This window comes from Cervus canadensis, chromosome 1, assembly GCF_019320065.1.
Source record: "Cervus canadensis isolate Bull #8, Minnesota chromosome 1, ASM1932006v1, whole genome shotgun sequence".
NCBI lineage: Eukaryota > Metazoa > Chordata > Mammalia > Artiodactyla > Cervidae > Cervus > Cervus canadensis.
In genome coordinates, this window is record NC_057386.1 from 22,920,371 (window position 1) to 23,057,411 (window position 137,041).

The 137,041-nt window shown below is 51.3% G+C and overlaps 9 protein-coding genes and 3 long non-coding RNA genes across 34 annotated transcripts; 3 read left to right on the plus strand and 9 right to left on the minus strand.

The window, feature by feature from the left end:
• Positions 1-8,914: 8,914 nt before the first annotated feature.
• On the minus strand, positions 8,915-10,282 carry HOXB1 (homeobox B1). Its single transcript, XM_043473230.1, has 2 exons — positions 9,703-10,282; positions 8,915-9,248 (listed from the first exon to the last, which is right to left on the minus strand). Exons 1-2 carry the CDS (start codon positions 10,280-10,282, stop codon positions 8,920-8,922), a joined length of 909 nt encoding a protein of 302 aa, XP_043329165.1. The 3' UTR covers positions 8,915-8,919.
• Positions 10,283-19,773: 9,491 nt separating this feature from the next.
• On the minus strand, positions 19,774-21,897 carry HOXB2 (homeobox B2). The gene is made up of 2 exons (XM_043470513.1): positions 21,372-21,897; positions 19,774-20,611 (listed from the first exon to the last, which is right to left on the minus strand). Exons 1-2 carry the CDS (start codon positions 21,742-21,744, stop codon positions 19,929-19,931), a joined length of 1,056 nt encoding a protein of 351 aa, XP_043326448.1. The 5' UTR covers positions 21,745-21,897; the 3' UTR covers positions 19,774-19,928.
• Positions 21,898-22,319: 422 nt separating this feature from the next.
• LOC122442862 lies at positions 22,320-27,915 on the plus strand. 4 transcript variants are annotated; one of them, XR_006269820.1, is made up of 6 exons: positions 22,320-23,520; positions 24,827-24,989; positions 25,186-25,257; positions 26,719-26,777; positions 27,190-27,240; positions 27,779-27,915. It is a non-coding gene; the product is annotated as an uncharacterized LOC122442862 (long non-coding RNA). The 4 variants fall into 4 exon arrangements; XR_006269817.1 differs by having other exon boundaries at positions 24,827-25,257; XR_006269818.1 differs by lacking the exon at positions 24,827-24,989 and having other exon boundaries at positions 22,356-23,520.
• Positions 25,669-80,418, minus strand: HOXB3 (homeobox B3). 9 transcript variants are annotated; one of them, XM_043470476.1, is made up of 5 exons: positions 79,920-80,418; positions 49,747-49,924; positions 32,369-32,456; positions 28,856-29,453; positions 25,669-28,022 (listed from the first exon to the last, which is right to left on the minus strand). In XM_043470476.1, exons 4-5 carry the CDS (start codon positions 29,301-29,303, stop codon positions 27,184-27,186), a joined length of 1,287 nt encoding a protein of 428 aa, XP_043326411.1. In that variant the 5' UTR covers positions 29,304-29,453; positions 32,369-32,456; positions 49,747-49,924; positions 79,920-80,418; the 3' UTR covers positions 25,669-27,183. The 9 variants fall into 9 exon arrangements, with proteins under 9 accessions (XP_043326411.1, XP_043326406.1, XP_043326400.1 ...); XM_043470471.1 differs by lacking the exon at positions 79,920-80,418 and adding an exon at positions 65,815-65,949; XM_043470465.1 differs by lacking the exon at positions 79,920-80,418 and adding an exon at positions 52,004-52,139.
• Positions 29,041-30,604, plus strand: LOC122442888. The gene is made up of 2 exons (XR_006269821.1): positions 29,041-29,177; positions 29,914-30,604. It is a non-coding gene; the product is annotated as an uncharacterized LOC122442888 (long non-coding RNA).
• On the minus strand, positions 51,413-54,400 carry HOXB4 (homeobox B4). The gene is made up of 2 exons (XM_043470569.1): positions 53,717-54,400; positions 51,413-52,897 (listed from the first exon to the last, which is right to left on the minus strand). The coding sequence occupies exons 1-2, from the start codon at positions 54,171-54,173 to the stop codon at positions 52,599-52,601; spliced, it is 756 nt and encodes a 251-aa protein (XP_043326504.1). The 5' UTR covers positions 54,174-54,400; the 3' UTR covers positions 51,413-52,598.
• Positions 66,944-71,377, minus strand: HOXB5 (homeobox B5). The gene is made up of 2 exons (XM_043470568.1): positions 68,847-71,377; positions 66,944-68,166 (listed from the first exon to the last, which is right to left on the minus strand). Exons 1-2 carry the CDS (start codon positions 69,403-69,405, stop codon positions 67,919-67,921), a joined length of 807 nt encoding a protein of 268 aa, XP_043326503.1. The 5' UTR covers positions 69,406-71,377; the 3' UTR covers positions 66,944-67,918.
• Positions 71,434-78,783, minus strand: HOXB6 (homeobox B6). The gene is made up of 2 exons (XM_043470572.1): positions 73,345-78,783; positions 71,434-72,319 (listed from the first exon to the last, which is right to left on the minus strand). The coding sequence occupies exons 1-2, from the start codon at positions 73,757-73,759 to the stop codon at positions 72,060-72,062; spliced, it is 675 nt and encodes a 224-aa protein (XP_043326507.1). The 5' UTR covers positions 73,760-78,783; the 3' UTR covers positions 71,434-72,059.
• Positions 80,419-82,715: 2,297 nt separating the features above from the next.
• On the minus strand, positions 82,716-85,788 carry HOXB7 (homeobox B7). Of its 2 annotated transcripts, none has more exons than XM_043470573.1 (2): positions 85,285-85,784; positions 82,716-83,530 (listed from the first exon to the last, which is right to left on the minus strand). In XM_043470573.1, exons 1-2 carry the CDS (start codon positions 85,682-85,684, stop codon positions 83,277-83,279), a joined length of 654 nt encoding a protein of 217 aa, XP_043326508.1. In that variant the 5' UTR covers positions 85,685-85,784; the 3' UTR covers positions 82,716-83,276. The 2 variants fall into 2 exon arrangements, with proteins under 2 accessions (XP_043326508.1, XP_043326509.1); XM_043470574.1 differs by having other exon boundaries at positions 83,395-83,530; positions 85,178-85,788.
• A 1,326-nt stretch (positions 85,789-87,114) lies between these two features.
• HOXB8 (homeobox B8) lies at positions 87,115-100,708 on the minus strand. 11 transcript variants are annotated; one of them, XM_043470566.1, is made up of 4 exons: positions 100,572-100,672; positions 92,203-92,261; positions 89,038-89,509; positions 87,115-88,255 (listed from the first exon to the last, which is right to left on the minus strand). In XM_043470566.1, exons 3-4 carry the CDS (start codon positions 89,459-89,461, stop codon positions 87,948-87,950), a joined length of 732 nt encoding a protein of 243 aa, XP_043326501.1. In that variant the 5' UTR covers positions 89,462-89,509; positions 92,203-92,261; positions 100,572-100,672; the 3' UTR covers positions 87,115-87,947. The 11 variants fall into 11 exon arrangements, with proteins under 11 accessions (XP_043326501.1, XP_043326499.1, XP_043326489.1 ...); XM_043470564.1 differs by having other exon boundaries at positions 89,038-89,946; positions 100,572-100,671; XM_043470554.1 differs by having other exon boundaries at positions 89,038-89,959; positions 100,572-100,671.
• LOC122442899 lies at positions 93,131-97,116 on the plus strand. Its single transcript, XR_006269822.1, has 4 exons — positions 93,131-95,231; positions 95,338-95,437; positions 95,771-95,951; positions 96,355-97,116. It is a non-coding gene; the product is annotated as an uncharacterized LOC122442899 (long non-coding RNA).
• On the minus strand, positions 97,660-108,242 carry HOXB9 (homeobox B9). The gene is made up of 3 exons (XM_043470571.1): positions 108,109-108,242; positions 100,572-103,835; positions 97,660-97,927 (listed from the first exon to the last, which is right to left on the minus strand). The coding sequence occupies exons 2-3, from the start codon at positions 101,086-101,088 to the stop codon at positions 97,692-97,694; spliced, it is 753 nt and encodes a 250-aa protein (XP_043326506.1). The 5' UTR covers positions 101,089-103,835; positions 108,109-108,242; the 3' UTR covers positions 97,660-97,691.
• Between the last annotated feature and the right edge of the window lie 28,799 nt (positions 108,243-137,041).

Here is a 137,041-nt window from a genome sequence, read left to right on the forward strand (position 1 = left end):
AAAGGAGAGGATGGAAGAGGACTCCTGACCCCAGAGAAGAATCTGAGTTATGTCTCAGCAACTGAACAAACATTTACACTTGTCACCAAAAATAAAACTGAAAACTAAATTTGAGAATTCTGGGGAGAGGGAAAAAAGAGAGAATCCAGTCATTTCTTGTTTTCCAAGGGAGAAATCTGAGATTGGGAGCAGTTCAGCCCCTGGCCAACGCAGAAGACGTAAAAGCAATAAGTATTTTGTACTGATTAAATTAAATTCAAACCTAGGACCCTGTTTTTCAGAGAACTGCGTGTAAGAGGGCTGGAGGAAAAGAAAGAGTAAAGCAAAACATTTTCCAGTTTCAACATCCCTTTGACTTAGAGACAGTATTCAAAGAGAGGAATTAAAAAAATAATTTTTTTTCTCTAGTGAAACAGAGAGAGTTTTTCATAAAGGGAGGATTCTGGAAGACACTCTGATTATTTTTGGTAGATTTATTTAACACACTTTTGAATTTTTTTTTTAAATATGATGTTGAAGAACCCAAAGCAAGGACTGATATTGGGTAATTTTTGGCACTTTTGGGCACTGATATTGGGATGCTTTTTTTTTCTTTTGTTTTGTGTCTGTCTCTCATTACATTCTAGGGATAAGCACAAGCTCTTTTTCTTTTTTCTACTCAAGGTGGGAAGACTCAGGTAAAGCCTACTGAACTCTGATCCAAAGACCAAAATGAAAATCAGGGGGGGGAAATCAGCTTTCCAGATCTTTGTTACTCTGTGCAGGACAAGTCCTGTTTGGGATTGTTTTGCTTGTTTTGCTTTCTCTTAATTTTTGCTTTCCCAATGAGTGCACAGCCACATGCCACCCAACATGGAGAAATGACTCATAACTTGCCTCCTTCCTTTTCATTTCTATCCTGGGAATTCTGTAGAGATGGATTAGAGGGAAGTATTTTTAGGAAAAGGCCCCCTTCCTTTTCACCTCTATGCAGACAACTTTTCTCCGAAACTTCATTTTATACCACTTAACAGTCAAAACATAAATTCCAAAGAGTGAAGAGAAAGAGAACTTTCCCAAGCAGGTAACAACACTTGTTTCCCCCAGTCTTTCTCTGACTGTTGCAGCCACATGTGCAGAACTGTGTACAAGGTCTGTTTGAATGCAGTTCGGAGGCATAAGTAACAATACTTCTTTATAGATAGGTCTTTGAACGTGTGAGGGAAGTTGGTATCTCTTTGGGAATGTGTCAAGGTGTGGATTTCAACAGGTTTTGAAATGTGTGGCAAGGCAAGCATGCAAACCCTTTCAAAGGTGTCTTTGCAATCCCCATCCAATGCACCCAAATCACTGAATTTGAATTGCTGAATACAGACCCCCTGCAGGATTAGGAACTTGCCCCACCCCACCCACCCTTCAGAGAAGGCGTGGCTCTCTTGCCTTCCTCTAACTCAGGGTAGTGTCCCTCCCACCAGGCCCCAAAGGTGGGGATTGAAAATTGATTTCTGAAGAATGACTGAGTGTTAATTGAAGAGACAGCGGAGTAACTGGAAGTGGTGGAGGGTGGGAAGCTCGGGGCTGGGGAGGGTCGTGGGACAGCTCTTTCTGCCAATCGCCAGCCTGTTTCCTCACACATGCCTCGGAGGCTTTTCTTCTGCACAGCTTGTTGTCCACCTTCTGCCTCTTCAGACTCCCCAGCCCCCAAAACATTAGCTTCCAGCAAAGGCTGTGTCTGAAATGGAGAATCAGAGAACTCTGGTTAAAACTGTCAGAACCATGCCTAGGACCCTTGAACCTTTGAGTTTTTTCAGGTCACTGCTGAGGAATTCCCTTCCCCAACTCCGTTCTTCTTAGGGGGCCCTTGATCTAGAAATCTAACCCCAGAGAGGAACTCCAGGAGCTGGAGATTTTTTTCTTTTCCATGACACTTCTCACTTCCTTTTTCTTGCTTTAAGTTGGGTTCCTGTTCTGTGACCAGGATCCACATGTGTAGAGCTACAGTGGGAGTAAGCAAGAGGATGTCATTAATTCCCAACAATTTCCAACAATGGTAACTAGCCACACCAGAATGGATGATCTTCCCAAGAGTTCTGAGAAACTTCCAGTAGGTAACCATTATCGCCCTTGACTTCCGTTAAGCATTAAAAGTAATGCTCCCCTCAATGTTCTCTTTCAGACCCAAACAAACCTAAGCACTCCTGTGTGTGATTTCACTTTATTGGGCCTAGAAGGGGAGAACATCCCAAACATTTTCAGAAAAGGAAACCTTGGTCCATTGGTGTGTAAAGGACACTGCACCCTGTGGAGTTGAGTTGAGTGACGGGAAATAGAAAGGAAAGCTTGTTTGCAGCAGAAGCACCTGCCTAGATATCCCTGCAGAAGGACAGTTTCTTTATTTTCTATCAACATTTCTACCAATCTAAACATCCAGCTGGGCCTTCAAACCCTTGACATTTCTAAAATTGAGTCTTTTCTTGAGTTTACACTTGCTACAGTAAAGGAAGCTCAAACAAAACAAACAAACAAAAGCTCTATGGGTGAGCCCTGGAAGCACACTTGTTCTGGAGCTGCAAAGGAAACTCTGTCATTAGCCTGAGATAAATACCTTTAATGAATGAACGGAAGTCAAGGAAGAAAATGCCTCCTAAGTCCCCATCCATCTGTTGCCCTACTTTCATTATTTTCATATGAATCCATTGATCATGGTAACACTCTTGGACTAATTAAACGTCTGAAACGACATCGTTTCAGAATACCATTTTGGGGAGTGAGCGATTTCTAGACAAGAGGAATTTGCTTCAGTATTCACTTGTCCAACAAATATTTACTGAGCATCTACTATGTTCCAGGCATTGTTGAAGGCACTAGAAATGCAGCAATGAGCAAGACAGAAATCTCAGCTTTCATGGATCTTACAGTCTAAAAAGTTAGGAAGTTAGAGGCTACTTTCATATGTGGATGCTGGTAACATGCATGTCACTTCTTTATTGTCTTAGGGCTTTTAGTATCTTTGGGAAGAGAGTCCAAGCTATTACAAGTTTACCAAATTTTTCTACCATTAGGTGTAGTTCAATGACACTAATAACATGGCCCTTTGCAGTCCTGGATCATGTCCCCAACCTGACAGTCCCATTTTAGCCAATCTCCAAACACCCCTTCCCCAAAAAGACAACCATTTGCTGAGCCGTCTCTCCTCTGGGAGGCCCAGGCACTGGTCCAGCAAGAGTGGAGAGACCAGGGCATGACCCCACGACCGGGACCCTTCCCCCGCCCTCTGGCCTCCCCTGGACAGGCAGCTCCTCTGGGGCTGGGGGGTGGGGGGCTGCAAGCCATTCAGGGCTGAACTCTCCATGAACCAGGAAGGGAAGGGGGTGGGGGCTGCGGAGCAGAGCCAGCAGGAGCTGGCTGGGGAGGCCAGGCTTCTGGGCAAACCTCTCTGGCTGAGTAAATACTGAGCTGCCTCATCTCCAAGGTGGGGGTTGAAACGGAGCTGTCAGGCCAGAGTAAACTGAAGGGAGCTTTGGGGCCTCTGAGGAACAGAAGGCACATGTTTTGTGGGGCTCCCTCCCTCCTACGTTCTCCCTCCAGGCAGAGAGGGTTATAGGGCTCAGAACTGTCTAGACCCAGGCCAGTGATCTTGAGAGCTGGAGGAAACTGACTGGAGTGGGTGGTGGAGAAACAGTAATTTTGATTAGCTCTAACTAAGCCTGTAGACTATATCCAACATGATGCTCTCCCCACCCCTCCCTACCAGCCCCTATCCCAGACCAAGTTTAACATTCTTTCTCACTTACATCTTCTCGGAAGGAAGGATGAGTAAAGCTGTAGTGAGATAATGCAACTTATATTAAAGACTGGGAAAGCAGGCACACAGAGGTTAAATGACTGACTCAAGGCCGCCCTTGGTAGAGGAAGCTCTGGTCTCCTGACTTCCTACAAAATTCTTTCTTCTCTGTAGCACCTGATCTACTTATTTCCCAGTGAAGAGAATGACAGTGGCCAAGAGGTCCTACTTTGAATGGAAGTCAACAGCTGCTTGAGCCATTCTGTTCTCCCAGGAATGGACATTAAATATTTTGCATCTCCAACTCTTGTTCTATGAAATTGCAAAAGATGAAGCATCTGGAATATTGTGGTTGAGTCATATAAAGGAGGCCATGCAAGGAAGTTCATAGAGCTAGGACTGAACCGTCACAAAATAAAATCTGGTACAACGGCAGGGAGTGCCAAAGTCATGGACAACAGTGAGAATGTGCTCCCAGAATTATGCAATAAGACTGTCTGGCCCAAAGTATGTCTCATTCCAATGTTGCACTTGCTATAAACTAGTATTCTGTGGGGCTACCCTGAACATTTTCATTCATGACTGTTTTACTTCCCAGCAGCAAATTCCATGGTTATGGTACCACATGAGTCTGCAGGTACGGTGCTGGACGATGAAGGTTAGAGAATGTCTGCTTCTAGGATACCAAGGCCAAGCACACCTTAATAAAAAATGTCTTATATGAACACCTAAAACAGAAAACCTCTACTGTACACTGCCAGGCAGTGTTCTAAGCTTGTCTCCTGTATCTCACTTATTCAACTTCCCTCATTTTACATCTGAAGAAACAGAAGCACAGGTAAACTGATTAACTGGCATAAACTCATTCATCCAGCTGATAAGAGAACCACACTGAAACTAAAGGGACCCACACTGAAAACTAAGCTACGCAGAGCCCTTGCCCTCCACTACTCTAAATTAGGAACTCACCGTGTCTGCCTTCAGGACTTCTGACCCACCCTCCCAGTAGAGAAGGGAGAGACAGTGCTGGAGGCCCAGGACAACTCTCCTCTTCTGCAGGTGAGTGGGCTGAGACTTGAAGGAAAAGGTCTCAGCCAGACCCACCTGAGTGTTCTCAGCGGCTAAGAAGGGAATCCCCTCTACCTGTCCTTAGCTCCAGAACCTGTCCCTGGTCTCATCCACCATTCAGGGATCAGACAAGGCATGAGGGTGAGAAGTGAAAATGTGTGTGTACCCCAAAGGGTCAAGATGTACCCTGGAATTGATTAGGGACATGTTCCCTTTAATAATTATAGGTGTTATCAGAGCTCACATTTGTTTTTTAGGGACTGCTCCCTAATATTTTATACATATAAACCTATTTATTAATATCAACCCTATGAAATAGATGATGCCCATCTTGGAGAAAATTAAACTGGGCAACCTGCCCAAGGCCACAAGGCTGTGAGAAGCAGGTCCCACCATGTAGCCTCCACTCCACCCAACCCTCTGAAGGATTTGAACCCATATATCTTGTCCTTCCTTTCAGGTTCATGTGGATCTCTGTGCTCTTAGTCATCAGAAGATGCCCCCAGCCTCCCCACCTCCTCCAAGCCCCATCCCACCAACTCCCCTCCAGCAACCCAGTGGTATTGGTGCAAGGAATATTCATAACAAAGACATCCACATTAAAAGTAAGAACTTCAGGGCTTTTAAATCTCTTTTTTCTTGTCTCTCTCATCTAGATCAAAGGGCCTCACATTGGAAGAACAAACGCTGAAGAAAAAAAGCAAATGAAAGAGGAAAAGTTCACACTTAGGGCTGAGAAACAGATGGTGCAGAGAGTTGGGTGGAGTGGAGGCTGCATGGTGGAGGAGGGGTTGGGAGCTACTCCTCAGAAACCTTGACAAACTTTCAACCTGAGAAGAACTTTCCCTCCCAGGAAGAATCAAGGTGGGGGGGGTGTGGATCTTTATTTCAAGAGTTTTATTTTCAAAACAGGAGACTTTTTGGAGATCTTGTAAATGGAGGTGTTGGAATAGAGGTCTTTAAATTTTGCAGAAAATGTGTTTTCAGAGTTCCTGGTAAATAGAATTCCCTTTGCTCCCTCAATGGCTGTGAAAAAACCACCTATCTGAAAGGCATGGTGGAGACTATGACGGAAGCAGCATGTCATCTATTTTGGAAAGTTTAACAATGTGTTTTTGCTTGTTTGATTGTTTGTACCAACCACTCCTTTGTCATTTTAGATAGGAAAATACAGTGACCTTTTGTTTCTGCAATAAACAACTTCCGTGTAGACCAGTCTGAGGCCTCAGATAAGTAGGATTTGGGAAGAGTACAAAGCAGGAAAGGAGTTAGGATCAAAGAGGATGGGGGGCGCTCAGATGTATTGTGGATTCTTTTGAGGACGCCTGTTAACAGAGAATTTTGCCCCTCATCCCTCCATGGGTGGGGCGGGGGTGGGGAGGAATCAAATGGTTCCTTCTGCTATGGCCAAAAACCTCCCCTAGGCCCTGTGAGCCCCAGTCGAGGTCCAGGGTCATCATCCTTTGGGTCCGGCTCTAACAAAAGGTCCTTCCTCCTCCTTGATTTTCTGCCCAGTGGTCCAAAGTTTGCAGGATCCAGAAATACCCCAACTAGAAGGCTCTGTCAGCTGACATCGAATGGCTCCAAGAAGGGGAGTTTTGTTTCCACAGACACTGCTCTGTGCCCTCTGTCAAGGTGACCCCTTTGGGGAAGCCAACCTTGGTGGCAATTTCAATTAAATGCAGAAAAGCAAACAGATTTATTTTTTTAAGACAGAGGGCAAAGCATCAGCTTCTGGGAAATCTGGGCTTCCTCTTCCAAACCACTTGTCTTCTTCTCCAGCTGGACTGTGCAATTATTGATAACTTGGCCTCTCCTATAACAGCACCAATTTCATTAGGAAGCAAATGCTCGGCGTTTCTTGAGCACATTGCTAGTCTTTTTCGCTCCTTGTCTTCCTTTGAAAGGTCAAGAAATCAATAGATGGAGTGGATAAGACGCCCCCTTGGTCCTGCTGCCCGCTCCCAGCTGTCCCGGTCCAAGGCACTTGGCCTCCCGGGATCCCCGGAATCAATAAACCGCAGACCCGCGTTCTCTGGACTGCACTTCGGGGCGGGAAAGCTGACGGTTTGCGACCGTCTCGGCGCTGCCCGACCTAGGCCCTCTTCCCTGCCCCCGCCTCCGCCGACCAAAGGGGCCCTGTGGTCAGTGGGACCCGCCGGGAGACAATTGCTACCCCCGCGGGGGCGATGTCGGCTTGTTTGGAAAGCCCGGGGGGGCTTCGAGGTAAAAAGGTCAGCGCGGGACTGGGGTTTACCTCCTCCCGCCCACCCCAAGCCCTCCGGGCTCCAACCTGCCGCTGCCTCCCCCGCAGCCCAGCGACCCCTCGGCCTTTTCGCCGCGCCTCCCGCGCCGTCCAGCGCTGGAGACCCGGGCGGTCTCTGTGAGCCGGATGGACCGCACATCGGAGGCGGCGGGTACGGCCAGAGTCTCCCAGACGCGCCCGCTCCCGGACGCCCATGTCCCGGTTGGGTGGAAAGGCGCCGGTCTGGGGGCGGGAGTGGAAGGGTTAACCTGTGTGCCAGTCTGAAGTTTGTCGGGCGACCCACCCTCTGACTTTCTCTAAGCAAGACCTGGCGGGGAACGGGACAGTACACAGCCTTCCCAGCAAATATTTACTGAGGCCCACTCTGTGCCAGTCCTCGCTCTGGATATGGGGGAGGGAGGAGGGGGAAGGGGTAGAGGGCCCTTCCCTTCGCCTTTCCCCAATTCCTCCTCTTATCACACCCTTTTCTGTTCTCTCCAAACAGATCCACTAGTCTCCTTTCCTGCCTTCCTCTGAGGACGGTCTCCGAACTCTTTCCTCCCCACCGCCTTTCCCCTCCAGGTCTTCCCACGTTCCTCCAATGACCGGAGGGCTGATGGCTGTCAGATTAGGAAACCTAGGACCCGGTTCTGCTTAGGCCCCACCCAGTAAGTCCTTCTCTTTACCCAACTGAGATCAGAAAGCTCAGCTGCTTCCAACTCAACCAACTTGCATCTACTCTTTCCTCATCTCTCCCCCAGCGCTCTTGGAGAGAGAGCCTCCTTTACCCCTAGACAGAGGAGCAGAAGAGGCGGGAGGAGGGGAAAACAGACTTTATTGAAATGAGGTAGCTGGAGGGACAGAGAGAACCCGGTTGCTTGGGGCTCAGGTTTCCGGAAAGAGTGGTGTCTCCACTGTCCCAAGGTTCAGAGAAATGCTTGATATGCTGGTCGGAGCTCTCCCTGCACCTGGGCCTCCCTGGGCTGCACCAGGAATGGGGGTGGAGATGAGGAGGAAGGTCCTGGCTTTTCCAGGAGGCAATAAATAGGGGAGGAACTAGTGGGGGCGAGCCTGCGCCTTCCTGGTAGAGGCTTACTGGGGTCCAGCCTCAAACAACATTCCAGAAGTCTCTGAAGTACCAAGTTCCAAAACACTTTGGTAGCTTTGAGACGAAGTCGCGGGGGGCGGGGGGCGGAGGCCGGCGGGGGGGGGGGGCAGGCAGGTCTCAGAAAACAACCTCTGGAGGCCGCTAGTGCAATATAAATGTGCCAGGAGGGGGTTAATAGGGTTCGATGGGGTGGTGGGGGGAGCTTTTTGGTCTGTCACAAGGCAGCTGGTGCTATTGTAAAGTCTGTGGCAACTAGAGAGATTAAGCATTGGTCATATGCCAGCACCCAAATACCTCCCACACAGGAAACCTTCTCTCTGTCCTGGGCCTAGAAGGGGGAGTTAGGATAAGAGTGCATGAGAGGAGAGTCCTCGAAGCTCAAAGGCACTGGACTGAACAAATGGAAGTTGGAAGGGAAAGGAGAACCCGGGAGGTTGGGACTTGCTCCCACCCCACCCGAGGGCTGATCTCCAGATTAGAGGCAGAGGGAAGCCCTTCCCTCACTTTAGACAGGTTGGGTCTCCCGTGCCTCTGGTCCCCGGTAGGGTCCCCAGCCATCAGCACCCTGCCCAGACTGGAGGAAAGCAGTCCCCCATTCCTCCCAAAGGCAGCTCTGAACTGGCGCCCCAGCCTAAGTAGTAGAGCCGAGGCCGAGATTAGGGAGGACAGAGGAGAGGGCTGGACGGGGACTCCTCAGCGCTCCAGTGCTGAGGAGTCCCGGGTGGGAGGTTTAGTTCAGGAGGTGACGGAGCTGGGCGAAGCTTCCGGGGAGGTGCACGTGGACTGGTCGGAGGTGTCTCCAGTTGCCTCCTTGAGACAGCCTGGAGGGGCTGGGGGCACCCGGCCTCCCTCCCGCTCGCGCTTCTTTTGCTTCATGCGCCGGTTCTGGAACCAAATCTTGACCTGCGTCTCGTTGAGCTCCAGGGTGGCAGCGATCTCCACCCTCCGGGCCCGGCTCAGGTACTTGTTGAAATGGAACTCCTTCTCCAGTTCGGTCAGCTGCCGAGTGGTGAAGTTGGTGCGGAGGCCACCTGGAGCGCCCAGGCCCAGCTCGGACACCTTCGCTAGGGGCGGGGCGAGAAAAGGGCCACGTCAGTTCTCTCCTCTTTCTCCTTCCCCTCCCCTCTGCCCCCCACCCCCCGCCAGCTCTGCACCCCCAGTCACCATTCTATCCAGCTTCAGCTCTCCAAGTTCCCTTGGATCACCAGGCACCCCTCCAGGCGACCTGGAGCAGCCCCGCACACTTGCACCCCCAGCTCCCCCTCCTCGGAACACCAGGTCTTGGGCCTGCGCTGAGCACACAGATCAGGAAGTGGGGGTGTGTGTGGAGACTTACTCTTAAGGATAACTGGGCGCTCGCTGGGTGGGGAGACCCCACCTGACCTGAGACTGAGCACAGTGCTCTTACCTGCCTCTACCCGGTGGTGCAGACAGGAACCCAGCCCAGGACACCTCAGTGCAAAAGCAGCAGAGCCACTCTGAGCCCCCAGAGAGGGGCTGGCCACGTCTGAGCCCTACCTGTCTTGGGTGGGTTCCTCTTAACCTTCATCCAGTCGAAGGTCTGGGCTGTAGAGGTGCTCGTTTCTGACGCGCAGGCCGATTCCTTGTCCTCGGAGAGGAGATCAGCACAGGCCGGTGCAAAGCTCCCTGTCTGCTCGGTCCCGTAATGGGGCTGTGGTGGAGGGTAGGGCCCCAGGCCCACTCCAGCGGTTCCATAGCCGTCGGAAGACAAGGCCCCTAGCTGGGCCCCATAACTTGAAGAATGAAAATAGCCTCCATCTCCTTCCAGCTGGCCCAGAGGGTAGTACTGAGAAGACCCGTAGCTGGCACTGCAGGCAGCCGGGGAGTACCCCGAGGCCGCAGAGCTGGGGAAGGGCAACCCTAATGCCGAGGGTGGCTGTTGGGCTGGATAGCCTGAGTTCTGCTGGAGTGCAGAGCTGGGCAGCCCCCCACCATAGCGAGTCTCGCCTGCATAGCTGTCAACAGCGGAAGCCGAGCTGGGGGGGAAGGAGGTAGGGGCGCTGTGGGCGCTGTAGGCGCTGGGTCCCCGGTTACAGAGTGGGTACTCTAAGAAGGAGTTCATCCTATTATAGTCCATGCGTGGAGGCCTCAGGAGGGTCGGCCCGTTTGGGGGAGACACCCTCTTGCCCTACAACCTTTAGGCAGTATGTCACAGCGCCGAAGCTTGCATCCATGGCCTAACCCAGCTCGCCTGGGCCAGCGCTCCCCCAGGAAGGGGGTAGGGAGTGGGGGTGGAGGGGTGCATGTGATCTCTCCCAGGCCAATGGGCGCTGCGGGCCACAGTTTGGCAGCCCCAGCGCCCATCCATCACCCCCCAAGCATTAGCATGACAAAGACACTTCAATCACCCACAGCCCATCCATCTGAGGGCGACATGGAAGCGTCAAAAACATCTTTCTTCAAAGACTTTTGGAAAGAAGGGACCGGAGGGAGAGGGGGCAAAAGTTAGAGGAATATTCAAGACTTTCCTCCCCTCTCAGTCCCCAAGGCCTTCAATAGGCTCCTAGGTTATTAGATTTGGACAAATTCAACCCAGCTGCCCTTCATTCTTCCCACCACCCCCCCCCCACCTCACAAAGGAGCAACCCCCTCCCCAAGTCTGTAGACCAGGAGATGGGGAATCCAGCCTCCTTTGCCCAGAACTCCCACTCTGAGTTTCTTTCTCCTAATTTGGGGTGATGGGCTAGGACAGCCAAGTGAGGTATGTTGTCTTGGACCAAATGGATGACTGTGAAGGAAGAGGGTGCAAAAACACCTAAGGGTGTGAGGCAGGGCCTAGACTCTAGAGAAAGAATTCATTAAGTGAGGGGTGGGAAACTGGCATTTCAAGGAGCAAGACAAGATGACAGAACTGCGGAGAAGAGGATGAGAAATGCCCCATTCCCCTCTCCACCTCTCCACATAACCACTCTCTCCTCATTCACACATCCATTTCTCTCCCTCAGCTTCTTTTTATATTCTCTCTGTCTCAATCCATCTCTCTGTTCCTCCATCTCTCTCCATATTTATATTCCTTCCCTACCTATCCATCAACTCATCTCTCCGGATGTATTTATCCTCTCTCTAGCCATCCATAGCTGTAGCTGGCTCGCTCACTCAGACTCAAATAACTCCCTGTGTCTCTCCAGAGAGCCACAATGAGCACAGAGCTAGGTGATGTTTACTTACAGGTGAAGAGAGGGAATTTTTATTCTTTTCCTGAAGTGTTTTAAACTAGTGTAGTGCATTCTTCTGGTTCCTTCCTGCCCCACACTCCTCTCCCACAAAATCCCAAGCCTCAAATCCATAAATTCAATAGCAGTTACATCTTAAAGATTACTCAAGTTTCCAATGAATTTTCTAGAATAGATCAAAGGAGTTTGCTTAGAGAATGGGAGCTTCCGTGTGGCGGTCTTGAGGCTCAGGAGGGGAGCCTCACCCCTTTCAGCTGGGTGTGTCTGTTGGGTTCTGGTTGGGGGAGGGGAGGAGAACAGGAAGTGCCTCCTTCACTCTGTTCAGACTGAGATGGAACTGGAGGGAAGCTCTTAGGTAGAGCCCATTGAGTCCCCTCCTCCAGACTCTGGGGACAAGAGCTTGGCGCAATCTAACACCCACGCTCATTTGTAATCTGTCAGGGTGTCTGCCTGGCTGAGGCCTGAGGCCGGGGCTAGGGCAAGTCCAGGAGGGCAAGAGTTCAGAGGAGGATCTCTGTAAACAACTGAGCAAAGGGGAGGAAGGGAAAGCAGGTGGGACAGGCCCGGAGAGGACCCTCAGAACTTCTCAGGTTTCCCCGCCCCAAAAAGGGCAGGGTGAGTCCTCATCTCTCTGCAAGGAGGCCCAACGTTGTCTATCTCAGTCTCTGTGTTGCTGCTCCCTCTTTGTTTCCCAGTTCCCTTGCTTCGCCTGTTCTCTCCTACTTTCTGTCTCTATCACCAGACTCGCACTGCCTTCCCCTTTTCTTAATAACTGTGAGCCTTACTTAGCCCCCAACTCTGAAAAAGCTTAAAGCATTTCACAGGACCCCTGCTTCTCTCCCTCCTCATGTGTACTCTGCTTCAGAGGAGCAGGACAAGTTGTGGGAGGAACCAGTTGGCAACTCCTTTAAGAGAGATGCAGTGGGTGAGGGTGGGAGAATGTTCAGTGCCAAGTGATGAGGATGGACAAAGGAAAGGAGGGTTGAGGTGGGAGGTGGAAGTTGGGAGCAGGCGATGGTTGCAGAAGGATTGAAGAGAGAAGGAGTATTGAGGTGAGAGCAAGCATATTTCTATTGCTCTTTTTGGGTTTGTAGATGCTTCCAACTGTTTCCTCTCACTTTAAGATGTCCTCCACAGAGGCCTTTGGAGAACAGGGAAGTAGGGAACCAGGGTTTCCCTTCAAACCTCCCATCTGAGCTAGGCCTTTATCTGACCTAGCTGCCCTTTTTCTTGGGAGACTTGAGACTCCACTTTCCACATTTCCCTCCCAGGGAGAACCTCCCCACCTCATCCCTCGCTCTCCTAATCAAGGAAACAACTTGAGGTCTAAAAGAGGAAGTAAATTCCAAATCAGATTGATAAAAGAGTAGAAATCATTCTGGGAGTTGGGGAAATGCAGTCTCCCTCATTAATAGCTGAAGTCACCAACAGTCTATTATAAATACAGAAGGAAAGGAGTGGAGCAAAAGTGCCTCAAGTTGTACTATCAAGTGCAGTAGTTGTTTAAGCCTCAGCTTCCCAATTCATCCCTGAACCTTGCTACCTTCTCCTGTGTAGCAGAAAGATGAAAACTTTCCAGATTTCCTGCTGGCTTCCCTGGTGGCTCAGCAGTAGAGAATCCTCTTGCAGTGCAGGAGACATAGGTTCAATCCCTGGGTCTGGAAGATCCCATGGAGGAGGAAATGACAGTATTCTTGTCTGGGAAATACTATGGACTGAGCCTGGTGGGCTACAATCTACAGGGTTGCAAAGTCAGACATGACTGAGCAACTAAACAACAACACCCAACCCCAGCAGAAAGGACTGAGAGAAAAGGCAACATGGGTTCTTAGGTTCCCAGTCTCTTCCTACTTAAAAGAAACTTCACTGGCCTCTGGCTTGAGGAGAAAATCTATGGAGCCTGGATTCCTTGTTAAGCCCACAGCTGAGGGCAACCACAACAAAGTAATCCCCATCTGAAGTAACCTGTGGCCTATAGGATTATCTGGTTAACCAGATTAAATTCACCAGAGATGGTCTGGGTAGACTCAACACCAAAGTTAAAAATGGTTGATTTCCTCTTTTTATAGTCTATTTAGACATATAGGTGAGCAAGGAGAACGCAGGCATATTTAGAACTGATATGATCTTTGAGAGATGCTGGTCCCTATACCATTAAGACAAGACCATTCTAATCAGAATAGGGATGTGTTAGTAGTTTATACCTGATTCTGGACTTTTCAATAGAAGAAGCTGCCTTAGCTGAGGGTTGGCAGGGGCAATTGGAACAGATCTTTCGTTAGGTCCTTAAGTGCCTTTCTGCCTGCTCTCCCAGCCCAGATCTTAAAGGCCAAAGCCCAAGATCAACTTAAGATTGGAACTTAAGAATTAAAAGGATATTCGGGGTTGTAATTTTTTTCTCTATAAGAAATTATTTCTTGTTGTTGTTTTTGGGGAGGATGCAATCTGAATGTAGTGGTGTGTTTTATTGCAAGCTCATTAAAATGTCACATATCTGGTTGAGAACCATAGACTGTGGGTAGTGTATATTGTAATAGGAAGACTATTAGTTTTGGGCCTAGAAAACTTGGGTTCGAATCCTTGCTTAGCCATTTCTTAGCATTATAATCCTGGACAAGTTCCCTGGTTTCTCTGAATCTCAGCCTCAGAGAAGAAGCATGGGTTTAATACTACTTACCTCCCTATATTGTTAGCAGGATTAAAGCAAACAAGAAAACATAAACCATAGAGAACTCTGTAAGTGTATGATATTAACATATACATGCACATTCTGAAATACTATGAGTCAGTCTTCTGTTTTTAATATAACTGACATATTAAAATATGGAAATATGTGATGGGAAAATAGCATATGTGCTATATTTTTATATAACATATCACCATATATTATGTAATATGTACTTTATCATATGCACATTTCATTGAAAATTCAGAAGGCTGCCTCTGTGCAGGCAAAGAATTTTCTTTTAAACTGAAGAGGGTTTTTTTTGTAAGTAAAGCCTAATATTATATAATCTATAACAAGCCCTAACCTTACCTGATATAACTCTAATATTATATAATCTATTAAAACTGCAGCAGAAAGATTTGAGGTTGGGCATTAACAAGAACTCCCTGACCTTCCCAATTTGGGAGAAAACTGTCCTTGTCAGGGTTTAGGGTTGAACCTGACTTCTGTGATGTCAGTACAGGATGTAAACCTTCATTTGGAAGGAAAAGTAAGTCAGAGAGTTGGGATCTTGCTAAAAGGAAAGATTAGAGTGACATGAAGAGTTGAAATAACTTTCTACTTAATTGGGCTTATCCAGGTATAGTGGTTGTGGCCAAAATATCCACATTGGAAAATTTATTGAACACTGATTGAACTGAATTTGTATCCAAATGACTGTCCAGACTGTGATTTTTCTGTGGTGGTTGGGAATTAGAGGTGGTTTTGTGTGTTAGCCACACAGTCATGTCCAACTCTTTGCAACCCCATGGACTGCAGCCCACTCAGCTCCTCTGTTCATGGAATTTCCCAGGCAAGAATACTGGAGTGGGTCGCCATTTCCTTCTCCAGGGGATCTTCCCAAACCAGGAATCAAATCCAGGTCTCCTGCATCATAGGTGGATTCTTTACCGTCTGAGCCACCAGGGAAGCCCAGAGAAGGTTTTAGGAAGGCCCTTTTACTGCTGACTCTCTCCTCAGAGGAGGAAGCAGTTCGTTATAGCTCCTTCAGGGACCAAATATCTGAATATGAAGAAGAATGAGGGTGGGGAAGCAGAAGGGCAGAGCTGGGCTGGAAAGGTCAATGGAGGATTTGGACCACATTAGCTGCAACAGGTGGAGAGACTGATGTAGGGCTCGAGAGTCTACTTTCTGCAAAGTGAGGACATGTATTCAATAGAGCATATTTCAGGAGGATGTACAGTGGGACCATTGAGTGTTTATCAGAGACTTGAAGGAAAAGTGGGGAGAAGATTCAGCAGAGCTATTTAGGGAGACCCATAATTTATACCTATGTTCTAATACCCTAGCAACCAGACAAACACTGATCAAAGGGGATTTTTAAAGTCTAGTACACTGGCAGCCCAGTGGTTAGGACTCAGAGCTTCCACTGCAGGGGTCACAGGTTCCATCCTCTGGTCCAGGAACTAAGATCCCACATGCCTCAGTGTGACCAAAATGCATGTGTGCTCAGTCGTGGCTGACTCTTTGCGACCCCATGGACTGTAGCCTGCCAAGCTACTCTGTCCATGAAATTTTCCAGGCAAGAATACTGGAGTGGGTTGCCATCTCCTACTCAAGGGGATCTTCCTGACCCAGGGATGAACCCATGTCTTCTGCATCTCCTGCACTGGCAAGCAGATTCTTTACCACTGCACCACCTGGGAAGCCCTTAAATAAATAAATAAACTTTAACAAAAAATGAAGTCTAGTACATCACGGCAAAGAAGTTTGGTGCCTCTTTTTTTTATATATAAAATGTCCTACTTCTTAATACTCATATTCATTGAATACCTGGTACCTGGCACACAGCACTACAGCTAATTACATACTTGTTGAAAGGATTTCTCTCTCTGCTCACTTAAATAATGCTTGGGGCATGATTGTTGGTGTAAATAGGCAAATTAAAATTCATTAAAATGGCTCTACCAGATACTTGGGAAGTGGGTTATCACCAGACATCAAAAGTCACCACCTCCATTTAAAAGCACCTGACACCAGGTGCTATAATAAATACTTGATACCTTGTTTGTCTAGACTAATGAATATACTTTTGGCATATACTGATGCAGAGAACATTAGAGTCATGTAGTTCTTCCATTTATTTTACAGTTGGAGAAACTGAGGTCCAGAAAGGGGAAGAGACTTACCCAGGCATAAGTTTTTTAAAAATGTAATGACTCAGGGTTAGAGTGATTGCAAATAATTTCTAAAGGTCTTTTGCTTTCACCATAATATTAATGGACCATTCTTCTTAAAAAATGACTCACCAAGAGTAGGGCAGACTGACCACAGCTTTCAGGACAGCACTGAAGCCTTCCCACTCCAACCACAGCCAATTTATAACCAGTCTGTCCCACAGACCACTTAAGAGGAGCCGTACCCCATCAGGATGGGATAACTGAATGCAGCCACCTGGCACTGCCCTCTAACCTGCCATTGAGGAGGGGGGCAATCTGCTGCCTTGTCTAACTCTCTCCTCTTTGCCTTCCTTCTCCATAGCCAACCTGGAAAACTCAGGTTAAAAAGGATGACCCTCGAGATGAAACAAACAAAAGGAGCTAACTTAGAACACAACTTAGGCACCCTGAGTCCTTGTCCCTTATGAATTCTAAATTGCCATGCATTCCTTTGAATTTGAAGTCAGATGGAACAGAAAAGAGAAGTCATTTCTTTTTAGAAATGCCTTGCCTCTTTGTTCTTCTCTGGTGGCATCAGAGATGGTGAGTTTCATGAACAGAAGACAGGAGAAAAAACAGAGGCTGTGTGTTGCCTGTAAAAACAACTCTAACTCCTCTCTAATAAGCAAGGGAAATAGTGGACCTTCTGATTTCCTGGATTGGTTGTTTCTCACGCCCAGGATGCAAAAAGTACCTAGATCTAAGCAGGTAGATTGAGCCTTTGGTTGGGCCCTCCCAACTCCCACTCAGTTAGGGAGGGAAGATTCAGGAATGATGCAGCCTCAGGCAGAAGCTAAAATTCAGGGCCCTTTGGGTCTCTGGTCTGGGCTGGGGAGGATTGGAAGAAGGTGACCAGATAAAGTGGGTGGAAAATTGTTAAACATGGGGGAAGGCAAGAAGCAAGGTGGCACTATGATCCAGCAGTACTTCTCAGACTTTAGTATGTCTGTAAATTACTTGGGGATCTGCTAAATTGAGATTTTGATTCAGTAGATTTGGGGTGGGGCCTAAGAGTCTGCATTTCTAACTAGCCCACAGGTAGTGCTGATGCTGCTGGTCCATGGAGCAGCAAATCTCTCAGAAAACTGGAGCCTCAGAGGCCCCTGAGTATTACAGACCAAGCCATGATTCCAGGAGGTGAATTCTCTCCAACGGAGCAGAGCCTGTATTTTTGGCATTGATGAAGTGTGCTCTCCTTTTGACCAAAGAAAGCTGAAAGGTGGGCAATTAGCAAGATCCTTCTGGTATTCTCCATCTTTGTAACAATCTGCTATAACTGAAAGAGCATTTTTAATTAGACCAAATTATCTAGTTTGGCTGTCCATAGAAATCAAAACCCTGGCTGAAATGTCTGTTTTATTTTGTTGGTGTAGAGATGGCTATGTGTTGTGATTTTAAAGATGTTAAACACTGCCTATAGGCATATTTTATGGAGAAATAAACACACAGCCCAATGAGATGTATAGTGTGGTTTTAATATATTATATATTCACTTATTTATGGGGAAAATAAACATACAAGCCAACAAACTGTATTATTACTTTAATATATTGAAATTATTTCATATGTATATATTTTATGAGGGAAAATAAACTAATAAGATACATGATATTATAATAACACATCTAATTGTTCTATATTAATTTATTTATGAAAGAAATAAGTGCAATTTAACATGGCATAAGATTATTTAATGCAGGAGATGAATTCTATATTAAGACAGTTTAAGGGATTAAATTCCAGCTGAATAAAATGTGCGTACTGCCCACACTGAAAGACCAGATTTTTTAAAAATATGTAGGGGTCTGTTTAGTCCTGTATGTCACGACCTATGTTGGCTCCTGGCTTTTCCTGACAGTTGTTGCCTCTCAGTACCTGGTACTCCAAGTCCCCATCCTGCTGGTTCAGGGGAAAGTCTGGGAGGTCCGGGAATAAACTGTTTTTCAAGAACAGCAGCATCTGCTAGGGAGGTAGCCCTGCGGTGTCTGTTTCTGAGCCCGAGAAATATTAAATAAACCTAAGGAGGATGGATGGCTTTCCAGGGCCCTTTAAATCTACACGTTCCCCGGAACAAACCAGGAGGCAGGTGGGAAGATCGATCCTTGCCTCCCGCTTACTGGGTTTGCAAGAAACCTGCTAAGGTGCGGTGAGGGATAGAAAATAGTGCTGAGACGGCAAATGAAGTTGTTGGCAAAGACAGGTAGGTCTGCATTTGGAGAACGCTCTGGCCGGGCATCAAATCCCAGAGCGAAGGATCAAAAGTCAGATTTGGCGAGACACACCCAGCCAGTAAGATCCTCCATTCACCCTCTCCCATTCCCACCCCCTCGCGGACTATCTGTCCGTCTCGCATCCTCAGCATCTGTTGGGCTGCTTTTTCAAACAATACAAAAAACAAAAAAGGAGGCTTCCGGGCTCCCTGTTTTCACGGGCATCGGGATGATCCAAAAAGGTGAAGGTGGGTGCGGGGACGGTCCCGGGGCTGGCCGCGCGCATCCTGAGGCGGCTGTCATGGCGGCCACAGTCTCTTCCCTCCCCTCCGTGCCTCCCAACCCCAGCGCCATTTTGAGCATCTTCCTGGTTCCCTGTCTCTCTCCCGCTCTTCTCGCTCCTCCTTCGCTCCATACAAGCCAAGCGCCTCCCAGCGCTGCCCGGGCCTCCCGAGGCTTATCGCCCCGCAGCTCCTCGGACGCTCCTCCCAACCTCAGGAGCCTTAGGGTGACTGAGGGACCCGAAGAGCCGTAGTGCCCGCCCCCGCTGCATTTTCCACACGGCCTCCTTTCTTGTCCACTTGGAGGCCAGCGACCATCCCTGGGCAAGGGACCCTGCTTCTCCAGAAAACCCCCGACCCCACTCCACTCCTTGGCCCTGCGCATGACCCCAGACCTCGGGTTCCCCAGGCGTCCTGCGTTCTGGAAAAAACCCCTCCATTCCGCTTGGGGCACTGAGGCGAGAAGCCTAGGAAGCCCTAGGGACCCTCCCAATCTAGCTGAACCTCTACGCCTCCCACCACGACTCTGAAGCCTGTGCCTGAGATCTCTTCTTGCTCTCACTTCAGTTGGCAGCACACCCTCTCCCTCCAAGGGGCCCCTTTTGTACCACCCGGACTTACCCGGCCCAGGGCAGAGCGAGAGACAGACAGACAGACAGAGAGGGCGGCCTGGCCTAGTGGGTGCGGGGAGGAAAGGGGCTGGGTCCCAATACAAACACTAACTCGTTTCCGTATTATAAAGACATTTATTTAATCTATGAAAATAATATACAATAAATACTTTCCCCTTTTCCTATTAGTAAAGAATTTTAATAAATAATCTACGGCCTAAAACTTAAAAAAAAAAACAAAAAAAAAAAGAGCGAGAGAGAGAAAGAGGAAAATAGGTTCCTCTAGTTCTTTTTAAGAAAGCACACCCCCCCTCCCCAGAGTTTAATTATTCCTGAGATTTCGTTGGAAGGACTCTACCAAACGGATTTTTTATGTGTAAATTTTAAAAGACGCCCGTGTGTCCAATATTTTAAAGAAAGGAGGTGGATTAAACGCTAATTCAATAATACCTGAATTTTAGCAAACACATAAAGAAGTCCATACGACTTGGGGAGGGGGGTCCTTGGGTTTGTCCGCAGGCTGCTGAGGGGGGGCAGGGGTCGAGAGAAGGAAGCGGGTTATTAAGGGAACTGCAGGTCGATGGCACACAGCGTGCTGGTGAAGAAGTCCAGCTCTTCCTCGGAAAAGGGAACCGGGCTGTCCAGAGAGCCCTGGAGACTAGGGGAGAGGCCTCCGGACAGCTGGAGACAGGAGTCGGCCGCGAAGAAGCTGAGGTCGGGCAAGAAAGGCGAATCCTGCCGCTCCGAGAAGGCGTCTTCTGGCAACGGCTCGGGCTCCCGTCCGCCGGCCCCACGCAGCGCGCCGCCCGGGCTCCGCGCGTCCGCGCCCTCCACGCGAGCGGCCAAAGGCCGGGGGCCCGAGGCGCCCGGAGGCCCCTGCGCGACCTCGGGCGGGTGACAACAGGCTGCTCGGGAGGCCCGCAATACGGAGGGGCGGCCCGGGCTAGCCACAGGCTCTTCGGCTGGCTCGCCGGTGTTCTGCGGCGCGCCGGGGCAGGCTGGCTCCCCGTCGGGCGGCTCTCGGTGCTGCGTCTGCCGCTTGTGCTTCATGCGCCGGTTCTGGAACCACACTTTCACCTGCCTCTCGGTGAGGTCCAGCAAGGCCGCGATCTCCACGCGTCGCGGCCGGCACAGGTACTTGTTAAAGTGGAATTCCTTCTCCAGCTCCAGCAGCTGCGTGTTGGTGTAAGCGGTGCGCAGCCTGCGCGCCCCGCCGCCGGCGGCCTCCGGCAGTCCCGGCCCATCTGCGGGGAAAGCGGGCTGGGCGTCAACGGGGGCCGTGTCCTCAGCCCAACCTCAACTCGGCTGAAATAAAAGACTATCCCATCCTCTCAAAACAATGTCAGCGGCACCCCCGACCTGCCCGCCTACCAAAGAGGCTCGCTCCCACGCCTCTTGCCTTCTTTCTCGTCCCTCTCTGGCCGCCAGACCCGGCCAGAGTCAGCGCACAGCATTCAGAGAGCCGCCCACGGACCATGCAGAGGTTAGGGAGCGGCTCCCTTTCGCCCCCAGAACCTCAGAGCCCCTCCCAGGTCCTCCGAGTGGATCCCTCATTTCAGCACTTTCCAACTCAGCCTGAGGAAAGGATTCGTAAAGAAAGATTGTTCCTCACCTCTTCTCCTCCCTAGCCCCCAGCTCTCAAATTACCCCTCTTCTACATCTAGAGTTGATGGTATTGAATCTTTTCCTGCCTCCAGTTTCGACCCCATCCAACAACACTCCTCCACACAGCTAAATGTGAAACCTCAATCGAATCCTTTTCTCTTAGCAGAAAAAGATGCTCTTCCCCAACCAACTTCCAAAATCTGCTATAGGGAAAGGGGGGGAAAAAATGCTGGCAGCGGCCAGGCCTGAACCACAGCGGTCTTTTCTGCTTCCTCGTCCCTGGAATCGACCGGGGCAAGAAACCCCAACAGGCTCGACACCTTTTCTACCTCCCCTATCGCTCCTTCTCCCCCTTTTTTTCTAGCTGCCCCTCACCCAACCCCTATCACGCTTACCGACCTGCCGGCGATCCGACCCCGGAGGCCGGGACGGAGGAGGCGGCCGGGGGAGACGCGGCGGATTGGCTGGGTTTCTTGGCGGATTTCTTCTCTTTCATCCAGGGGAACTCGGGGGCCAGGGGGGCGGCGGGGAGCGGCGGCAGAGCGGGCCCATCTTCGGCTCGCTTTTGGCTCCCGGGTCTCTGAAGGGTGGAGGCGCCGGGCTGGAGGCTGGGGAAGGTTTGCTCGAAAGGAGGAGGAGGAGGAATTAATGTCGACTCCTTGATTGATGAAGTTTGAAATGTCTCCAAGACAGCGGGGAAGGAAGTCAGACACTCGGCGAGCGATGGCTGGCTGTTTATAAACCCAATCTCCCTCTCAAATTCAAAATTCATGGCTTTCAATGGTGGGGGAGGGGGCCTGCTGGGGGGGCGTCAGGAGGGAGGATCGGAAGGGACCCCCCCTCCTGCCCCCCCCAGGTTTGTGTGATGCAGCGATTTTGGGAGGGGAAGATTTTGTTCTCTCTTTTTTGTTTTTTTAAATTTTGGGTCTTTATAATTGTATATTGCTGATAAATACAAGAGTATGGGGACTCTCTCTATTAAACCCAGGACTCCGGCGAAATTGCAGGGAATTCATGGTCACGGGACCCGCCTTGGCCAATCACTCGTCTGGGCCTGGTAGAAAACAGAGCATTATTTGCTTTAATTGATTCAAAAACTCTAGAGGACTATGACCTGGACACCATGAGCCCCCCAGTCCTACATGCCTGCTCCCCATGCCCCGCTTTCTCCAGATAAGCTAAAGGAAGCTTTTCTTCATTCCCTTCACAGGAGGGGAGGTTCTGGAGCCCAGGAAACAAGAGAACTTAAGGGAGAAGCCTTCCTCTTTTTCAAATATTTTTAATAGAGTAAAGCTTTCTTTATAAGGCCAGCAGCATTCCCTGCCCCCTCCCTGAAAAAAAAAAAGCTGAGTGAGGATCTCAATATGGGAGGAAGAGGTAGTAGAAAGAGGTTTTCCCCTTTGGGAAAGGTCTGTGTTACAGTGCAATAAGGAAGAGAAGAGATTTACAATCATCAGCATCACTATCCCCAACCCACCCCCCAAAAGCAACAGATAAATCTTAGAAAATCGACAAGCACTCCTAGGCTGACACAGAGGAGTGAGATAGATAGTGAGGAGCCCTTTTGGGCCTCTGGCCTGTGGAGCTGTGAAGTCTCAGTTCCCTTCTCTGCCCAGCATTTGCAGCACTGCCCCTGCCCCTGTCTACCTACCTCCTCACCTGGAGGTATCGGGCTCCTCTATGACACCCCAGCAGACAGGGTCTAAGATACATATGCACCCTCTCAAGTCTCAAGCCTGTGTCTGCATCTATATCCAGAAACAGGAACAAGAATCAAGAACCAAGGTAGCCCCCAATTTGACTTAAAGAACTCTCAAACCTCAGGTCAATGTATTAGGAGGGGGTACTCCCCCCCACAGGAATGCCCTTGCCATTTTTGTCATTGTATGTATGTATAAATGAATATCCCCGACAAGATAGAATTCTCTGAACATGAAGGGGGTGCAAAAATAATGATCAGAGATGATATCTCATTTCTAGCCCCTGGGGAAATTGTTTTTATTTCTTTTCAGAAGTTAAAGAGAGTATGAACTTTAGGGAGTGCTGTAATTTACTGGCGGGAATGGGTACAAGACTCACGGCCCCAAGCAATTGGTGGGGAACTAGATCTCAAAGCAGAAAATGAAAAGTCGATCTGGGGTAAGATTTTTAAATAAGTGGGTCAGAGGGACCGAGAGGAGATGAGGCGATCAATCTTAGCCTCCTGACAGCTCCCTCCGATGGCATCAAAGAATTTGGCTCTTTGGGAAAGAAGAGGGAACAGCCGAAATTCCCCATCCCTTTAAAAGGCTTGGAGGTGGGGGGTATTAGCAAAAGAGAAAGGTGATTCTGGGAGAGCAGGGAAACAGATGGGAAATGGGGACAGAGGAAAGGCGCTGGGTTGGGTGGAAAGTTTTTCTGCAGAACTCCCACGGCTCCGGCCTCCCCTCCCCCTCCTTGCTCACTGCCGCTGAGCAAGAAGGAGAAGGCTGGTTAGCAGAGAAATGGCAACTCGGCTGGGAGCTGGAACTAGAAACTTTCTGACAGTGTAACAGCCGCGTGGGTGGTGGTAAGTATTCATCCGTGTGGGTGGGGGTGAGTGTTTAAAAAGGACAGAGAAATCTGAGGAGAAGGGAGGGGGTGGAGGAGAGCCAGGAGGAAAAAGGGGGAGCTGGACGTGGGGGCTGCAGGGACAGGGGCTGCAGACTCTGGAGGGCTCAGATCCAAGGGAAACTAGCAAACTAGCCAGAGACCGTTGTGTCCAGCTCGGCTCCAAAGAAAATAATTTTTGTCACTTGGAGGTGAGGATGGGATGGAAGTGGGGAGTAGGCACAGAAGAGTAGTTGTCTGTAGGTTGTGCAGGGAGGCCTGAGAGGGGTCTCCCTCCGGCCACCCCCTTGAGAAGCCCTGGAAGTTTTTTCACAGCCTCTCCAGCTGGCTGCAGGGTTGAGCGATTCTCTCCGCAACAACTCCGGCTGTCCCTGCAGGAAATACGGCTCTCTCTAACCCTGCTGACAGATTTTACGGCCAGATTAGAGAACAGCAGAAAACTTGGGTGTTAAAAGGGGCCAAGAGAACCTTCCTTCCCAGAGTCGCCACTTCCCCGCCCCCCTGTTGTGCTGTGAATCCTACTGTACAGATATTTTCCCCTCGACTTTGGCTGCTTAGCTAGGGGCTGAAATCTCTAAGAGAGAAGGGAGGGGGACACCAAGCCAAGGTGGCCCTTATTTTTCTTGTTTGCAATTCCAGTTTCAAGCCAAGGCTCTGTTTTTCAAACTCAAGTTAAACTTTCTGACTTGGCCTGCCTCTCTCCTGCTAGATAAATAATCAGTCCACTCTACATCCAGAGCCAAACATGGCGCTTCATCTAGTTACATCATTCAGAAAATGTTATTCAGGGACGAGGAAGAGAGAAAGATAGAAAAGAAAAACCCTTGAGCGTTATTTGATCCCAATCAAACTTTGCACGCTCTTATGCCTTTAAATTATAGCCTGACCCAATGCTAAATTGCTTGCTGCTTGGATGAGCCTAGTCCAGTTAAAACCCTACTTGGTGGTGGTGTGGGGGGCGGGGTGTAGAATTCAGGTTGCTTTTTTATTGTTATTTATTGTTGTATAAAGGCTATAATTACTAACCTTGGACTGCCAGGATACAACATAAAAATGAAAATCAGCCCTGGCTTTAAGGCTGAGGGCCTAGAACGATTCTCACCGACATGTCCCCCCACCCCCACCATCTCTACCACCAAATATATGCTCCTAATTAAGCAATGCGAGAGCATCGCTTACAATTAGAATTATGCAACTCTTCAGCAAGCAGCCATCGCTTCTCTTTCAACGAATTAGCTCCATATTTCAGCTTTCCTGTCTCCTAGCTCTTATCGGCTCCAGCGACGCGGCGGTGACATTTCATCTTTGACAGACCCTCTCTATCCTCGCTCCAATGTGATAAAACTTTTATGGAACCACGACTAAGAAATGAAGTTTTCCCAAGGATCGTGGAAACAGAGCGGCACATTAGCCTGGGGACCATTTTATGTACGCTTGGATCCATAGCTTCTCCCACCGTCCTCCCCTTACCCTGGCAGGGGAAATCAAGCAGGCCTCCTCTCCCTCCGCCCTGAATTTTATTTAGTGATTTAATTTCACTTTAGTTTTAAGGTTTGACCTGAGAAGTCTAGGCCTCAGAATTTTTTTTTTTAAGATTAATCATTTTCCTTTGTTTTCATTTTAGACCCAATGGTGGTTGGGCTTCGGGTCACGTGACGACTTCTTTGTAGCTCCGGAAGAGAACTGTGAAGTTTAGGTTGAAGAAGCAGTGATGGGCCAGATTTCTGTTGTTGTTGATGGGGGGGGGGGGGGCGGGCGGGGGGACAGCGAGGAGGTTGTGGCCAAAGAAGCAAAAAGACAAAAGGTCAATCAATGAGAAAAAATTGAGAGGCGAAGAAGCCAAACAGAAAAGACCTAGAGAGAGTCCCCTAGTCTCTCTTTGCCCCAAACTTGTTACTTAAATCTTAACTAAAGAAGTTGGCAGAATGTTCCAAGCTTGTGTGAGAAAAACCAAATAAACCTGAGACACAGATGGGGCGAGGTAGGGCCCTGAGCAGGGGATCATAAAAAGGCCAGGATAGGGTCTTCACCATTCTTCTTCCCTTGGGGAAATCTGGCAGTCAGCAGCCTGCTGCTCTGCTATCTAAATTGGACCACCAAGACAAGATAAAATTGATAACAGAAAGTTTATTCAAGAATTATATGACAGACAACCCTTTTAAGTAAGGAAAAAAAGTAACTACAGAAGAACAAAGAAAGTTCCAAGAGGGAATTAACTCTAATTCTACAAATTCAGGACTATACAGTGACAATTAGGAGCTGAGTTCATGCCTTTTAGAACTAATTACAATTGCTCATAAGTACAAGTTTAACATAAATCTATAGCTTTTTTCTAGAGTACAATAACTAAAATAGCTGGTTTTACATGACAGGGAACACAACGTCCTTTATAACAAGTAAATACTAAAAAAAAAAAAGTACAATTTTTTTCCTTTTTCCCTCATATAAATACATAATGTAGGGGGATAAATAATACAAAAAAAGAAAATATTTTAACAAGCTATAACCAATAAATATATATGAAAATGTTCACTAGAACACACGTTTTTTTGAGCAATGCTGGACTCCTGCAGGCCCAGGCATCTCTCACAGTTGTTTTTATATCCATTAAAATGTAAACTCTAAGTGCAACAAAAGTGTCCTGTCCAGGGTTGAGCAAGGCACTCAGGCCCAGCTGCAGCCCCCGCCTGGGACAGTTTGTCAAAATATACCCTGTTTTCACGTTAAGTCAAGAGAGCAACAGAAGAAAAGAAAAGTGTAGAACCTCGTGTCACCGACTGCTTTCTGTGGAGAGGGGGGGATGGACCTGGAGCTGAGATGGGAGGCAGCAGAATGGGCAAAACTTTAGTCCTGACAATTTGCCTGCCCTCACCTCCCAGCTTTGCCATAAAAGAAAAAATATATATATATATATATTTATAATATAGACAGCTCTTTCAGGATCTCTCACCATCCCTGAGCCCTCTGAAGACTGTAATTGATAGGGGTGGGGTATAGATATTAGTGTCCTAGAGGAGAAAAATATGGGACTAGAAATGGAGGGAGTGCCCAATCAACCTTCTCCTATCATGGGAAGAAATCTGAGGATTCAGGAAAGTGGGAGGGGGACATGCTTTGTGCCCTTGGTTTTGAAATGTATTTAAATTTTTTTTTAAAGGAGAATTGCCAGGAAAAAAAAATATCAAGATTTGGGGGAATTAACCACATAGAAGGAAGGTAAGTTGGTTGGTTGGCTGGTGATGGCCTAGCCATCTTGTCTGTTTTTTAAAATGTGCTTCTTTGCCTGTTTCCCTATCTCCTCTTCCTCTACCCGACTCCCTAGGGTGGAATTCCAACTGGATATTGCTGGAGGCCTAGGGTTGATGGGGTCATCTCCAATCTGCTGTAGATTCCTTTCCAATGGGTTGGCAGGCAGACTAAACAAGAGCTGCAGGACTTAAAAAGCAACCTCTCAGGCCAGGGGGAGGGGAAGGAGCTCCAAGCCCTTTCTTCCCGGGAAGCCTGGCTGCCATCTCCCTGCCTCCTCTTTCAGACCTCCCGACTGCACCCCACAACTCCACAGCCCCCGCCCCTCCTGGGTCTCCTCCACCCCAGGACCTGCCCCTCAGCCCTCCCTCTCCCATCACAGGTGTGTTAACTTGGGCGCTTCTTGGATTCTACCCTGAGGAGGAGGCGCATGGTGAGAGGAGAGGTCTGTGTAGGTGGGGTGGGGGTCGCAGGGTCCGTGGTGCTGGCTGGGGGCCATAGGGGGCGCCCCGTTGTAGTCCAGGTTCCCCGAGGGGTGGTGGGAAAGGTGGTTGAGGCCGTAGAGGGAGGGGCCGGCAGGGGGCGGCAACGGATCCGCGTAGCCGCCCCCGCCCACGTACACGGGGCTGCCCTGCATGGTGGGCGTCCCGTAGGCGCCCCCGTTGGTTTGGAGGACGTGAGGCTCGTAATCGGGCGCCGGGGTCTGGGGATACTTCTGCGGGGCGCCGCAGCCTTTGAGGGGGGGCTGGTAGTTGGAGGGCAGCGCATAGGCATTCTGGTGGGCTTTGCCGAAGGCGGGCGGGGACGGGCTCTCATAGCTGGGGGTCATGGAGTGCAAGGCGTTCATGAAGCCGGCCGTGGACTGCATGGGCTGCGAGGGGCTGCCGGCGGGGGAGGGGCCCCCCGAAGACGAGGCCAGGCCTTTGGCCTTCTGGTCCTTCTTGTATTTCATGCGCCGGTTCTGGAACCAGATCTTGATCTGCCGCTCGCTGAGGTTCAGCAGGTTGGCCATCTCCACGCGGCGCGGCCGGCACAGGTAGCGGTTGAAGTGGAACTCCTTCTCCAGCTCCACCAGCTGCGCGCTCGTGTACGCCGTCCGCGCCCGCTTGGAGGCCGCAGACCCGGGGGGGCTCTTGTCCCCTCCCCCGCCGCCGCCCCCGCTGCCGCCACTGCCGCCTCCGCCTCCTCCGCCGCCGCCGCTGCCGCAGCCTTCCGCTGGACCCGAGGGGGAGGGGTGGGGAGGGGAGAAAATGAAATAAAAGATAATTACTGAACACGCCGAAATTGAATGCATCGTTTCTTAATAAATCCAGGCCTGGACTCGGAGCCCCCGCCGCCCTCCCCTTCGCGTCCCCGCCTCCTCCTCTCCACCGTCCCCCGCCCCCACCCGCCGCATTAGCGGACACTCTATAATAGTGGCATTTATTAAGAGACCTGTTCTCCTCTCACTGCCCCAGCTTATGAAAATTTGATCATGTCACGCAGACAGAGCCGCATGGCCATTTATTTAGGGCTGGATTTTCTCGCACATGCTTTCTCCCCCCTTATCCCTAGTTCCAGGTGTAGAAGACACTCCTCCGCCCTCCACCCCGCCCAGTCCTGTGGCCCAGACAGGTGCTTGAGGAGAGCCCCTGGGGGAGTCTGGACATTCTGGGCAGGGCACGGAAATGGGGGGCGAAGAGGCTGCCGTGCCTGGAGGCCAGGACCGCGGGCCGCCCGAGCGATTGTGATTAATACCCACAGTAGTAATACTTAATAATCAATCGTTGACGACTCTGCGTCTACTGGCAGCGTCTAGTGACTCTGCGGCCTTGCAAAGGGCTGAGGCCGAGCACCTGGCCTTCTGGACCTCTCAGAAGTTCAGGTGGAGGGGGGGCAGGAGGAAGAGGGTGCTGGCGGGGTCAGGGGTCGCCAGGTGGTGGCGGGGTACGGGAAATGCGCCGCAGCTGCTGCCGCCGCGGGGGCGCCTAGGGGCTGGGTGCTAGAATAACAGTGACATTCCTGGCCGGGACAAAAGCTGACGACGACGAAGCCAGAGGAGCCGGTACCTGTGCCAGGGGAGCTGTTTTTCAGCTTGGACGTTTGCCTCGACTCTTTCATCCAGGGGAATATCTGTTTGGTGAGGGTGGAGTTGGAGCCGGCACCGCACTTGGGGGGGCCGCTTTTGCTGGGCCCGCCCCCGTTACTGCTGTTGCTAGTGGTACTGGTAGGTGCGGCGCTGGGCGGAGGCGAGCCGGACGGGGCCGGCAGGGGCTCCGAGACCAGGCCCGGCCTCATGCAGCTGCCGTTGAGTTCTTTGCTCTTGGCGTGCGGGGCGGCGTTGCCCAGGGACTGCAGCGAGCACGCTGAGCGCTGGTAGTCACTTTCCAGGTGCGTGGCGGCCTGGAAGGGGGGCTGAGGGGGACCGTCGTAGCCGAAGCCATTGCTGCCAGGGTATGAGGGGTAGCCTCCGAAGAGTGCGGCGGCGGTGTTGTCGTAGTAGGTGGCTTTCTGCATCGCTGGGCGAGGCCCTGGTGGTGGGTGGCAACTTGCAAGGGCCTGATACCCTCACGACCGGACATTGGCACCCCTGGGGGTCACGTGGCACGCCGGACCCCCCCCCCCTTTCTGCCCCCCTCCTCCCGGGATCTGTTCGTAGCGGTTGACCTGCGGGGTGAGAGAAGAGACACGGGGAGAAGAGGACTGGGGCTCGAATCCATCTTAGGAACTGAAAAGGGAACTGACATCAATAGGGTTTTTCTTCTCCCCCACCCAACATCTTCACAGCAGATGCTGAGGCCACTTGCTTGGCCTGAAATGGATTTTTCTTATATCAGTGCTTTATAATTTTAAAAGAAAAAGCCCATCAGTTTTCATCTTCACTTAAAAAAATAAGGACTCCACTCCTTTGGGAACTGCCTGGATATAGAATCTTACTATGGCAAGGGCCACGGCTTCTCTCCTGCCTGCCTACTAGCCCCTGACCTCTCCTCTTCCCTCTCCCTACACCCGCGCCCCCCCCCCCAACTCTGGGATAGGGTGGCTCAAGGGGGGGGGACTCCAAAATAAAAGCATCATCAACACCCTCCTCTGAGCTGACAGGCCTCCTGCCTTTGCCTCCATCTAGGTTCCTTTCATCCAAGCAGAGTCTAACCTGGAGAAAAAAAACCTGAGGCTGAGGATCGCTGGAAGAGGCAGCAGGAAGAAGCAAGTTGAGCAGGGAACCTTCTGGTGTGAGGGAGCCTCTCCTTACCCTCCCACCTCAAGCAGCAGCAGCCTGACCCAAAACTTCCTGAAGATTTTTAACCTCCAGAGCCAGTGGAACTGAGCCACCTCCATGGTCTTTGCTGCAGGTACCACCACCTCCAGTCTGAGTGTTTGCTAACCAAGTCTGGGATCCCACAGCCAGCGGCCCCCATGGGGCCCCCAAATGGAACAGGATTGTTTCTTTGGTGGGACTGGTTGGTGCTGTGACCATTTGGCTAGATCTTCCCCCACTCTCTTTTTTCATCAGGCATAATTTTTTTTTACCCACCCCTTTCCTTGACAGTCTGCTTCCTTTGATTTTTCCAAAAGAAGAAAAGAAGAAAGAAACTGGGTAACTGCTGGACTTTTCTATAATGAGATGGGAAAGTGTTTTCTAAAACAGAATTTTTTTCCCTAAGAAAAAAGAAAGTAAACAAAGCAATCTAAGCAATATTATCTGGGCTGGAAACCGGGTGCCTCTGTTTACTGAAGTTCTTTGAGGACAAAAAAAAAATCATTAGTTTAATGCAGGCTTTTAAAAGTGTGCTGGAAAATAAAGGTTCAAGCTGTCACAGGATTTTGTGTATTTCTTCCGAAACTTCTGACTGCATCCCCCCAAGCTCACCAAATCTGTCTTCTCAACTCCTCACCATCACTTTTCATAGAATCTTTAGATTGACCCTCTCTTCTGACATATGAGTTTGGACTAGTTAAATCTCATTCAGCCCAGCTGGTCAACTCCAAGAAAAACTAAAAATAGGAAAATAAAATAAAAAGGGAGTCCAGGTGATGGAAATCCCTCCCACACATAAATCCCCTTCTTAATGGCACAGATTTATACTCAAAAGGGAGCCGGGTAACTCTGAGTTCCGATTGGTTTCTGGGAAGAATTTGTTTCTGGGAAACATACAGGGGTCTGCAAAGCAGCAGGTCCTTCCAGGGAGGAGAACTGGAGTTCAATTGACCAGGCTGACCCAATCCCTTTATTATTATTACCATTAGCCTCTGATGACTTAACCAAAATTAGCTTCGGAGCAGCCCTGGTTGAAGGGGGAATTAATTAACAGGCATCAGTTGAGTTTGTTATTAATAGATAAGAGAATGAAATAAAAACGTTGGAGGGGGTTGGCTGGCTGGGCCCTGGCTTTATTTAGTCTAAATGATTGTTACAGCAGTAATGATGATGATGATGATGATAGTTATAATAAAACAATAATTTGACTAGACGCCTGGGGCCGAAATTCCTGTCGCTCCCCCTGCAATGAACTCACAAACCATCGCAGGAACGAGGCCAGGCGAGTGTGGGAAGCAAGAAGCTAGAGACGTGATAGGAAAGAATGGAGGCTCCACCGGCGGCGAGAAAGGGCCGGGAAGGTTTGTGGATGGAGTTAGTCCCTGGCTGCCGCTGTCGCCGCCGGGCTGTCTCGGCTGCTGCTGCCATGGTGCCTGGCGACAAGCTATGTTGGCCCAAGGAGGCGAGCAGAAAGCGTTCAGGACGCAGAAACCGTTAGCGGCGGCAGGTTCCAAGCACACCCAGCCGAGGACCAGCCCTAGGGCAGCAGCAAGTTTGGGCGCGGAAGGTAACTAAATTAAAAGGCGCCTTAGCAACTCCACACCGGGACTTTGCCAGGCCCGGCCGGCCGGAGGGCGCACACAGAGGCCCAGCTGATGGGACAGCGAGAAGAGGGAGAGATGCCGAGGAGATCCGAGATCTGGGGATCCAGGAAAAGGGGGGTGGCGTGCAGTTCTACCAAGCCAAACACGTCTATTTCCCTTGCCTCCATGTTGAAAAAATCCAGGCTCCATATGGTTTCTCGGGAGAGAGGGAGGGAGGGAAGGAGACGGTGGCTCCCGGCTTCCCCCCAGGGTCTCGCTGGAGAAGGGCGGTGAGCCACCCCAAGAAACCCACCTTTCCAAGCAACCCCCCCCCAAAAGCTTGGGAGAGTAACAATAGCTGGGAAGACCAGGGAGAGGGGCTAGGCCACCTTCCAGGACTTTAAAAAAAAACAAAAAACAAAACCATAGAAGAGAAATAGAACAAAAAAGGAAGAGAGAAAAAGGTTAGGCTCTTCTTAGCAGCCGGGCAAAAATTCAGTCCAGATCTGGCTGCTGAAAGAAAAGAGAAGAGAAAAGGAGAGAAGCAGGAAGAGAGAGGGAGAGGGAGAGAGGGAGGGAGGGAGAGAGAGAGGGAGAGAGAGAGAGAGAGTCGCTGCGTGGAAGGAAGCTTAAAGCTTGTGAACTCTTCTTGAACCGAGATTGGAGTCATATGGGCCATAAATCATTGAGACATACTCTCCGCCATTCACAAACTGATAGCCTATTTCAGTCCAGCTTACCTTAGCCACCGACGAGGGGAGAACAGGCAGACATAATATATATTCACATCGAGCCCCAGCGCGAGCGGCAGGCGAGAAATCTCCCCTCCTTGAAGGCAAAGGAAAAAAAGACCACTGTTTAAAGCGGCGTCGCCCCCCTCCCCAATAGCCACCCCGGCTGGGGAGCCCGAGGGGCAGACCGGCCGGAGGAGCCGCTCGGCGTCCGCTTCAATTCACTCGGCTTAGGAGCGGGGGTGCGCAGGAGGGAGGGGGTAGGGGAGCGGGGAAAAAAATAGAAGACCGAAAGGTGCTCGGGCGGCTCAGCTCGCCGAGAATCCAGCTCCAGGCTCCGGCGCGGCCAAGCCACCACAGTGCGGTTGCCCTATAAGACTGGTACGCCCTACTCTCCGTAACAATGGCCTCTGCTTTTGCACAGGGAAAAAAACCACACAGACACACACACTCTCACACACACACACACACACACACACAAGCTCACACACACCCCCACCTCTCCCCCTTTAGCAAGCTTAGATGCCTGATAAGGAAGGAAGGTGATGGTGGTAATGGGGGAGGGGGGCATTTTGAACGCCCCCCCCCCAGTTTAAAAAAAAGAGTGAGAAAGCAAAGAAGGTAGAGCTTTTAAGTTTTTGTTTTTTAAGGACAGGTAAATTTTTAAATTCAGATTTTGGTGGGGGAGGAAGAGGAGCGCAAAAAGACAAGGCAAAGCTGGTGGAGTTCATAGCTCCCCACCACCACTAGTAAACCATTCTGTCTAAGCCGAGAAGTAGCTTGGGAGGCCCTGGCCTTGTGGGGGTGGGGGGATGGTTCCTGGGTGCCCCTCTGCATTCATTTGCAGTGGGAACACTAGGACTTTTTTTTTTTTTTAAGTAGTTTCACTCTTGCGGGACTGGTTGCTGAGTCTCAGCAGTCTGTTTCTTCTCTCCCCCACACCCTCTACTCCTCTCTCCCGGCAAATCTCCTGGCCCAGTTTCCAACCTGGGGTGGGGGGACCAGACCTTTCTTTTCCAAAGCCCCCTCCCATTTTTGAGAACAGACAACAAGCGGTGAGTGATTACTTCAAAAATCCAGACCATCTTGGAGGGGAGGGGGGTTGAGGAGAGAGTAACAAAAGGAAGACCTTGTGTTTAGCTTGAGTTCCAGACACTGCTGGCAATAGAGAGGCTGTAACAACTTCACGAAAAAGTTTCTGTTAAGATTCTCACCTCCGGATAGGCAGAAGGAGCTAAGAGGTGATAAGGACATTTGTACTTCTAAGAAGATTCGAAGAGCCAGCAAAATGGCTTAATTTTAAATGCACTGGCAAAAGAGATAAAGGATAGTTATTTTTATTATTATTATTGTTCAGAACAAATCTGTTTACTTCTCTTAGCTCTGCAAGATGTAGGACTCTTGAAACAAGTGAGGAAAACTACAAAAGCTCAAGTTGTCTTAGAGTGTGTTTTAGAAGGGCAGGGAAAGGCTAGGAGGCCTGTAGGAGGAAGACAGGAGGCAAGAATGTAGGTGTCTGCAGATTTGGGGCGGGGGTGGGGAAGAGCCGTTCCTGGTGGAAGAAAAAGACAAAAAAAGCACCAGGACTTTTCCAAAAGCAGGAGTGTTTGCAACTTGGCAGAACTGCTGACTCCGGGCTTAGAGGATAAAATAGAAGTCCAGCAGTTTCTCTCTTCTACGAAGGCAGCTTGGAAATCTTGTTCTCTTAACTCTGCATAGACAGAGCCAGCTACTACCCTGTGACGTCCTAGTTACAATCCTTGGCTTTTGCTTTTTCCCATCTGGATGGACCAGGAGAGAAGGGACTGGGAGAACAAAGGTGAGAGATGGTTTCCAGCTATTGTCTCCCTTCCAGGAGAGGGTGTCGGTGTCTGGCGAAGCTTCCCTCACACCCCATAGCTCCCCACTCACTGGCTTTGCTTTGGGCTGAGAAAGGGTCCTACTGTCTACTCTCATAAGGTGTGGCCCCTGGCCTCCTCCAGTCCCCACTTCTTCAGGCCCACTAAGTCAGGCTTACTTCATGGGCTGGAACAGCCAGTTTCCTGGGGCCCTGCTGAATTGGAGTGGAGAGGGGGGACTCTGGCCTTCCTAACCTCCAGCAAGGAACCGGTTGAAGAATCTCCTACTGTGAGGTCCCTAGGATCCTAATGCCTGCCTAGAGAGTTGGTGGCTGAGGGGGGTGGGGAGGTGAAGATGGAAAGTGGAAGCCATTTTTCTATGTTTATTAGTAGTATCAAGAAAAGAAAATACCCAAGCTGGACCCACTGCTGGGGCTCAAGCCAGGACCCTCAGAGAAAACAGTCAAGGCTACAAAGAGTCTGTCGTGAGATCTCCAGACCCTGGTTAGAGACCTGTTGGATTGGACTTTATGTAGCCCTAGGCCTGGTGGGTCAGTGATTCACTCACCGAGGCTTCTAGAGGTTTAAGAGACCAGCACCTTTTGGATCTTTTTTAAGTCCTAAAAAGTCAAGAATGTACCTGAGACCCTCCAACTCTTCTAGCTGTTACTGCCACTAGAGAGAGAGAGTCATTGTGAAATTAAGAGAAGAGGGGGACCTGGTCACTTGTGGGACCTGCACGGCTTCGCCCCAATGAATAAAGGGAGAACCCAGGGACATCCAGTCAGTTGCGGGCCTACAAGAGGATCAGCCTGGAGCTAAGCCGAGGGCAGAGGAGTTTTCCAGACACAGCAGTGGACCCCTCCCCGCTCTGAGCGTGGATTCTTGTGGTCCCTTCTGGCTACACAAGGAGGTGAAGTGCAGTGGAGTGGGAGTGAAAAAGAGGGCTGGGAGAAAGCAAGCTAACCTGGAGCAAATTTTCAGAGGACATGCACCCCCAAATACAGTAGGAAATAAGAGTAAGGACTTCTTAAGTAATTCTGAGAGCAAAGCCCCTTCCAAATGCTTGAGACACAATTAGATCCCAGTTTGGTTTCCTTCTGGACCTTATTATTCCTTTCCGGAGATTTCTGGCTGGCAGATAGCCCCTTTTGGGGGCTGGGAGGATGGAGGATGAATGGTAGAACAGCAGCTCAAGGGCAGCCTTTCCGTCTGAGGTACCTCTGCAGGCTAGAGACCTTCCAAATTTCAGGGGACAGAGTGGGGCAGTGAGGAGCCTGGGCAGGAAACTTGGGGTGGGAATCACCAGCGGGGTTGGAGGGAAGACTTTGAGGTCTAGAAAAGGAAGAGAGAGGGATTTATCATCCCTGATAGTGAAGTCCTAATTTAGGGGGAGACTAGAGAGAGGAGAGGGAACAATCTCTTCCTGGATTTCAAGCGGGGAAATTTGGGCAACTTACCGTATGTGTATGTGTGTGTCTGTGTATGTGAGTGTGAGAGAGAGAGAAATATTTTTTTTTAATTTAAGAGATTAAGACACAGAAACCTTAGAAATTAATAATAAAGGCAAAAATCAGAGAAAATGCCCCCCCTTCATAGACATTCTTTCCTGTTTCCCCAGAGCTAGACCACTCACTCCCCCACTCCTAATCCATACCCAGTACCAGGATACCGGGCCCTTAAAATCTCCCTGAGCAATCACTGGGGGGCCCATCCTTGGAGGCCATTGGAGATATCTGTTTCCCTCTGCGCCCAAAAAATCATCAAAGAACAAACGAAAATTCTCCTCTCAATAAGGACAAACTGGCTAGTTCCTTTAAAATCGATTTCTGGTATCGGCTGTGGGATGTCCAAGGGATTTTCCCCACCCCCGCCCCAGCCTAGCCCCCAGCTCAGCCAGCCCCAAATTTGACTATGCCCACCAGGCTCCCTGAGAAGCCAAGACCTGGGAGTGGGGGCTGGGGGTGGTGAGGTATTTAGCAATCTCTTTCTGGCCTTGTCTGGGTTCTGGGTCCCTCACTCTTCCAGCTTCACTGTCCAACTTTGTGGCCTCGGAGAGTCGTGAAAAGCGCGCGCGCGCACACACACACACACACACACACACACACACACACACACACACCCCTGAATCTCCATCTCTTTTAAATATTAATAAAATTTCAAAGACTGGGGGGGTGTAAAATGGGAAATGCTACTGCAAATCGCTCTTGGTATTTGGATCCCGAACTACCACCTTTCTAAGATGCCTGAGTCGGTAGGAACAAAGGGGCAGAGGAAGGAAGATTTCCCGCCTGGGCGGAGGCCGGTGTAGACCTGGCTCAGTAGAAGCCGAGATCGAAAGAAGAAAAAGGCCGAGACTGAAGTAAATTCCGAGCTGAACTCTCCCCTAGCCCCAGGTGTGGGGGCGAGAAAAGGAGGAAGACAAAACAAGGTTCCCACAAGGGCTTGCAAAGTCTGCTCAGTGAGCAAGGAGGCCGAGCCAGCGCCCCTATGCCGCGGACCAGTTGGGTATGAGCTCCACTGTATCAGGGGTCCCGCCTCACCTAGTAGCTCTGTCCCAGCCTGACAAACCCCACCCCTCCGGATGGATGTTGAGACAAAACGTGGGCAAGGCAAGAGGGGGAATCTTGGACAGCTGGGGGCCTGGGGTCGGGGATGGGGGTGTGGGGAGATTGCTGGGGAAGGAAGAGAGAAGCTGGCAAGGGAGGAATAGGGCCCAGGGAGTTGCCGTGAGGGACTGACTGCGCAGGTCTCTCCTGACAGATCAGATGCCTCTCTCCCACTGACCTCTGTTTAGCAGACAATAACTCACTGGATTAATGACCAATCAGTGGAAGGCCTCCCGAACTGCCTCCAAATATAAAACTCCAAAGTCAGAATGGGATAGGCCCAGAATCTGGGCCTCCTGGCCCTTTCTTTTTTTATTATTTCTCTCAAATAGGGTTTGGGGTGAGACTTTAAGAAGTCTCGGGCAAAAACAGACATTTCCTCTTGGGATTATCTGGCCAGGAACTCTGATTTCCAGAATCGCCCCCAAAATGAATTTGTTTCTCCTCTCTTCTCACTTCTTCCACCAGAATTCATATCCCTGACAACACTTCCTAAGGCATTCTGGAAGCCTCCCCTCCCCTGCTAGCGTCCCCATATCCCTGATCCTACAAGAAATCTCCCTTCTCACAGCCAGGCCACTTCTGAGAAACCCCCACTTCTTTTGAATTTTATCTTTTTTTCCCCAGTTGGGAGAAGAAATGGAAAATAAGAGCAAGAAGACAGGGGTCATCCACCTTGCAGGACTTCTGTCCTGGCTTCCCTGGGAGGAGACCTGGTGTAATGCCATGGTCCCCTGTGTCCAAAGGCTCAGGGGGCAAAGTGAGGCTGGGAGTGGTGATGGTGGTCTGCTGTCTCAGAATCTAAATTCTGAAACCATAATTTGGTCCCTGGGCTGGCATTGGAGGGACTTCAAAAGCTGTATTCCCAACAACTCCAGCCTCAGCTCTGAATCCTGGCAGAGAAAGTGCTTTGCTCTCTGAGGCTGAGCCCCTCCTTCCCTAGCTCCCCTCCAAATGCCAATCCCGGCCCAACCCAGCCAACTAGCCCCTCCCACTGTCTTCTATCTCCAGTGCTCTAGGCTTGGGCTTCTTCTCTGCTGAGAATAAGGACACCTTCAGGAGGAGGAATAGTCCAGATTCCAGTGATTTCCTCGCATCAGTCTGAATAACCATGCACTCCTCTGGACACATACAAACTTCATGTATACTGCAAATATGCATGCACATAGTGACTTTTATACTCAAGATGCCCACAGAACCCCAGGAGCAACAAAAAGGAGTTGCTCCCAAGCACTCAAGGTCAGAACTTGGAAGAACTCAGGGAGTGTCCTGCCCAATGCTGCCACTGCCAAAGAGAGAAACTGAGGTCCAGAGCCAGGAAGTGGCTTGCCTAAAGTCATACATAAAGGATAGGTTTGAGAGTCAGGAGGCTTGGATTCTAGGTGGTCCAGATTGGCTGTGTAATCTGAAGCAGAGACTTCACGGGACCTCAGTTTTCCCCATCCCTAAAGCCAGATCACATGTGTGGAGGGGAGGGCTTGGGCTAATGATCTTCCCTTTTGAGCTGACAGTTTGTGGTTCTTTTGTACTGATGTAACAGTGAGTGACAATAAGCAGTCATAAACTGATTTCAGATAATAATGGGCACCATCTCATCCAAAATCAGACTATTTCCTCTTGGAATTTAAATGCTTACACCCCCACAACTGAGTGCCAACCCAACTCCTGTCCCCTCAGAGACTAGTGCACTGATTTTTACTGCTATTATGTGTCGGGGGTCGGTTATTCTCCACCTTCATCACCAAATCAAAAGTACTATTTTCAGACATAGCAACCTGAGTGGTAAATAATTAATTTGTGTAATTAGAGGAGGAAAGCTTCAACCTGGCAATTTTTAACCAGGAGTCAATGCACCCATTGTACCAGCCTGGCCTTCTCACCCGACCCCCAACTCTGCCCACACACCTACCAGCTTCCCCAACTGCCTCCCCCACTGGGAGACCAGCATTCCCAGGACTACCAGCCAGGGTTCATGGAGTCAGCCTCTGTTCCCTCCCCAACAATGTTCCATTCTCTGCCTTCTCCCCTACAGAAACCGGTCTGCCTGCAGCTGCCCCTCGCAGCTAGCTTTTCCCGACCCCCTAAAGCTGTGCTGGGCTCCAGGTACAGGCTCTCTGCTCTTGGGACACATGTAATCCACCTCCCAGCTCAAAATGCCCCAACAATGCAGCGAGTTTGCATTTCAAGAAACTCCCATTAATATCAATTTACTTCACTGAAACCTCGGGTTCTTCATCAAGTTGATGATTTATGATAAAATCAATTAAATTACAGCCACTTAGGGCCCAGCCGCTTCCTCTCAGATTTCATTGGTGCGGGGCCCAAGTGTCTGGTGGAAAAATGCAAGTTTAGCTGGAGGCGAGGAAAGATAATTCTGCGGCTGAGAAAATTTAATGCAAAACAATTTCCAGGCAAAGCCCAGTGTCTGGACAGAAATGCAAGAGCCACCGGTTGGCTGGCCTGCGGAAATAACTATCTGGGGGTCAAAATATTTTTCTCCCACCCCCATCATCCTGCATGGCTCCTTTCCTCTGGTCCCCTTTGTGCTCACCCGCCCCCCTCCCAAACAGAGATTTTGGGGGAATTTGAGCAGTACTAGTGGAGCCCACACCAGCCTCAAACCACCAACAGCCCCTACCACTTCAGGCCTTTTTCTCACACCCCCCTTCCCAACCCAGCTGTGCTCACTAATTCCTTAGTCTCGCATGGCAAAGTTAAAGGTTCAAAGTGAAGATCAGGCGGCGTGGGCAGATGACACAGAGGGGCCAGGGACCAGGCCAAGTGGGCACTGCTGTGTGTGGCTGTGGGAGGAAAGAAAGCACAGGCTCAGGAGCACTCCCCCATGGAGAGGGCAGGAGGCAACAGAGAATGCCCAGAGCAACCAGGTCCTGGGTACCCAGACCTGAGAACGCCAGGTCTCCGTGTAGCTGCCGGTGTGCTCCCTTGTAAAGCGATGCTGTACCCGACAGACCCCGACCTACGTGTGTGTGCCTGCACACTCTCCTTACATCTCACATCCTGCCCCTGCCAAGAGACAGCTCCCACCATTTCCCCACATCTGGAAAAATAAATCCCACCGAATCAACCTGGCATCGCCTTCCACTCCAAAGAGAGAGGCTTCTCCCGCCTCTGCTCTGTTTGGTTTTTGGTTTCCAGAGGAGGCAGGGAGTAAACACAGCTTCTCTGAAGCCATAAATCACCCCGTCTCCTACCTTCTCAGTTTAACACCCGTCCTTAGCGCAGCCCCTTGTAGTTTCAGCTTCAAATAACCCGCGAGGTGCTAGTAGGCTCTGCCCATGGTGGCAGCTGGACTTTGGGAGCAGGACCCAGCCCCCCGACCCCAGCAGCTGCCCCTCACATTTGCCGCACAACCCGAAGCTCCCAATTCCCCTGGAAAACTCCGCAGCTTCCACCGCCCTTCCTGAGCCCCAGCGCTCCCCAGGCCCTAGCCGGGTCCTGTCCACACCCCGCATTCCTGCACACCGGCCCGCACCCTCCGCCCGCCCTCACTGCCTCTTCAAACTCGCCCCCATCTCTGTCTCGCGCCGATCCGACTGTCCTCCCAGACCGGGGCGCGGGGATCTCGGGCACCCCGCTCTCACCCTGAGCCCGGCCCGGAGCCCGCACCTACCTGTGCGGTCCTGCTAGGGCGCGGGGAGCGGCAGGCGGCTGGCCGGGCCCGGGTCCCGGGGCGCCAGCGGGGGCTGAGCGGCCGGCAGCATCCCGGCCCGCCGGCCGACGCGGGGAGAGGCCCGGAAGCACTCCCCCAGCCCGCCTGCAGCGGCCGCCGCTTTGTTCAGCCCTCGAGGCGGCGCGCGGCCGGCCGCGTGGGGCTGCGGGAGGCGGGCGGGCCCAGCGCGGAGCGGGGTCGAGGCTTCGAGGCGTGAGCTGGCCGAGCGGCCTGGCGAGAGGAGCGGCGACTGCCAGGGCGCGGGGAATCGGGGGCGCCATGGCGGAAGGCGGGCGCGCAGCGGCTCTTCAATGTCACCGGCGAAATGGGTTCCATATGTCCGGCCCGGCGGAGGAGGGAGGGGAAGGGAGAGCATTCTGAGCAGGACGGGACGGGAGCATGGGGGGCGCGACGGGGGAGCCCAGCGGCGGCCAGGGGAGGGACTGGAGAGGCGAGCAAGGTTTGCGTTTTCCATTTTCCCTGGAGTTGTCTAAAGCTGCTTAGGCTGGTGGAAACTTTCCCTTTTTCCTTTTCTTTCCAGAAAGATGGAGAAAGATTAGGGAGGGTAGCATCCATGCGTTCTGGCCAGGGCTTCAAGGGAGAAGATGTGGATTGGAGGTGAAAGGGAAAGTTCTCAGGCTGCTGGAAGATCAACTTCTCCCTGCCCCTGAAGAGGGAAAGAAGAGACCAAACGCAGGAGGGGGAAAGAGGCCAAGGAAGGATTCCCAGGGTCCCGGTGCGAGAGACTGACACAACCAGCAGCCCACCCCAAGGTGGGATTCTCTTTGGGAAGATTCCAATCTTTAAGTCACTAAAGATGGTGGTGGAAGAGGAGTTTGAAGTGCCCAAGACACATCTTGGCCATTCCCAACACCAGTTCCTACCCCAGCTGCTTCACACCTGATTTAGCGCCCCCGGGGCCTACTCTAGAGATGCTGCCTCTGGGATGGCCTCGGCTTTGGGCAGCTGCCTGTGAGAAAACAGAGAGCCTGGAGGAGCTTCCAGACCCTAAAGTCCTTTCCTCAATGCCGCCCATCCCAAGGGGATGGGCTCTTTCTCTGCTTGTCTCTATTTGTTTTTCTCCTCTCTCTCCCCCTCCCTCCCTCTCTTTCTCCCTCTGCCTTTTCTAACCATCTCTGTGGTCTCTGTCCTTTCTCACAGTCTTTTTGTCTTCTCACACTCTGCTTCTCTCTTTGTCTTTAGTGAATTTGAATTGGGCTTTGCTAAGGACTTCAACTTCGGAGTGTCTCCAGAAATCACTTCTGGACTCGCTTAATAGGCTGGCCTCTGGGCAATGTGGAGCCCTTGGTCTCAGGGCCCTGTCCTCTTGGGGGTGGTGGGGGGGACTCACCTTTCTTCCATGGAGACATCTTCTACAGAGAAGGGGGCCAAAGTGAGTGGTTTCCTTTCCACTTCCCTTCTCACTTAACTCTTGTGTATGTGCCTATCCAAGTTGGGGAGTGCCTTCTGCCAGGACAGCCTCCCTGCCCCTCTGAGTGGCCTTTGTCTCCATTCTCCCTGTCATCCTCTCCTTGGGCTCTGCCTTGACCTCCCTCCTCAGAAAGGGAAACTGCTGCTGCTTCTCTTTCTGGGACCCTCTCTTTTTTCCTTCTAACTTTCTCTCCTCATCTAACTCCTCAGCTCATTAAAGCATTGGCAGCCCAGCTTCGTAAAGGCACAGGGATAAACACTATAATTATATACACAAAAGTGGACTCCAGCAGAGTCTGGGGAAAAGATAAGAATCAGCAGCTTTCCTAAAGCCCCTTCTATCAAATACATTCTGCCCCATCTCCTGAACAGCACAAAAGCCAATAGTGTGTGTGTGTGTGAGGCAGGGCACTTCATGGCTACATGAACCAAATGTTTAAAAAACAACAAACCTGCTGATCTGGAGGGTAGGCCTGTATGCCTGGATGGAAGGCATCAGGCCTCACACAGTGAGATTTAGTAAGGGGCTGGAGACGGACTAAAAGATAATGGTAGAGAGGGATGCTCTCCTGCTTTTGTCTCCCAGGGAAGAGAAGAGGAGGGGGTATCCCCAGGGCCAGAAAAGACAAAGACCTGAAGGGGGCAGAAAGAATGGAGGGGAAAAGAAGGGGGGTGGCGGATATCAGGCCTCCACCGAGACAGGGGGCGACAGCAGAAAGGGGAGTTGGAAGCACAGGGGCAAGGGCCTGTGAGGTTGGCTCTCAGCTCTCCTCCGAGGCTCTGGCCTGTCCCAGGGAGCAAACCCTTCAGCCTTCTTCTGCTATTCCCCACCCTCCAAAACAGGCTGAGCTCAGAAGCTACTAGCACCCAACTGTTCCCTTCCCCCTGGCTCAGGGATTCTAAGACTTCAGCCTCAATCCTAAAGCACTGGATTGAGGGTGAACTCGCCCTCTCCACTTTTACCCCTGCCCCCATCACTTCCCAGGTGAGGGAGAAGGAAATAGTTGCTTCCCACATTGAGGGGTGGGGGGCTTCTCCAATACCAAGGATGGGGGGCCTGAAGGGTCTTGAGCCCCCTATCCCTCAGGTCTCTCTGCTGCTCCTCCAGTCCTGCCCACCTCCCCATGATCTCCAGCCCTGTCAAAGCTGCCCTTGAATCCAGTCTCTCCCCAGCTCCTTTTAGCAAGACCAGGTAACGCCCCCACCTCATCCCAGCCTAGGGTCTTGGCCTTCTCCTTCTCCTTCTCACTAAACCCTTTTCAACCCAGACTCCCAAATTGGGAGGCCTCACCTACCATCCACCCCAAAAGCTGTCTGTTAACAAGGACAGGGCTGAGTGCCCACTTGGAGCAAAGCATGGGAGTGAGCTCCTAGGTGGACTGGGGCCTAAGCAGCCGCTCCAAGGCACAGCTGATGCCATGAATAATTAACACCTGGGCGCGGCATCACTCTAATTTTCCTGCTCAAAGGTTTACACTAGCAGGCAGAGTTAAGTATCACAGATAATAGTGGCTATAAAGTCAGTTGGCCGGGCTCCAGCCAGGGAAGGAGATGCTAGCAGCCCCAACCGAACTTGGCCAAGGCTCCCTCTGCCTCTCATCCATAACAACTTTGGCTGGGGGCGGGGGGCAGTGCATAACATCCCCAAAAGCCACCTCTGGCTTTGCTCTCAACCAGCAGACCCCTCCCCAATGGGGAGGTACTGTGACCTCTCCCCCTCCCAATCTGTACCCCATTTGCTCCCTCTTTGGATGGGGACTTATGGAGAGGAACACACCCTGTGTCCTGAAATGCTCTCCAACTTTCTGAGACCACCTGGAAACATTTCTCTTCTAGAAAAACTTAGAGAACTTTCCCCTCCTTTAGCCCTCAATACACAGTCCCTCACCGCTGAGGAAACTTTCTTTGTTTCAGGAGGTCGAAGGAAGGCTACTAGGGTGTGAATTCACTTCCTTGTTTTGTTAGACAGAAGGGTGGGGAGCCAAAGCTTTCAGCTTCCCTCCCTGCCCTTCAGCCTCTGCCTCCATTGTCTCCCCCAGCTTGGGTAGCTCCTATCCCACCCTCAACACTCTGTCATACACGTCAGTCCTATAGGTTAAGCTTGAACACTATAACCAAATCCCTTCAGCCCCCTCCAGTTGCAGAGGACTTCTTTTTGGTCCCCATGGATTGCAAACATCTTTGCCTTCAACTTCAGTAATTTCTTCTCCTGCCTCCACCTCTCTTTCCCCCAGGCTCCTTCTGCCTTCAGAGTTGGGTTCTTTACCCCCGGCAACATCGGAGCAGCCAAACTCCTGGAGGGGAACTGCTGAAAAATGAAGCTCTCTCTGCTGCTGCAGGAATGTTGGCTGTTATCAGGCTCGCAAATATAATTTTTATATTAGGTCGTGGTCTTTGACTGGGTTTATATGCCAATGAGGCATTTCTAGTTTACCAAATTTATACAAATCTCGCCTTAATTGATAATCACAGATGCTGTAATTTAAGACCTCCAGCTATAGAGCTTTCATATTAACTGCTGATATATTACTGTAAATCGTCTGAAATAACCAACTCCTGGGAGCAGAGCAGAGAGAGAGGAAGTGCCTCCGAGAGTGACTCTTTCCCGGCCGCAGAAATAGCCCAGCTTCCACATCATTTTCTGTGAGAAATGATTTATCGAAGACATGGCCATAAACAACACAACTCGCTCACAAACACACGCAGACGCGCACTCACGCACACACACACACACACACACACATACACACACAATGGCTGGCATGCCGGCTGAGAAGCTGACACCCATATTGCTATAAATCAAGAAAAAGGTTGGAGGAGAGGGAGAGGGAGAGAGAGAGAGAGATAGAGAAGAGGAATATTCCTAAAATCTCTATGCAATGCCTCAATGGGTACAAACACACAGAGCACCATGTGAAGAGAAATGGCAGGAAATGAAGATGGCTATTTGTCACATTTTACGACAATAACATTAATAACAAACAATAAATTTACATGGACATATAAGACGCGGTAGGTAGTGAGAAATCCCTTCTACTTACAATACCCCAGCCCGCGGTGTGGCTCCGGCTGCGGGGCTGTTTTATTGCTGCCTCCCTCTCTTTTTCTCTCTCTCTCCCTCTCTCTCCCCCTCTCTTTTTTTTTTTCTCGGGGTACAGGCTTGTTTTTCAAAGGACAGTTGAATTGCACGTCAGAAACAGGGAGACCGAGCCTGTGATTTTCCTGACGAATACATATCTATTCTGCAACCTCGGCATTAATTATTTAATGAATCACGTGACCAGGAGGGGGAAGGGGGTCTTTCGATTTCAGGCTCAAAGGACCACTATGACCTTCCCCTTCAGGAGGAGAAATTTTCCTGTGAAATAGGTTCCCCCCAACCCACCAATGGAATAGTAGCCAGTTCTCTTTCCCACATTCATATCTGTATCTGCTGTTTCTACACTTCCTAACCAGCATCCCCCCCAGACACACACTTACCCACAGCCCACCACTTCTCTCTCCCTTCTCCTCCTGCTTCTGCTTAGTTTGTGAAGGTGCAGAAATAGTCTGCAGGGGCGTCTGGGGGGTGGGGTGGGATGGGCACAGAGTCCTTCTCCAAGCCCCTGGATTTCTCAGCATCCAGTTCCTCTCTCTACATCCTTTAACATTAACATTCTCCCCAACTCTATTTTGCCCTCACTCCCAGGGTATTTTAGTGGGGGCATACTCCCCCTCTTCCTTACATGACCAACAAAATTTCTAAAGGGACCAGCTTCAAAAGAAACATTTCATAGATCCAGATTATATGTGTATAAAGAAGGGGGTTTCTGGCTTTAATTCTCTTTTTTTAAAAATCTTTTGTGGTACCTTTTGAAAGGGCAGAAAAGGGACAGGGTGAAGAGATGACTTGGGAGCTTCCAGAGTTGAGAGTAACCACAAGGGGGACTTTTTTTCCTTGTGTTGTTACTGTTATATGGAACCAAATTCTACTGAGAATACGCTCTAGAGACAAAGACCTGGACTAAGAAGATTCCTACACAAAAGAAGTGGGTGCTCAATCTCTGGGTACTTCTGTCACACCCTGCCTCAGTCCGTCCCCACCCCCAACACACCAGTGAAGATAGCTAGAGGTTTGAACTGGAGGGGAGGAGAGGGAAGAAAGAGGCTTTGAAGTTGGCCTGACAGCCCAGTTTCTATTTTCCAGGTGTTAGTACCCCCCATGCTTCCAATCAGCAGACAATGGAGACAGATCAATAGGAAAAAGATGAGGGGTTTCATATTGAAGGGTTAAACACTGGTGCTGATAGAAGAAATCCATCCCCTCTGCCTAGAGAGAGAAACATACACAGACTTCTTCATCTCGGTATAAACAAAACAAAACATCCTTCCAAACCTTCACATACAGCTTGGCGCCAGAAGGAGCAGACCAGATATGACCAGAGTCCCAGAATCGAATCGGAGTCTTTGGCCACGGTGTAGGATGGGGTTGCAAAGGGAAGCAGAGAAGACATTCCTGAAGGAGCCCCTCGCCCAGCCCACACTTCCAGCCTTATCTTCAGCAGCTCTGGGGCAGCCGCATGGGCCGGCCGACAGGAAAGAACAGATGTGGTTTGGGGCGGGGGCAGGGGGCCGAGGAGCGGCCAGCGGTTTGTCTGGAGGGGTCTCAACCGAAAGCAACTCGAGGGGGAGAAGTTGAGGACCCAGGTGCCCTCACCACCCCTGAAGAAACGGTGTCTGGGTCCAGCAGGAGCGGCGGCGCGCGCCCCGGCCGAGCACTGGGCCGGCCTGATCCCCTAAGAATACCGCTCTCAACGCTCGGGTGGGGCGCCGGCTGGCCCGGGCTCTGTAGGGGGGTGATCGGCTTTGATTGTGCAGATACAAAACGCAGACTGGTATTGAATTCAGCCGCGCGCCCGGCTCCAGCGAGGGCAACTCCCTGCAAGGTCCTGGCCAGAGAAATCCATTAAAACTGCCCTCCCCCCAAGAAAAGCAGGCCACTAAAGTCTAAAAGAAAAATAGAGGGCGGGGGCGGGGGTAGCAGAGAAGAGAGGAGAGAATATGCGGGAGCATGGGAAGACACCAATCTCAAAACTGGTAAATTCATTTTAAGGACGAGCTAAAGAAAAGCCAGTGACACGGAGGCACGCCGGGCAGGTTCTGTTCAAATGCCCACACTCTTCGGATCCTGGGAATGTCCATGTTCAAATAAACAAGCGCCGGGGCGCGAGCAGAGAGCTTTCTTGCTGCCGATAAAGCGAACGTTTATACTGTGAGAAAGGCAAGATTGATTTACGAATCTGAACGCGCCGGTTTTATGGCCGATCACAAATCCGTCAGCGCTCAACTCACGCTGGGAAACTTCCCAACTCCGCTTTCCAACCAGACCCCCCTCCCGGGGCCGCCGCTTCCATGGGAGACCCACCACGGGCGCTGGGGCGGCCCCAGCGGCAGCCAGCACAGGCTGGTCCGGCAACCCCACTCTGCCCTGGCGGGTGCAAAGAGGAGGGGGCATGGGGGTGCCGACGAACTGGATGAAGAGCGGTCCAAAGGTTCCGAGGATAGAGGTGGCCGCTAGAATTGTAGAAGGTGAGCCCAAGGGGCTGGGGAGCCTGCCGGGCCGCGCTCAGCTCTACAGAGGTTGGGGGTCTGGCAGTGAGGGTGGGGGGAAAGTCCCTCGATTCCCTTTTGAAGGAACCCCAGCCTTCCCTTTCCCTTTGGTGGATCTGTAATCCTCACGTGTCAGAAAGTAGGTTGTAAAGACCCAGGTGACTAGATCTTTGTCACCTGAGCCTATAGAGGGCTCACAACAGTTTATCTGCTCTGAGGAGTTATGGGTGCACATCTCCCCTGAGTCCCAAATATTTTCATTTCAGGAGAAGTCCAACTTGCCTTTCTGCTGGCTCCCTTTTCTTACCAAGGCCACCAGCCCCTGCACTTGTTAAGCCACCCAGGGACAAAGGAGAGGATGCCAACCAACGCCAAGCCAGTTATTGCTTGTCTGAGACAGCCCCCAAGACGTAGGAGACAATTTACAAAATGCAAACCAACATCCCACATATATCCCAGCAAGGTTCTGTTTCTCCTAGTCCTAACCAAGGGAACATTTCCTTTTCCCAGCTGGAATCTGTCTGTCTCTCTCTTTGTCTCTATCCCCTCCTAAGAGGATGGCTGCTGGTATAGATTTTTTAAGATACAGCAAGTAGAATTCAGATTTGGAAAGGCTCTCTGTTGAGTTCACATCTTAACAAATCCTCCATGCATCTCTTAAAAGTTGTTGGAAACTTTGGTTAATGTGGCACAGCTGTCCCTGGAAATGATCAGACAGCCTACACTGACCCTTCTCCCATCTCTTGCTCCTCTGGTGGGGAGGTACTCTGTGGGCACTGTGAGTCACTGGGGTGGGATTGAAGACTGGGGAAGGGGATGACAGTGATTATAGAAATAGCTTCCTAAACAAAGGGACTTCAGAAAATGGGTCAAGAAGCTGTGGATTTGGAGAACAGACCTTGAGAGATAGCAACCACAACGGGGCCCTCTCTCTCCTTAGGACCCAGGGGCTTGCTCCCCTAGCTCTCTGAAGCCCCTGGACCTCTCATATCTGTCTCCCTTTGTCTTTCTTCCCTCAGCCCCCTCCAAAGGGACAGGAAAGGAGGAGGGGTGAACTGGACATGGATGGAGGGGTGAATCTGCCTGAGGAAAGGAGCTCTGCACAGGAAGAGAAACCAGCACCCTACTTCCCTCCCCCAGCTGAGCTTTTTTTTTTTTTTTTTGCTTATTTTCTCTCCAATGGACAGTAATAGAAAAATAATCCAGAAACTTCAAGATAGAAAAAAAAAAAGGGTTGGAGTCTCGTGGGGGGTGGAGATGGGACATGCAACAGCCCAAGGACCCCTCGATGCAGAGGTGTGACTTTCCCTTCTGGGCAGGAGGCAAGAGCCAACACAATGTCCAGTCTCAGAGAGGTCAAGGGGCTTCCGAGGTCATTTTGTGGTTCTAATACTGAGCTAATCGCCTAGAAAACGTGGCCTCTCCATGAACCCTCTCTCCTGCCAGTCTCCTACTTCCAAACCCTCAGTGAGTCCCAAGGAAGAAAGGCCAGCACATTCTGGTCTGAGGCAGAGTCTACTGGCTCCTTCACCCTCAGAAGCAGGGCCCCTGAGCGGGGAACAGAGTCCCTAAACCAAGACAGCAAAAGGAAAGCAAACTAAACTCTGAGCCTTCAGGAAAAAGGGAGGGGGCAGAGTCGAAGAGGAAGATTCTGGCGTCAACGAACCTTGCCTGCAAGCAGAACAGTTTCCTGCTCCAGAGAGTAGCAAATGTTTGTCCAGAATCCCAAGCTAGACACAAAAAGAAAAACTGAAGACATCCACCTATACCCCCCAAAACTGCCTTCCATTTTTCCAGAAAGTAGCAGTGACAACAACTCACCGGTAAACAGACCTGTGGGATACCAGCCCCCAGGGTAGACATGCAGAGTTATGGAACTCACAGGCCACATGTACACCTCAACTCAGTACACACACACACACATATGCTGGGGCTCCCCAGGCCCTGCTGCATTTTCTAAAACCAGAAAGCACTTCTGAACTGCCTCCCTATCTTTTCTGGGGGTTTTCTGGGGCCCTAACACCTCAGTCCCAGTCAGTTCAAACACTCTCCAGGTGTCAGTCCCTGACCCAAGCATCTGTCATCATAAAAGGCATCAAAACCGGACCAAGCATCCACCATAAAAACCCTGTGAAGATAGCTGAAAAAGAAAAAGAAGGAGGCGAGAGAGTATTTCTTCTTTCCCTTGTAAAAAGAGCTCATAAAACGATTAAAAAAAAAAAAAGCCAACCCAGGCGGGGGCTTTGTTACCTTTGCGCCTCTCGCCTCCTCTCGCCTGAACTCCACGGATCCCATTCATGACGAACAGCTTCTTCCAAACTGAGAGAAAAAAGTTTTCAACTTTATGGTTCCAAATTTTTTCCCCCTTGCAGATCCGGGAGTGGCGGCTAACACTTTTTTCCCCCAACAGCCGGTCTGCGGAGATTTGCTGTTGAATAATAACAAAGGAGAGAGGATACGTATTTAAAGAAAAGAAGTGATTAATGGTTTTCTGTATAATTCTCACATTTTTCTTAGCTCTTGTCTACACAGAATGGCTGTGAACTTTAAGCTCCATAGAAATCTTTTTTTTATTCTATTCATACCTTCCTAAGAGCAGCTTTGATTTGGTTCTATAGAGACATTCCTGGGGGGGGAGGTGGAATATGCTTTTTAGGAACTATTTTCCCCCTCTAGAAGGGAAGGGCGGCTGCATCCCTGGGCAGCTAAACATCACACCAGCGATTCTACTGAAAACAAAGCTCGCTGCTCTCAACCTCCAGGTCCATGCGATTTGCTAAGAGTCTCCCCGCAGCATTGAAACGGGCGGTTCAAACACCCCTTCCCTTACGGTGGACCCTGGGCCGGTCTGTCCCAGGGCCCTAGCCAGCCTCAAACACCCAGGAGCTGAACCCCGGAGGAATGCAAAAGAAATAACAGAAAAACACGCTGGTGGAATTGGCTATTTTTATTTTCTGAAGCCAGTTGGGACTGAAAAACGACTTTGAATTGCACTTGCTCTCCAGAGCCCTGAAATTTTGGGGGGCGGGATGGCTGTACCCGGGGCCACTACAGGACCGGAGTCCGAGACCAGAGCCTTAGAACTTCTCCTGGGCTTGACCCCAAAGTGGCCCAAGCCTCCCCAGAGCTTCTGAGGGTCACTTGCACCCTCTCCCCCTTCCCCCATTCCATTCTAGGGGTGACTGGGACCTCAGAGACAGAAAGCTATTTGGTCCCCAGTCATACTTTCGATACTTTCTATGAGAAAGAAAATGAAAATTAATACAGGAGCAGGGCTTCACAAAAGAGGCCATTTGTCTTCTTGATTATCTATTTGCTTGTCAGAGTTTGAGCTATGGCACCGGCTAGCTCCTTTGTAATATAAAAATACTCTGAAAACCTGCAAACACCCAGAAACATCTGTGCAAAAAATTAGACTCATTAAAGCCTTAAACACCTCAGAGGAAAAGGATACCTTCTTACGGGGGGGAAAGAGGCCAGCCGCGCAGAATCCTCCCTCACAACTTTAATAAGCAAAGAGCCGTCTGTCTAGAAAGAGACAGCTTTAACCGCATTTTATTTGCTTATGACAAATAAATCACAATATGAAAGCTTTTGCCATACTTAAGCCTCTTGTGTCCTACAATGAAACATTTTCTCCCCATTAGGGATTGGAGTCAGCCCTCCCAGTCCTTTCAATCCATTTTTGGACTAGAGGGAAAAAATTAAAAACCCCAAACAAAACACACCCATCCCAAAAGGAAAACACACCAGCTACCACCATTTGCAGTCCTCTGAGATAGAAATTCCCATTGGATCCTTTGAAAAAATTCCTCAACCACATTAATGTGAGGCCGAATGGACTGGGGTACTTAAAATATACACTGGGTGGCATTGGTCTGCATCTTTACATCAAGATTTCAACAAAAACACGCCGTGCTGATCACAAGAAACCAAACATTTATTTCTATTGTCACTCTGTACAGGACACACATTTTCACACCAACGAAGGGTTCTAGACTCAAGCAGCCCCAGGACTAGGAAGGGGCCTGGTTTGGAATGTCAGAAAGAGAATAGGAGAGAGGACAGACGCACATGACATAAAATAATAATAATAATAATAATTAATAATAATAATCAATGCAACGATAAACTATGGGAGAGGTCTCTGTAACCTTATCTCCCAGATGGGAAGGGCATTTTATTTCCTAGTTTCACATTCACTTTCAGTCTAGGAGAAAAGGCCTCCACTGCACAACTCTAGATGGGGGGGAGAGGGTTGTGTCCAGCTCCCAGAAGGCAACTGGCCTCTCACCCCGCCAGGCATGGCTTGACCTTCCAAAGGAGGGCCCTCCCGGTCTCTGGGTCCTCTTTTTCTTTCGGACTCAATTACCCTGCCCTGCTCCTGCGCAGCCGAGGCACCCTTCGTCCACCTGTCCCCAGCCTGTCGTCCCCACCCCGGCCCCAAGGTGGAAGGGGGGTGAACGGGCACGGAGGGGGAAGGAGGCTGTGTGCGCGTGTTTGTTACCGTGGCCAAAACACTGTGCTATCTGGCAGTCAGAGGATGCTTTCGCTGAGTTTCAGGAATGAGGGACAAAGAAAGAAAATCCAGACTGTCTTCCAAGAGCGGCAGCAGCAGAGGCGGCGGCGGCCGAGCCGGGCCTCATTTGTTAGCCGGGTGTCGAGGTAATGGTCGCCACCGAGGCCCGTCCTCTCCTCGGCAGAGTAAACAAGACAGATGGGCCTGGGCCTGGCGTGATTAAAGATGAAACGTGGATCCATCTTCGCCAAAGCTGAAAATGAGGAGTGCAGCCTCCTCCTATTTCTCTTTCTGTCTTTTTCTTTCTTCCTCCTTCTTCTTTTTTTTTTTTTTTAAGGAAGAAAGCAAGAGACTTGAACCTTGCTTCTGGGGGGCCTCGCCCGGCTCCCTACTGTCATTTCTATAAATAAAGCTTCCCCTCCCCCCTCCTCCGCATTTATTCGTGTAAATAGACAACGTGGGGGGAGGGCAGGTGGGCTTTTTCGGGCCCAGGCCCCAGGGTCCCCTCCCTCGTCTCCCCCAACCACCCCCGAGCTCGCAACCCACCCCCGCCCCGAGGTTCGCGGCTCCCGCAAGGGGGGCACTAGAGCGCCGGGGGGCCTCCGTTGGGCCTGCCAGGGGGCCCTCCGGCTGAGCCTGAGGTGCTGCCCGAGCGGATCTTGGTGTTGGGCAACTTGTGGTCTTTTTTCCACTTCATGCGCCGGTTCTGGAACCAGATCTTGATCTGGCGCTCGGAAAGGCAGAGCGCGTGGGCGATCTCCACCCTCCGGCGCCGAGTCAGGTAGCGGTTGTAGTGAAATTCCTTCTCCAGCTCCAAGACCTGCTGGCGAGTGTAGGCGGTCCGAGAGCGCTTGGGCTCCCCGCCGGCGTAATTGGGGTTGACTGGACACACACAGAGAGAAGGAGAAAGAGAAAGTTTTATTGCCCCGAAAGGGAGGAGGGGGAGCCCTTTCCTCCCGCTAACGCAGTGTCTCCCTCCCTCTCCCGCCGCCTCTTCTTCCTCCAGAGGGGGTGGGGACGAAGGAGAAAGCGGGACCCCAGGAGGAGAGACCTCTAAGTTTTGGAAGACTGTGCGGTCACGACGTTGTTGTTTGGAGAGGGGGCGGGGAGGAGTGAGGAATCTTCACAAGGTTTTAATCGCTCATCTCTCCCCCCACTTGGCCTGGGGCCCGGGATGGGAGAATGAGGGGTGAAAAAGGGAGGGGGGCTTCCCTAAACCTTTCTGTTAGTTCCCACCCTCCATGTTCCGATTCCAAGTAGTGCCTGCCCCCAGTAAAAACTTTTGCCCACTAGCCAAGGAGCCAGACTAGAGGAAAGAAAGGAAAAAATAAATACTGGGAGTTGACTCAACTCTCCGCTTAAATACAGATTACCTCCTCCCCCTTCTCCTCCCCCACCTCTCACACCCCTCCCCAATTTCCAACTTCACTGAGACTGCATCTCCCTGGCGAAAAAGTCGCTGGTGAGAATGGCAAAGAGGATGGGGAACCTACTTCAAAGGCGCGGGGCCCACCAGGCCATAAAAATTTATGGGGGATGTAATTATGTGGCTCTGAAAACAGGCGACCGTAAATCTCCGGCAATGGCGAGTTTATAGCGGGGACAATTGGCTTCCCCTAGCTCCCCCCACCCCCATGCCTTGAGGTCCCTTTGGTGTAAAGCGCCGGGGGTGGGAGGGGGAAGGGGTGCCCACGCACTCACCCGTGCTCACGTGAACTTTGCGCATCCAGGGGTAGACGACGGGCTCTTTGCACGCGGAGTGGGACGGGCTGGGGTGCAGGGGGTTCTGGGCGCAGGGAGGCGGCGGGGGGCTGCTGCTGACCGCCTCACAGCGCTGGCCGGGCTCCGGGAGGAGGGCCCCGGACGGCGGCTGTGCGGGAGCCCGAGGGGACAGCCCGGGCGGTGGCGGGGGCGGCGGGGGCGGCGGCGGAGGCGGCGGGGGCCCAGGGTCCCGGCAGGCCGCGTAACGCTGCACGGTGCACGCCGAGCGCCGCCCGAAGCCCGCCTCCGGCTGGAAGCTGCTCTCTCGCCTCTGGCCGCCGGCGTAGTACCCCGGCGAGTGGTCGCTGGGTAGGTAATCGCTCTGTGAATATTCCTCGCACGGAGGGAACTTGGGGTCGACATAGTTTGAGTTGATCAAAAAAGAACTCATAGCCATTAATTTCTGGGAATTGTCCACAAAATATACTAAAATTTATTCCGACCCCTGACTCGTTTTCCTGTTTCCGAAAGCCCTCCTACTTACTGTCAAGTGAACAAAGTTAGGGGCCCACGTGATCCTCGGAGCCAATGGCCGCCCCGCCTGCGATTCCCGGATAAGGAAATCTGCTCACCCGGACCCTACTCCAGCCAAAGAGGTTTATTTCCCCTTCTTCTCCACCCCCCCTCCCTACCCACCCAACACCAGGATTTACATAGGGCTCCTGCGGAGCCACCGCCTCCTCGCCTCGCCTCGCCTCTCCGGGATCGGGGAGAGGGAGGGAGAGAGAGCGAGAGCGGGTGAGCAGGTTGCCACCCGAGGGCCTGTTGGGGCGCTGGGCGGAGCGCAATCCCTGGATCCCCTCAGAAGTTGGGGCTCTGAATATGGCCCCTTCCATCCTGCCTCCCTCCCCCAGGCCTTCCTTAGGGTCTTAGCCCCTCTTATCGATGGGGCGTATGGAGCATCTGCACCCAGCGTCTAAGCAGGGGCGTTAAGTGAGGGGCGGACTAGGGGCTCCGCCTGGAGAGGAGAACCCACACGGGGGAACGAGGCTTCGAGCGTGGGCCCTTTCTCTGCAGCCGCACAGGGAGGGGTAGGGAGTGAAAGAGGAGGCGTCGGAGCAACCAGGCGGGTGTACGGAGGGACTTGTCAGAGATGAATGGAACCACGGGCGGATCGATAGGAAATTCATGCACTAATTCGGGGAGACCTCGCCTTCCAAATCGCATTTAGCTGCGCTATTAGTTTGGCTGTGTCAGTCAGTCCGTCTGTTCCCCTCTCCTCTCCACTCCTCCCCTTATCCCACGCGGCCCAAACCGGGAGAAACGAGTTAGTTTCCCACACTGAACATGAACACTGGAGTAAAAAACCTCCAACTTCTGAGAGCACGTTGAATAGCAATTTGCTAATTCCAGAAACACCGGAGCAGGGCTAACCGCGGCGGCGAGATGTTCTAATTGCCGTTAATGCCGCGCCTCAGCAGCGAGCAGAAATCTCACATCCTTGTGATGCTAAGGATAGGAGCCTGGGTGATCCCCACACAATAACACCCTTTGGTAATCGCGTGTTTCCAGGGCATCTTGTTCTGCACCCAAACGGAAAAGCGACCTCTGCATCCGTTTGAAAAGTGAATTTCCTTTCCCTTCGCACACAGAAGACAATAGTCATTTTTACCAGATTTTCAGTGAAGCCTCCCTGAACCCAAAATAGGGAATAGCTGGACCAAAGGGAGAGGACAAAATAAAAACATCAGCAACAACATTAACCTTTTAAGAAAAGTGGAAAAGGACCAAGGCTCCCAAGGGCAGGCATGGGTAGATTTCAGGTAGGTGATTCCTCCATCTCTAACCAGTTGAGGGAGAAAAAGAAAAAAGGAAGAAAGAAAAAGAAAGGAGTCTTCGTGTCACCGGATGGTCCTCATTTAGGAAAAAAAATTTTTTTTCTTCAGAAAAAAAATGAGCGGAGTGTTTATGTCAACTACATATTCCCCTAGATACGAATTTGTGATCACAAAATTCCTTACACAAATTCGGATCTACAGGGTATATACAGAAGACAGACAGATCTTCTTGGCCCAGAAATTTTCCAGTCCTCCTATTTTCCACGCATCCTTCGTTTGGGGTATGGTTTCAGTGCTTTGATTTTTTTTTTCCCCCTAGTTTTGAGCTCTGGGAGCAGGAAAAGGCACGGTGGGTCCATTCCTGGGATTAGAAGGTTTTCAACCCTCTTCCTCTTCTATTAGAGAGAAATAGAAACAGCCGGTCCCGCAAAGGGACGCGAACCTCGGGGCTGCTGTGCATCTCCGCGGCAGTGCATGAATTATGAGATGTAAACATTAGCTAAGCACAAAAGGAGGAAGGGTCATCCTGAGGCTGCGGCATAGTCAGAATCAGGCCCTTCTGGGTGCCCTCCAGCCCCTCCCCTCCCCCAGGACTTTTTTTTCTTTTTTTTAAGAAAAACAAAACCCCAATCGGCAACTCCGTGTCCCTCTGCAGCCTTTAGTTTGTGATCAAACGAAAATCTAGATATTTTCCAAGGGGCCTCTCAGCAAAGGGAAGAGGGATAGGCGGCTGGGTGTGAAGGGGGTGTCATAAAAGTCCTTTTGGAAAAATTCAATGGTAAAAAGAGAAACAGCTGTAAAGAAAAATGCTGGGAGACCGAGCAGATGGGGCCCCAGATATTTAATGACGGGCAATTCCGTTTACAACCTGAGAAAAAGATCAAAGGCGTTTCATTTCCGAATGGAGGGTGAGGAGGAACCGTAAAAGATGCAGCCAGATGATATTCCGGCCCCTCCCAACCTCCCATACCTCCTGGGGCCAGAAAAGGGGGATGATAGCTGAAGTGTGAGAAGGAGTCCCATTTCCCCCACCTCCCTAGCTCCTGGCAGGCTCTCTCCATCCAAACTTGCTTATTCAGCCACCTGCTAGGGTTGCTGGCAGTGGGACCTAAATGGGGATCTGGGAAACCTGGGGGATCTGGAGTTTCGAAGGGACTTCCTGAGGCTGCCAGTAACTAAGCTGGGAGACTGAGGATGGAGCTGAGGAAATGGCATCCTAGACTGTGAAAGCTAAGGGCCTTCAGAGGGTGATGGGAAGGGTGCACAGAACCTCTTCTCCACCGACTCCTCACTTATCGCTCCAGGTCTGAGGAATACCTGCATCCCTAGTGAATAAGTCAGAATAATAAAAATTTCTTTAATAAATACATCAACAAAACAAAACAAAACAACCCTCTAACCACCACACTCTAAAGGTCTGTGCCCATACCTGGCCCTGGGACCCTTGCACGTGGGTAGGAGGAGAGTTTTCACCTACCAGCCACCAAGTCCAGAGCCCTCTGATTTTCTATCCCAAATCTAGCTTGCCAGGTTTGGCCTCTAAGCTTGATTTCTAACACTAACACCTATATTTGAAAAATCACACACACAATAATATTGCAGTTATTTTTGCCAAGAGAGGGTCCAGTAAGTAATCTCATACCTCCATTTGGGCACTCAGGAAGACTGGCTCCTGGCCCTGGACCCACAGACAAATTGTGTGGATAGGACCACCACCACCACCACCACCCCAGCATCAAGCAGGGAACTGTCCTAGTCTTGTCAAAGGCCACTTTAGTCAGGGGCACCATTCCACTGGCCAGACCACTTCCCCTACCCCATACCTCCTGTTCTTCTCAACTCACCACCCTAAAACTCGTCCAACTGGTAGGCTTTTCGGAATTGGGAGAGGGCCTCTGTGCTGCTCTACACTTTCTTAAGAGATGGAGTCCAGGTGCCCCCAAGCACCCCAAGAGAGAGGGTGGGAAGCAGAGCCTGTGGGGTTGATCCTGGGGACAGACCGCAGAGATTTTTCTCCTCTGTGCGCTGGGAGCCGCCACCTGCCCATCCCATCGAGGGGTCGCACTCCCCACCCCAGCCAGTCCCGCCGCGAGGGACTGGGTTTATCAGCGATTTCCGAGACGAGCTTGGCTAGAGCAGGAGGCTGCCTCTGCCCTCCACCCGCGAAGAGCACTAGCATCAATACGCATACAAGAAAAAGCCAAGGCTCCGCGCGCGTTCAGAGCCACCTCCCCCGCGCTCCCGGTGGCTCGCCGGCCCGCCGGCCGCCTTTTCCCGGCCAGCCACAGGTTGCCGCAGTGACCTCGCTGCTCAGCCCCTCCGCCGTCCCGGGCGTGTCCAGCGCGCGCCACCAACGCTACCTTTTGTCGGCGGGGAGGGAGGGACAGAGCGAGGGAGGGAGTTCGCAGGCCGGGGAGGCGAGTCCCCGGGCGGCCCGCAAGGCAGCGGCCCGGAGGAGCGCCAGGCCCGGAGGGGCGCGGGCGGGAGTACTCACCGGGCCGCTCCCCGCGCCCTCCCGGCCGCCGGCCCGCCCGCGGGCCCTAGCGGCCCCCGACAAGCTCGCTCTCGTCCACTATTGTGTGTGCGGAAAACCGAACCGCCGCGGCGGGCAGAGGAGCTCCGGGGCCCCCTTGGTGGCCGGAACAAGACTTTTTTTTTTTTTTTTTTTTGGTGTGTTGTTTTTGAAGTGCAAGTTTTCGTATTAATCTCATACTTTGGCAGTCTTTGTTAAACAGCTAGGCGCGTCACCAGGCTCTCGAACATTTTAATAATTTTTAGACGCCGTGACCTGCGGTTCACCCCCTCTCGGGCCTCCCCCATGAGCAGGCAGTTACTATAATACACTCGCGCAGTTCGCTGGGTCATATTGAATTTTGCGCAGGTCATTACTTGGGAGAAAAATGACAGAGCAAGGAATTTGATTCAGCTCATCCTCTCTAGCTCTACTTTTTGCCAGAATCTTCCCCCAACTCCTACCCCTCAAAGTCCCACTCGAATAGGGACTCAGCCGCCAGCCTCCGCTTTGATATTCCATCATTCCAATACTTTTTGTCAGCTTTCCTTCTGGGGGCAAAGAGGGAGTGGGTAGAACTCTACAAGGGTTCACTTTGCAGCCCCTGATAGAGACCAGCACCTGGAGAAGTGGAAATGTGGGGATCTGGGTCCCAGAGAGCAGACTTGAGCCAGAACCCCTATAAATGGTCGCATTGACAGGGCCTATATTCCCACTCAACTGCACACTCTGCTTTTTTCCACCCCTCTGCCAGAGAGATCCCCATTTCTGCCTGAACTGGAAGCTCCAGGGCCCCAGGAATGAGACCTCCACCTCCTGGTGCTGAGATCTGGTCCACAGGCCAGCATGTTTGGGTAAGATAGAATCCTGAGAGAAGGGCTGGACTGCACTGGTCAAACCTGGGGACTTGGCTTTCAGAGGCTTTAATTCTCCTTTAAAAATCAAAGAATATCCTCCCCACCTCCATTTTTATTTAAAATTACTTCTCATCTATACTATAACTCTTTTGCCTACCCCCAGCACCACCACCAGGAGGTTCAGAAACAAATCAAAGAGGTGCTTAAAATACTCAAGAGATTATCTTTGGTTTATCCCTCCAGGACAGGACTAGAAATGGGTGGCATGCCAGCAACACATTTCAACACATTTCAACCAGCAAAAGTAGATCAGGTGATTATCCCTCCACCCAGCTCAAGTCTCAGGGCAGTGTCTCCAAAGGGGTATCCCCCTAGTTTGGGGAGGTTGGGACTAAGCATCCCAAGGCACCCAGCTTGGCTTGGGATGGCGGAAGTCTTCCCTTCCCTATTGTGAGGCCCCACCAAGCCCAGGACCCAGTCTCCACAAAACTTGCTAACACTCTTGTTCCCCTCAGTGGAGAGGAAGAGACTGAGGAAGAACAGGTAGAAATAGAATCTCCAGTTCAGGCTTTGATCTCTACTTCCTCTGGAACCCAGGAATTCCCTCCTGGCCTGACTCCCCAGAAAAATTTGCCTGAAGGCCAAGTAGAAATGAGGACCCATACCCAGTTGGTTTAATTTAAAAAAACAAAAAACAACTGGGGTCAAATTCATTTGTTCTCTTTTCTGGCCATGTTTCAAAAGGCATTGATATGAAAACTCTGAAATAATCTTTTTTTCTGGCAGGACAAATACCCAGAGAGCACCTCCAATATTAAATGCTTAGAAGAGAACGATGACATCTCATAATGCAACAAACAGTCATTTAAAGATCCAAAATAAGCATATGTCCTGGTGTTATAATTACAGTGTCTCTAAGCGTTATACTTATGAGCTAAGCTTAATGCATAGACTCAAAGTTCATTTCAGGTCGCCAGTTGAAAAGATCTCTGTGAGGCCATTCAGTATTTTTCCTTCTCATTTTCCCTCCCTCCTTGAAACAGGAAGAGAGGCATTCTGGAAGCACACACAAGTATAGGTTTGGGAGAGAGTGAGAAAATTAAGCTAACCTTCTTTCAATATCCAAGTGCTTAAACTCAAGCACTTTGGAAGGAGGGATAGGAGTTTTTAAACTCCCTCTAGTCCTGGCCCATGGTTACTGGACTCCAACTGCCTGGACCCCACCTGGGGGTTAGGAATCCCTGAAAAACTAGCCTGCCTGGAGGGAGAAGGAGCTGGGGGATTCAGCTATTTCGCCCCTTTAGAGGAAGCCTGATGGGGCTGGTGTGGGTGGGAATCAGGTCTTCCCCTTGGAAGGCTTCCTTGGCCCCACCAAACGTTCTACAAGGACGTGTGGGTAATTGGATTTTTAAAATGTGTGCGGCTGGGTAGGTTTTAATTAAATTTTATATGGCGACTCAAAGGTTATCTTTAGGAAAGAAAATTGAGTAGAGGATTGGCCATGCCCAGAGCGCTTTCTTTTGTGCATCTCCCTAGCCCACCAGAGCCAGTTTGGGGAGGAGGACTTCTTCCCTCAGTTCTCCTTTCCCAGATATGTGCCTCTCGGCTCAGTGCCGCTACCCCACTCCCCGAGCCCACGAGTCTTCCTTACCTCGAGCATCCCCTGCTCGCTCTCTTCTCTCTTCACACACACACAGCCTCCTCCCCTCTCCCACCCCGCCCCCGCCGCAGCCGGCTCACGCACGCTGTAAACTTTTGACCCTCCAACTTCGCGACCCCTCCGGCAATAACACTGGCCTCACCGCCCAGGGTCTCATTCTGCCGCTCTGGGTGCAGAAACCCAAGCGCAAACCATCTTCCCTGCCCTTCCCCCCCTCGCCTCCTCCCCCCGGACTCCCCCCCCCACAACTACCCCCACTAAGGGCCTTAGACTTGGGGAAGAGGAGTCAATCTTTTTCCATTATTAAATAACTCCTCCTCAGGAAAAGATGCCAGCTGCACTTCCGACTTTTTTGCACCACTTCCCGCATTTTCATCATCTCTCATGTTAAGATGCCTGGAAGAGCTGCTGACGACCCACCCCCTCCATTCCTGTGTCCCCCAGAGTGGGGGCTCCGTGGCCGTTGCCAGGCAAAAGGACATACGGCAGCCATAGAGTGGGCTGAAGAAGAAGGGTGATTCTGGGGCAAGGAGCGGAGAGAGCTTGGAGGAAGGGTTCCTTGGGACCGGAGGGGGCCCAGGGCCCCGAAGGCTGGAGAGAGAGCTCAGTGTCCAGGCTCTGCAAGGCCCAGCGGGCCCCCGGGCCACCTGGCCGGACCGCTCGCTGGCGCCTGGAAGGCTCCAGCCTGGCTGTGAACTTGGTCTAAGGCGGACTCTGCTGGCAGCTCGGGGACGTTACAGCCTCTGCCTGAGCTAGTGCAGCGGCCACGCGGCGACCTGCCCTCTTTCGCTTTCCTTTGCTCCCAAATATCACCTCCCAAGCCCCCAACTCCCACAGAGAAGGATTTTGTTCCTCCTTCCCAAGGCACCCTTGGGGATCTGTAAACAGAAAAGAGAGTTGAGACACATACAGGGAAAAAGAGACTAGGACAACCAGAAGCTCCGATATATCAGGTTTATGCTCCATCGTGTCCCCAAGCCCCCAAAAGGAGATGTTTCCACATGCAAGGACGTTCCCCCTTCTGCTCCCCTCAACACTCCTTTTTCAGGCTGAATCCACACTCCGCTCCACCAGGCCTTCCTGGGTCATCTCTTGACTAGACAAGCGGTGTTGGGGCCTTCGAAGTACCTTCCTCTCTAGACACATTCGTCCCTACCCTACTCGGCTCCAGCTCCGGGGGTCAGAGATGGTCAGTCGCTGCATTGAGAGGCCGCAGCGGGGCCGCAGCTAGGGAGGCTCAGACCAGAGTGTGGCCGTGCAGCGGGGGCGTGGGCGGTGGCGGGGGAAGCTAGAGGATGCCAAGAGATTTAGGGAGAGAAAAGATAGGACAGAAGATGCCTGAAACATCGTAGGAGAAAGAAGCAGGAGAGAAAGAGATTAAAACTTGGGAATGTGCTGATCTATTCGGGGTCCGACAGGTCCAGAATGGTCCGAAGTCCAATCCTCTCCAGTCTCCTGAATCCTCCACTTCCTCTTGAAGCCTGAAATCTAGGTCTCAGTAAATTCGCCAGAAGGAGGAAAAAAATCGGCCTAAACCTGTAGGAGCGCTGAAGGTGACGGCGGTGCGGCCGGCGGCACTAATGTATGCGGCAGCAGCTCGGAGCCCCAAGTAGGCCGGCGCTCGGCCCGTCTGCTGACCTCTGCGTGATCCCGAACTCTATGAATTATTGATGAGATATGAGCGTTGATTTCCCCTTTCAGGATGCAAACTCCATTATATTGTTAAAATGGCGATTTAATCGTTGAGAATAGCTTTGGTGTGGGTTTTTTCCCCCAACTCATTTGCGCCTCCTTCCTTTTCATTTAACTCTCTTAATTAAATCCTTTAACAGATTTTAATCACTTTTTGGAGAGAGGGATAGGAGGAAGGAGAAGGCCATCACTACCACCACCAACAAACACTAAACACAAGCCGGAAAGCCATAAAAAGCTTCTACCTTGGGGAAGTTGAAAGGAAGGTGGGGAGGGGATGTTAACCCCTCTAAGAATGTCGTGCTGGAAACAACCACCAGAGGATCCATCCAACGGAGTGCTGGGGCAAACTAACTCTGAAGTGTTTCGGCCTAGGAAGTGTTTAATTCCACCCTGAAGAACTGTGTAGTCTGACTGTGAAGAGTAAGTCAGGCTCACCCTTCTTGCTGAGAAGTCAAGGGACATGGAGCTTGGGGAAGACACGTGTTTCTTGTGGGGAAGCGATTCTCCAATCTGAGCCCCAGGGCAAGAATTACTGATAAATGTCCATTTTCCTTAAAGGCCCCCAATTTCTCCCCTCCCCCATCCCAAACAGCTTGGTTTCCAGGCGGTGTCTGGGTTAATTAATATGGATGTGTAACAGCGCTGCAGCAATCGATAAATCCCGCTGTGGGCAGATCCCAGCCTCGAAATCTGATTACTCCGAGAAACTCCAAAAAATGGACAGTCCAGTGAGCTCTGCCCTAAAAGAGAGGAAGTGTTCTTGCTAGCCCTGTTCTCCTTGCTTGGCTGGGCTGATCCCAAGCTGTGAAACCCATACAGACAATTGCCTTCTCTGCTCTGTCCCGAAAGGGACTGAGTTTGGGGGACTGTGCTGAGCGGGCCGCTTCTCCCTCATTTGGAATCCTTGGCGTCCACCTCAGCATTCAAACCCAAGGATAAAGGAGCCAGCCTAAGAGAGGAGCTTATACTTGGATCCTGCCCCTACACCCTGCTCCCCCCCAGACCCCAGTGAATACTTGTCACAGCCAGGGAAGAGTTAAGTGTCCCTGCAGCAGTTACAGAGAGGAAGCCGCCAATGAAATATGGGCGCTTGGAACTCCAGGCCCGGCTGGCTTTCCTGTTTACACTTCTTTATACTTCCTCCCACACCACAGCCTCAGAGAAACAAAATAAAAATAATAATAAAAAATAAGCAAGTGAGACAAAAAATTAAATTGTCTATTAAGTGGTGGTCAAGCTGGCCTCAGAGGGAAACTATAGACTCACCCTCTGACTGCCAGTCTCCTCTACCCTGCCCCAGGTGGAAGGTGCCCACAGATGGGCATGAGGATTTGGCTAGTAAGTTCCAGCCTGCAGCTCAAAAGGTTGGGGCCTGAATCCAGCCAGGGAGAGGAGAGAAAGGAACAGCTTTCTTGGAGAATGTCTTGGGGAAGGCTGGAGAGCAGGACACAGCCTGGCCTGGGGCAGAGAGAGCTCTTTTGCATGAGAAATCCCTTGGAAGCTCTCATCCTCTCCCCCAACAGATCCTTGCTGGGGTTCAGGGAAGACAGTTACCTAGAGAACCTGAAGTGGGGAAGAGGAAAGCCCAGCTAGGCTGGGATCTTCCCCAGATAGGATCTGCTCAGAGCAAGAGGAGATCCTCCAAGAGTTTTGGCTTTTGTGGCAGAAGTGGGCACCCCCACCAGAGCTGCCCTTTGCCATTCCGGAAAATCTCTCTAGATATGCCCAGCAGATGTCCTTGGGCTGCTGGCCCCACACATTCTTTATCAGGATTTGCAGAACTGATGTGGAAGGGGGCCAAAAAATCTTTAGCGGCAGGCCTGGTGGTCTGGGGTTTCTGAGAGAGGGTGGCTGGTGGCATCAGAGTGAGATCAGGGGCACCATAGGAATGAGGTTGCCCAGGAGGCCCCTCATCAGATTCTGTGCCCACTAAACTCTTCCTTTGCATCTTATTTAACTCATTTGCCTTGTCCAGGGTGGAAACCTGTGGAAGTCGTGCCTCCAAATTTTACTAGAATTTTAAATTGTGCTTGATGTCCTCTGGGAGTTGAGCAGAATCTCCTTTCCATGGGGCACAGATGCCCCAACATTCTGGGAGAGATGTGTCTTCACACCAAGGGGAGGACACCTTTGCACTCAAAGCCTCTGTCCTCTGTCCTCTTTGCACTCAAAGCCCATGAAGGGTATCTGGTAAATTAGGCCTAGACAGGGATCTGAGAGCTCAGGGAATAGAGAGCAGCTGCAGGAGAAAGCGGAGATGGGGCGAGAGTGCAGATGCTCTTTAATGTGAAAAGGGGAGGATCTTGTGACCCTCTCCTGGTCCCAAAGATCAGAAACCTCTTAAGTTGTCACAGGTCCAATTCCAGGGACAACACGAGTTGGTGAGCTAAATCTAGAGATGGCAAAAACAGGCATGAGGGGATGGTTGATCCCCATGTATCTTAAAAATGGAGCGGTCAATTTGGTGAGGAAGAGGCCTCTACCTTTCAGAAAGAGGGTGACTTATCCTTAGAAAATAACGGCCCCCTGGGGGTCAAATAATGCAATCCTTCTGGTTTGCGGTGCCACAAAACAAAGGGCCTATAGGCTCTGGTAGGGAGAGAAGAAGAAAGGAGAGGAAAGAGAGCACCTTTCCAATTTTCTCTCTCAGCTCCGGAGACCCTTCTACTCTCCCGACGGTTGGGAATCTGTGTTCTTCAGCAACTTTTATTTTTGGAGGGATCGCTAGGGATCTGCTTAAACACATAGATCCTCTAGACAAAAAAAGAAGCTCTCCCCTTCTCCCCGCTCCTGGCCAGGAATTAGGTTTTGGATTTGAGGGAAATGCCCCCCTCTGTCTGCTCCCCACTTGGACCTCAGGACCCTACATAGAGTCAAGTCAGCAGGTTGGCTTGGGACCAAAAGTCTGAAGTTGGGTGCAAAGGCAGGCGCGGAGCTCCCCATCCCAGATAGCCCAGATGAAGGCATGGAGAACCCAGGTACCCCCTTTCATGGGTTCAAAGATCTAAAAGCCAGAGAGTGCGCCAGTGCAAGGCAGCCCACAGCAGCTGCTTAGCCTTCCCCAGGCTTTTTCTCAGCTCAGATGTATCCAGATAAAAGTGCCTAGCGGCGCGCCCCCACACACCCCTGACATATGAATGTCATAAAGGTTCTTTCCTGGGGGTGGGGAGGCGTCTATCTGAAGATGCCCAGTAGTGGAGTGCCCCCCCCCCAACATGGGGCCCTCCTATCAGCAGTACACACCCCTCCTTTGTTGCCCCCTAAATTTCCAAGAGGACTGAAGGGACCCACACAAGCCTGCAAAAGAGTCAGGCACTCCTGCAAATAAAACCAAGCACCCCCCGACTGCGGAGGCCTTATCACACTGAACCAGGTACTGCCCCACTTCAGACACCCAGCTGGTCAGAACTTGGTGCAAAACCAGGCTAAATTTCCCCCACTTATTACCCTATAGCCCTGCTGGAGGCACAGTTTCCTTCCCCTACTTTCAAGCCCCACAATTTCAAGGGGAAAGGCGAAAGCTGGAAGCAACTTACTGCGGGAGAGCTGGGCCTGGGCTGCCGCCACACCACCGCCTTCTGGGCCCGGAGAGCGCTCACCTACCTCTGCCCCCTTCCCCACCACAGCGAGCAGTTAAAGTGTCACTTAACATTCTGGAGAATGTGAAATATACCGCGCGGTGTCAACTCCCCAAAACCATAAAACTAACTTTATGGACCTCACGTGACTTTCTCGAGCCAGTGAGGGGTATCTGTCTGACTTCTCCGCGATTTTTACGATCTAACTTCAAGATAAAACCCCTATCCATTTGACATCTAAATGTCATAGCGACTTTTGGGATAGTTTGCTATGGACAAAGGGGGACAAAGTCAAGGGGGAAGGGGGAAAGAGGGCCCAATAGAGCCTCCAAGACCCTCGGCTGCCTCCTCACCAGCTCCCCCTCCCCCCCAGCCCTGTAAGAAGTTGGGCCAAGCTGGAAGGGACGGACCGGGTAAGTGTCCAGACTTGACTCTTGTACTCAGGGTGGAGGCTGACTTGGATGGAAGAGGATTGGGCCCTGGCCCTGGGCCAGTTCGGCTGAAGGGGAAACCAAGGGTCTTCTAGGAGGGACCCCAGCTCCTAATCAAGAGGGCAGGTCAGTTGGGCCCCTGGAGAGAGGAAGCCCTTGATAAATGTAGAAGAGACTGAGGGTGAGGGAAACCTTTGAAATTGAGCTGATTTTTTTTGGAGAGGGGGTTGCCTACTGGGTGACAGGGTAATTGGGATTTAGACTAGGGGACAAGGGGGCTGGGCAGGCCTGTATCTCTTCCAAAAGACCAGGAGCCTCCTGCTCAGGGCTTAGGCCCAAATTACTTTTCCTGAAGAGGTTTCCAGAGACTTTTCTGGCCAGCTGGTGGAAGGCCAGGGTGGAGTCCAGCTCAGCCTTTCCCTCGTCCCTTGCTCCAGCTTCAGGTGGGATTTCTGGGCCTCTCAGTTCCCCAGGCATGAAAGCCTGTCCCCTGGCCCAAATACCGCTGACTAAGCAGAGACTTAAGAGGCTGAGAGGGGCTGCTGGGGAGCATCTTACTCTCCCTTCCCCACACCCCAGATCTATCAAGAATGGTCTAGGGTGTGCCTGGTGATGGGAGAGGCAGGCCCCCAGAGAAAAGACAAGTGGAAGGGCAGTGGAGGAGGGGAGACATTTATTTGACTTCAAGGAAAGCTACAAACAAATACCAAAAGCGAATCACTGAGACAGGCCCGGCAGAGACAGATTTCACACGTAGCACAGCATCCACTCGCTCACTACAAATGGTCTTGGAATCGAAATGGGTACGGAAGAGGGGATAGGTCTGACCCAGACTATCCCCGCATTTACAAGCTTTGGGCCCTCTATGCCAGACCCATGGATTCACAGAGAAATACACAAGACGTCTTACACTGAGGATTATTTTTGTTTTCCGAGGCTCCCAGACCAGGCCTTGTGGGGCCTACCCAGGCAGCAGGAACTTAAATCTCACTATGTACCTTCCCTCTTTTCAACATCACCCCTTTGGTCCCCCTTAACCCCCTCCCACCTCAGGACCAAGCCTTAGGAGACTTGGGTCTGGGAGTGGGGAGAGAGGAGGAAGAGGAAGGGGGAAAGAGACACAGTCATGGACTCCCGGTCTCCGAGGCCAGCTCAGCTGGGCCCGGCGCTGCGGCACTATCCCACCTCAACTGCTGCCCCTTTTAGAGAAGTTTCCAGCTGAAACTTAAAATACAGCGATCATCCTTTTATAAATAAGTTATAACACAGATGGGGAGGGGAAAGTTCACATTAAACATGCGAGTTTCTTTTTTTCCTGGGGGAAGGAGTGCAACCACAGACACGAACATTCAGAAACACTGGCGGATTGGGGGTGAGCGCAGGGGAGTGGGGAGCATGGAGGGAAAATAATAATTATCATTATTATTACAATAATAAGATTAACCAGTCCAGGAGAGAGGGAGCCACAGGAAGACCTAAGACCAAACGAAAAAATCGTAACACAAGGCCCGGGCTGAGGCAGGCTCGTGGGAACCGGTTCCCAGCGGGCGGCGGCAGCGCGAGGAGGCTTGGAGGGGCCAGGGCTGGGGGCGGCATGAACTCTTAGGCCGCCCGGGCTCCTCCCGGCGGGCTCAGGGCTGGAAGGCGCTGCCGGCTGTAGCCAGGCTCATACTTTTCAGTTTGTTGTCTTTCTTCCACTTCATGCGCCGGTTCTGGAACCAGATCTTGATCTGGCGCTCGGACAGGCAGAGCGCGTGGGCGATCTCGATGCGCCGCCGCCGCGTCAGGTAGCGGTTGAAGTGGAACTCCTTCTCCAGCTCCAGGGTCTGGTAGCGGGTGTACGCGGTTCGGGCCCTTTTCCCGTCCGGCCCGGTCATATCTGGAGCAGACAGAGCAGAGAGGCGAGGCCGCGTTATTCTGGTTAAGGGAGGGGGCACTGGGTGGGAGGGGGGCGTGGAGCAGGACCCAGGCGTCCCCGGCACCCAGCTCACCGCAGCTCCGATCCTCCCCACTCCAGATGCCCGCATCCGAGCTTGCTTTCTGATGCCCCCTTCTCCTACCGCCCCCACTTCTGCCCGCAGCGAATGCGCCCGGCTTTGTCTCTTGCTCCCTCCCTGCGCCTCACCCTTCGCTGGGCTCAGGCGGCCACTCACCCCTGGAGGGAGGAGAACGGTTGCACTTTTGCCCTGGAAAGCTCGCTTTACCGCTCGCCCCTCCTCTGCAAAAAGCAGTCTCAAAATTTCGGGGGCAAGCAGGACCCTTCCCCATGTCACATAAACCCCATCCTTCATCCTAAAGCTAGAACAGCTGGGCAAATAAAACCTAAGGCGAATCTGGGAACAAATTATTAAAAATACCCCTCTTCAACCCCCCAGCTAAGCCCTCTTTTGGCTCTGTCCCCCCGAGCTGTGAGGACCCTCTTAGAGTCTTCTCCCCCTCCGAAAAAAAAGAAATCTATATTTGAGGAAAAGCCAAGCTCTCCTCGCCGACTCCCCCCACCCACAAACGCGGAGAAGGAAAAGCCGAGAAGACAAAAAGGGGAGCGAGAGCGAGAATTACCATGGCTGATGTGAAGCTTCCTCATCCAGGGGAATATCTGCGGAGTCTGCCCCTCGGGCGCGGCTGTGGAGGTGGCCATGGGCTCTGGCTGCGCCCGAGCTAGGCTTGGGCTGCTTAGCTGGCTCGCCGCTTCCTCAGGCTCCGAGGACGCGCTGGCCTCGTCTATTTCGGTGAAATTGGCGCTGGAGCTGGCCGGGGTCGCCTGGTCGGAGGGGGACGAAGCAGAGGGCTTGGCGCCGTGGCTGTCGCCGTTGGTGCAGGGCAAGGACTCGGGCGAGGACAGGGAGCAGCTCGACGCCGCTTGCCTGAAGCGGGGCTCCTGGGCGGGCGCAGGGAAGGCGCGCGAGCTCTCGCCCACCGCCCCAAAGTGGCTGGAGGAGGCCGAGGAGCGGTTGACGCTGAGGTCCATCCCATTGTAATTGTAGTAAGAGCCGGTGTGCATGGCAGCGGGATCCCTGTAAGAGCCGCTCAGAGAGCTGCCACTGCCATAATTTAGCAACTGATAGTCCGGGCCATTTGGATAACGCCCCGAGAAGGAGTTTACAAAGTACGAGCTCATTTGGGTGATTTTGGAGGGCTTGATTTGTGGATCGTGGTCGTTATAACCCTGTGCTTCACGATTTATGATGTATTAATGAATTATAGCGATGCACTGTACTTCGTTTTGCTATGTATGCGGCCAAATATGGGGGGGGGGTTGGAAGGGGGATGGGGGGGCGTTGGGGAATCACGTGCTTTTGTTGACCAGTCGTAAATTCTCGCTGATGACCTCAAGAGGTAATTCATGCTCTATGGTTACAAATAATGACGATCCGAGAATCGTTAGGGCCGATTCAATGCGAGCCTCCGAGAGAGGGGGAAAAAGGAGAAGGGGGAGAAACAGGGAGAAGGTTGGCGGCGGCCTCTGAGCAGAGCGCGCCACCTCCCGGCGAACGGCGGGAGCGCGGGCCGCCGACCGCCATGGCGGCGACGACTGCCTCCCTGCTGGCTCCGTGCAACCGCCGGGCTAGAAAGAAGCCCGGCCTAGGTTCACCCGAAGGGTTGAATCTTTTAGAGGAGAAACCCGATTAAGCGTTTACCCACTTTCTCGTAAGTGGAGTTTCTCTATCGTTCGGTACTTCTCCCTGTCGTCGTCGTCGTCGGCATTATTATTTTAACTCAGGATAAGGTGACCAAAGCTTGATTTGCTCTTCCTTTACTCGGGCCTTGCAAGTCTCCGAGTTGGGGGCAGAAATGAGGGAGAGGTTGGAAGATGTGTGTGAAAAACAATTATTGCAAAGGGTTTCCCCTGTGAGCTCGGCCTGGTCTGCTTCCTGACCCGGCTGCAGTGGTCCATCCACAGCATCCAGGCCAAGCCCGTGGGGCAAAGGCGAGGGTTCGAAGGAGAAACTTTCGCTTCTCCGGGTCCCCTTAGAAGTTTGAAATCCTCTTCCTCATCCTTAGCCCAGGAGACGGAAGGACGGCAGAACAGGATAGGGACCCTAAAGGAAGAGCCCAGGTGGGGCTAAGTGGCTTAGACGGGAGAAAAATGATAGAGGCCACCGCATCAGGGACCGGGCTTTGGCTGTAAACCTGGTCCTGAGATTCTGGGATCAAGGAAGAATCCTTTTGCTTTCTCACCAACTGCCTGCTATTGCCTTAGGAAGCCCTACTTGAGACCCCTTGCTGGCATCTGGGTAGTTTCAGAATTTGCCGGGCGGCTCACGCCTTCCCGGGAAAGGAGTTCGGAGGACCAGCAGCGCTTTGCTGAGCGCGCTTGGCGGCCAGAGACCGCCACAGCTGGGCCCCCTCTGCCGGAAGGCTATTTTCTTTAAAAATAAGAAAGGGAAAGAGAGAGAGGGGGAAGAAAGGAAAACAGTCTCCTCATCTTGTCGCCTGGGTGAGGGTGAGGGTTGGGGTGGGATGGGGTGGGGACAGAATGGGTCCGTTACAGTTGATGGGATGTAACCAAACTGCCCCATCACCTGGCTTCCTGCCCTCAGGTCTCCAAAGAGCAGGGGAAAGTCTTGCCCTTCGCCCAGGCGCCTGCCGGCGGCTTCACATCCCCCTACTTGCCGCTGAGCCACTACTTGAGGCAGGAAGGGACGCCTGGAGACTGCAGCTGTGGGCAGGGAGACAGACACCCGGTGGCCCCAATTTAGGCCAGGAGCCGAGGGCCAAGGCCGGCGGAAATCAGGCCCTGTGGGCAGGCCAAAGATCACCGGCCTCAGGGATCCTGCGGACAGAACCCAGCGCTGAGGCACTGAGACCCGCCTGGCTCAGTCTCTGCAGGAGCTCCCGGCTAGGGGGCCTCGGTGGCGTTCCCTCCTGCCACGGACAAACGAAGAAAAGCTAGAGAATAATAGGGGAACGACTCTTCTCCGTCCCCCAGTTCTGCACCAGAAGAGGCCGTTGTGAGCCTCAGCACCGGCGAGGCGCGGCGTTGGAGCCTGGGCCGGACCGCTGCAACCTTTATCTCAACTGTAACTTCCGAGTCGCGTCTGGCCCTCTGGGGCCGACCAGAGCTCCGGCCTTCGCTGCAGAGTTTCCGGCACCGGGACGCGGGGGTGGGGGAGTGGCAGGGGAGGAGCAGAGGTGACTGAGCAGCGAGGTTTTACGTCTTTATTATTATTATTATTAATATTAATATTATTACCGAAGTATTTCACGTCCAGAGCTAAGACACGACTACAAACACAACACATAGAAAATTAATAAAATAGAACTTTGTTTTCTTCTGAGGCTCCTCTTCTTACTTCTAGGTAGTATGTGCTCCTTCCAGTGGCTTTGGGGAGGGGCTGGGAGAGAGGTCTGGGGTCAGGGAGTCTTCGAGGCCCCCGCTGAGGGGACTGCGAATCTACCATTGAACCGTGCACGGGCGACATGGACGAAATGAGACGCGACACGGACAAGAGCATTTTGCTCTGCTTCCAGGAAACATCAAGTGAGTCCGGTCCTCAGTTCTCCCGCGGGAGCCTGTTCGGGCCGAGGCGGTTCTGCGGGCGTGGAGGCGGCGCTGGGGTGCCGGCTGGGCTCAGGCAGCGCGGCCTCCCAGCGCCCAGCGAGCGCTCTGCGGGCGGGGGCGTCCAGGAGAGCGCGGGGCCCCGCCTGTCGCGCTCTGGAGAGCAGGTCCCCAGGCTCCCCCGCCCGCAGAGCCTTCCCCGGAGCTCTCCGCTGCCCTCCGTTCCCCGCAGGCGTCTCCCTTCGCGTCCCCCCCGCCCCCTGCCAGCGCCTTCATTCGGCCGGTTTTTCTTCTTCCTCCTCGGCACTGAGCTGAGACGCGCTGAGCAGTTTGCTCTCCTTTTTCCACTTCATGCGCCGGTTCTGGAACCAGATCTTGATCTGCCGTTCCGTCAGGCACAGGGCGTGCGCGATCTCAATGCGCCGCCGCCGCGTCAGGTAGCGATTGTAGTGAAACTCCTTTTCCAGCTCCAGCGTCTGGTAGCGCGTGTAGGTCTGGCGGCCGCGCCGGCCGCTGGGCCCAAAGGAGGAACCTGTTACGCAGAGAGGAGATGTTGAGGCCTGGGGTCACCAAGGCCAGAACCCCCCTCCCCCATTCGACCCTCAAACGGGGACTCTAGCCTGTCCCGGGCTGTCCTCCACTCTCTCTGGTTCCCTGGCCCCCCTTTCCACACTTCTCCAGCGCCCCCTCCAGATTCCCTCCGGGCCTCCTAGGCTTTTGCCTTCTGTCTAGATTCTCGGTGGGGGGATGGGAGGAGCAGTTTTAAATCCCACCTGAGCCTAGGGGGAGGGGCTGGAGAAGCACTGGCCAGGTGTGTCTCTTCCTAGACGCATCTTTTCTTTCCATCTGGCTCCCCCACCACCCCGTGATAGATTCCGGCCCTTAATCTGTAATGACGTGGATCGATCCGTAGTCAGCATTAAGGGCTCCTCACTTTCGTGTCCCGTTAATGGACATCAATTTGGGATTTAAGACCGACAAATAACCCAACCTGAGACCCCGGCGCCTGCTTTTCCCTCTCTCCGACTCCGCCCGCTCCCTCTCTTTCTTCCCCTTATTCTCCCCCCCTCCCCTGACTACCACCCCTTTCCGGGTGCCTCCTCTTTCCCCAGCCCCCGACCCCCAGGGAAAACCAGTCCGGGACAGACTCGACTCTCCCTCGCCAGCGTCACGCCGCCCCCCTTCCCATGACGTACTCCGTTTTTAATGAACAGTCTTGGGGTGGGGGACCGGGCCAGAGCTGGGGGCGCCAGGGAGAGCCCAGCCACTGGCTGCGCGGGCTCTGCCTGCCTCCCTGACCCGGATCTCGGCTGCGGCCTGGCCCTCGCAGAGAACCCACTCGCTCCCCCTGGCTCGGAGTGCATCTGGGACTTTGCAAACTTTGCAACTCCTGAGGGCGTGAGGGCAGCGCGGGAGATCGAGGCAGGCGCCCAATCTTCCTTAAGCTCCAACCCGAGAGGCTCTCTCCGTGGAAGAATTGGGGGAGGGGGGCTCTCTAGTTCTGATTCTGGGGGGGAGCCCGCGGGGGTCGCGGCAGCCGCAGCAACTCTCACTCACTGTTGCATGAATTCATCCGCTGCATCCAGGGGTAGACCGGGGTGGAGCACTTCTGCTCCTCGGTCTCGCCGAACACGCTCTTGTCCTGCGCGCAGTCGGACTTCCGCGGCTCCGGGTGGAACGGGGGCGGCTCGTCGGCGCCCGAGAGCGCGCAGGCCGACTCCTTCTCGCGGTAGAAGGCCGGCGCCGGCCCGTAGTCGCAGGGCGCCGCCCGGCCGTAGCCGCCGCCGGCCGGCGGGTAATAGGAGGAAGCAGCAAAGCCCTTGTCCTGGCCGGGCCCGGGCCCGTAGGGCGCGGGGTAGTGCCTCAGAGGGTCCGCATAGCCCGACGAGTAGAGCGGGAGCTGGCCCAGGAAGGACTCCTGCCCGCTGGCCAGAGTGACGGGGAAGGTGGAGTTCACGAAATAGGAACTCATTGGGAGGGGAGGCGCGCGCGGCCGCTGCTGCTCCGCCGGGTTTATGATTTGTTGTGTTTTATAGTCCGAGCGCCGCGCCTATTAGTAGTATATCTGAGATTGGGTTTTAGCTGAGGGGGGATGGCGAGGTGCCAGTGAGGGCCAGAAGGAAATACAACCATCTGATCCAACACTGACCAATGGCAGAGGCAGGAATTGTCAAATAGCACCCAGGAGGAGCGCAGCCCGCGCGAGGGACCCGCGCACAAACCTATCAACCTTTTTTTCCTCCTTCTTCTCCTTCTGCTTTTTTTCTCTCTCTCCCCAACAGCACAACGCGTCCCGTTCCACCTACGTAGGATCTGCGAAAGAGGCGTCTGTGCCTTTGAGGGAGGAGGGAGCACTTGGATTGAGACCACCCCATCCTCCAGTGATTAAATAAATATATCCCTCCCCTCCCCACGCAGAATAGGAAAAAGTTAATTGTGTTTTCAGAAAAGTTAACCCCTGACTTGCTTGAGCCCCATTCCCTCAAGAGAAGGTGGGTAAATATCTCCGAATCTCGAATCTCAGTCTCCCTAGAAGAGAACTAAAGCAGAAGGCTGGTTTCTCGGGTTTTGTGTTGGTAGAAGAGAAGAGTTCTCCGCTGATTAGCATCGCTTTCAGAAATCGAGAAGCAAAAGAAGAAGAAACCATCTCCTTCCCAGGTTTTGAAAACCGTTTTTCCTGTTTCTCAGATCTACTCCCGAGCCTGGGCTTATTATTCCTATTTCTCTACAGCTCTTGTAGTCTGAGAGGCAGGCCAGAGGACCCAGAAGACTGGGAATTGGGAGGAGGGTCTGAGCCTAAAAGCTTCTCCCTTTTGCTGTGCAGCTAGGCTCAGAGCTTCTTGGAAGGCTACCGCTGCTGCTGCCCAAGATATCTTGCCTGGTCCTAGTATGTACTGCTTGCTCTTGGCACAGGAAGGGGCACTGGGAAGAGGGGGATAGGGAGAGGAGGGGTGAGAAGTTTGTCTGATCCCTGTCCTGCCTGCAACCCTCCCTCCACCCAACTTCCTACCCCAAAAGACATTAGAATATCCTGGGCTACAAATTCTTAGTATCAAGGTGTCTCAGCACAGGGAAGAAAATTGTTCCTCCTCCAGTTTCAGGTCCTCAAACCCTCCTGCTTTTGGAGACAATCAGAAACCACTGGGAAGAGAGGAGCCATCGCTCCTTTTCCAGGTCTCTCCAGAAGCTGGCAGTTCTTTTTTAATTAATTCTTTCTCAAGACGGTTTTTGTTTCATTTTATAAAGGGGAGGGTTGGGTCCTCCTGGGGCCGCAGCAGGCAGCTTACCACCATCCTTCCGTATCCCCTCTCCAGATGCTCACTACCCTTCTGTCTCTCAGCATCTCTACAATCCCTCCCACCTCTCATATTTGTATCACCAGCCTGCTGCCTACAAGCTTTGGTGTGAGAGTGTGTGTACATCTCTGACTCTTATTTTAGGAAAATGAGCATTGGAATCAGCCTGGAAGACTGAACCACAGTGTATTTTCAACATTCTAATGTGCATAAAGGATGACAAGCTTTGGACCTGGGGCCAGGAATGGGTCAGAATGTGGGACAAAACCTGATCATGAAGGGACCAGGCTGACCCTTCTCTGACTTGTTCTTTGGACTCCTTTTTGTGGGCCAAATCTGCCTACTGAAGATGACACAAGACACTAGGAAAAGTGGTAAAGGATTGAGGTTAGTGACCAGGGATGGAACTTGATTGTTGCAAAGTGGCCCACAAGGTTCCCTAAACTTAAGACAACTTCTTGGCTGTGCCTTCATGGTTAAGTGGCTATTCCTGGTTGTCCCATCAACCACTTCCCAGCCCCTCTTGGGGAGGGGGTTGTCAAGATTTAAAAAATAAACTCTAGCCTCCTGATGATGCAGAGTCATAAGTGCTCAAATCCAGCTGTGATTAGGCCCACTCCTGGAAAGGAATGGAGGACATTTGGGCTGGAGGAGCAAGGTGGGGAGAGTGCCTTGTATACCTCCCTCATCCTTGCTATTGAGGCTGGGCCTTGGGCCTCAGCCCTCCCTCCCTCCTTTCTGGTCGCAGTGTCCTCCAACTAGGACTGTTTGGTATGGGCTTTCCCATGAAGCCTGGATAACATAAGATTCAGTGAGAGATGAAGCCTTCCCCTATGATAGAAGCAGGAAAACAATCGCCTTATCCTTAGAGTCATAGCCCCAAATTAACCTCACCTCTGCAGGTTGCCTGTCGTGAGATGGAGCCGCAAAGGCAGGGCCTGGGCGCCTGGAGTCGGGCATGAAAGGAAATAGCGCCTCATCGCTCTTATCTAAGCCCAGAGGTATTTATGAGCGTTTATTCGTCTGATCCGTTTGTTTGGGAGAAAGAGCAGGCAGGCAGGGCTGGGCCAGAGGCTGCCTGACTTCTGGAGTCAGATCTCTATGAATCTGTCTGTGGTTGCATCCACCGTCGTCGGTCTGTCTCCAAGAGGGAACATATAAATACACAGTGGGCACAGCCATCTGCTGGTCTGGGGTGTCTCTCCTTGCTCAAGGAGGAGGTGTGTGTACGGAGAGGTGGATGTAAATGTGTCCTAAGTCTTGAGTACACAACAGAAGGATTGTATAGAAATCCCATTGGCAGGACTTTATAATTGTAATTCCCTGAGCTGTGAATCTGTGGTCCTGTGGACGTACACACATTCCAGCTCCCCGGTAAATGTTGAAGTTGTGTTCAGCTCCAGAGTAGAATTCTGCACGGGTAATCTCAGGGAGGATATTTGCCAGTAGGTGTTTGGAGGGGAGGGGTATTGAGACATTGTCCAGGCTTCCCACTTCCTCTTAGCTGCAAAGTTCCCCCCACCCCCGGCTCTTAAGAGTTGTGGGCAACTTCCCCCACCCCAATCTCAACTGATTGGGGTGGGGTGAATTCAAACATCTCAACCCAATTCTTCCTCTGGATTCTATGATTCTCTGGATTTGGGGAACATATAGATTCCCAGAGGAGCAGTGTGGCCTCTCCCAATCTTTGAGAGCAGTTTACAGGGAACACTGCCTTAAAATTGGCTCCTCCAAAGCAAGGTACAAATACATTTCCATTATGCAAATGAATGGCATCTTCTCTGTTGGAGGGGGGAGCAGTGGCTCTCAGCTCCCTCTCCCCAGGCCCATGGGCACCCTAAGAGCCCTTAGAGGTTTCAACCCTCTCTACAGCCGCCTTCCCCTCTCCATCTGTCCTTCCGATTGTCCGCAAGAAAAACCTCCGAGGGGCTCAAGACTTTCAAGGAGCACTCCTTTGGGGGCTCCTGCACCGGGCCGGGCCTTCCAGCCGCCAGAAAGTCACTCTCTGCTCAAGAGCTGAAAGGGCTGCTCCTGCGACGCAGACTCGAAAGGCGCCAGAGGCTCAGGCCTCAGAGACCGCGCGTTTGCCCCTAGTACCACTGGGCCCCTCGACTTCGGCAGCTCCTCCAGCTCCACACCCCGTAACACCTAGGCCTGCCTGGCACCAGAGGCAATTTCCTGGAGCCCCCCTCCCAGGAACTGGGGCCACAGCACCTTGAAAGGAGCGGCCAAAGCTTCCTCCTGCGGCTTGAAAGCCCGAGCTAATCAGTAACCCGTGAGACGGGCCAATATTCAAACTCGGCGGCAGCGGCGCGTACCCTCGCCCTCGCCACCCCCTCCTGGGAAAGCAGTCGGCTTCAGCGGGTGTGAGGAGTCGGGCAGGAACGGAAATTACAATGCTTTGCTTCCTTAATGATTGATCCCCACTCCCTGCTTTTTCCCAAAGCATGTTTGTGTCGATTTCGCTTGAAATGATCGGGAATGGGGAAGGGGACACACACTCACTTGCAGACACCAACAATTTCCAGAAAGCTCGGTTCAGTTCTTTCACCATACACTCAACCGGCCAAGGAACTGGCAAGACCCACCAGTCAACCCGGAGAACACAGACTCGGTTTGTCTTTTGACAACCGAGTGGAACTGCCCGGGCCGGCGCCTCCCCTGCAGGACCCCTCCCTTGGCCGAAAAGAAAACCAAATAAACCTTGAACAGCCTTGGCCTCGGATGGATCTCCCTAGCGGCCCTGGTGATCCCCTCTTGAGTTTGGCGGGGACGTCGGGGAGAGGGCTCTCGACTCTGATCCCCCAACCCTTTGATTCAGGGCCTCGTGCCCGCCAGATGCAGTATTAGTCCTTTTAAAATATGCCCTAGGAAAAAGCCGCTTCCCCCAGTCAGCCGCCAGGTTTGGAGCTGGGATGGGCCTGACAAGAGAGAGGGATCCTCGTTCTCCAATCCACATGTGGGCAAGCTGGAACCAAGATCCAGCGGAAGGTGATAATCTGGGCCGAAAGTCCCCAGAATCCCGCCGAACCTGAGCGGCTGGGGGCTCGGGGCGTGGGGCCGGGTTCAGGCAGCGTCGCTGGGCTTGCGGCGCCGAAGCCGCATGTCTCCAAACGGACGGTAGATGGCAGCAAACCGCATAATTTGGGTCAGAGAGAACTGTCTAAGGGATGATTTATACCCCGCCAAGACTACAGGAGAAAAAGACCTTTAGTCTGGGTAGGTTTGGGGAATTTTTCCTTTGAGAATAGGCTCCGAGTGCCGCGGGTGCTGGCCGAGAACTTCTCTGGCTTCGCAGCCGAGGGGTCCCTTCAGGCCCCCATACTGGGCCTGCTTCGAGGGCATCTACCTGTGCCACCAGGGGCCCCCTCCCGCGCCACAAGTGGCTCTGTCTCTCTCTTCTCAGCTCAGTATTGAGAAGGCCAATATTCCCCTATGCGCATCCAGACCCTGCAATCCCTGGGCCACCAGAGACCTGAGATTGAAATCTCTGCATCTGGTCCTTAAAAAGAGGAAAGCAATCACCTATTTCTGCAAACCAAACTAAATCACAGTCTCTCCTGCTTCTCGAGCCCTAAGTCCCTTATCTCTCAGCTGGCAGCTTCCCCAGAACACCTCTCTATTTTTAAGTCTTCACCTAGCGACTGGCGCCTTCTTCAACCCCACCAGCTACTTTAGGAATCTCGGCCTCCCTCCCCACGGTTCTTCTCCAGGCTCCCCCCACCCCCCACCCCAGGCCTGGCTCAGGAATGGAATCAGGCGCCGGAGGGACAAGACTAGCTGTCTGAGCTCAGTGCCAGGCAGCTTTCTAGTCCAGACACCATCAAATCCCTAATGGGAATTTCTTTTAATTTTCTTTATTTTTCTTTTGTGTTTCCATGCCTAAAACAACAACGTGTTAAACAGCTTCTTCACAATCACCACATTTGGATCCACGAAAGTTTGAAACGTTTCCACATCAGACACACATGGCAATTTTCTCCTCCACAGAAATCCACACACCCCACACCAATAAAACGCAAGGTACAGAACCACTATTACACAGAAACCAACACGCTGTAGCCTACCGCCGTTAAAAACCACAAAATTGTCTCCCTGCAGAGCCAGCCTCCCTCCTACGGGAGTGGCCAAAGATCTGAGCATTTTCAGGCAGGCTTCTTGGGAGGAGGGGGTCTCCCTTAATTTGGGTGCCTCCACCCACAGCCCTTTAATTTCAGACATATTTCCGAAGGGAGATAATGAGTATTTCTCTGTGAATTGTTCTTTCTGTATCTCTCTAGCCGCCTGCTCGCCCTCGCTGGCCTCAACGGAGATTCCAGGCCCTCCAGAGACCAGGACGTCTCTCAGCGCCACCGCCCCTCGTGCCAACACTGCCGGAAAGCCACGGATATCCGTACCCACACCGGGCAAGAGAACTGTGCTGGGGCAATTGGGGGAGGCCGGAACCAGGGAGAGATGGTGGGAGGGGGAGGGGGTGCAAACCCTCAGAGGCCGTAGCAACCGGCTTTATGCAGGCACCCCAAGCCCAGACACCCCCTGTCCTTTCTTTCACAGCCCTCTAGCTTAAAGCTCTTCTCCCAGCTTAAAAAGGCCACTTAGAGCTCGCCTCCGTGGCCCCTTTAGGTTCCTCCGACCGTCTTCCCTGCCTTGCTTCTCCTCCAGGAAGCAACCACCCCTCTCTCAGCCATCGAATTTCCTAGGCAGCCTCTCCCTGCAGCGCCCAGAGGTGGGGTTCAGCCCTGTCTTGGAAGAGAGGGGGAGAGAGACAAACCCAAGCCCCACCCCCTACAAAACCGATGCAAAAGAATAAGAAGAAAACTGTAGAATCTCCCTTACCTTTGCAGACCTTGGGGTTTCTTTCCTCCGATCGAAAGGGGTGGGAGAAAGGGGGGGGAAAGAGCGTTCGGTTTCTTCTTCATCTTCCAGATAATATTGTCCCAACCTGTGAGCCGTTGTTTCCCCTTCTCTGACTTGGGAGAGAGGGTGTTTCGCTTTTCTGATATTTGCATAGAAAATGGAGTAAGTTCTGGCTTTGAAAAATGGTATCAGGCTGCAGTCCTGGGCAGATTGTCCATTTACTCTCCATGATGACTAAAATCCCAGATCAGCAAGCAAATTAACTTAAAATTATTTTTGGTTCTCTCTTTTGTGTAATTCCCACCCCTCCTTCTCTCTCTCTCTCTCTCCCCCGCTCTCTCTTCTTTTCTCTCCCCATCGGTTTTCCTCTCTCTCTTTTGCTTTATCGAGCTGATACTGAAGTATAAAAATATCAAGAGGCTGGAGCCCTGAAGGACGACAGTGCTCCGACCTAGGTGTGGTGTCCAAAAGAATGCTGCATTATAACCACCAGGGAAATGATAAAAAGTTCATGTTCACGATCGCCCGGCCACATGACCGGCGCTGGCCAATCGCTGGATTCAACCACTCATAAACTTCTATCACAAAGTTGTAAATTTTCATAAAACAACAAGGAATTTATTGCATTTCTTCATGGCTGCTCCACCAGCAACCCTTTTCTCAGTCGCCATCTTCTTTTCTTCTCCTTCTCGATTTTTGGGGAAACCCCAATCTGAGAAGGTGTGAGATTTGGGGAGTGGGGAATCAGATAGAGGAGGCACAAGCATCCATCTGGGAAGGGGGTTCTTTTTGGAACCTCGCTATTCTCACTGGAGCTCTGTCCTTTTCTAGTAAAAATTCACTGCAAAACCTCCACACAGGGTCTTTTCTAAGGCAATTTGGGGGTGAGCTGGGAGCAACAGCCAATGTCCAGAGCTGCCACTAGCCTCAGGGCAAAATGAAAGCGTCAAGGCCCCCTTTCCCCCTCTGAGTGCCCCCCTCACTCCCAGCCCTATAGATGGCAAGACCCCACCTGTGAGGGCTTGTAGCACTGCGGGTGTGGGGGCCATAGATCCCCTAGGGCCTAGCTTTTGCCCCAAGTAAGGTGGCCCTAATGGAGACCAAGGCAGACACTCTAGCCACCGAATGATTGCCTCTGCACCCCAGGAATTGGAGGAGAGCAAAGCCGGACCTGGACACTTGGCTCTCTCGCCCAAATGTGCACTTGCCCAGGTTCCAAGGACAACTCCCCATGCCCTCTGTGGGGGGAGGGGGTGGTCTGCGGTCCTTAATGTGGGTACCGCAGGTTTAGGAGCCTTTTACTTACAAATTTAGAGTAAACAGATTCTCCTAAACCACGCTTCCTTCCAATCCTCTTCCCTTTTCCATACCCAATGCCTGTTTTTTAAATTTAAATAAGCCAGGATTATAATCGAATAAATACTAAAAAATCAGCTCCGAAGGTCTAGACGGCGTCCTCCGGTATTTCTCTCTCAATCGAGGGGATATTTTGGAGCCAAACAACCCAAATTCACCCCGGGTTTCCCAGGTCCCCTGATATACGCCGGTATTTTGAATCGAGCTACCAGCGCCCAAATTCAGGAAAGGAAATAACCTCCCTCGCAAAATGTTTTTCTTTTTCTCTTTGTACCCCAGAGAAGATTTCCAGGTTGCCGGCATCGTGGACAGCGGGCAGAAAAGCGCGGCGGCAGCCGGCGGAGCCCGGGCGGCCGGGCGGCCCGGCGGCCCGGCGGCCCGGCGGCCGGGGCTCAGAGCGGCCGGGATGCGGCCACAGCAGCGGGTAACTCGCAATGCTCAGCCTCTCGCTCCCGGAGCTCATTTTTTTCTCCCCCAATTTTAAGTTTTACTTGGGTCCGTGGGTCAATTTAGAATGAGGTCAATTAAATGAAAGTAAAATAAATTGAAATAAAATAACCGAATAGCTCTTGCGGAAAATATTTGCGGGCTGAACGGAAAGCCGGGCGCATCTCGAGGTTGGAGGCCTGTCTGGGCGGCCGGGAGGTTTCTGCTCGCCCGCCCGGCCTGTGCCCAGCGCCGCCTGCCCACCCACCCTGCCCACCCACCCGCCGGCCAGAGAAGGAGTGGATTTGGGTGGTCACCTTCCCTTTCCTTCTGCTCTTCCTTAGCTTGGGGCCTAGCACTTTGGATTTCAGCTCTGTATGTTTGTGTCCCGTGGCGGTGCCGAGCCACAGCCTGGTGTGAAGGCTTGGATGAGGAAGGGTCTGTGGAACTCTGGGGTTTGGTTTGGCTTGGTTTTGTGAATGTGTGTGACTGAGCGTGTGGACTCAAGGACGTGTTTACTTGGGGGCAAATGTGAGTCTGTGTGTTTATAAGCCAATGTGTGAGTGTTACCCTGGTATGTATAAATGTGTCTGTGAGTGAGTGTGAATGTAGGTTTACTTGTATGAGTGAATGTGAATACATGTGTTCTGGAAAGGGTTTGGGATGTGTGAATGCTTGTATATTTATTTGTGAACATAATGAATATGGGTATTTGTGACTGTATGACAAGGTCTATATTTATGTGCAATGTCAGCCTGTAACTAGATGTGATTGTGTGCGTTTGTGTGCCAATGTGTGTTCAAAAAAAGAAAGTAAAGGGACTACATATGTGTGGTATCTGGCCAGAGCAAGGGACACAAGGAAAAAAAGAGCAGATACCAGCACATTAAGAAATGAGCCGCAGCAGAAGCTGGGCACCGGTATGCATGACCCTCTCACCCACTCCCAGCCTTAGAGAGACAGAAAAGAGGACATACATTTATTTTTAATTTCTTTTATTTCTCCATCTTTCAGATATACACAGAACGGAAGGAGGATCACAGGGCTGGCAGGAGCAAGGAGCAGCGGGCAGACCAGGTGCACACAGGGGACACTGGAGCTAGTTGGTGGGTCCTTGGGGCTCCCTAAGGCCCCTTCAGTGCCACTACTGGGAAGGCAGGGGGCTCAGGAAGGCAGGGAACCACACAGAGTCCAGACTCACAGACCACAAAGACAGCATCAAAGAGGGGGCTTACAAAACAACAAGATTTTACCAAAGACCTTACAATTAGCGACATGAAGGGGAGGCAAATTCCAGAAAGCTACAGAACAGGTAGATGATGTCCTTTCCATATTGTACAAAACAAACCCGACGGACTTTCCTATAGGTAGTATTTTTTTTCAGTGTTAAGAAACCAAAATTTCACCTTCTCTCCTTAAAAAAATTTTAACTGCTTTCCATTTAAATAGTTTTGTTTTTTGTTTTCCTCTCTATTTGACTTGAGTTTCCTGGTTCAGTTCCCAGGGCTGAGCTTCTCTCTTTCTCTCCCTTTCTCTTGTCTCTTCCTCTGCCCCTCACTCTTCCTCATCCTCCTCCACCTCGGCCTTGTCCTGGCTGGCGGCCCCGGGGCCTGAGGTCTTGTTCTCTTTTTTCCACTTCATGCGGCGGTTCTGGAACCAGATCTTTATCTGTCTTTCCGTGAGGCAGAGCGCGTGCGCGATCTCGATGCGCCGCCGCCTCGTCAGGTAGCGATTGTAGTGAAACTCCTTCTCCAGCTCCAGGGTCTGATAGCGGGTGTAGGTCTGGCGTCCTCGCTTGCGGTCGGTCCCTGCGCAGAGTATTTACGGGAGAAAAATCAGTGCGTGCAGAACAAGCCATGACAACGAAAACCATGCTAGTGACCCTGGAGTGCGACTCTAGGCCTGGCCTGAGGGCTTTTCGCAAAAAGAAAAGGAGACAAACCGCCTTATAGGTCCAGTCTACCCCCTCTCCCATCCTGTTATGGAATGAGGAGGAGGTGAGAATTTGCAGATTTCCTTGGCAAAGTGGAGTTGGTCTGAGGGCAGTTGCCCTCTGATGACTGTTTTTGAATGAGTGGCTGAGGTTCAGGCTGTCCTGCCTGCCCACCTGCCCAGACTCTCAGCCCTCCAAAGCAATCTTTGGGCCTCCGGGAAGGCACAGGGGGAGAGGAGACACAGCAGCCTGCTTTGGGGTGGAACACTCAGTACCTGGCTGGTGGGGGCAGACGGGCAGGGGAGAGCTTCCCAGGTTAGGCCCCAAACCCTGAGGAGGCTGGAGGGAGGTTGTGCTGGGGGAGGTGCTGGTGCCAGCCCTCCTAGGAAGGAGACAGTGGGAGGAGGGGTTGGGGGCATAATTTCAAGTCAGATAAAAGCAAAGCTGAAATGTTTATGAGCAGAAAAATTTGGGCTTTAATAAATCAGCTGGAAAGGCAGTTGAATTATGGAGCAGGTAATGGGGACTGTGACCACTAATTCTGATGGAATAAGAGCTGGGCTTCTCCTGGCCCTCAACCCTGGCTGGACTGGGAGCCTCTGACCACACATCTTGGGTCTCCTGGATCTTGAGAGAAGCCTTGGAGTTCAGGGCAACAAAAGAAGGCTGTCTGGGACAGGCTTGTCAGGAGACCCCCACAGAGCCTCTGGTCTCTTGGGGTTTCTGCAGTAGCTGCCTCAGTGGCCTGCACTCTCTAACTCTTGATTTGACTTCTTGGAGTCCTTGTTTCTCCCCCAAGAGGACATCCATCCTTCTGAAAGGACACTTGCAAACTTGTTGGCCAGTTCTCCAGGGGTGCTAGGAAGGGCACCTGAGGAAGTCAGCTGGCCTCCCCATGAGGCCTCTGCTCCTTTCTCTAGTTCTCCTGCCTCCCCCTTCCCAAGTTCACTGGGGGGTCAGAAGCCTCTCTCTTTTGGCCTCAGTCCCCCTCTCTCCACCTGCCTCTGTGTCCCTGACTGAATCCTCATCTCCTTTCACACGCCCTCCTCCCGCCAGGCCTCTAGAGCCCACCTCTAATTGTCCAGAAGGGAATAATGGGGGAGCGGGTTGGCTGGAAGGAAAGGGGGAGGGGAGAACTGCTCAGAGCTACAGCCCCCTCCCCCAGACCTTATCCAAGCTGGGGCTGAGGGGACACACCCAGAGATGAGATCCCCGGCGGGGGAAGGGAGAAGGGAGGGGGGAGACCCTAATGGCTATTCTCTGCAAACCCCAGCCTTCCTCCGCAAGACAAACGGCCTCGTCTCCAGCCCGTGCCGGCGCGGCTGATAAATATTTAAAGCTAAAAGGCCGGGAGGAAGGGTGGGGGGTGGGCTGGGAGCTCAGAGCGCCGCGGCGTCGGCGAAGAGGGATCCGCCAGGAAAGCAGAGCGAGCCTGAGAGCACCAAGCAAAAATGGGAGGGGGGCGGCGCGCCGCGTCGCGGCTCAGGGGGAGGGGGCCGCGTCCCCAGGGCCGACCTCCTACCAGGAGCACTCTGGACGCGAAGAGGGGCGGTTGGCCGGGAAGGGGGCGCCTTCCGGGATATGTGCCCGGGCCACTGCGGCTCGGGACGGCTCGGTGCGCGGCGTTACCTGAGCTTCGCATCCAGGGGTAGATCCGGAAGTTACTCTCGGCCGCCAAGTCCGAGTCCCTCTGCTCCTTGGCGCCCGCCGCCTTGGCAGAGTCGCCGGGACACACCCCGGAGAGGTTCTGCTCAAAGGGCGCGCAGTGCATGTTGAAGGAACTCGGCTCGAGCCCGTAGCCGGCCGCGTAGACGCCGGCTGCGCTCTGGCCTGCCATGCCCCCCCCGCCGGGGTACAAGCCCTGCATCGAGGCGGCGAAGGAAGCGCCCGAACCGGCTCCATAGCCCGGGCGCTGGGGGTTGGAAGCAAACGCACAAGAAGTTTGTTCGGGGAAGGCTCCGGTAGCGAAAACCGAACTTGCGGCAGGATATTTAGAAAATAAAGCATTCGCATAATACAATGAACTCATAATTTGGCCGGATGATTTGTAGGCAGGGACGTTTTAGTGTCGGTTTTACGAGATTCCTTGATATATTACAGAATTAGAGTCCAGATTTACACCAAAAAGGACCCCCTTTTTCCTCTCTGGACCACGTGACCCCACCCACGTGACGTCCCCTCAGCCAATGGCCGAGCAGCCTCCCCACGGCTCCCGGTAATGTGGAAAAAATTGTGTGGCGTTGGATTTATAAAATATGATCAATAATGAATGGGAAAGCCAGGCCCTGTGGATTGGGGCTGGGGGGCTCCAGGGCCGCTGTCGACCCCCGTGGGCTGGAGGCAGCTTGCAGGCGAGATTTGGGGGAGGAAGGGATTGAGTGGAAGGGAAAATAAATAACCTGAGATCCGAGTTGTCACCACCCCCCCCATCCTCCCCAGCCCGTTACCCAGCCAGAAACAAGCGCAGGGATTGCACACAACTGGTGGGTGGGGGCGGGCAGGCCAGGTCTTTATTAATCTGGAGCGATTCAGCCTTGCTGGCCCTTTGGGGAAACTTGGTCCGGACTTGGTCCGTTTCTCCTGAGGTGAGGCGCGAGGTGAGCCTGGCCTCACGCTTTCTGTGTGTGCGGCCCAGACAGAACGGGCAGGGATGCAGCGAGGTTTCGTGGGCGCTCCCAGCGGTGCGGGATCCAGCCCCAGGGGCGTTGGATGCTGCAGTTTCTGATGGTTAAAAAAAAAAAAAGGTTTGAAAATATAAAAAGGAAGACGGTGGGGTGGGTAGGAAGAGAAAGGAAGGGAGGAGGGTGGCCCGGTATGCTGCTCTGGTTCTGGGAGGCGGATGCCTCAGTCGAGCGTGGCTGCTGGAGAAGCAGAGCGAGAAAAGGAAGGAAGGCGGCGAGCCACCACCTCGGCGCTGGGCGAAGGTAGCCAAGTCTCAGAAACAGAGAGGCAGAGAAGAGCATCTCCCTTCTCCTTCTCCCCCCACCAGAGTACGAGAAAAATAAAAATATAAGCCAGTTTAGCAGCTTGGTATTGCACTTCTACCCTTGCGCGCGCGCGCGCACACACACACACACACACACACACACACACACACACAAGAGAGAACATGCAAAAACAAAGCGGGAGGTGCGGGGGTTGGGGTGGGAAAAAGTCAACAGCCCAGGCGCATCTCTCCAGCGTGGCCTGGGCGCGAGGGTCTCCGGGGCCCGCAGCCTCGGAACGCGAAGGGAGGGGGTTTCTCTCGGCTCCCCTCCCTCGTTTCCCTTTCCTCCAATCGCGCGCAGCCGCCTCCCTCACCCCCTGCGCCCCTGGGCCGAGGGACTGCACCACCTGCCTCCAGCCTCCGCCCCCTCCTCTGCGCGGCAGGGCCTGGCGGGCGCTAGAGCCGGTAAACCGGCTCCCCCCGCAAATCTGCAAGGCGCTGGGAGCAAATGAGGAGCGCGGGTCGGGCCAGTCTCGGGTTCTCGCTTGTAAACTTTATTGTAACTCTTCCGCCCTTTTCAGGCGCAGACAACAGAACAAAGTATAGAGGAACAACAAAATATATAATTAGCCCTCCCTCCCCCCAATAAAGCAATTCACGGATACAGGATACATTCTCTTCACAGTAAACCTAAGAACACTTTTAACAATTGCCCACAGCGCGCATGCTAACTAAAGTAACCTCTTTTGAGAAACACTTAAGACGAAATTGTCAAACCAAAGCGGCGGGCGGGGGGTGGGGGGGCGTGGAGGAAAAGAGAGAAGCCAGAGAGAAAGCCAGCGAGCTAGGAAGGACAGCGGGGAGGGGGGTGGGTGGGAGGGGAAATGAGGACGAGGCGAGAGAAAGAGAGAGAAAAGAGAGGGAGGGAGACAGAAAGAATTACGGCGTGAATAGGCAGTTTCATGTTGTTGGGAGAACTTAGCAGAAATCGGTACCTCGGTCATTACAAAGAAGCACGTTCAAAGGAAAAAAAGACCATTGCACAAGGAGGCTTTTTACACGGGGCGGGGGCGTGGGGGGGGGTGCTCAGCCAGGCCGCAGCCGCTCACCCTCGCAGGGCGAGGGAGTCCATGCTTAAAATCCTTTTCTTTCCCCCTGGCCCCCAAGAGAAGGGAAGGAGATCCACGGTAGCTCACACACAGAAGCTATTACGAGATACTACCACTAGCGGGGACTGGCGCGGCGGGGACGCTGCGGTGGGAGGCCAGGCTCCGGGCCCCGCTCGCGGGGCCAGAGCTCTCTCGGGCGGGGGCGGGCGACGGTGGCGCGGTCCGGGGGCCGCGGCCCTGGCAGTCCCAGCTGGAGCCTACTTCTTGTCGCCCTTCTGCGCGTCGCCCTCGTCCGCCGCCTCCGCGGCCCGCTCCAGCTTCTGTTTCTCCAGCTCCTCCTGCTCGCATTTGCTGCTGGGGAACTTGTCTTTGTTGTTCTCTTTTTTCCACTTCATCCTCCGGTTCTGGAACCAGATTTTGACCTGTCTCTCTGTCAGTCCCAGCGCATGCGATACCTCGATCCGCCGCTTGCGAGTCAGATAGGGATTAAATAGGAACTCCTTCTCCAGCTCCAGGGTCTGGTAGCGGCTGTAGGTCTGTCGGCCTCGCCTGCGTCCGGCGGCTGCTGGGAAGAGGGGAAAGGGCGAGACAGAGGGGAGGGGAGGGTGGGGGAGGGGGCAGAGACGGAGAAGGTTGGAAGATTCGTGAACCAGCCTAGGAGACCAGTATAATAAGGGCAAGGGACCTTCTACCCCGCGCAGGGGCGGGGGCGCTGGGAGGCCGCGGTCAGTGGAGGGGGGGTGAGGGGGATCAGCCACCACTGAATCTAAGGGAGCCAGAAAGGGGTCCCCCCTCCCCTGGTAACCAGCTCCAGAGAGTTGGGCGGGGGTGGTTGAATCTATTAAAAGTGCCATAAACTTTAGAAGGAAGGATGTGAAGGAGGGGGAAAAATAAGAATAAAAATAGCCGGGATGGGGACGAATGGACCCACCTTGAAAAGCCCCCAGAGCCTCTGCCCCAGAAGAAAAGTTTCTTCAGGGTAATTAAACTATAAAGCAATTGAGAAGTGCAAAAGTTGAGCGCCCCCACTCCCACCACCCTTTCTCCACTACCCCCCATAAAACAGTAAAAGGGGAAAAAAGGAGGGGAAGAAGAAAAGTCGGGCAGGGTGAGGGGTTTATGGATTCAGGAAATGTCGCTTAGCGACCTCCTTCAAGGGAAACAAAAAGAAGAAAAGGAAGGGAAGGGAGGAAGGAAGGAACGAAGGGGGAGGCTATCTGAAACGGAGCGAGCACGTCTTCCAGGAGCTGGGGACACCGCTGCCCGGCCTGCCCGGCCCCCTGCCCGGCCTGGGCCCCGGGTCTCCCTTCCTCCCCCGCCCCCCGCCGGCCCCCGCCGCGAGCTCACCTTGCGGGCGCATCCAGGGGAAGAGCTGTGTGGGCGACGGGCTCTGCTCGGACCCCTCGGCCTCCTCTCCCAGGCCGCTGGCGGCGGCGAGCTTGCAGTCGGCGTACTGCACCAGGTCTGGATCCTGCGCACCGAACAGGCTTTGCCGCTGCAGCGGGTCGTAGCCGTAGAAGTTGCCCGGGTCCCCGTGGCAGGCCACCGCGCACGGGTTCTGCTGGTAGGGAGCCGTGGACAGCGAAGACGGCCCGTGGTAGAACTCCTGGATTTGCGACGGGTGCTGGAAGCTACCGCCGCTGCTGGGACCGTACACCACGGTGGGTCGGCCGCCCAGGTCCTGGGCGAAGCCGCAGTCATAATAATTGGGGCGCAGGGACTCCCCGGTTTTGTATTTGGAGAACAGTGAGTTGACGAAATAAGAGCTCATTTTATTGAATTTTGAGGCGGCGGCGGCGGCGGCGGCTGTAGTTGGGGGCTGTTGGGGAGGGGGTGGGGAGGGGGAAAGGGAGGGAGAGAGAGAGAGAAAAAAACGCGGATTCGCCGGCTCCTAGTCACCCTCGCCAGGAAAGGAGACGGGAAGGGAGGAGGTGGGGGAAAGAAAAGAAAGAAAAGGCGAAGAAGATCTCGAAGCCACCACACTTTTTGTGATTTCCAGGAATAGAAAAGGACAGCGAAGCCTCCAAAAGTCTAAGCTTGCATGGCAGCCGCGGCTCGCTCGCCCTCCCCCCACCCCCCACCCCCCACACAAAAATATACCGCCACTTAAAGAGGTCCTCGCTTTACATTTCGAAGAAGGGATGCCAGTTCATAAACAGTTTTCGGTGATTTACTTCCCTGCAAATGAGTTGTTTCATATTTTGCACTGTCTTTTCATGATCATTTGCATCCATTAGAGACCCCGCATCCTATTGGCTTCTCCGTACTCCTCCCGGACAGAACGCAGAGCGAGGGTGAGAGCGAGAGAGAGCGAGCGAGAGAGCGAGCGAGAGCAGAGAGCGCCAGGGAGTGAGGAGAGAGCGGAAAAAAAAAGGAGGGGAAGGAAAAAAAAAAAAAACACCCAGGGAGAGAGAGGGGGAGAGGGGGAGAGAGGGGGGAAGGAGGGGGGGGGAGAGAGAATGAATACGGATTAAATCTGTTTAACTACCTACATTAATGAGATATCTCTTGCCTCACAACAAATCAAATACCTTCGCAGACCACCCCCAAAGACTGATGTGGGGGAGTCACGGAAAAAAAACACGCACACACATAGACAACGCGCCAGGCGTAGGCACGCTGTTAATTTCGCGATTTTAACGAGGCAGTTGGAGTCTTTTTAAATGTCAGGGTCGCTTCGGAAAAATGTAAAAGAACACGGTTTAATTGCGCCGAGTTTTAAAAGGTCCTATAAATGTAATTGGTATTTTAATACAAGTTATCAAATCATACAGCTTCCTCTCCTAAACATATTTTCAAACAAACGAGGTAGTCATATTTAAAGCTTTAATGATCAATTTCCTTATTATTGATAAAGGTTTAACTATCGTGTGGAGGGAATTGGCTGGGTAACCGGCCCCCAAAAAAACGGCTGTAAACTCTTTAACAAACTATAAAACGCAATAAAGCCGAGTCTGTTGTTGTTTATGCCGCAGCGCATAAAAGCTGTTAGCATTTTACGAGTTCTTTCCTCTACAGCTATAAAACTGCAGCTTCGATCGCCCCCGCCGCCCGACTGCAGCACGGTGGGGGTGACAAAGCCGAAATGAGAATGATTATGAGTTTTTTTTTCGGCGCAAACGGTGACTTTTCTGAGATTTTCCGCCTCCTTCAGCTGTGGGAGCACCTGCCCCCACTCCCTCTCTGAGGCCCCCAAAGTAGCCCTCTCTGCCCCACCCAGGCCACTCACCAACTTTCCTTCATTAAACAAACAAGGTTTTTCTTTGGAGAAGGGATCCAGGAGGGCTTGAGGAGGCATCCGGAGGAAGAGCTGAAACTTTCTGGTTAATGGGCAGTGGAGAAATCTTGAACAAAGCTCACCCCACAACTCATTCTGCAGTTTAACACAACCTTGGGTGGCCTGGGAAGGGGGTGCTAGAATGAGGAGGGGGTCTCTAGAAGGCACTGGGGCCCAGTAAGCAAGCCTTTAGGAGACCAACTCTGTGTGGTGGGAGAGGGGCCTGATGCCACCAGCAGGATACCACCAACTGGGCTGCCCTAGTCCTGCGCCCAGGCCTTGGGACCCAGTAACCACGCCCAACTGGCTCCCAACCTTCTCAGGCCGGTTCACTACACCTTCCACATCACCACTAGGTGAGAGGGCCCCACCAGGCCCGTCAGCACATCGGAGCCAGGGAAGAGCAACTGAGGCTGCCGTCCTGGAGTCTGGCCTAGATGCCTGCTGTCCTGTGCCTTGCTTCCTCTGCCCTGGGCAGTGACTGCAGAGGGTGTGTGGGGAGGGGCACCTTTTAGCCTTCACTGTCCTTTCAGCCACTGGCCCTGCCTCACCTGACCTTGGGGTGGAGGGATTTGGATACAGCAAGGCCAGAGCCCCCCATGTTCTCTCCTTTCCCCTTGGGCGCCTCTAGTTAAACCTAGCTCTCCCTCCAGATCTGAGGACCTAGGGCCTGAAACACAGAATGCAGAACCCAGCTGACTGGATGCCACCCTGCCTTGCCAGTTGCCTTTGCCAGCCTACTGGGCCTAGTGACAGTGATGGCCAAGTTTTAGAAGGCCCCAAACTGAGGATTCGAACCAATGGCTTCCTGAAGAGGCTCCTTGACCAAGGAAAGGAAAGAAGGGAGACAGAGAAAGACATTTTCTAGCAACAAAGGTGGAGGCTTTACAAATACATTCAGTCTATTGTTTATTCATGAGAGAGTGGCTTGCTTTTGGAGGGGTCTTTTAGGGGGTTCCACTCATCCCCCCCTTTGTAAAAATGAAACCTATTACCTCTTCTAAGGGGAATGTACCAGTGGAGCCACTTGATCCTTCAAAAGCGAATCTGAAGGCTGGAGGGGGCTGATAGGGAAAGGGAGAAAGGAGAAAAGGAGAGGTGCAAACCAGGGTCTTGAATGTTCAGCGCCAGGCTGAGGGGGGTGGTGAGGCAGCGGGAGGCAGAGTTAAGTTGTTGCCGAAGCGAACATTTTTATCAAGTGCAGGGGATTTTATGGTCATGATTTGAGGACTCACCGGTGAGGTAGAAATTCAATGGCTTGTTCTAAATCATCCCTACACCGTGCCAGAAATTCCTGATGGAAGGAAAATGTTTCTATTATAAGAAAAAACAAGAAAGAGAGAGGAGATAATTTATAAACACCCAACGGAGCGCAGATTTATTAGAGAAACTCAAGTTGAGAAACTCCGCTTTCTGCTTCGCACCCGGTCCAGGGGGAGGAGAGGCGAGGCTGCAGAGTGGCTAATTTTAAGGAGAAGGGGGGCATCTATTTCTCGCGCAGGTTTGTCCGAAATGGGGAGCAAGGATCGGGCCGGGCCCGGTGGGGAGGAAATGGGAGATTTGGAATCTAAGGGGCTATATGGGCAGGAGCTGACAGCGCCGCGGGTCACCAAAGGAAAAACGCCTGGAGTCCAGGCCTCCAGCTGCTAACTTGAGAAGGGACCGGTGCTCTCCAGGTCTGCCTGGGGCCGGGGCCAGGGCGCACGGAGCCAGAGCTCTCACCTGGAAACCACCGGACGCGGAGAGAACCCGAGCCCCTGCTTCCTGCACTGCGCCTGTCCCCACAGCCATGCAGAAAACGCACTCTTTTCTGGCGGCCCAACTTGGCCCAGAACTACTCAGGAAATACCCGAGCAGTTCGCACCTCGCCGTCCTGGGGAGCCTCTGCCCCAGCCTGGGTCGCCCGGCGCCGCCCCGCCCAGCCCCGGCCACATACAAAGGCTCTGGAGCCTCGGTCCTTGCCGAGCCGCACCGCCGGCTCTGGGCACCTCCGAATCCCCGCCAAAGCCACGGATCCGTTCCCCCCATAGTGCCCCTATTCCCAACCCGGCCTGGCTCACCCGGTTCCCTCTCCCGCCGGTCTTGCAGCAGCCTGGGACGGCTTCCTCTCCATCCGACCTGCTTCTGCCGGCTCGCCCCTCTCACCTGACCTGCTCACCCGCATCCGCAGGCATTCCTCTCGCCCCCATCCTGGAAAATCTCATTTTTCTGAACCAATCCTCCTCTTTTATTTGGATCCACTGGTCCAATAATTACTATTATTCCCCATTTTCATGCATTTGTGATCCCACGGAACATAGAAACTGGGTGAGAAGCCCTGAGCCCTCCTTCGGGGGGAAATCCGGAAAAAAAAAAAAAAAAGATCATTTGAGGAGAGGAGGTCAATCAACATCACTGTATCTGAAATCTATAAAATGGGGGAAACGGCCATAATGAACCCTATTTTTATTCTGGTCAAATAATTCATGACTTTTGGTAGCTCTCAATTCATAGATTTCAGGGCCGACCGAGGTGCGAGGTGCAGCCGCGGGCGCCCGAAGCCGCCGCACAGGGGATTTTCACGTGGAGCAAGGATGCCATCTAGCGGCCGTGTTGAGGAAAGGCGCCGCCGCCACCGCTCCCTCCTGCCTCTCCGAGAGCCAAGCCACCGCGCCAACAACCCCGAGAAACTTTGAATATTAGCCTAAAAGGGGAGGAAAACGAGAGCGGGCGAACGGGAAGGCGTCGGAAATCAGGAAATGGTTCATGAAATTGTGCAGTTACGTTAAAGATTTAAAAAAGAGAGAGAGAGGAACAAAAAGAGAGAGAGAGGATGGGAAGGGGAAAAGAAGTCAGCTTTTCTCTCTCTCACCCCCCACCTCAAGCCCTTAATTTCGGGCGGAGACGGCCGAGCAGTGCGCCTTGTACGGCCCCTAAAAGAGGGAGCCGAACACTTTTCAAACCCAACACGATTGTTGCAAATTCTGAGGGAAAACAATTGGGCTTTCTGTCGGGGGGAGAGGAGGCCCGAGAGGGTGGGACGAGACTGTAAAAGGATCAAGAGGCTGCTCGCGCCCAGACGTCTGGCCCCGCCGGACCTGCGTGTGTGTGTGTGTGTGTGTATGTGTGTGTGTGTGTGTGTGTGTGTGTGCCCGCGCGTGTGCAGGGGGCTTCTCTTTATGACGCCCGATGGAGGGGGGGGGCGCTTACGAAGAACAAAGACTAGGGTCTCAATTGCGTTCTGTGAAGCGTTTGTGACAACAAAGTGTTCTTCCCTCGCCCCTCCCTTCTCGCCCCTCTTTGCCCCCTGGGGCCCCCCCGGAAACCCCGCGCTCCGCGCTCCGGGCGGGTGTGGGTGGGGGCGGCCGAGCCCACCCATTCGCCCGCCAGGCCCGGAGCACAGGCCCAGCTGTGGCTCTCCCAGCTCCGGAAAGTTTCCCCTCACTGTTTGCTTTGCTGCTGTTTAGTTTCTTAACCTTCAGAAATTTATACGCTATAAACTTTTATAGCGGTCATATTCTTTTATTGCCGCGCACACGGCATTGAATTCCTCTCCCGGCTTCTCTCTGGCTCGCACTCTCCCGGTCCCCCTCTCTGAATCTCTCTCTTTTATTACGGCAGATTTCCCCATCTCCGGCTTCCGAGCCTCTGCATCTTAGCCTTTGTTTGTCTTTAAAGAAGCCACCCGGGGTTGGGGACCCAGACGCCGCCGCCGCCGGAGGCTTCCCGGGGCGCCCTCGCCCCCCCACCCCCCACCCCGCAGCACTCCGTTCTGTTCCTGCCTCACTTTTTGCGTTTCCTTTTGGCGGAATCTGGCCTTCTCGGCTCCGTCTCAGCTCAGGCTGGCTCCCGGGAGCCCAGGATGGGGAGAGAGCCTAGTCTACGCAAGCTCTAAAGGCAGATTCACTTGATATACCGACTGGAACCCGAGGAGGAGTTGGCGGGTTGGGGCCCCGGCGTACCAGGAGCTTCGCCTTCTCCTGCCTCCGGCTGTCTCTCCGATCGTGCGTTCGCTGGAGAGGGGTAGACCTGGCCTTTTCGCTTCCAGGCCGCTTTCACAAGGGCCAGGCTTTGTCCCCACCTCTATCCCAACCTCAGGGTCTCCGCGGACTGCAGCGCCGCTGGGTGGGCCCGGTGGGAGGCTCCGGCAGGAGTCCGGCGCCCTAGAGCCAGCCTGGCAGAAGCGGAATCCCAGCGCCTGGATGAGAACCGCCTGGCTGCCGACAACAGCGCTCCTCATCTGAGGCTCTGGTGGTGGACGCCGCAGTCTGAGAGGGACAGAAAGGTGCCTTTTGAAACTGAATTTAGTTTTGGGGTCCGATTGGGGAAGGGATTCCCACCCCCTGCCCCGCCTCAACCATTTCTGTTCGACACACAACCGTCTCTCCCAGCCTGTAGGAGCTGCCTCCCCAGGCCCCACTCCCACCAAACTCCACCCGCGTTACACCAAGGCTGCTACCCGGGGACTCAGATTGGAGCCTCAGACTCCAGGTGGGGATTGAAAACCTGGGGTTCACTCTTTTTGAGGGGTGGAAGCAGCCTGGCCTTGCAGAGGCCTCTATTTGCATCCTGTCCCTCTGCTGCAGGGACTAGCAGAAAGAAGTTCCTGCTCTCTTCACTTGCCTGACATTTTCAAGTGGCCACACCAAGGTGCCTCTCTCAGCCAGCTGAGAGAGGACCTGCTTCCAGGTGTGGCAGGGCAACCTTGCCTTTCCTCTGGCTCTGGAGGTGGTGGGGAAGTCTCCAGTGTAACTTAAGAGGAAGGTCTCATTGCTCCCTGCAGACCCAGACCCCATCTCTTTCTTTCCTTTTCTTCCCCTCCAGTCTCCCAGCCCTCCTGTTGGAAGGTTCTTCTCAGTTTAAGCAGAGGTCTTGGGTCCAGACCAGCTATCAGCTCCTGCAGGAAGCTCACCCTACAAGGTCTAAGGAGAAATCTCTTGGGCACAGGACTTTCTCTTTTTTTCCAAGCCACCCTCTTGAAACTAGCACCTCTACTTCTGGCCAGGTGAGGAGAGCCCACACAGAATGACACACGAGAGGCTTATTGTCTAGAGTGATATATATTTTTTGTTCTTTTTCTGGGTTTTTTTTTCTTCCAAAACAATCAGAGCTCTAAGCCCCTCACCCTCCCCACTCCCACCCACAACCCTCCCTTGTAAGCGACAACTGAAAACAGGCGAGACAATCACCCCCAAAGAAATTACAAGACACAGCACAAATTCACGACTGCCACCGACGAAGCAAAAAAAGTTCTACTGGAATGTCCCCTTGCAGGGTCGGGAGAAGCAGGAGCCAGAGTCTATGAATTGGGGGGGGGGCGTGGAAAGGTGGGGGAGCAGGGGGAGGAAAGGAAGCAGAGAGGAAGCCCTAGTCTAATGCTTAGGTGCGATTTCGGCCTCTTTCCTTAGCAAGCGGGACTGCTCCGCAGAAGCGTGCGCGCGCAGGTCGCCATCCAGGCGGGTCTCTGCGCTTCTGCGCTGAAGCGGCAGCTGCCAAGCCCGAGGCTCCTCCGCAGGGGTCGGACTGGGCAGGACTGGAGGAGTAAGTCAAGCTCCCGTGAGCCCAGAGTTTTTGCTCCTCCCTGTCTTCCACGACTTGCTCTGGAGAGGAGCCCGGGAATCGATGCACAATAAATTCTCCATCGGGTTCTCCTGACCTGGCTTTCCCGCCTAAGGAGGAGGAGAGCTAGCAGAGGATGCAGGGTGGAGGGGGGATTTCTACAAGGGCGACTTGACTCGCTGGTGCAAGCTGGACTGGCCGAACAGAGTTGATTTCAGAGCTGGGGAGGATGCAGAAGAATGCAGCAGGGCCGGTGTCAAGCAAGAGAAGCCACAGTCTCTGTCAAGCAGGGCACAGATGAACGGGAGGATGACACTGTCAAGGCTTATGACCCACGATCTGACCTCCTTTTGTTGGAAGGATAGGAAAACAACATGCAGAATTAAACATTTCCTGCAGCAAAACGTGTGTATGTGGACTACTTTCATAAAACCTAAGAGACTCTCATAAGACCACCGCTGCCTTTCCTTGCCCTTTGTAGCCCACCAGCTGGGGAACTGAGTTTATCCCATTTGGCCTTGAGTCCATGCCTGGGCATAGTTAAGGATTCCGTGGGGGTGGTGTTGTGATGCTGGGCCCCTTGAACTGCAGCGCCTCATTCAGGAATGTCTCAAGACATCTCCTTGGTGTGTATTGCATTAGGGGTAGACCCTGACTTTCCTGACAGTCGAGGGGCTATTCTGCCAGATGTGGGGTGTGATAACACTTGGGGTGTCCCTTTGAGTGTTGACTGTGGGCTTTTCCCATTGTTACTGTGAGCTCCAGGCTTCATGCAGGCGGGCATCTGTTGGGCTGTGTGCAGTTGGAGTGTCCCCGGGTGACTTTGGGATAGGTGTGTGGGAAGGAACAGGCAGGTTGGAAGTGAGGAACTGGGGTTGCCCAGAAAAATTAGGAGGGTTACTAGGGACTCTACTAGGGGTTGTCTTTCCTTGTGGCCCATCACCTTCTTAGGAATCAACTACATCTACCTTCTAAATCAATAAAAACTCCTCCTGAGACCCAGGGAGAAGAGAAGGACAGGTGAGGGCAAAGGAAAGGAGAGAGCCTCTAGATACAGAAAAGGACTTTGAAGAGAAAGATCCCCTTCCCCATTCACTTGAATACATCCCAGACAGCACTGGCTCTGCAGCCATCACTTATAAATAAGTGTGAGATGGAGAAGGGGTGGGGTGGGCTAGGGGAATCTTTACTCTTTGCCCTGTTCCTTATTCATTTTCTTCATTTTCATCCGCCGGTTCTGAAACCAGATTTTGACTTGTCTCTCACTCAGATTGAGGAGTCTGGCCACTTCGTGCCTACGGTCCCTGGTGAGGTACATATTGAACAGAAACTCCTTCTCTAGCTCCAGCGTCTGGTATTTGGTGTAGGGACAGCGCTTTTTCCGGGAAGAGCGAGCGTGCAGCCAGTTGGCGGAGGGGTTGGCTGAAAGAGAAGCAGCGATAGAATCAAAGAAAAGAAAGGGGGTGAAGGGCCCCTGTGTTCTCCTTCCAAGAGGGTGCCCCTTTGGTCTCCACTCCCCATTTTTATTAGAGTAAGGGCCATCTGGGCCTTCAGCTCCCAGAAAGGGTCTCAGAGATGGGCTGGGAGTTGCTATAGATACCTCCAGGTGAGAGAGTTTTGGACAGGATAGAGCCAAACCTGTGCCAGGCATCCCACAACTTCCAAAGCTTTGCTGCCCCAGGCCCTCTCTGAGTCTCTTTCTCGGCTTGGGTCAGAACTGGTTAGGATTCAGGTCAGAGCCCAGCCTGGCTAAAGCCCCCTCCCCCACCAGCTCTACAAGACTAACCAGGTGGCTAGCTGACAAGAGTACTGGCTCTAAGTCTGAGAGGTAAGAGAAAGTCCGAGCTGGGGGAGAGGAGAGTGGCTTCTGCTCAGCCAAACTGAGGGACCTCCTGGCCCTCCAGTCCAGTTGAGTGCTCCCTCCTGTCTTGATCACAAGCTTGGGTCTCTTGGCCACATGGCAGCAGGCATATGTGTCTATGTGATATCTGCCACCCCCCCCCCAACACCACACATCACAAATATGGTTTGCATTTAGAGACGCAAACATTCAGCACACTCCAATTCACATGCAACCCAATTACAACCATTTATCACCTCCAGCCTGTGGACAAGAGAGCGCTGGGGGCTCACAGATAACTTATGATTGCAATAGTCTCGTTTCCGCTCCTGCTCATCTCGCAGTTTGGTTAAAGCAAGTTCAGGGAAATTGGGAAGCAAGATTGCTCCAGTCCCAAGGTGGGGAGCCATGGATCATGTGGAGGTAACAGAAGTCCATCACAGCACACCTAAATCCAACTGGCTCCACCCGGTGAGAGGGGACAGAGAAAGGGGTGATTGAGGGGAAGTGGGGGATAAACAGGAAACAAAAATATACACAGGCTTCTCTTCTCCTTACCCCTGAACTCAGAAAAGTTGCCAAATAAAGCAGAGTTTAATTAAAAATAGCAGCCACCCTCCGCTAGATTCCTTCACCCCAAATGAAAAGCATTGAATATTTTTTTAGAGTTATACTAATCTGGTTCATCCTACACTAAGTACCCTGTCTTACCAATTTGCAGTGCTATTTCCTTAATGTGATTGCCTGGGATGGGACCCGCAGCCACATTAAATATGAAAGAGGAAAAAAAAAACTGTTAATAATTGATCCTAGCCAAACTGCTGCCTTGCAATAATGGACCTTCCAGGCAGAGTTTGGGGGCCTGGGGTGGGGGGGCTCTGCTTGGGTGTGAGCAGGGAGGCTTTGGGAAGAGCCGTGTGTTACCCAAAGGTCAGCTCTTGTGAGCCCACCTGGCAGGTTGGAAGAGGTGGCCTGAGGGAGTAGGGCAGCTCTCTCTCCTCCAGCAGAGGCAATACACCCCCAAAGGACCCGTGGGCCACTCTGATAGTGGGAAAGTGCGGCAGGGCAAGCAGAGACTTAAAACATCTGACCCTCACTCTTGAAAAAGAGCAAGGGGTGAGGACTTGTCCCCACCAGCCTGCAGGTTATTGTTTGGGGCCTAAGAGCTCCGACCAACTTGCCCTTCTCAGCCTTAAAAAACGAAAAATCCGATACTCTTTCTGATCCCCTTAGGGAGCAGCACCTCCTGGAAATTAGTCAGACTGGGGTTCCTGGAGCGGGTGCATTTGGAGGGGTGGGAGACGGTGAGAAACTACCTTCCGAGGATAAAGTTCTCCGCCTCTCCGCAAGCCTCTCTTCCCCCCACCCTTCCTCTCCCCAGGGTCCTTTCGGGATCTCTCTCCACGCCGCGGGTCGGCCCTAAAGTTCGGAAGCGATTCCTCGACTCCCCGCGAGGCGGACAGCTCCGGCTGGGGCTAGGGAGCCCTGCGGAGAGCAGCGGGAACCGCAGGAAAGGAAGCGGCAACCCGGGCGAGGATGCCAAAGGAGGGGAGGGGGCGACCGGAGGGAAGGCTCCTGGGGAGGGGCCGGCGCATCCCGGGAGGGGGCTCAGTCTCTGGGTCCTGGGCTTCCCCCGCCCCTCCCGGCGCCGGCTGCGGACCCTGAGCGGCTACTGAGCGAGATCTGCTAGGAACAATCCTCCGCCAAGCTGTTGCATCGCAAATAAAATCCTAATGAGCCCCCTCCCACTTCCCCTTGGCCGGCTTTTACGGTGTGCGCGTGGCGCGGGGAGCCCTGCCAGCCGTACAGGGCCCGGCTTCCCGGCGCGCTCCCGCCCTGGCCCGCGCGGCTCTCGGCCTCGCCGGCTGCCTCCCCGGCCCCGCCAGCTCCTCTCCCAGCCGGCGGTCGTCGGCCTCTTCCCAGGCTTTCGGCCCGGGCCTCCGAGGGCGTGGGGGAAGGGAGGCCGAAAGAGCGGCGAGCTGGTCCCAGCGCCCCGGGTTCCCGCTGGACTTGACGGAGTCGGGCGGCGCGCCTCCGGCGGCCTCAGCCTCCCTTTCTGGGGCACCCAGCTGCCTCCCTTCCTTCCTCCGTCTTCCCTCCGCCCTCGCCTGCTCTCCGGCCATCGCCGCGGTTTCCCTTCACATTGTCCGCAGTTTATTGCCTCTCCCCTCCCCTCCCCCTCGCCTGGCCTTCGGCCTGGGTATTTCCTCACTTTTTATAACTTACTTTGATCCGGCCTCTCTTTGTCCTCGCTTCCTTCGCAAATTTTATTGTCCCCGTAGCCGGGCCTTTGATTAGACAGGACGGCCTCCCTGCCCGCCGAAGTTTCCAAACTGTACTCGGGCGTGCCCTGCTTCAGGAGCTCCCCAGGCGCGCCCAGCAGCGGCTCCGCCTTCACAGCCGCCTGGCCCTGCCCCGGAGCAGCTTCGCCGCGCGGCGCCGGCTCCAGCCAGGTGCGGAGGTACCTGCTCTCGGCCGGCGGGACGCCCTGGGGCTGGATGTAGGGGTGGTAGACGGACGGCAGGCTTCCGGACGCGTGCGGGCTCAGCGGCGCCCAGGATGCGCCGAACACCGGCGCTTTGGGCTGGAAGCTGCACGAGGGGAACTCCAGGTGCTCCGCGTGGCCCGGCTGCCGGGGGCTCGCGTACTGGCCGGAAGGAAACTTGGCTGGAGGCGCGTCCTCACTCTCGTGACTTATGATCGAGTCGACATAATAGCTGCTAAGCGTCCCAGAAATGGACATTCTCAGACATTATCCGGGCGCTCGCAGGGGGAAGGGAAACGCTCGCGCGCGGCGCTCAAGCCGGGAGAGGTGGCACCCGGACCGGTGTGAGGGCTTTCGGACGCGACCCCCCCCCAGCCCCCCACCCTCCCACCCCCACCCCCTGCTCAACTTCTCAGCCAACAAAGTACAGTGGAGCAGCCCGGCTCAGCGCTCCTTGCAAAATGATTGGTCAAAGTTTTTCCGACTGCCTGATAAAGCGTCAGCTCCGACATAAATCAATCGGGCGAGGGGGCTGCGCTCTCGCTGTCATACGTCCGCACCGCATTCCATATCGAGGATGGATTGTTTTATGCTGATGCAATGTGCTATCACGTCAGGGCTCCGGCGGCCACGTAACCTCAGCCCAAGCTGCCGGCCGCCCGCCCCCCACGCCCCCACCCCCGCTTTTGCGGGAAGGGGGGCAGTTCTCGACGTGGGGCGGCGGGGGCGGAGGAGAGGCGGAGGGAAAGCAGCGGGCTGCCTCGGGAGGGACGCTGGCTGTGGAGCCCTCTCCCCAGGCGGGTCCGAGAGGGAGCGCCGGACACAAGGAGGGAGAGAGCCCCTGCCAGGGGAGCGGCCCGAGAGGCCCGGGGCATAATTAAAGAAAGAGGAGGTGGTCCCGGCCCCTTCACAAACACACCTCCACTCCACCCCGCCGGCCCTCGTTTCCTTTTCTCAGTCCCTTGACGCAATATGTTTATTAAACAATAGCGCGGCAGCAAGCCACTGGAGATGAAGGAAAGGGGATGGGGCGAAGTTGGGATTTTATAGGAGGGGACTCTGTAACTAGTTTGGGAGGTTTGTAGGCCTGGGACTTTCTCCTGACCCCTCAGTAGCTGAGGGAGGAGAGAAGGGAATAAAAGGGCCTGAGTGTCCAAAGATCCTGTCCTAAAATCTAGCTGTCTTGAAATTAGAGCCCCTATGAGGTTAAAGCGATTCATTAGGCAGGCCCTGGAAAGTTGAGCCTCCTAAAGAGTCTAGTACAACTAGTCAAAGCTTTAGATTTCTTGGGCCTCTCTCTGGCCTTGGTCAGAGGTGCACAGCTATTTCTCCTTTCCCCCACTGAGTAACAGACCCTTAACATTGCCCAGGGGTAGCCGAACGAGAGAAAGGGTTAAGGCAAGTTCCCTAAGGCGTCAGCAGAGCAGAGCTGTGAGAAGGGGTCCAGAGTTATCTCCCCTTCCACTCAGTGGGGGAAGGAGGTGAGTCCCGCGAGTTTCCGCCTCTCCTGACCGCTCTTCCCCGGCATTGCCCGCTCCAAGGGATTTCCAAACACGCTGTATTGGGCACCAGCATAGACTGGGAACCTGCGGGGTCAGTCTCCCGCCCTCCCGCCGCTTTTCCTCCTGCAGATCCTTGCAAGGAGCTACCAACGAGCCCACTTGATTGGTATCTACTCCGCGGCCCTGCGCCGGGGCTCCCCCGGGGGCCCCCCGGCCGGCTTCCTGGCCCATCTCCAGCCGTCGCTCCTCCGGCTTCTGTCCTCGGAGCTGTTGCTTCTGGTGGTGTGGGCGCTCAGGGAGGGGCGGCCCCTGGACAGACCCGCTTCTCTCCGGTCGGGTTTCAGGCAGGCTGGGGCCGATTTTCTTAGCAGTCTCCGACCCTGGGCCCTTGTAAGACAGGCTGTCCCAGTCCTGTCGTTTTAACAAAAGCGGGACCATTCTAATTTGCGGTTTTATCTTTTTGGCCATGCACCCTTCTGCCATGCAGAAGGCTGCGGATCACCTCCACACACGCACAGACACACTCCCGCCTGCTTTTCTTTCCAAATGAAGCCATCTCGTGTCATTACGTGTGAAATACGAGGGCAAAGCGCCATATTTCTTCACATTATGGCGATTTCAAAATGATTTTTTAAAGATCAATGCCGGCGCCCAGCCGGCCCCCTCCTTTTCCACCCCAGCTCTCTGAGGGCGACAGCCCAGCAGATCCGGAACCAAACAGCGTGAAGATCTGCTTTTTCCATGGGACCCAAGTGGGAAAACAGAAATTCAATGCAAATTCTTCTAAGTAGCGTTTGGACGCTTTGGGAAAGTCGAGGGAGCTCCCCAGACTCGCTAGCGGAAAAAGCTGGGCACCGGGCGAATGAATCACAGTTATGGAAAAGCACCTGTTCTCCATTTGCCAGACCTATGCCGTCTGCTGTTGGCTTTACCTGTAATACAGATATTCTTCAGAAAGAAAGAAAAAAAACACTCCTCTCCTGCTATAAATAATGGTGTTATGAAGCATGGGGGGCTGAGTATATGACTTTCTGTAATATATAAATTAGGGCCCCAAAGGACATGAGGGCTGTGGCCAGGGACTTTTTTATTTATGGCAAAGCCACAGCGCACGGGGCTGTTCTTAAGACCCAGGCTGTGCAGCCGCTGGGCTCCCGCCCTTCTGGTTGCCATTCTGTCTCTGGCTTTGCCGCTGCCTCTCTTTGTGACAAGAGAGAAGTTGAGAGAGTCACTTAGTTTAGGGAAGAAGTTTCAGGAAGAACATTAGGCTCATGACCTGTGCCCTACAAGGGTGGAGTGTCCCAGCAGACAGGTTTGTGGACTGCTGTCTATCTGGTGAGTTGCCCCTAACCCCTGGTGGCTCTGGGGTGCTGGGTGAGGAGGGGACTCAGACCTCTTTTCTGAGACCAAAACTTAGCTTTTGCTCACAAACAACCTGGAGGGTGGAATAATTCCAAAATGACACGTTTTGGAGGTCTTGTCATCTTCTCAGGAGAGGTGACTCTGGAGGGAAGAGAATGAACCAGCACTCAAGCCCTGGAGTCTGTACCCCAGCTCGTCTCCTCCAAGTGGGGATCCAGATACACCAAGCATTAAGTCCCACATCAGCTAGGCTTTCTAGAAAGCACTGCTGCTCCAAATTGGAGCTCAATTTCAGCTCAGGCAAACGATTAAAGGGTCAGCTGAGAGGAAGCTCCTTGTCTGGGTGCTCTGAGGGCCTGTGAACCGCCCCCCAAAACCTTGTTTTCTCTCCCAGACAATGATACCCACCATGAAGGAGAGAAGCAAAAAGGATTGCGGCCCCTGGAGCCCAGCTTCTAGTGCTGCTTAAGAGAGGGTTGCTTGAGTGGGGGTCACTTCGCCCTGAGAGACCAAAATGCTCCCCACCTCCCCCCAACCCTAAAGAGATAGAAGGAAAACCCTCTCGAAGCCTCTTGCCATTCCCTGCACCGGAGCTGCGCCTGAACACAGCTGGGGCCAGTAGCTGATAGTTCCGGGGAAGGGCAGGCAGGGAAGAGCTGCAGCTTCTGCCCACAGTGGGGCCCAGAGCAGCCAAGAACCAAGAAGGAAGCCGAGGTGAGAAGATGAGAGGTCAGCCCTGGCCAGGACCAGCCGGTGAGTGCCTGTGGTTTAAGGGCTGTTTTAGAAGGGCCCTTCACTCTGAGAGAGAGAAAATCTAGACAGAGGGAAGGAAATAAAAGCAAGGAGAAAAACAAACAAAAAAAGAAAAACAGTAAGTGAAAAAGGGAGAAATTTTTTTAATCAACAAGCTAAGCTGAAATCTATGCATGTGTATTTGAATAGATGTGTTTCCTGTACTATATTTCAAATCAATATTTCCATATGGGGAACCCAGCGTGCAAATGTGCTGTGTTCTATGCTGTGTACAGAATATGCAATAAATAAATCTGCCCAACTATAATACTAAATGTGCTTGGGCATTTGTATATAAGATCTAATGGTGCACATGTAAATGTGTATATGAGATGGGTTTACAATTCTGCTCACATAAAAAGATCTATAACCCCAAAGCTTGTGTGTACATTTTCATAACCATCACACACTTATAGATAGGGCAAAAGCTTGCATATCTGTGTACTTGAATTGTGGCTATAAAACATTAGCTGATTCAAAAACTTTACTATATTCAAGCAAAATATCCACAAACACACGTGACCTAAGTCTGGATTCTTTTACAACTCCATTCTAAAATATTTCTCTGAGAGGTGAAGGAAATGCCTCAGACTGGCCCAGGGCAGGTTGTGAAATTTTGTGACTTTTTTGTCTGACCATGAAACCCTTTACTGCATCTCTTACCCAAAAGCCACAGGGAGAGTGTACATCCTGTGATGCTTATTTCATGGTCGTGATGGACACAGGGATGAAGGCACAGTTCCTTGTGCACAAGTATGTCTCACACAAGTGTGAATCTGACCAGTGGTCAGAGATGAGTTGAATGTGAAAGCTCTCAGGTAACTGTAGAGGTCACACAAAAGGACTGCTGTGTACAATGAAATTAGGAAAGTCCCCATAGCACCTGGAGTTTATTTTTTCTGAACCATGATCAGAGTCCAGCCCCACTGTTGGAAAGAATGAGGTGTGGGGACACTTGCTCCAGGGGGTGAAATCAAGAGTCCCCAGAACCTTCACTCTTTACATACAACAACCTCCAAAAGGAGCTGCATTCGATCTGCAAACATGGGTTCAACCCTTAGCGCTTCCACACCCTCCACGTGGGGATTTTAATTGTAAAATAACGAAATCTTCTCCCTAACCTCCCTCCAGGTTGTCAGAGGTGAAAAGAAGGACAGACAAAGAGGTCAGTGGCCCAATCACATCCCGGGAATTTCTAACTAGCTACCAGGAATATGGGAGACCATGGGGTGGCTGACTGTTTGGGAGCCCGTATCCAGGAGGCCAAACGGGGTGGGCGGCAGGCGGGGCGGAAAGGAGTTGAGCAGGTAGAAGGTTATTACAGAATTGCTTCCATAAAACCTGCGGCTGTTGTAAAACTCTCTGCTTTCCAAAGACTTTATTTCCTCCTTTCTCTCTAACATCCCCCTTTTTTCTTTTTACAGCACTGTTCCTGGGAGGGGGTGGCCAAGGGACACCAAGGAATGGAAGACAGTCAGGCTCTGAGTGGCTGGGCAGGTTCCTGAGAGGCTGAGAAGGAAGGTAAGGCAACAGGACGCTCCAGACCATCTTCACCCAGACCCGAGGATGAGGAAATGTCAGGACAGTGGGCTGCATTTCCTCCCAGGCTGAGGGTGGGTCTCCCAAGGACCTCCTCCACCCTAGCAGGGGCCCCTTATTCAGAGACACCCTTCGCCCTCCAAGTCAGCGCCCGGCGCCAGAGCCCCATCCGGTCGGCCTCTTCCCCAGACCCCCTTCCGCCTTTCCTCTGCCTCAAGCAGGAGGAAAAAAAGTTTGGGAACAAAAGTTAGCTTATGCTTTGGATGTCCCCCTCCTTCCACCAGTACTTGTAGTCACTCCTTTCCTGGGCAGAGAGCCAGCAGCCTGGAGAGGGCTGGGGTCAAAGAGGGTATCACAGCTTTGCCCCTGCCCCCTCCCCATCTCCTATCACTCCATCAGTCTGGGCTGAACTGTCCAACAGTCTGGGGTCCCCACTAGCCTGCAAGACAGGCCCCTCTGGGTGGGGGTGACCCTCCAGACTTGGGATACCCACAGCCCAGCCCAAGGATCTACAGGGGAACCCTGGCCACTCAGTAGGGAGAGGCCATCTGAGGGCCGGGGAAAAGGAGGACTGTTTTGGACCCACCTCTGTCTCACTAGGAGGAGGCTAGAAAGGACCCTGGGAGCCTGGAGGCTGAGGCTGCAAGAGATCCTGATGCTTCCCTTTCAGAATAGGATAGGCTGAGCCCTATTCAAGGACACCCGAAGCCTCCTGTGGAAGAGGAGCCCCGTCCACCTGGCAAAAGGTTACAGAGACCTCAAGGTCATCCTGTGTCTCTGCTGAAATCAAGTGCTTGCCCAGTTAGGGAGACTTTCTTTGGAAAGTCTGAATGTAGCCCAAGCAGTTAGCTTGAAGCCCTGACTCAGATCCTTTTGGCTCTGTAGAACAGCCCAGAAAGGTGCCTTTGGAGAGTGCAACACTCTTCAGTGCCCCTTCCCCTCCCAACACACGTGTAAACGAATACATAAATGGGAAGACACCCTAGGGCAGCCCAGATCTCCTCTCTGGGGAACATTATTGCTGCTCCTGGATTAGGGACCTCATACCTCTTCACGTGTTGCAAGGGTGAGACTAGTTCTGAGTCTGCTTCCCCGCCCACCCTCCACTCCTCCAGCTAAGCGAGGAGCAGTAACTGCCGTGAGTCGGGTGGTTTAATGTCGTTGTGTTCAGAAATCCAGGCCCAACAACATGAAACTACCTAATTCACTCAGCAGTTCCAGTTCACGCTCCAGGTCAAGGGCTCACTGGGGACAGGCCCCTGCAGCCATTTTTGTGGGCCCAAAGGGCTGGCCAGCTAACTTCCTTTTTCTCCACCTCTTCCCAAACAGAACACAGTTGCTAGTAAACAAGTCCAGAGAACTGGAGGCAGGACTCCAGGCAAAACCTCTGGAACTAGTTCTGGCAGCTCAGATTCCAGCAACTTTTGTTCCCTCTCAGGAGCTCTAGTCAGAGGGGACTCTGGGCCCAGCCTGGGCAGGGCCATGCGGATATACCTGCTTGGTCACTGCCTCTCAGCCTCTCTCTGAAGCTGGAGGTCTCCACAGCCAAAAAGATTTCTCTCTCAATTTCAAACTGCTATCAAGGTATGTGTGCGGTCACCATCTGTCTAGCGCCTATCCTCCAGGGTCACCCAGGGTAGCTCTAAGAAGCCGAATCCTCAAGTCCTACGTCAGACCCCAACTTTGAAACGGGCGCAGACAAGAGAGTGGAGAAAAACTGACAGTCGGAGCGGGAGCGGAAAAGCAGAGCGTGAGAAAGTCTCAGGAAGACTTGGGCGCAAACACAAGCCCAGGACTGAAAGGAAAGGCAAGAGGGTTGACCTGAGCAGCCTCCAGGAAGTTACCCTGCCCCGTCTCCGCAGAGGCAGAGCTGTCCCAGGTAAAACAACCCATTCTGAATTCACAGGTGAAACCGGGAACTTCGCTCCTTCCTTCTGGACCTTCAGCCTGGACCCTTCTCTCCCCGGCCCCCACCGATGTCCCCTGCTGCCACCTCCGCCCCTCCGGACCCCGCGCCCTCACAGGTGCTCGGGCGCACACGCCGCACCCGGCGGCGGCCGCGCGGGCCGAGCGGCGTACTTACCTGGGCGGCAGCGGCGGCGGCGGGAGCGGCCGTCGGAAGCGGCGGCAGGCGCGGAGCCAGTGGTCCTGTCCCGCCCGGGCCGTCTCCCTCCCGGCCTCGTCCGAGAGGCCAGGGTCCCAGCGGCCACGTGTCAGACGGGGAAGTCCGAAGGGGCGCAGGAGTCTGCTGGGCCGCCCGCTCCCCCTCCCGGGTATAAATCTTGGGGACCGGAAATACAATAAAACTTCACCGTGTTGATGAACTTCAAACGGTTTACATCCCCTCCTGTCCTGAAAAGAAAGACGGCCGGGGGCGGGTTAAAGGAAGGGGAAACAAATTTACGAGCCGCGGAAGCACCCGCTCGGCCCCTTTCTTTCGCCGGGCGGCCGGTGTCCGCGTGGAGAGAAGCGGTCTGGCCTCGGACTTGGCCCGCGGTCCCCGCCGCCCGCTCGGCGCTCACGGGGTCTGGAAGGCGCCTCCCGCCGGAAAGCGCACCGAGGCCTCTGCTCGCCTCCCCGCTCCTGGCGAGCAGAGCTAGGCGCCGGGCCTCCTGGTTACGGCTCTGACAGCCAGCCACGGCCTGACCTCGGTTCTTTGCATCTTTGCGCCGAAAGCGGGTTTTTTTTTTTTTCCTTTTTTCGCTCTAGCCGCCAGATCTTTGCCCTGCCCCTCCCTGTTTATTGCCAGGAACTTGCTGGAAAGGAGAAGAGAGTCAGAAGGTCTGAGAGGCTGAGTCGGGCAAGGGCACCCAGAGGAGAAACCGAGGGGCCGGTCTTCGCCGGAGTGGCAGTGACGGCCAGCGGCTAATAGTGTCCCAAATCGTCTCCTCTCTGCTTTCCTAAAATACTCAAAATCAAACGAAAATGACCACTACCCAGCCTGCCACTAATCCTCTCCATAGTTCTTTTCTGCCCTGGGCCATTTTTTTGTTTTGTTTTGTTTTTTACACACTTTGTGGAATCCGGATTTGGAATGGCAGTTCCGCCATATGAACCAAAACTGAGAAAAATCCCTTTCGCCTTGGGCTCCAGATAACTGGGAGTGAAGTTACTGATTTCTTGCTCACTTTGTCTGATGAAGGGGTCTGGTTAGGTGCGCTTCAGGGTGGGAGAGCAAAGGAATTCCAGCGTGCCTCACAGTTATTCACAAAACAAAACAGGAGAGAACCACCAAGGATTCGGGTCTAACAGGCTCTGGAGAGGTTTGTGTACAGGATTGAGGCCGGCTGCAGACGCAGGTGGGGTATGGTGCACTGATGCTCACCTTTTCACACAGACACACAAGTGTGACCCTGCATGCCTCACGAACTCCACCACCTACCCCTCCAGGTAAAGGCCCCAAAGCATTACTGGGGATTTTAAAAAATGGATTAAAAGTGGCATGGACAGGGAAAATATGAGGTCGTGGCTTAGTTTCCAAATTTTCTGAAAGGCCAACTCTGCTTCAGGCAGTCCCACTCTGCCTCAGCTGGCAAGGGGTGGGGAATGCCCTCTGGCCCCTTCCCCCTCACCAAGAGGGAGGAAGCTGGGAGCTCATTAACAGCTGGAAGACAGGAAGTAACTTGTTTCTATCCCAACATGCATATTCCAGGATATGCATGGGGCAGCCCCTCCAGCATGTGCCCCACTTCCCTCTTTTCACTCTGTCTTGCTGTACACTATTTTTTTTTAACAAAACAGTCACTCCTTCTATTAGAGAGGATTTGCCTCTGAGAGTCATTAGTGACAGAAAAAGGGCAGACCTGAGGGGCGGCAGTTTCCACACCATTCTAGAGTGTTGCTGCCCACCCCTGCCCTCCTAGGTTGTGGGGGTGAGGAGGGTAGAGACAGGTCAGTGTGCTGGCTCCCTGCCCATTGCTGACCTCAGTCTTTGTGGAATCTGGAAAAACGGAAGAGACCACAGCCTTAGAATGACATACCTGAGCACACACTAATTTTGCACACACTTTTCGGGGGCTTTCTGGTTTCCCTTTACCCCATCCCAGGAACCCAGGCCGTGGATTTCAGTTTAAAAATTAAACTCTGCGTGGGGCCTCCAGCACCTAAAGCCATAGATGCTGGGCAGCCTTTTTCATCCCAAGGTCACCTGGCTCCAGAGTCAACTTTCAAATGCTCACCACAGATACCCAGCAACAGGGGAGCTGGTGCCAACAAGCAACCTCCTGAATGTCTCTCACACACTAGTTGATAGTCACTGGTGAGTAGAGGCCACTTGGGCAATGTTTCTTTCCACACTCAAAAGTTTTCCAAAAGCACATCCATTTCCAAGTTACTCTGAAAATTGAAAATGTAGATGATCAAGCTGTTAGATTTGGGGGAGGCTTTTTCCTACTCCAGTCCCCCCTTGAAAATAAAGCAGAGTTCTAGCATAGTTGGTGGAGAGTGGACAATTTGGATGGCGAGATGAGACAATGTAGACGAGATGCCCAACACCGGATCCTCAAAGGAACAGAAATTGAGACACCACCGCCCCCTCCCATTTAGTGAGAATTACAAGAATAAATATTTTGAGGCCTTCCAGGTCCGCGTCCCTTCCTAGGGTTCATTAAGCGGGGGCTGTCTCAGACAAGTCAAAGGTGCCAGAGGCCGTGCTCCTGAAACCCGAGCTGAATTCGCTCCCTGCCCACCCCAATTTCTGGATCGGCTGCGGAAGCAGCTCTGAAGTCGCTGGCCGATGGGGCTGTGGCCGCTGCCGACCTCTAGGCGGCGGCCTGGCGTTGAGTCCGCGCTGAAGATCCTCCTCCGGTAGCTTTGTGTCCTGCGCCGGGCTGAAGGGGCCTGCAGACGCACTGGGCTTGGCCTGGAGCTGGCCGCCGGCGTGTCGCCTTTGGCGCCCTCTGCCAAGCAAAAGAAACACGATTAAACGAGTGAGGGCTGGGAAAGGAATCCACAGCTAATCATGGCTCCATCCGCTCCCAACCCCCTGCCCCATCCCCGACTCTAGGGAGCCTTCCACAGCCCAAATCTCCTTTGATCTCTCCGGAAGCCGGCTCAGGGGCAGCGCCAGAAGCTTTAACCCCTCCCATAACTTGCAAAAGAAGTCACTGAGGCCCGTAGAAATTATGTGGTTAACCCCAAATCAGAGCAGCTATTTAGAATGGCGAAGGAGGTTTGAAGGACATGTCCTCTACTCCGAATGTAATGTTTTTATTCCAAATTATCATGGCCCCAGCAAAAATCTCTTTCTTGTAAGCAAAGTTCATCTCCAGAATAACAGACTTTGGACGTTGTCTATATTGGAAGTTTGGTATTTCCTGGATTTAAGATTTGGGGGGGGGGGAAGATTTGGGGGGACATAGAGGGAATTGGAGACAGACATAGGAGTGACTCAGCTAGGATCAGGAACCAAGAAAGGTCCTGCCCCTTCTCTTCTAGGACTGGTCAGCTCAAAGCTGCTGTCTCCTCCCTAGCTGTGTCTGCTCATGGGCAAGTGCTTTAGGCTTTCGAAAGCCTGGATGAAAATGACCTACTAGACCTGGATATTATAAGGTCTGATCACGTTGTAAAAGAGACCCCATGACTAAGAGAAGATGCCTGATACAAGACTGTCCCATAAACCCCAAAGAGAGGGGCTTTTAGAGTAGGCAGTTGGGCCACTCTCCTTGGCTTGAATGGGACCAGTTATTGGGGGTAAGGGAAAAGAGGGGCTTCCCTCATAGCTCAGTTGGTAAAGAATCTGCCTGCAATGCAGGAGACCCTGGTTCAATTCCTGGGCCAGGAAGATATGCTGGAGAAGGGATAGGCTACCCACTTCAGTATTCTTGGGCTTCCCTTGTGGCTCAGCTGGTAAAGAATCCACCTGCAATGAAGGAGACCTGGGTTCGATCCCTGGGTTGGGAAGATCCCTTGGAGAAGGGAAAGGCTATCCACTCCAGTACTCTGGCCTGGAGAATTCCATAGACTGTATAGTCCATGGGGTCACAAAAGAGTCAGACCCGACTGAGCGACTTTCACTTATGCTTAAGGGAAAAGAGGCCTGTTCAGGACCCAGTCCCTCTGAGCCTGAGTTCAGAGACATCCAGAACCTGAGAAGAGGAGGTTGGGAGGAACTGGGGTTGCTCTCTCCCAAAGCAGAGGTATCATTTTATACTGCAGAGCCCTCTAAGAGAAGATTCTCCAAAGTTAGTCTTCGGACAATTCCCAGAGACTCCCCTGTGGGAAAAGGAGGGAAGAAGAGAGGGGGCCACTGGGGCCACAGCAGCAAAGGGCACAGGCTACCATGGAGGAGACTGCGGGATGCAGCGCGTGCCCAGGTCTGGGCCCCCCCTGGGACGCTGCTCTCCCAGACAGGCAGGGGTTCTCGCGGACGCCTAATTACTGAGCGCACATCTGGAGCAGCTGTGCCCCAGTCGGCCTCGGGCACATTATTCTGCTCCAAATTCTATTTTCATTCCTGAGGCTGAGTCATAAAAGACTCCGGAGGCAGGATAAAGTCGGGTCTGTGTGTGTCAGCGTTCCTGTGTGTGTGAGTGTGTGTGTGTGTGTGAGTCTGTGCGGGTAGCGTCTGCGCATCTCACTGTGATTGCCCAATCGATTTGCAAAAGTTGTGGGGGGGGGGGAATGGAGCAACATCAGGCGAATTCAACTGCGAACATACTGTGGGCCTCATTATCCGCCCATTTCAAGGGGAAGCATTTGGGGCTCGGAATTAGCCAGTTAATTGCAGCACTTCTTTGTTCATTTTAGGGCAGGAGGAACTGCGTTCTATGAAAATATTCCAAGTTTCAAAAACTTTTAAGATCTTTTCATTGTCATTGTTCTTTATTTCCATCCTCATTATGCCACTTGAGCATTCAGATCTGCCAGTATCACATCAACATTATTTTATACACACGCGCACGCACACACACACGCACACGCTTCATGCCTGGAAAAGTAACAGTTTCTTTGCATCAGCAAAATCTGGAAGTCTTAACTCTTTGGATTGTTGTAAGGTTTAATTAATGTACAACATGTCTAGGATTTAGCACAATGCCTAATGAACAAGAAGTAAAGAGGAACTGTTAATAACAGGAGGAGGAGGAGAAAAGAGGTGGAGGAGAGAGGAACCAGGGAAAGAGGAGGAAATCTGCTTTGTTCTCAGAGAACCAGTCTAGGTTGGAGGGTGTGCGTCTCAGCCTGTATATGTATAATGTATTCTTTTGACTTACAGCCATGTCCATAAAAGTGAGGCCCCTTGAACCCCTTGGCCTGTAACTACCTCTTCAATAAGGAACAGAGAATTGGGGCAATTATCTGGCTCATTTCAGGTTCAAACTCTCTTTAGCCTGAAGTATCTGGATCTGGTGGGGGAAAGGTCTGGGGAGTGGTGGTATATTCTCATCTGACTTCTCAATGAGCCTTTTCCCGTTGCTGCAGTGAACAAGAGCCTGCCCTAGAGAACGGGTAGAAAAGAAACAGAGGCCCCAGAAAGCTGAAATTAAAACAGAACATCTGAGAAATGCTTGAGAAAAACCAGGTCTTGCTTGTTTCCTGGGCAGCCAGAGGCCTTGGAGCTCCCTGATGAACCAGCCTCAGAGGCTCCCCAGATAAACCACAGACCTTTGCCTGGTGGGAACTTTCATTCCATGTTCAACAAACATTTCCTGAGTGCCCACTGTGTGCCCAGCGCTGGGCTGAGCTCTGGGGCTCCAGTGGGAGCTGCCCCCACCAGTTAGCCTTGTTGACTTGCAGTCATCCAGAAGTCTCTGCTCCCAGAAACTAGTCCAGAGGTCTGGGAAGGGGGACCACCCTGCTGGGCAAGAACTTCTGGCCAATGGCAGCATTGCCTTTTCAGAGCCAAAGTCCCCATGCAGGGGAGGAGCCAGATGGTCTGGGCATCCCCCTCCCATTGTCTGTCAGAAAGAGGCCAACTCCACGGTGGGGATGGCCTTGTGGGGGGAGGGGTGGGGCAGAGGGGCGTGAAGAGGGGAGGAGAGATGACTACAGGCTCCTGACCCTCAGTTGGAAGTTTTTAAGAACACCAATTAGCTTTTTTAATTAGTAAAGGAGAGAACAAACAGTCATATATTTCTTCTGCTCTGATTAAAAGCATTTAGGTCAGGTGTTCACAGCCAGAATTATTCAGTTTAAGTTGTCCCAAGCAGAAAATGGTTTACTTTTTCTTTTATTTTCAGGCAGGGGTCTGAATACCATTAGCCAAACATTGGCTTCTTGTTCCAGCCCAGAACTGCTGCAGCTGGTAGGTGGTGTTGTGCCAGTTCAGAGAGGGGCAACCAGGAGTGGGTTGGGATCTTCCCTGCCCACAGTTACATTTGCTTGAAATGTGTAGGCAGTTGAGGGGTGGAGTGTGTGTATAGCGGGAGGGTGCAATAAAGTCAATCATTTCCAGTTGCCTTAATTTGTCTGAACATCGTCCAAGAAGAAGGAAGTTTCTTCACCTCCCAGACCCCAAAGAAACCTGATTTTTCTTCTGGGAGGTATGGTTTGGTCAACTGAAAGGAGTGAAGAGAAGGCCAGGAAGTTTTTACTGTTAATAGACAGGAGAGAAAGAATAAAGTCTAAACAAGTCTCAAACATCGAGTGAGTTTAGATGAAACTAGGAGGTCTCTGAGGCTTGTCAGGGGCCACCTGCTTCTTGGCTCCTACTAAGGATTACAAAAATATTTGGGAGCCAACGTCCTCCCCTTTTAGCTAGTGTCCAGTATCCACCACTGCCCCCTCCCATCGCCGGCTTCTAACCTTGGCTGTCTCCAGCCCCACAGAGTTGGGATATCCAACAAAACCGAATAGGTAGATCAGTAAGGGACACAAAAGAACATTTGCTGGGCTCAGAGACAGCATTATCTAGGGGATTGCTGTCAAACAGCCTTCCCTTCCCAGGAGTTCCAGCATGTTTCTTATTTCCTGGGAGGCTGCTCAAGCCTGGTATCCCTCCAGCAGTTGGTCCCACTCTTGGCAGGGGGGTGGGGGGTCCAAGATCTGCTTCGTCCCTGCACCCCACCAAAGTTTCTCCACACTTTCTCAAGCATACAGATCCAGGGAAGGAAGAAAGACCAGCTATACTGGGAACCAAGACCTCCAGTAGTGGTGGGGAGGGAAGCAGGCTGGCCTGGCAAACACCGAGACAGCATTCACAGGGGGAAGTGAAGACCTGGGTTAACTGACCGTATTTGGTCTCAGTATTTTCCAGACACTAGCTTCTTTAACTGATCTAAATAGGAGTTCATAACCTGGGGTCCAAAGGGTCTGAACCCCTGTGAAATTGTGGGGTTTGGTGAGTACAATATCAGCGCGTTTTTTTTCCCATGGGGAGAAGGAAAGCAACAGCTTTTTTTTTTTTTTATCAGATTTTAAAGTATGGGCAAGTGATCCCCAAAATGCTAGGAACTTTTTATTCACTTGTGCTTGTGCTAAATCGCTCAGTCATGTCCAACTCTTCAAGATCCACTGTACTTTAGCCCACCAGGCTTCTCTGTCCATGGGATTTTTCAGGCAAGACTACTGGAGTGGCTTGCCATTTCCTTCACTATTCACAAACAAGTATCACAAATACGATGCTGAGGGAGGCAGTGAAATAGACGAGTAACTGACAAATTAAAGGAGCCGACAAACAATTGTGTGTACCAAGGTCACATGGATAGCCTTCCACAAGAGGTACCTGCTCACAGGGGTTGAGGACCCCAGGACTGAGACATGCAGCCCACAACACCCAGTCCCCACCTCTTGTGTGCACCCTTGCCCACGCAGAAGGATGTGCAAGGTCTGTGTGTCTATAATAAAAATGAAATGGAGCTTTACTCCTCTGGAGCCTGGATCTTCAGCCATTTGCTGCCTTGTCCTTACCGAAAGAGAGCCGAAAGTTTCAGGATCTGTTTTCCTTTCACAAACGCCCTCCTCTTGGGGGGGGATGGGATCGGGAAGGGGAATATTGCCCGGATCTCCAGCTCCCTCAGCTCCAGCCAGGCCTATAGTGCTCCGTCTGAGACCAGGAAGCCGACACCGCCAGCCGCTAGCCGGGGCCACTCGCCATGACCTTAAAGTTCTCTTGGTCCAGGCTGGGCGTGGAGAAGGGCGCGAGATTCAGCAGGACAGGTAGACGGAAGCAGACACAAAGAAAGGGGCCTCGTCTCCTGCATTGCAGGCGGATTCCTTACAGTCTGAGCCACCAGGGAAAGGCCAGAGAGAAGATGGAGAATTACAAAGAGCGAAGTGAAGCATCCGGGCAGGAAAGCGGGAGCTGGAGCGCGGCGCGCAGGTGGAGAGGCCGAAACCCGCGTGCTGAGAAGGACCCAGAGGGGCCTCGGAGGCGGCCGGGCGCGTCTTCCTCCCATCTTTACAGGGAGGTTAATGAGCGGCCCCTCGTTCTAAACCGCCTCTTACAACTCCTAGATCTCCTTAAGGCTCTGATTAATTAATCAGCCTGCTCGAGAGGAGAGCCCCAACGCTGGGACCCGGCAGGTTTTGCCAGTTCGTTTATTAATTATAGTGAGGAAGGGCAGGGGAGGGGAAATCCCGGCCAGGAAATGGGGGCAAGTGACGCGGGCGGCCGGGAGGGAGCAAATGGACTGTTCTAAGGGGCGGCTGAGCGCGGGGACCCAGAGACTAGGACCCACTCCCCCTCGGAGCAGGAGAGCGAGAACACCACTCTCCCTCGGAAAGGGCGCCCCGCCCCAGCCTCCGTCCGTGCGATCGCCAACAGTCCTTAGGGCGAGTCGCTCCCTGAGATGGAGGCTGGACAGAGCCCCCATCCCACCGCGTCGCCTCTCCTTAGACCGCGGAGGTGGTGCACCTACAGGCCCTTGGCGTTGCGGCGTCCCGGGGAAGAGGGGGTCACCTTGTAATTGCGACCTCCCTTCGCTCTGAAAATGCCATTTCCGGACGCTTCTGCCGGGTTTGAAAGCCTCATTTCTAATCCTTCAGCCAGGCTCCCGCCTCCAGAGGGCCGAGGCTCGGTGCTAGACCCTCCCAGGATTCCAGACCCCACCCCAGCGGCGGCAACCTGCGGCTGGGCGGTCGGCGATGCGGCTGGAGGCTCGCGGAACTCCGAGGTGCCTCTGACCCTCCTCCGGACGCCAACCCTGCGGCTCCGGCTCGGCCGCCTCCCGGCCTGGCGACCTTCCTCTCCTCCAGCCCACAACCAGGCCAGCGCCCGGCACTGAGAGCTCCACCCCGCGCGCAGCCGGGAGGCGAGGGTGCTGATCCCCAGCCGAGCACCGCGGGATGCGCGCCGTCGGGGGCCGCCGCGCTGGCCCAGCGCCAGGGAGCCCTAGATAGGACTTGGTGTGTTCCGCGCAGTCCCAAATACGTCCGGAGTCGGGACCGAGGTGCGTAACGGAGGCAAATCCTTCCGCCACGACTTCTCCAGCCACCCCAGTCCCCAGGAGACCTGGTCCCACTGCAGTGCGCACTCTCTCCCTGGAGCCGCGGCAACTTGTGGAGCTTCATTCCCCCTCGTTCACATCAGAGCTCAGAATCCCGGCTCACCGGGGCCAAGGAGCTAACGGATTGACGAAGAGGTAAGAGGTTTAACGAGTAGAAATTTGGACCCTCTTCCTTTTTATTGTTTCAAAGGACAAGGTCCCTGGATTTTGACTCCTCGCTCCTGGAGAGTTTTCAGGCATTCTGACCAGTCCTTTCGAGTCCAATGGGGCGGGGGCTTCCACCGTAGGTTAAGGAGGAACTTTCCAGGATGGTAGAGGCTCAAGAGTTCATGGTTATTTTTCTCATTATTGTTACTCATTAGTATCTAGTTAGTTTGGGATTAAGCCCTCACCTCCACTCCTGCCAAGACAGCCTTGCACAGTAGCCCGGAATGAAAAGGGGGTGACTCAGAGCCGTCCCAAGATGAGATGGGGTTGGGGCGCTTTGGCCTTAATTACTCCTGCAAGGTAGAGGCTGTTTTCCTGTAACTAGGGCTGAGGTGGGGACAGAAGGAGGAAGAATGGAAAGTGGGCTGAGGGCAGCCACTTTGGCATCTTCCTAAGAAAGCCCCACTGCCCTTGGTCCTACTCCTTACAGACAGTGGTGAGAGAGGAGCACTAACCTGGGTACTTTCACAGGTGGTGGACCTGGTAAGCACCCAGTTATAAGCTAAACAGAAAAATGTGGAGACCTAACTGACCGCATTTGGTCTTGGACTTTTCCAGATACTAACTTCTCTGATGAGTCCAAATAGGAGTTGTTGACCTGATGGCCAAGGACTCTGAAATCCCCTGAAATTGTGGGATTTCATGGCTCTACAAGAAAGCTTTCGTCACCGCCTGAGAAACTCTGGGAGGAGAAGCAGCATGGGGGGCATGGAGGAAGGAGGTGAGAGGCCCCACCCTGCGGCCTGGTGTCCTAGACCCTGAACTCTGGACACCCATCCACATATTGCCAAGATGGAGCATGCAAATTTGCCAGTCAGCCGTGGAGGCAGATTTTCTTCACTGCTTTCAGGAGAGGTCAGGGTGCCAAGGAGATTACAAATCTGGATGTTTTCCTTTCAGTTATTCTTGATTTGGGAGCTCTGGGGCCCTTAGGGCAGTAAAGCAGGAGAAGAACCTGTCCCCTGATCTCAGCTCCACCCAGCGAACAGTCCAGCATCCCCTGCCAGCTGGGTCTGGAGTCAAACCTGCCCCCACCAAGTCTCAGTCTGTGTCAGGCTTGGCCCCTCAATCCTGTCAGCTCTGAGGACTCATTTCTCTGTGAGCCCAGGTCTGCTCCCTCTACACCTGGCCACCTGAATAACTACAGCAATTTTTCTTCTTCTTCCTATTTTTTGAAAACTGCAGAAGCCCCAAATGCTTAGCTCCTCTTAAGGAAGATGGTGCCTTTGGCTCTTGGGATGAGGGGCATTGTGGAATCAAATTAACCTCTAAGGCACTGCAGGGCAGGGTCTCCTATGAGGACTTGGTGCTTCAGATCAGTTCTGGGTGCTGCCTAGATGGGTCAAATAGTCCCTCTGAGTTCAGAAAACCTATGGATTCTTCCGTCTTGCTATGTTTGAGAAGAAAGAGAAGACAAAACCCAAGAGAGTGATAAGGGAGGAGAAAATGAGGGAGAGATTCTAACAGATTAAAATAATCAACCTCTCTTTCTAATCCAACAGCATCTGAAGCCTGATGTGCCTGTCTTAATCAGGCTAGGAAGAGAAGTTGGAGGCAGGGTGGGTGAGAGACTAAGCTCTCAGCTGACTGAGTCATGGGGTCAGTGTCTCCAAGGCAGTGAGAAGGCAAAACCACTCTCTGGGGATGGTAGGGGTAGGGGTCTGGGTCTCCTCAACTGCAGTGTGGAAGAGGGTCTCCAAGGTCTCCTGTGGTGCCTTGCCTGGGTCTAGTAAAGTCTTTCCTTGCATTTTCTCTGGGGCACACTGCTTGTTTGTGGGGTATGTGTGTATTGAGGTAGTGGCTCTAAACCTTGGTAGATGGCTAAGAGCAACTGCCTCCCTGGGAGCCTCGGGCGATATGATTGAGAGAAAGAGGCTTGATTTTTCTAGGCTGGGGGAGTGAGGAGGCCTCTCTGGACTTGGAGCCAAAGGCTCCAGAGTCTAGGGAAATGGGGGATTTAGAGGAAAGGTCATATCAGGAAAAGCCCTGAACTCCCTATTGACTACAGTGTTATAAAGGAGTTTCCACCAAACTCCCTTCCTCCAAGAATCCGGACATTCTCTAAGGGAACAACCCCTCCCCATTATGGGTCTTTGTGCTTCTACTAATACTGGAAAGTACGATTCTGTCATATGTTTCCACATTTAACATACATGGAATATGTGAAATATACTGTGTACCATTCTTTTTTGAAGGGGAGTGTATATAGGCAAAAATATGAATTTCCTGTCTGCTACCTTTATTGCTGAGCACAGTTGGGAAAACATAATTTCCTGTCTCTTTTGCTTGTTTTCATAAATCCTCTATCCTCAACCTTTACAGGATGGCTTATTACTCAGAGGCACAGCTGCCCTGACCCAGGATTGCTCTCTGACTCCCAAGAGTTACCAATTCCTAGAAAACCTTGAAATACCCACCATGCAGCCCCTTTATGCCCGCTTCTCTCTACATGCCTTTTCAGAGGCGAGTAATTTTGTATTGGCCCAGTCCATACAGATTGAGATCCTTTCTCCGACTTCTGCCCCCTCCCATAAACAAGCCCCTGGACAAAAATGCACACGCATCACTTTGTGAGTGTGAATTTCTAGTAAGATGGCGGCGCCTAGCATCCCTTCAGATTCAGACACAGGCTCTCCTAGGCAGAAGGCCCTGGGAGCCTCAGCACAGTCCGGAGGGCAACGAAATCTTGGTCCCCCTCCCTACGTGGCAAGAGAGTCTGAAGCAAGACTCTCCACAAACATTCTCCCTTCATCCCTTCCAGGGGGCTGCTGGAGTGAGAGCTGAGTCTGCATCTGGGGGGCCTGGAGGCTCCCATCCGAAAGCAGCGTTTCAGGCCAATTTCTAATTTCCGTGGAGAAAGAATAACCACTGTCCCTTTCCAAGCGACCCCCACCTACAAGACCGGTCGAAGCCACGAGTCCCTGACTCTGTCTCTCTCCTTTTGGAATCGGGACTCTGAACTGGGAGACCCCGCAGAGCGGGCCCAAGGCTGCACTCAGCAGCCGGCAGCGGGGAGCCAGCAGCGCGCGGGAAGGATGGGAGGCGATTCTCTGCCCCCTTACACACACCTTCGCCGGGAGAGCGAGTCGGGTGGGAGCCAGCGGGGGCTGGGGAGCAGGCGTTGCGGGTACGCCCCAGACCCCACCCGGGAGGCTGGATCGGTCCAGAGCTCAAGGTGAGCTGGTGGCCCCGGGTAATCTACGCCCGCCGCGGCCTCTCGGCGCTCCAAGTGCGGCCGAGGGGCTGCCCATCCCCAGAGGCCTCCTTGCGCCGCCGCTCCGAGCTACGTGGTCCCGGTCCCCGGCGGCCGGTGGGAGGCGGGGAGCGTCTACCTACCTCTCCGGACAGCGCCGTCCTCCGCGCGTCTTCCAGGGCTGCAGGAACCCCGGACGTGGGCACGACCGAGCCTGGAGACGGAGGTGACGGCGCCGGGGCCTGGGGTGAGGCTGCTGCCGGTCGCCGCCCTCTCCCCCGCCCTGGGAGGCCTCCGGGAGCAGCGTGTAGATCTGGGGCGGCGGCGCCGACGGCGCAGGGGCGCGAAGGGACCCGTGCGTCCTGGTTCCCCTGGCGCCGGCGAGCGTGGCGGGGGCGCGGGGCGGGGTGCGAGGACGGGGCCGGGGCGGCGGGTCCGCGCGGGTGCCACCTTCCTCCGCGTCCGCCCGGGCCGGGCTCCCGCCGGTCTCACCTGCCCCTCCTCCCTGGGGCGCCGTCGGATCGCAGCGCGGCGGTTCCCAGAACGGGCCTCGCCTGCTTCTGGAAGGGCAGGGCCGCAGAGGAGAGGCGCCGAGATGGCCGGCAGAGAAAAGAGAGGGTGTGAGAGTGTGTGTGCGTGAGTGTGTGTGTGGAGAGAGATAGAGAGGGAGGCAAAGGCGAGGTGGGGGTGGGGGGTGGAGAGCGTATTACAGACTATAGGGAAGAGAATTCGAGGAGAGCTTTCCAGAGAAGCGGTCAAATGTAGAAATAGACAAAAGGAGTGGGAGAAAGCAGAGTCGGGGGGACAGTAAGAAGCCCCGGGCTTCTGAAGTGAGCGACAAGTTGTCTTCGGGAGTTGGGAATGTGAGCGGGAGGGGCGAGGCCGGAGGAGTCTGAGGAGAGGAGGGGGCGCCCTGACCTCGGCAGGAGGCGACAGACACAGGCGGAGGACCCCTCCTCCGACCCCACCCTCGCCTCACCCAGACGCTCGCCAGTTGCAGCCCTTCTCTCGCTGCTGCGGCACCCGGGGGCGACTTCCCGCGCTCCCCTCGTGCGGCTCCGCCCGCCTAGGGCTCAGACCGCCTGGGGGTCGGCACCAGACTGAGTGCTGCTCTTCTGTCTGCCTTCTTTCTTCAGTTCCCTGGGCCTTAAATGGGACTTTCCCCCATTGAATGAACAGGACAGGTGAGGCCAGAGGGAACGACCTTGGCCAAGGTCAAAGGAAGAGCTTGTAAGTTTCACTTTCCATCCTGGCCTTTAGGACCCCTTTGTGTTTAGCCCTTTCTGGTTGCTTGAGCGCCTTCCTGAAACCACAGGCTCTTATTTTTCTCTCAGACCCCAATAGAGGTTTCAACAACCTATTATCAGTGAAACCTGCCACAATCTAACTTTCCTAACTCCCAATTGGTTGGTCTCCAGGAACTGCCCCGTTTGCCAGGCCTCAGACTGTAAGCCCTCCTCCACAGCCAGCATGGGGCTGGTTGGTTAGTGTTAGTCCCTCAGTCGTGTCTGACACACGGCCCCATGGACTGTAGCCTACCAGCCTTCTCCGTCCGAGAAATTCTCCAGGCAAAAATACTGGAATGAGTTGCAGTTCCCTTCTCCAGAGGATCTTCCCAACCCAGGGATCGAACCCTGGTCTCCTGCATTAGAAGCAGATTCTTTACCCTCTGAACCACCAGGGAAGCATGGGGCTGGGGAGCCAGTCAGAATCCAGCCTCTTCTGCAAATGGTTGGTGGTGGGGGGCAGGTGTGATGTGTCTCAGATCTGAGTTCTCGGCCTGGCCTCTGCCACTAACTTAAGCCCTGGCCACCTACCCCACTTTTTATTCAGTTTGTTTCTCTGTAAAATGGGGGAGCAGGTGAGATGAATTGTTTTGCCTCTGCCTTTCCACTGGTTCACAGGTCCTGGTTAGCTTATACTGAAAAGGCATCCAAATGATGATTTTATTCTGAAGCCACTTAAATATGAGTATAGAAATATGACAACATTTAAGTTTGCTCAGTGAATGAGTCTATTTTTCTGTACTTTTATTGATAATGCAGCAAAACTACTAATGTTAAATGTGTGGCTCCATGTATTTTTGCATATGTATGCATGTACAAGATATTTTCAACCTTCCCTTATAACATTGTAGTCAATAACCCTCAGAAGGAACCACAATTCTGTCTTCTATCACCTTAGATAAGTTTTGTCTGTCCTTGAACTTCCTATATATGAAGTCATGATATGTAATCTTTCATGTTTGGCTTCATCTGCTCAATATTATGTGTGTGAGATTTATCTATGTCACTGTGGTACAGTAGCGCATTCTTTTTTATTGCCTTATTCCATTTAATGCCATATTCCATTGTTTGAATATATACCAATATATTTATTTATCCTTTTCCTTGTGGACATTTGAGTTGTTTCCAGTACTATAAAAAAGCCACTATGAATATGAGCATTTGTGTCCATGTGTTTTTTGATGGACACCTACACTTAAGAGACTCAGGAGTGGAAATGCTGGGTCATAGAGAAGGAGTATGTTTATCTTCGATAGAAACTGACAGTTTTCCAAAGTGGTTGACTAATTTATACACCCACCAGCAATGTATGAGAGATCCATATCCCTTCCAATACCTGGCATTATCTGTATTGCTCATTTTAGTTATTATGGGGATATATAATGATGTTGCAATGTCTGTATGTGTGTGCATGCATTTTTAAAATGTGGTAAAATAAATAACTTTTATAAAATTTATAACAAAATATCCACTGATCAACAGCTCCCCCTTCCACCATCCTACTTTCTGTTTCCATGAGTTTGACTTCTTTAGCTAGCTCACGTATGTAGAATCATACATACTGTATTTGTCTTTTTATGACTGCCTCATTTACTATTTTCAGGGTTCATCTGTGTTGCAACATGTGACAGGATTTCCTTAGTTTTTAAAGCTGAATAATATCCCATTGTACGTATACACCACATTTTCTTTATTCATTCATCTGTTGATGGACATCTGGGGTTTTTTTACCTTTCCACTATTGCAATTAATGCTGCCATGAATATGGTTGTGCAAATATCTCTTTAAGATCCTAGTTTTCAATTCTCTTGTGTATATAGTCAGAAATGGGATTGCTGGATAGTTCTATTTATAATTTTTTGAGGAATTTCTATACTGTTTTCCATAGGGGCTGCACCATTTTTACATTCTCACCAACAGTGCATGGGACATTAATTTTTCCACATCCTCAACACTTGTTATTTCCTGGTTTGTTTTATTTTAAATAACTTTCATTCTAATGGGTAAGAGGTGCTTTTAATGTGCATTTCTTTGAAGATTAGTGAGGTTGAGCACTTTTTCATATGTTTCTTTGCAGTTTGGATATCTGATTCTGTGTCTTTTCATTAAATAATTCATTCATTCACACAGAGAGAATCAAGTCAAAGGGCCAACAGTTCTGAACTCCTCACCATGTAAGGAAAGCTGTTCTGGACATGCCAACCATCATGGAGCTCCAGCCAACACCATGGGAAGCACAGGAGTTCCCTCAACACCCCCACAGAACCACAAGAAATAATCTGTTTAAGTCATTACATTTGCCATGGTTTGTTTTTCAGCAGCAGATAATTGATATAAGGTTGGTTGGTTGGTTTTTTAAAAAGATTCATTCGGAAAACATTAACTGCTAAGCGCTGAGAAGTAGGAGTGATGACTACGATTTAGGCAGATCCTGTGGTCAGGGAGCCACACCTTCCAGAGGGGAAAGCAGAGGCGGCCAGAAGCCATCATACAAAGTGTCCGAAAACAGGCCCGCGGATCCTGCAGAGGGCCCTTACCTGAGTGTGGGGCAGGAGAGGGCAGTCTTCTGTTCATCTAAAATATATTTACTCTTGGACTTCCCCAGTGGTACAGTGGTTAAGAATCCACTTGCAGGGGACATGGGTTCAATTCTTGGTCTGGGAAGATTCCACATGCTGGGGGGCAACTAAGCTCATGCATCACAACTCTAGAGCCCATGAGCCACAACTGCTGAGCCTGTGCATTGCAACTAGAGGAAGCCTGAGTGCAACAGCGAAGACCCAACACAGCCAAAAATGGAAATAAATAAATAATAAAACTTAAAAAATGTACATCTACTCTTAACAGATACATACAGCTATATATAAAATAAATAATATAAAAATATATAAATAATATAAAATAGATACGGAAGGACCTATATAGCACAGGGAACTATATTCAATATCTTGTAATAACCTATAATGGAGAAGAATATGAAAAAGTATATATATGTATGAATCACTGCGCTGTCACCTGAAACTAATACAACATTGTAAATCAACTATACCTCAATTAGAAAAATATATTTACTCTTCAACTCAGATTTATGAGTCAAACACTGTGCTTTTTTAAAGCTTGTGTGTGTGTTTTAAGATATCCTTCACGTGTTTTTTCCCAAATTATATAAATTGAGGTATCTGGCTTTATTTAGAGAGTTCTCTGCACTCCATCAGGTGTTCAAGTAGGCACTCCACCAGGTGTTCATGTAGACACCTGTATTAGTTTTCTATTACTACCATAAAAAACTTCTCACTAAGTTGTCATCTTACAATTTGTAATAGGTCAGAAGTCACACACACAGAGGTTTCACTGGGCTGAAATCAAGACATTGTGAGTGCTGCATTCCTTTCTGGAGGCTCTAAGGAGAATCTGTTTCCTTGCTCATTTGAGTTGTTGGCAGAATTTACCTTCTTGCACTGCAGGACCTCCATTTCCTTGTTGGTTTTCCACGGAGGGATATTCTCAGCTTCTAGAGGTCAACCACATTCCTTGCCTCTCTCCTTTCTTCACCTTCAAAGCCATCACTGGCCTGTCAGTTCCTTCTAATGTTCACATTTTCCCCCCTTCTTCTCTGGTCTTCATCTCTCTAATTCAACCGAGAAAGATTCTTCAGTTTTCAAGATCTATGTGATTGGTCCCACCTGGATAATACAGGATAATTTCCCTCAAGGACCTCAAGGTCCTTAATCATATCTCTGAAGTCCTTTTGCTGTGTGAGATAACATATTTATAGGGCCCAGGAATTAGGGTGTAGACATCTTTGAGGGGTTGTTATTCTTTCTACCACAACATCTAAATGTTATTTTTCTTTATTTTTAAAATATACCTGAGATACATTTGTACATATGGTGTGAGAGTACAAGCTTGTTAATAGGTTTGATCATCTTTTCATGTGATCATTAGCTCTTCTGTAAATTGCCTGTTTAAAACCTAAGCTCATCTTAAGTGTTAACCTGATGTCATTTCACTGTCATTTAGTGAGAGCTCTTCCTTTCAGGTAAATATTAATCTTCAGCCTTTTATCTGTCTATCATAATAAAAATAGCCTTTTGTGAACAAAAATAGGCACAATTTCTAACCTCATGAAATTTACATTCGGGGGAACATAGATGTTAAATTTAGAAGTGAACATTTAATAGCAAAGTCACATAAAGTGCTTGAAAAAAAGAACAAGCCAGGCTCTATGATAGAGAATTTGGAAGAAATTCATGGAAGTTGTCTGTAAGGTTCACAGAAGTTGTCTTATAAAGACACGATATTGCAGCTAAGACCTGAAAGACAGGTAAAGAGTTTATCTAGTAGAAGCATAGAACACAAGAGTGTTCGTGGCAACTCTCTTCTCGTCGCCACCATCCCGTGTGTGGTTAGATTTGCTCCTCGTCATGCCTTTTCACAAGACTTTCAGGATCAAGTGATTCCTGGTCATGAAACAAAAGAATCATCCCATTCTTCAGTGGATTCGAATGAAAAGGGTAATAAAATCAGGTACAACTCCAAGAGAAGACATAGTAGAAGAACAAGGCTGGATCTGTAAGGAACCTCGCCTATAAAGTGGCACACGGTGTCAAGGTTAGTTACCTTTTACCATATCACTGAGAACATCACTACTGTCTGAACAGTTGGATGTGTTTCCCTGGAAGATGATTTTTCTCTTTCTGTTGGTGTTTCTTCTTCATTAGTGTGTTGGTTTAGTAATAAATCCAAGGATTGATAGGGAAAAAAAGTGTTCCTAGCAGAGACGGTAGTGCAGACATCCTGAGATAGTGTATAGGGCTAATTAAAGACTAATTTTCTAGAAATCTGAAGCTATTTGTATAGATTAAAGAGACTCACATTCATAGAAAGTGGGACTTTTTTCCTTCAGTATTTTTTGTCAGCTTTATGGAAGTATATATATAATAAAATTTATCGTTTTAGAGTTTATAATCCAATGATTTTTAATAAATGTTTATAGTCCTGTAACTATGTCTATCCCCACAAAAATTTCCTGATGCCCTTTTGTAGTCAGTCTGCTTCCAGCCCATCCCCAAGCAACAGCTGAACTATAATCTTGTCACCATTAACTTGATTTTTGTAGACTTTCATCTAAGTGTAATTATTCAGCAAGTAGTATTTTTGTCCAGCTTCTGTTATTTAGCTTGCTAACTTTGAGATTTTTTTTCATATTCTATGTTTCAGTAATTGGTTTCCTTTTATCACTGAGTGTATTTATTCCTTTTTATATGCATACACCATTTATTTATCAGTTTACTAAATGTTGGACATTGGGTTTGTTTCCAATTGTTTGTTTGGCACTGTTATAAATAAAGTTGCCATAAACATTAACTACAAATCTTCATGTGGATAGATGTCTTCATTCCTCTTAGTAAAATCCCTAGGAGTGGGATTGCTGGATTATATAGTTGGTATATATCTCACTTGTATTCTGTGGCCTTATTAATATCTCTTATTTGCTATAGTGGGAGTCTTTAAAGTAGACTTCTTAGGATTTTCCAAATAGATGATCTGTGAATAAAGACAGTTTTATTTGTTTCCAATCTATATGCTTCTTATTTCTCTTGCCTATTTCACTGCATAGGACCAACAATTCAGTGTTAGCAGTGAGAGCAGATAACCTTGTCTTGCCCTGATCTCATGGAGAAGCATTCATACTTTCAGTATTAGGTACACTGACAGGTATAAGTTTTATTAGTTGCTCCCTATCAAATTGAGGAATTTCCCTTCTGTTCCTAGCTTGCTGAGAGTTTTTTGTCATGAATGGATGGTAAATTTCATCAAGTAGTTTTTATGTCTCTATCTTTTTTAGTTTTTTGATATAGTGAATTGAATTACATTGGTTGTGTGTGTGTGTATGTATGTGTGCACGCACTGCACTGTGCGGCTTGTGGAGCTTAAGTTCCCAGACCAGGGGTTGAACCTGGGCCCTCAGCAGTGACAGTTTGGAGTCCTAACTACTGGGCCACCAAGGAATTCCCTACATTTATTTTTCAAATGTTAAACTAACTTTGCATTCTCAGGATGAACCCCACTTGATCTTGGTATATCAGCCTTTTTATTTACTATTGCATTCAATTTGCTTAAATGTTAAGCCTTTTTATATCTAAGTTCATGAAGATTGTTGATTTGTAGGTTTTTTTTGTTTGATTTGGTTTTTAATTTTTTTTTTCTCATTTGGGTATCAGGGTAATGCTGGCCTCATAAAATAAGTTGGAAGAATTGCCTCCTCTTGTATTTTCTAGAAAAGTTTGTGTAGAATTGTGTAGATACTCTTTCCAAAATGTTTGGTACAATTCACCACCGAGGCCATCTAGACCTGTGGTTTTCTTTGTGGGATTTTTTTTTTTAAGCACAAGTTCCATTTCTTTATGAACATAAGACTATTCAGGTTATATATTCCTTCTTAAGCAAGCTTTGAAAGTTTGTGTCTTTTAGGGAATTTTAAAGGAATTCTATGTTGTTGAATGTACTGGCATAAAGTTGGTCCTAATATTCCCAGAGGGTGAAATGGTTGGATGGCATCACTCAATGGACATGAGTTTGAGCAAACTCCAGGAGACAGTGAAGAACAGGGAAGCCTGGTGTGCTGCAGTTCATGGGGTTGCAAAGAGTCAGACACAACTTAGCAACTGAACAACAATATTCCCTAATGTTCTTTGAATGTCTATAGGATCTGTAGATGTTTCCTCATTCATTTCCAATCATGGTAATTTATGTCATCTCAGGTTTGTTTTTTTTTTTCTTTTTTCCTAACCAGTCTCCCTACTGCCTAGAGGTTGATCAGTTACATTAATCTTTTAAAAAAGTGCTTGATTTCATTGATTTTTGCTCTATTGTTTATGTGTGTGTGTGTGTTTGCTCAGTCGTGTCTGACTGCAACCCCACAGACTGTAGCCTGCCAGGCTCCTCTATCCATGGAATTTTTCAGGCAAGAATACTGGAGCAGGTTGCCATTTCCTACTCCAGGGAATCTTCCCAACCCAGGGATGGAATCAGAATCTCTTGCATCTCCTGCACCAAGTGAATTCTTTACCATTAACAACACCTGGGAAGCCGTTCTATAGTTTATACATTTTCTTTCGTTGATTTCCACTCTTTATTATTTCCCTCTGCTTACTACAGGTTTAATTTGTTCTATTTTTTTCTAATTTCTAAGGTACAAGTTTAGAGTATTGCTGTTAGACCTTTCTTCTTCCTTTTAAAAAAATAATAGATAACTTGTTTATATTTATTTTAATTTATTTATATTTATTTTTGGCTGTGCTGGGTCTTCGCTACTGCGTGTGGGCTTTTCTCCAGTTGCAGCGAGCAGGAGTTACTCTGTCTTGCGGTGTGCAGGCTTTTCATTGTGATGGTTTCTCTTGTTGTGGAGCATAGACTCAAGGCTCCTGAGCTTCAGTAATTGCAGCATATGGGCTCAGTAGTTGTGGCGCACAGGCTGAGTTACTCTCCAGCTTGTAGGATCTTCCCAGACCAGGGATTGAACCTGTGTCCCCTGCCTTGGCATGCAGATGCTTAACCACAGGACCACCAGGGAAGTCCAGGCCCTTTCTTCTTTTCTAAGGTAAGAATTTAATGCTATTATTTTCCTTTAAGCACTGCTTTAGCTGCATCTACTGCATTGTGATAAATTGTACTATTAAATTTCATTCAGATCAAGATATTTTTGAATTTCTTTTGTGATTTCTCATAAGATCTGTGAGTTATGCTTAATTTCCAGAAATTTTGATGATTTATCATCTCTGTTGTTGCTGATTTTTGGTTTAATTCTGTTTTGGTCAGAGGATATACTTTGGAAATTTGAATCCTTTTACAAATATTAAGAATTACTTTTTTGGTCAGATTATGAACCAATAATCATATGAAAAGATGATCAAGCCATTATCATACCTGGACCCTATTAAAATTCACCCCCAATGTTTGACTCATAACTAAAATGTGTCATTTCATTTAATTAAATTTGAACTTGTTTAAGTCAGTCATTATGGTACTCTATGAGGCCTACAATCAGAAGCCAGTAATGGAGGTGAAAGTTCTATTGAACGCCTTGTCCAAGAGTTCAGTACTGTGTGTTTTTAGAAGTGAAATGAATGTCTTGGTCATTCTGTCAGGAACTCTGAAGAGGATAAAGAGTATCTTGGTGAGGCCTTGTATTGCAGCTCTAGTATGTACAGTGACATGTCTGACTTTGATTTGTTTTGAGGCATCTGTGAAGCCAGAACATTCCCAGAGTTCTTTATCCCAAAAGAGGTGACCTTGAATAAAGAGTTGTTGTTGCTGCCATTGGTTGGACCAAATGGCTAGACCACTGACTATGGCCTAAATGTCTGAAAAAAATGTGCAGAAGGGACCAATTGGTGGCTGAGACATCCTTTATTGCTAAGACAACTGTCAACATTTGGCAAATTGTGTGGACCCTCAGGTCCTATCCTTTATCAGAGATGTCTGGTAAGGAATGGAGGCAAAGAGAGAAAGCAGACTTCATCAGGGGTGATGGTGGCACTGGCATCTTTCAAGCATATGAACTGTTCACTCAAATGATCCTCAGGAGCTGCCCAAGTGACCAAGGGATGTGAGGGAGGGATGACCTCCTCCAACACTGTGGTGGCCACCCTCCTTCAGGAGGAATGCTGCAGGACCAGGTTTGGCTGTGTCCTCTAGATACCATTTTCATTCTATCTAGGAGACATCAACAACCATGCCAAGTTTGTGGGTGATTTATTATGTACCAATAGATAGCTAGAAGAAATAAGGGCCAATGTTTATTGAGTACTAACCACTACACCATTCTGACTCTTTTATGGCTGTGATTTTTTTTTTTTCTATTTTTAAATTCACTTTGCTTCTGTGATCCAGGAAAAGGTCGGGCATTCTCTGCTTAGAGTGGTGAAGGGCAAGGTCTTTGTAGACAGACAGACAGACCAAAGCTTGACTCTTGGCTCTGCCTACACTCACTGTCTTAACTTAGGCACCTTAACCTTTCCTTAACTTGGAAACTCAGCTGATAAGTCTTTGAGACAAGTACATGAAATAACATATGGAAGTAGTTTAACATAGTGGCTGTCATGTAGTGAGACTTCAGTAAGTGTTAATGATAATTTTACTACCCAATTTGCATCCCAGCTGTTCACTCTCTGTGGACCAACGTGAACCTCAGTTTCTTCCTCTGCTATGTGAGGATAATAATAAGCATCTCAGAGTTGTTTTGAGACCTAATCCAGTGTCTCACACTACAACACATTTACCCTCAGTGTAACAGAGCAGTACAAACACCGAAGACCCACCTCCAAACGCATTGTCATGGGACCGCCAACACTCTGGAACTCAAACATTTCTGTAATGTAGCAGCTCCAACAATACAGCTCAACACACATTCTTGTCTCTGCAGTTTATCTTCATCCCAGACATCATGTTTGTGTTCTCAGCCCTGCATGCTGGGTCGGGGGTGGTATTTCTTTTGCGTTAACATAGTGGTTGAAAGCTTGCTGTCCTGGAGTCAAATCCTAGGCCTTCCTCTTATTAGCTGTGTGAACTGAGATAAGTTATTTAACTTCTCCAAAAGTCAAATACAAATTAAGGCTAGTTAATGTCTAACATTTCTCAATGTAACTCCAACCTCTGAGGTTTAGAGGAAAAAACAATATGGTATAAGCAAATTAGATTTTTTAAATAAACTCACTGTTGTAATCACAGGTTCTGTCACAAAAAGAAGAAATCTCAATTCTTGGCTCCAAAAAAGAGAGAAGGATGGGTATAGCATGAAGAATTTAATTTAGACCTGAGATGACATTCTCGGCAGCATGGGTCACTCAAAGGAAAGTAATGACTAAGAGGAGGGAAAAGAGGCGGAAGCCACATTAGTAGGATCTCAAAACAAAAGGCAACTTCACCTAGATGAAATGATTTGAATATAGTCTTGGGCAGGCAGAAAAGATAGCTAGATCAGTGGTTTCCAAATGTTTCTGATCAGTCCTGTAGGTATATATAGTGTACATAAAGTACAGTTGTACATAAAGTACAATTCTCTCAAGTAAACAGGAGAAATTTGACTAGAATTATCTTTGGATTGCCTGGAGTTATTGCTTCTCTTTGACAGTAAACCAAAAAATGAAGTATGGTTATGAAGTATATATATAGTGTGTGTGTGTTGATACATATTATGTGTGCAATACGGAGAGAGAGAAAGAGAGAATATATACTGGGTCTTTGTGTAATCTAATGTTTAACTGATCTATTGTATTTCAGTTTTTAAAGTGCTGGTCACAATCCACTAAACTTTTTACACCACTCATCCATGAGCCGTGACTCACAATTTGAAAACCCTAGACTAGATGATTTCTTTCTATCCATTTTAATATGAGCCCGAGAGACTTATTCTCACTCCATACTTGATGTTTCAACAGAAATCTTATGGATTTACATAAAGTGCAATTCTCTAAAGTAAACAGGAGAAATTTTAGTAGAATTATCTTCGGATTGCCTGGGGTTATCGCTTCTCTTTGACAGTAAACCAAAAAAATGAAGCATGGTCATGGAGTCTGACGGCTTGGGTTGAATTCTGGCTCTGCCTCTAGCTGGCTGCCTCAGTTTCTTCATCTGTATAGCAGACATAATAATAATAAATAATAGTAAAAGTAGTAGAAACAGCAGCGTCTGCCTCCTGAGTAACCAGGTAAGACAACACAGGCTTGGGACATAGTAAGTGCCCCCAAATATTGGCAACCGTATTATTTATTATTTTTGAATTTTCAGTGGTGTTGTCTTGCAGCGGAGACCTGAAGACAGCTTAGCCATAAGTAGCGCTAAACTAAGGAAAGAAACTGCAGGCAGTAAATTGGCATCTTTGAAAAGTTTCCCATTGGACCTGCCTTACCCTAGACAGACACTAGAGGGTGCTCCACGCTCAGAAAGCCACATATTTCCAGGCCCAGAGACCTCTGCCAGTGATGGCTTGCGGCGAAGTTAACGTTCCCTTTGAGTCTGGTAATTAACGGTGAAGGAGCTGCTACCTTGGCTCTAAAACAAAGAACTTTGGAGGAATTAGGAGGCACAGCAGTCGGTTGTATCAGGCAGAAATTTAGCTCCCTCAAAATTTCACCACTTGGCTTTTAGCTAGGCTGTGACTTTCTGGAAGACGGGGCAGCATCTTACTCAAGGACAAGCCCCAGGGTCTAACACACGTAGCGTCTGAAATATTGTGATCACTTTGTAAATATCAGGGCTTCTCTCGTGGTTCAGATGGTGGAGAATCCACCTGCAAAGCAGGAGCCCTGAGTTTGATCCCTGGGTCAGGAAGATCCCCTGGAGAAGGAAATGGCTACCCACTCCAGTATTCCTGCCTGGAGAACTCCTTGGACAGAGGAGGGGTGGGCTACAGTACAGGGGTTGCAAAGAGTCATACACGACTGACTGACTAACACTTTCACACTTTGTAAATATCTGTGAAAACGAACCATCCGAGACCTAAATAATTATAATTACAAATTGGCAAGTGCTGGTATGTATGACCACTGAGCATTATGAAAGCCCCCCCCCCAAAAAAAAAGGAAAAAAAAAAAGAGAGCCCCCAGAAGGCTGTGATTGGGGCAGGTTAGCTGGAATACCTTCCTTAAATTCAGGAGTCCTGGTCCTCTCTAGAGTACAAAGAAATTTTCTTCCACATTTGGCTTTTGATATTCAAAAACAGCTTTGTGCTCCATTTCCTTCACGTCTTTCATGTGTAGTGATTTCCAGGTTTCTTACCAAGTTGATCACTCCCTTCTGAATTGTAGGAAGCAAATAATAGTTTAGGGTCTACTGGGTTCAATAACCTCCTGCTATTCCATACATCATTTAATTATATCTGTATCTCATTTAATTTTCACAACAATCCTATGAGACTAAGGTTATTATCCACACTCTACAGATTAGGATATGGCAGGATTTCATAACTAGCCCAGGTTCACATTATTAGGGAGTTGCAGGGCCACTGTTTGAACCCTGATAATCTAGCTTCAAAAGATGCTTCCTCAGGGAATTCCCTGGTGGTCCGCTGGTTAAGACTTGGCACTTTCACTGCTGTGGGCCTGGCTTTGATCCCTGGTCAAGGAACTAAGATCCCACAAGCAGCATGGTGTGGTCCAAAAAAAAAAAAAAAATGTTCTTTACACTGCGAATCAACTATATTACAACTAAAATATTTTAAAGATGCTTGTTTAAAATTTCACATAAAAGAATAACAACAATAACTAACAGTATGGAGGGTGCCAAGTACTCTTCCAAGTGGTTTACATTCATCAACTCATTTAAGTAATTTCTTCATCACGTATATTCAGCTGTCACCTGTTTTATTAGCACAAAAATCTTAATACAGAAAAGTAAAGAGAATAATATGATAAACAGCATGCACTTACCACCTGGAATAAACAAAAAGTTAATGCTAATATTGTCTAGCCAAAGCAATTTTGAAAAAAACGAAGTTGGAGGGCTTACACTTCCCAATTTCAAAAGCTACAGTAATCAAGGCAATGTGGGCCTGGCAAAAGGATAGATGTATAGATCAATGGACTAGAATTGAGAGTCCAGAAATAAACCCATATACCTATGGTCAAAGTGTCCAGACCATTCAATGAAGAAAGATCCTTTTTTTCAACAATGGTGCTGGAACAAGTGGCTATCCACTTGTTCAAAGTGCAAAGGAATGAATTTGGATCCCTACATTCTCCATTCATTCTATAAAAATTAGCTCAAGATGGGTCCAAAACCTAAACATAAGAGCTGAAGTATAAAATGCTTAGGAGACACGGGTGTAAATCTTTTTGATTAGGCAGTGGTTTCTAGATATTACACCAAAAGCACAAGAAGAAAAAAAATAAACTGGGCTTAATCAAAATTTAAAACTTGTGTGGATTGAGGCACTATCAAGAAAGTTAAAAGACAAGCCACAGCATGGAAAAAAATATTTGCTAATCATAGCTCTGATAAGGGTCTTGTATCCAGAATATATGAAGAGCTCTTACAATTTAACAATGAAAAGACAACCCAATTTAAGATTGGGCAAATGATTAGAATAGACATTTCTCCATAGAAGATATACAAATGGCCAATCAGCATATGAAAAGACAATATCATTAGTCATCAGGGAAAGGCAAATCACAACAACAGTGAGATACTACTTTAAACCCAGAATCATGGCTCTAATCAAAAAGACAATAAACGGTTAGCAAGGAGGCAGGGAAATTGAAACCCTCATATACTGCTAGTGGGAACACAGAATGGTAGAACTACTGTGGAAAACAGTTTAACATGTTCTCAAATGGGTGCTATAAGACCCAGGAATTCCATTCCTAGGTATATGCCTCAGAGATTGAAAACATAAGATTTATATAAAAATTTGTAAATGAATGTTCATGGCAGCATGATTCATAATAGCCAGAAAATGGGAACAACTCACATGTCTATCAATTGATGACTAGATAAACACAATATGGAATATCATGTGAAGGGATATATAATTCTACCATGAAAAGGAATAAAGTGCAAATACATACTACCACATGGATGAACCTTGAAAGAAGTAAAAGAATGCTGTCTCAGAAGCCAGATGCCATGTATTGTGTGATTTTGTTATATTAAATGACCAGATAGGCAAATCCATTGAGATTTGTGGTTTCCAGGGGCGAAAGAGAGGCAGCACTGAGGAGTGACTGCTAATGCGCACAGGATTTCTTTAGGTGGGGGTGATGAAAATGTTTGTAAATTAGATAGTGGTGATGGTTGAACAACGTTGTGAATATACTGAAAATCACCGAATTTTACACTTTAAAAGTGGTGAATTTTATGGTATGTAAATTATATCTAAATGTGAAAAAAACAGAAAAGTGTATATTCTCATCTCTAGCTCAGTTATACTCAAACATTCTGGTCACAACACCCCTCTCTATTCTTAACAACTATTTCGGGCCCCCAAGAGCTTTTGTTTATGGGTTTTGTTTTCAGTTTTGTTTATGTGTTTATGTTAAATACCCATTGACATTCACCATTAAAACTGAGAAATTTTTTAATATTTATGAATTCATCTAAAGTAGCATTAATAAACCGTATACATGTTACCATGAGTAATGGTTTTCAAAAAATATATTTTCTGAACCAAAAAAATTAGCAAGAAGAGTGGCATTGTTTTTGCATTTTGGCAAATCTCTTTAATATCTAGCTTAATATAAACCAGGCAGATTCTCATATCTGATTCTGCATTCAATCTGTTTTAATATGTTGTTTGGGTTGAAATACATGGAAAAAAAAAAAACCCTCCAATTTCACAGATATGTAGTTAGGGGGAGGAGTATTTTATAGCCTTTTAAATAATTGTAGCTATTTTTCTTAGATATCATACCCAAACTGGTCAAGCAGTAGTTTCTTGGAGGGTTAGGGTTAGGGCAATGTGGAATCTGAAATCATATCAACAAACTTTTCACTCTGTTACTTAAAATGCTGACACATTTCATGATTCAATACCAAAATTTCACATTCATTGATATCAACACCAAGCTCATGAGAAAAGTCTAGGTTTGAGGAAGCTATAAGCTCTGGGTGGTAGATCTAAGTTTTCCAAAATATCAATGTTTGTTTTAAAACTTGAATCTCATAATTAGCAATGAAACCTGCCAGTTGTTTTCCTTAAAAGAGAAAGCTCACTGTCTTGAAAAAAAAAAAAAAAACAAGGCTTTCCTGGTGGCTCAGTGGTAAAGAATCTGCCTGCCAATGCTGGAGACACAGGTTTGATCCCTGATCTGGGAATATCCCACATGCCGAACCTAAGCCTGTGCATCACAACTATTGATCCGGTGCTCTAGAGCCGAGGAGCCACGACTACTGAGGCCCACGTTCCCGAGAGCCCATGCTCTGCAACAAGAGAAGCCACTGCAAAGA

Bases quoted from the DNA above. Each gene is read 5' to 3' on its own strand.
- HOXB6 (XM_043470572.1), bottom strand. From the start codon at position 73,759: ATGAGTTCCTATTTCGTGAACTCCACCTTCCCCGTCACTCTGGCCAGC. The intron at 72,320-73,344 runs GTGAGTGAGAGT...TCTGCGTAACAG, and splicing joins GCGGATGAATTCATGCAACA to GTTCCTCCTTTGGGCCCAGC.
- HOXB4 (XM_043470569.1), bottom strand. From the start codon at position 54,173: ATGGCTATGAGTTCTTTTTTGATCAACTCAAACTATGTCGACCCCAAG. The intron at 52,898-53,716 runs GTGAGTGCGTGG...GTGTGTGTCCAG, and splicing joins CAAAGTTCACGTGAGCACGG to TCAACCCCAATTACGCCGGC.
- HOXB7 (XM_043470573.1), bottom strand. From the start codon at position 85,684: ATGAGTTCATTGTATTATGCGAATGCTTTATTTTCTAAATATCCTGCC. The intron at 83,531-85,284 runs GTAACGCCGCGC...TACTCTGCGCAG, and splicing joins CCCCTGGATGCGAAGCTCAG to GGACCGACCGCAAGCGAGGA.
- HOXB1 (XM_043473230.1), bottom strand. From the start codon at position 10,282: ATGGACTATAATAGGATGAACTCCTTCTTAGAGTACCCACTCTGTAAC. The intron at 9,249-9,702 runs GTAGGGCTCAGA...CCCCGCCCCTAG, and splicing joins GAGGAACCCACCCAAGACAG to CGAAGGTGTCCGAGCTGGGC.
- HOXB3 (XM_043470476.1), bottom strand. From the start codon at position 29,303: ATGCAGAAAGCCACCTACTACGACAACACCGCCGCCGCACTCTTCGGA. The intron at 28,023-28,855 runs GTACCGGCTCCT...CCTCGGGTCCAG, and splicing joins AAACAGCTCCCCTGGCACAG to CGGAAGGCTGCGGCAGCGGC.
- HOXB2 (XM_043470513.1), bottom strand. From the start codon at position 21,744: ATGAATTTTGAATTTGAGAGGGAGATTGGGTTTATAAACAGCCAGCCA. The intron at 20,612-21,371 runs GTCGGTAAGCGT...CTTTCCCCGCAG, and splicing joins CGGGGTCGGATCGCCGGCAG to ATGGGCCGGGACTGCCGGAG.
- HOXB8 (XM_043470523.1), bottom strand. From the start codon at position 90,988: ATGCCTCCTCAAGCCCTCCTGGATCCCTTCTCCAAAGAAAAACCTTGT. The intron at 89,510-90,919 runs GTGAGTGGCCTG...CCTCCCCAACAG, and splicing joins TGTTTAATGAAGGAAAGTTG to CCCCCAACTACAGCCGCCGC. The intron at 88,256-89,037 runs GTGAGCTCGCGG...CCCTCTTCCCAG, and splicing joins CCCCTGGATGCGCCCGCAAG to CAGCCGCCGGACGCAGGCGA.
- HOXB9 (XM_043470571.1), bottom strand. From the start codon at position 101,088: ATGTCCATTTCTGGGACGCTTAGCAGCTATTATGTCGACTCGATCATA. The intron at 97,928-100,571 runs GTAAGTTATAAA...CTTCTCTTTCAG, and splicing joins CAAAGAGAGGCCGGATCAAA to CCAACCCCTCCGCCAACTGG.
- HOXB5 (XM_043470568.1), bottom strand. From the start codon at position 69,405: ATGAGCTCGTACTTTGTAAACTCCTTCTCGGGGCGTTATCCAAATGGC. The intron at 68,167-68,846 runs GTAATTCTCGCT...TGTCTGCTCCAG, and splicing joins GAAGCTTCACATCAGCCATG to ATATGACCGGGCCGGACGGG.